Source organism: Cinclus cinclus, chromosome 2 (genome assembly GCF_963662255.1).
Source record: "Cinclus cinclus chromosome 2, bCinCin1.1, whole genome shotgun sequence".
Classification (NCBI taxonomy): Eukaryota; Metazoa; Chordata; class Aves; order Passeriformes; family Cinclidae; genus Cinclus; species Cinclus cinclus.
In genome coordinates, this window is record NC_085047.1 from 113352652 (window position 1) to 113478224 (window position 125573).

At 43.5% G+C, this 125573-nt stretch overlaps 3 protein-coding genes across 9 annotated transcripts; all 3 read left to right on the forward strand.

Annotated features, from left to right (window-relative positions):
- The first annotated feature begins 11293 nt into the window (after nucleotides 1-11293).
- Nucleotides 11294-19517, forward strand: ZBTB21 (zinc finger and BTB domain containing 21). 2 transcript variants are annotated; one of them, XM_062488174.1, is made up of 2 exons: nucleotides 11317-12906; nucleotides 13510-19517. In XM_062488174.1, exons 1-2 carry the CDS (start codon nucleotides 11325-11327, stop codon nucleotides 14499-14501), a joined length of 2574 nt encoding a protein of 857 aa, XP_062344158.1. In that variant the 5' UTR covers nucleotides 11317-11324; the 3' UTR covers nucleotides 14502-19517. The 2 variants fall into 2 exon arrangements, with proteins under 2 accessions (XP_062344157.1, XP_062344158.1); XM_062488173.1 differs by having other exon boundaries at nucleotides 11294-19517.
- Nucleotides 19518-27769: 8252 nt separating this feature from the next.
- On the forward strand, nucleotides 27770-61109 carry C2CD2 (C2 calcium dependent domain containing 2). Of its 4 annotated transcripts, none has more exons than XM_062488177.1 (14): nucleotides 27770-28173; nucleotides 30083-30181; nucleotides 38660-38779; nucleotides 39102-39203; nucleotides 42197-42319; nucleotides 42669-42792; nucleotides 46063-46171; nucleotides 48143-48204; nucleotides 49804-49937; nucleotides 50189-50360; nucleotides 51135-51248; nucleotides 53470-53597; nucleotides 54355-54667; nucleotides 59280-61109. In XM_062488177.1, exons 1-14 carry the CDS (start codon nucleotides 27865-27867, stop codon nucleotides 59504-59506), a joined length of 2136 nt encoding a protein of 711 aa, XP_062344161.1. In that variant the 5' UTR covers nucleotides 27770-27864; the 3' UTR covers nucleotides 59507-61109. The 4 variants fall into 4 exon arrangements, with proteins under 4 accessions (XP_062344161.1, XP_062344159.1, XP_062344162.1 ...); XM_062488175.1 differs by having other exon boundaries at nucleotides 27770-28155; XM_062488178.1 differs by having other exon boundaries at nucleotides 27770-28155; nucleotides 42699-42792.
- Nucleotides 61110-68825: 7716 nt separating this feature from the next.
- PRDM15 (PR/SET domain 15) lies at nucleotides 68826-101008 on the forward strand. 3 transcript variants are annotated; one of them, XM_062488180.1, is made up of 25 exons: nucleotides 68826-68856; nucleotides 72696-72742; nucleotides 75906-75999; nucleotides 78225-78378; nucleotides 79098-79350; nucleotides 80484-80609; nucleotides 82977-83075; nucleotides 83851-84078; nucleotides 84620-84755; nucleotides 85804-85985; nucleotides 86622-86716; nucleotides 87494-87581; nucleotides 88303-88470; nucleotides 89588-89682; nucleotides 90815-90946; nucleotides 91335-91469; nucleotides 93835-93998; nucleotides 94428-94507; nucleotides 95088-95207; nucleotides 95889-96020; nucleotides 96513-96596; nucleotides 96773-96948; nucleotides 98065-98145; nucleotides 98477-98689; nucleotides 99157-101008. In XM_062488180.1, exons 2-25 carry the CDS (start codon nucleotides 72706-72708, stop codon nucleotides 99634-99636), a joined length of 3552 nt encoding a protein of 1183 aa, XP_062344164.1. In that variant the 5' UTR covers nucleotides 68826-68856; nucleotides 72696-72705; the 3' UTR covers nucleotides 99637-101008. The 3 variants fall into 3 exon arrangements, with proteins under 3 accessions (XP_062344164.1, XP_062344166.1, XP_062344165.1); XM_062488182.1 differs by having other exon boundaries at nucleotides 96776-96948; XM_062488181.1 differs by having other exon boundaries at nucleotides 85807-85985.
- Nucleotides 101009-125573: the final 24565 nt, after the last annotated feature.

Here is a 125573-nt window from a genome sequence, read left to right on the forward strand (position 1 = left end):
CCTGAGCGGAGGCGCCGAGGGGGGCGAGCAGGGGGGGGCTGCGGACAGGGTGAGTAGCGCCCGCGTGTCGCGCCCGTCCCGGGGGCTGCCCGCACCGCGCGGGTCTCCCCGCGCACAAATCCGTCTTTTCCTGACGTAACTCTGAGGTGTTTTTTTTTTTTTTTCCTCCCTTTTTTTTTTTTTTTCCTCTTTCCTCCTCCTCCCCCCCCCCTTCCTCCAGCGAGCGGGGATGCGGCTCCCGCGCGCATGCGCCGGTTACGAAACTCTTTCCCCCCCCTCCTTGGCGGAGCGCGGCGCAGGCGCCCGGAGTGGCCGGGAGGTGCCCGCGGCCGCCGCCACATCGCCCGCCCCGCCTGGGCCCGAGCCCCGAGGGGGAGGCGCGGGGGAAGCGCTCAGGGCGCATGAGTGCGGCCGGAAGCGATGGATGGATGGATGGATGGATGGATGGATGGATGGATGGATGGATGGATGGATGGATGGCGGGGAGAGGCGGGTCGGGAGCGGAGAGGGGGAAGCGGGAAGCGGCGCGCCGACCGCCGGCTTCGCTGGGCTGCGGCGCCTCTGGGAGCCCGTTACCCGCTGCAACGGGCGTGAGGGCCGCGAGGGTCCGGCCGCCCCAGGGCGTGAGGGACCGGTGATGTGAGGGACACTGGGGACCGGTGGTGAGGAGGACAGACCGCCCGAGGGCTGTGAGGGACCGGCGGTCCGGCGCTTCCTTCTCCGGCGGCGGCTTCAGGCTCTTCTATCGGCTCCGATCCGAGCTCTAAAACACGAGAGAGCCGCTGGGAGGGCCGTGACTCCCTGACACGGCTCCTCCCCGGTGTGTCTGGAAGGGAGAGCGCGTTTCATCTCCCCCCAGCGAGGTCCCCGCGTGTAAGTGCAGGCAGGTACCGAACCTCCTCAATGTCTGTCGGTGTAGAAAGGGGAGGTGTCATAACATGGACCGGGCTCTGCTCCGTGGTGCCCGGCAATGGGCAGAACTTGATACACAGAAATTCCACCTGAACATAAGAACTTTCCTATGCAGTGAGAACGGGGACAGATTGTCCAGAGAGGCTGTGGAGTCTCCCTCACTGGAGATATTCCAGAACCATTTGGACACAACCCTGTGCCGTGTGCTCTGGGTGACCCTACTTGAGCAGGGAGGTGGGAGCAGATGAGCGACTGTGGTCCCTTCCAGCCTGACCCATCCTGTGGTTCTGGAAACAAAGTGTGGCTTTGCTGGTCCGAGCACACTTGGGCTGGATTATTCATCAGCAGGATGAAGCACATTTCACAGCTAGGTGGGGAAATCCTCGGTGCTGGGCTGTGTCTATGCACAAAGTTGTGGAAGGTGTTTTACCTGGTCACAGCTGTCAGAATTTTACTATAATCCTCTATCAACTCCAAATGGATGTTGTGCTCAGATTGGATGAGGCTTTTGTAAATAAACAGGAGAAAAAGGAGTTGCTATTAGAGAGAAAATACTTGTGGAATATGTGTGTGCTGAGTAAGCTCATCTTAATAATTAAATAGCAATTGCTTTAGTAGCTCTTCCTTTGTTTTGTAGTTGGACTCCCAGTGGAAGTAAGAGGCAGGTAAGCTGTAGATACAAGAAGAGATTGTGATGAATTACACAATCACAGAGCTTTTTGTGAATATGCTTTTGTGAGTATCTTGTAGTTAAATTAAAATTAATATTTTATCCTTAGATAAATTAATGTGAAAATAGATTTTTTAAATGTATTTTTGTACCGGAAGTCTTTTGACATTAAATCAGGAGTAATAAATGCACACACTGCAGGTAAATCTAGTAGTGTTTTATGTGTAGGTTTAGTGTTCTGTTCTGACTTTGCTCAAACTGACAAACATGTTCTGACTAAAATTTTCCACTGGCGTTATGCTGATCCTCTTTAGGGGAAGTTTGGAGCAAATTTAAGCTAATGTTTTTATAAACCTTGTTATCAAAAAAACCCAAATTATGTGGCCATCTCTTGGGTGAAAGGGGTTCCAACATCCCTTTCTCTCAGATACGTAGAATTGTAATTTCTTAAGAATATTTTGTTTACCTGTGGAAAGTCCACCCACCCTGACTGGATGGGGACCATTTCAAGAACTGTCATTTACATGTTCTCATAGGGGCTTGCAGGGAAATGTCACAAATTAGAACTTCTGGTGTTTCCAGCTGCAGCGCCAGACCAGGATTCCATGGGAATTTCCCCCCTTGTTAGCTCCCCTGATTCTGCTTTAATGTTCAAGGTAACTTACTCTTCAGTAACTTACCCTTACATATTAGTATTCTTATTGAATATAAAACAGGCAGCAGCTTTTAAGAAGTTCCCAGAGTCCTTTTTGTGGTATACATTCAGTGATAAATGCAAACCTTTGTGCTTCCTGCTCCTGCTGTGTAGGTTCCAAGTACCCGGGTGATACTCTGCCACATCCATCTCACACTGAGAACCCTCTGGATCAGTAGAAGCTGGATATGACTAAGAAATTAGGTTTTCTGAGATCATAGGGTGGGTTTTTTTTGTTTTTTTGTGTGTGTGTGTGATGCTAGAGAATACTTGCACACAGAGAATTAAATACTCTGATCATCTCTGAAGTGATGGCTGATCACACTTTCCTCACAATTAGGAGCAGGTCAACATTTAAAAGGACAACTTCACAGAAAGCCTTGAGCTTTTTTACTCTATTGAAGTTGTTTTGAACTTCAGGATGTGTGAAGCAGTTACTGTTAAAAACCAGCCCTCTGTAGCTTTCAGGGTTTTGAAATTCACTTGATCTGCAGAATGGTAATAACTTCAGTGTGTGACCAAGTGTGGACTCAGAGGGGAGAGGAAGTTGGGCTGTAATCAGCACAGGGTTTGTTCTGCGCTGGGAGGGGCTGCGCTCTGAGTCACATGCTGCAGTTGCAACAATTTCAGCTCTCATTAAACTTTTGAGCAACTGAGCCTCTTCATTTTGAAATCTGTCCCATGTAATGATCTGAGATCTTCAGAAAGCAGTAAAAGTCTTCAGAAGTAGCAAAGCCATTTGCTGCCAGTGAAAGACTGCAATATGTTCTGCTTTAAAATAGGTGTCTGTGCAGGGGGGATTTCCTTCCCTAATATTTGTTGTCGTTTAATATTAGTCTTTGTACTGTAATGTTTCCAATTTTTTCCCTATTGATAATATTAAAGACATCAGTCCTCTTATATTTTCTTTCAATCAGCAGTGAAATAAAAATAAATTTGTTGTCTTATTGACTACTTTATGTATTTTGCTGTTCTGGCACAGTTCAGGCATATTTTATGAACAAAGAAAGAAAATGTTGAGCAAGTCTTCAGTCTTCCTAAGACCCTTCCATGTCCATCCCCATCAGTTCATCAGTCTTGTTGGCCATCATAAGTTTTAAAATTCCCTGGTCCTGGTTGTTGAGGGGTTTTCACTCTGAGATGTAGTGAAACACCATATCTTTCTTGTGCAAATTCTTTCCATGCAGTTTGTGATGAAAAGACATGAAAATTCCTTTGGCCATTTTTTTTTTCTTTTTTTTTTTCCTTTTTTTTTTTTTTTTCCCCCAAATACTGGAAAACTTTTACTTTGATATTAATTTGTATACAATTAAATTGCAGCCTTTGGGAAAAGAAGAAATATTTTCCCCTGTTTTGTCTGGGAGCATTACTCTCTTTATCCAAGGTTTATCCTACCTCAGTGTAACATTTAGGTTGCAATTCATTCCCATCTGACAAGTTGTGGTTACTGCAGGGACAGTTCTGGCCCAGGGCACAGTGAGTGTCCACCCCCTCACAGTCTGCTCTGGACACACTTGTGAGTATCTTCAGAGCATTTCTTCAGAACAGTGTACTGGGGCCAGTAAATATGCTCACAAAGCCCCTTTTAATGTAACTTAAAAGCCGTGGAAGGAAAAGCAGCAGAATTGCAGTGATTTCTAATCACTGCCACACTCAGTCTGTCATAACCTAAAGGAATTTGTTTTTTCTGTACCAAGACATAACTCTGAGTACAGAGTTGTTGAGGTTAAGGGCCGAATTTCTTGGAATTCCAGTAAAAATATGATCATCTCCATTCTCATAAATACTTTTGAGGAGTAAAGAAAATACAGTGCTCTTGTTCATAGAGCTAGATTTTTAAATTATTTTTTTAACTATGTAAGATAACCTGTTTTCATTTGCTTGTGGACTTGGAGTAAACTGAACATCTTCCATGTGCTGTTTGTGAGCTTGTAAATTTCTTAAGGTAAAACTCAGGTAAAATTGCTGTTGTCTTTCTTGTTTCCTATGTCATATTCATCCCAGAGTCAGTGATGGCTGAATGACCTTTTCTTTGGATCCCTTCAGTGGGAGAAAGATACCTGCATTCCCTGAATCATAACTTTCTCACTCGGCAAGTTTTTAGACTCAGCTTTTATATTCTGCTTTTATATTTATATTTATTTTCCAGATTAAGTGTATGGCCTTTCCCCCTCATGCTTCATTTTCTTAAAGAAACCTTGGTGTAAAAACTATTCAGTTGATAGAAAAGTACCATACATGGATATGTGACTTCTCATCCAAAATATACTGTGCCTGTAAAAAGCACCATTATAGTAATAGAAATACAACCACAATTAGGTTTTGTCATTTTTACTACACCAGCAAAATTAAAAGCTGTATGTTGACAAGTTTTTATTGTGAATTAGGCCAATTAATGTGTCTCATCTAGTAAAGCAGATAACTGAATATTATTCCATTTGATAAGTATATCTCAGCATTGCCAATAAAACAATAAAGTTAACCAGTAGAAATAGTACAAGTGTACACATTTGGTCTACAGTTCTTCAAATTTCATGCATCTCTTACCAAAGAAATGGCAAGAAATATTTCTGGGGATGGGATTTCTGTAGGTGTTTAAATTTGATGGCTGTCAAGCCTTTCAGACTTGTCCCATCAGAGAATTTATTTGCGACATTACAAAGCAAATGTTGCTTTGTATTTTGCATTACAAAACAAACATTTCAAGGGAACGAAAGATGAACTCCTAGGGAAGGGCGTTTTTAAACTTTTTAATATTTTCATTTACTTTACAGCAAATTGGAGGCTGAGTTAGACACCTTTCAGTCGAGGCATGGAGGCAGTGACAAATATGAAATTGTGTTTGATATGATTTAATCTTCACTGAATGTTTTAGGAAGTACTTTGAGAGCTCCCAGCCAGCATTTCCCTGCCCTGTCCCTTCCATCCTGTAGCTGGATCTGCTCCCTGCTCTGACACAAGGCAGCCTTTCCTCGGAGGGGGAGGAGACACGGGCTACTCCTTGCAGGAGCAGTCCCTCGTTATACTGCTCTGAGGAAGATGCAATTGCACCCTCAACTGCTGCTGGGTTGTAAACAAGAATGGGAATGACAAGAGGAGCTTTGTAGTCTGACGTTCTGTAGTTTGCTGCACGTCAGGGGGAGCTGTTTTAAGTGTCAGAACGTGAAACTGGGGGTATGATCTGAATGTGAATAGTAGCCTCTAAGTGAACTTCATGTCTGTGTCAGGGTAACTGCTAATTATTTGTCTATAGTGTAGGGCAAAATAGACTGCAGAATACTGAAACTAAGAGTAGGTTCAGATTACATATTAGAAAAAAATTCTTTGCTGTGAGGATGGTGAAGCACTGGCACAGCTTGCCCCATGTCTTGAAATAGTTCAAGGCCAGGTTGGATGGGGCTCTGAGCAACCTGGTCTAGTGCGAGGCATCCCTGCCCATGGCAAGGGGGTTAGAACTGGATGATCCTTAAGGTCCCTTCCCAAACCATTCTGTGATTCTATGATTATAAGATTTCTTCTTTCTCTTGCCTTAGATTTCTGCTTTTATGTGTATGGATGATTAATAGGTAGAAATTAGTCCATGAAATTCACACAGTAGCAAGCATATTATTTATCTGATTTTATGGCTGTCTTCATACCAGTCTCTCTGTGCTGCTGACCTATTGGAAATGAGAAACGTTTGTCTTCATGGAGAAAGTTCACTGTGCTGTCTGCAGTGGAAAATAGCAATAGTAGTGAGATCTCATTTCATTAAACCCAGGAAGATGGAATCTCCCAAACTTGCAGCAAGAGATTGTTTAAGTATTTTGATAGAAAAAGGTTATAGAAATGCAAACAATATTCCTAAGTGGGTTTGCAGCTTTTACCTACAGGTTTTGGGGGTATGTAGGGGGATGTGTAAATCTGTATGTGCTATGGGAGAGTATCTGTGTTCCAAAGGCTCTTGATTGGAGAAGAGACATTTTATAAATGATTGTCGAGCTCAAGTCATAAAATCCAGCATAGTGTCCTTGAGTAGAAGCTGAAGCAATGTAGGTTCCTTTTTCATCTGGACTTGTGGCAAGTAAGGGAACATTCTACTCTTTTGGTGTCTGAAAAAGCACCAGAATTGTCAGCGCTATCAGATGCTCAGGAAAGCACTCGAATGCAACTTTCCTGCATTTTCCAGGGGATGCTCCAAGAGGTCACTTACATTTTTTAGCTGAGTCTTATAATCCACATTTCTTTGCTTTTTTAAGTGGATTTGTCCCTGCCATGCTTCTTGTGTGTTTTCCCTGTTTAAACCCCGGTTCAGTCTCTATCTCTTCTGTATGTTTCCTCCTCCATCCTCATGTTCTCTGCTTCCACCTGCACTTTCTCACATCACTGACAGCTCCTTGCTGCAATACTGCATCTCATTGAGAATTTCTGAATCTTATCTTTCCCACTGCCCCCCAGCACACTGTTAAAATGGAGCTTTAGCTGACAATAATTTCCTCATCACAGAAGTCAGAATGTGACATCAACATCTCTTACTTGCTCATATATTTGAGGGTGTAGCTGTTACAGTGAAATCTCGCAGAAATATCTGCCTGATTCTATCTGTAAAGTTTCAGCTATAAAGTCAGTGGTTTCATTGTTTCTAAAGTTGAAATTTCAGATGGAGGAAGCTGATGGAACAACTGTGACAAAGAATGGGCAGGTGCATGGCCTCTCTTGCTGGAGCCCTGATGTTCATTTGACCTCTCTGTGGGTTGATTAATCTTCCTATCCTAGAAAATAGCAAACAGATCTAAAAATCTGGAATGATTTTGTTTATTTTTTATTGTTTCCTGCTTAATTTTAAGGAATTGAATCAACTCACTGGGAGATCAGATGAGCAGCAGACCTGGTAAAAGGAAGGGGCACAGGGCTGGGAGGGAGAGATGTGAGAGTAAGGAGCAGAGGAAAGGAAGGGGAACTCCCTCTTCAGAGAGAAGTTGCTGTTGAAGATCAAGAAACTGTTGGGCCTAAGGTTAAGCTTTTTCACCCTTCCCTCATGAAGAGCTTTCTGGAGATTTATTTTACAAAAGTTATTTTGAAATAGTAGAGGCATCTTTTTCTATCCTTGATAAAAATATAAAACCAATCTTATACCAAGTATGGTACTTAGGCTTTTGAAATCTAGTTTTCTGAGATCAGTGGAGGGCTCTTGAAGGAGGGAATTAGAGGACAGGAACATTTCTTCTGAGGGAAGGCTCAGGGAGCTGGGCCTGCTCAGCCTGGAGAAGGGATGACTGAGAGGGGACTCATTAACGTGTATAAATATCTAAAGGGGAGGTGTCAAGAGAATGGATCAGACTCTTCTCTGTGGTACCTAGAAACAGGATAAGAAGTGATGCCCAGGATTTCCACCTGAATGTGAGAAAGAACTTCTTCCCTGTGCAGTGAGTGAGAACGGGGACAGATTGTCCAGAGAGGCTGTGGAGTCTCCCTCACTGGAGATATTCCAGAACCATTTGGACACAACCCTGTGCCGTGTGCTCTGGGTGACCCTGCTTGAGCAGGGAGGTGGCAGCAGACGAGCCACTGTGGTTCCTTCCAGCCTGACCCGTCCTGTGGTTCCGTGAAGGCTGATGCTAAAATCTCTTCTTGGCCTCCCCAAGGTTCCTGCTGCACTGGTCCTTCCTGGGTCTGGAGCCTAAATTTAGTCACTGTTCCTCCTGAGGACCAGAAGTTGCTATGGCATGAGTCACCTGCATACAACAGTGTGAGATTTTCTGATGTACTCCTGCTGTTTCCATGATGTCATCAGAACATCATGGGAGAAAAGAAGTGTTTCCAGTCAGTAGTGAAGGTGGCTGGAAAAAAAAAAAAAAAAAAAAGAGAGAGAGAATAAAAGCAGATTATCTGGAGGAAAGATCTTAGGTAGCTAATCACAAAACAATCTATAGCTGAGAAGTAGGAGTACCCAAACACCTGGAACCAAATTTGGTATTACAGGAGACTGCCAGAGTGTATCTACACGTGGTGCTAGGGTAACTTTAGTGTGGGGTTAAGCAGAGGCAGCTAAGCACTTGCTTTGGGGAACTAGTTCTTGTCCTCCTATGGCTGTTCCTATTGCCTCTTTAGTTATGCCAATTCAATAGCTCCCGTTGTGGTTTACTATAAAAAAGTGAGCAGCATTTGAAAAGGAATTATGTTGGGGCTTTATTTATTGTCTGTTCTGCTAAGTCATACAGGCCTGCAAATATTTACTGGCACAGCTGAAGGAGGAGTGACCTGCAGTGTGCAGGTAAGATGAACGCAGGAGTGCAGGGAACACTTGGATCAACGTAGTTACTGAAAAGTGTTCATGTAGTAAAATTTTAACATGTACTTTGGGTTAGTTTTTTTGGGTTTTTTTTCAGCTTCTAAGTATTTCAGGCTTTCACATAATCTGGGTAAACATCTTAAATGGCTGCAAAACAATTCTGGTGTGTTTCTTGCTATGGTTTGCTTAATTTCTGCCTGTTTTGTCTAAAGGCTATTAAGCTGAAAGTCAAGCACTTGAATTAGGAAATACCAGGATTAAAGCTGCCTTTGGAGGATTGATTTGGTGCTCTGCCATTTGTGTACGTTGCTGCCTTGGTTACTGTTAAAGTGACAGAGTTACATTGCACTGGAGCCTCCTTCCCTGTGCTCTGAGCCTGACAGCGAGGGATGTTTATGTCTGCGGTGTTTAATACCATGAGCTGAAGTTGTTGTCGGAATGAAGAAAGAAACTGGCCAGAAGGATGGGTGACTGTTGGATTGTGCTTTAGTCCTGCAGATTTTACAGCACTCTCTACTGGTTACAGGGCATTGCTGTGTTGTGTGGGCAGAGGAACACATAGTAATTACATGCTGTTTATTCTGCTAGTTTTAAAAACACAAGAGCAAAGCAGATTAAAGTGAAAGATCTTAAAGTGTTTCAAAACATTTGACTAATACACTGTATTTCCATTGTGTCACTGAAGTGTGGGCTATGCAGCAGCTTCTACTGGATGTCTCTACACCACAGTTAAAATTTCCTAAGCTCTGTTGATCTCCTACCTCCATTTACCATCTGCAGCTTGCATCCCAGAGGAATCATTTGAGTTTGCAAACTCACTTTCTTCCAGGTGAAAGGAAAGGGAAAGATGCCCTCCTGGAGCACTTGCACCTCTGTAAGTGTTAATGGGTGCTCAGACCAGGAAACTGGATTTGGGCCAGTCACACTGCCACTTCAAATTTCAGTGGCATCCACAAAGGAGGAGAGCAATGAGGCACCACCACTTCCATCCTCCCAGTATTCTTAAGTAAAACATAGAGGGCAAAACAAGCCAGATTGCTTTCTCAAATTAAGTTTGACTGCACTGCTTTTTATAGATGGAGGTGTGGGGGAATGATGTATTATAGCTATCTAAGGTGAATTAAGGATAAATTAGTGTTTATGAAATGACACTGAAGTACTGAAAGACTCAGTAAAGACTGATCTGGTGAGGAAACAGCATTCTGATTTTGCTGTTGCCATGTCACTATGAACTCAATTGGTATTTTTAGGTGTAGAAGTGGTAGCTGAGTCCTTGATATGATCAGTGCCCTGAGACATTGCATGCAGCATCCTTTTAAGTTATTTCTCAATAGTACCAATTTAGACTTTGATCACTTATTTATACCCATTAGTTTTAATATTTACCACCCTCATTTATTAACCGTGGGGTTATAGCTTCTCAGTTTTGTTTTTTATTTTAATAAACTTTAAGTTTTGCTTGTAAGCTGATGAACAGTGAAACCTTTTTGTTGTGGTTGCATACATCATGTACAAATGAAACTAAAAAGTAGTTTCTCAAATAAGCTGTAAAAATAAGAGGATTGCTTTTAACAGACACATCATCGACTTATTTAGCCACCATGGAGGCAGTGTAGAGAGTGTCCATGAAAAAAATAAGAGAATTTAATATTATTGATTTCTCCGTGTGTGTTCTTATGCACAGATACATAAATTGTGACTCCTGCCACAGAGGGTCTTTGTTTAACTTAAAATCTGGTTATCTTCTTTTGTTAAGCTCTCATCAGGAGCAGTATATTGAGTTATCACAACATCCTGCAGTATGGAGTGGGCTGTGTTTTGAAGCATATGGATCATGGAGATTTCTGCACTGCAGCTTAATTTGTACTTATTGTACTTTTGGATGCAGTTAAGGGTAACTGTTCCTCAGATATATGGGTTGAGGGCATAAAGTGTTCTAATGCTAATGAATGAAATGGGGATTTCAGTTCTCTGATTGCTTTTCATCCTGAGCAAAGCAATGCAGGGATACTTCAGTGAAAACTGACATTTCCCAGATCCTGCCAGTGCAGTTTTAATTGACACATACAGTTAGTAGTAGATTTTAATAGCACTTACTAAGCGTAAGTAAATGTGATACATTTATATTACAGACAATAATCCTGTTTCCTTTTCCCTTCCCAGTATTAGTGCCCTTTCCATCATCCTATTAAAAGCGACAACAAAACCCTCTTAATTTATCTAGTCAGCAGGAGACTGTCAGGGTTGCTTAGCATCAGAAAGGTGAGTTGCTATAACTAAGCTTTAGATACCTGATCCAAGAGTTTATCAATCCAGTTGTCAAGATAGATCTTCATAAAGCTGAAGCAGAAAAAGAGATCATCAAGAGTGAAATGACTGAACTGCTCCTCCCTGTGGAGAGGTTTATTACAGGAAGAGAACGCAGCCCATCCATCCATCCATCATCCATCCATCCATCCATCCATCCATCCATCCATCCATCCATCCATCCCCCAGTTAGTTAGGTGTAATATTCTTGGTGTAAGATTAGCAATTAAAAGGATATTTGAAAGTGGGCAAATGAGCTTGTTCTTCCCATGCCTGTGCTTTTGTGGAGCTACCGGAGGTGTTTTCATTCCCAAACCTTTCCTCCACACAAGCTGTTTCTTCAATCACTGTTTGATGGTGGTTTAGGCAGTTTACAAAGTACAGGAGATGTGTTTACTTTGTCTCTAACAGTTCATGTAAGGAAACCTACAGCTTTGTTGTTGTTGTTCTTTTTCAGGGACATCAGAATCATGGAGGGGCTCTTGCATTACATAAATCCAGCACATGCCATTTCCCTCTTGAGCACCCTGAATGAGGAGCGTCTCAAGGGACAGCTGTGTGACGTTGTGCTGATCGTAGGAGACCAGAAATTCCGAGCTCATAAGAATGTTCTGGCTGCCAGCAGTGAATACTTCCAGACTCTGTTCACAAATAAGGAGAATGAGTCTCAGTCAGTGTTTCAGCTTGACTTTTGTGAGCCTGATGCTTTTGATAATGTGTTGAACTACATTTATTCTTCATCCTTGTTCATTGAGAAAGGCAGCCTCGCAGCTGTGCAAGAACTGGGCTATAGTCTTGGAATATCTTTTCTTACAAACATTGTTTCCAAGAATCCTCAAGCTCCTTTTCCTTCTTGTCCTATTAAAAAAGTACTCTATCAAGATGAAGATGAAAGTAGTTCTCAGAAGAGAAGCGTCATCGTCTGTCAGAACAGAATTGAAGCGCAAGTGAAAAGTGTAAATCAAACACAGCATGACTTAAGCCATACTCCTAAACCTTCACCCTCTGTGTCTGTCAAAGCTAGCAGCAGACCACAGGTAACAAAACCAACTGAAACCCTTCACAACTTATCACTGACTGAAAGGAGGTGGCTGAAAGAAGGCCCTGTGAGCTATACAAAGGTTCATGAAACTTGTGCAACTGTGGAGGATCAGAGCAGAGGTGCTTTAGTGAAAAGGAACATGGTGCTGCCTCAGATCTCTTTATCTGAGAAAGAAATGGCAGGCGGCGATCCAGGAAGCAGCGCTCAGCTTCTGAGAGGAAAAGTTGCAGAGGTGTCATTGAAAAGACCACGTCCACCAGTCTTGTCTCTGCGTGGGGCAGCAGAATCCACGTTTTTGTTGCGAGAGGCAGGAAAAGGAAATGGTCAAGGGGAAGACAGGAATTTGCTCTACTACTCCAAGTTAGGGCTGGTAATCCCATCTAGTGGGTCTGGCCCAGAAAACCAGAGTATTGACAGAAGTGGACCCCTTGTAAAAAGTCTCCTTCGAAGGTCACTGTCCATGGATAGCCAAGTTCCTATTTACTCACCTTCTGTTGACCTAAAACCTGCACAGGTATCCTCCTGCTCCTCACCAGGAACCAGCGATTCCCAGAAGACATTTAATGTTGCATCCCAAAAGTCGTCCTCGAAAGAGTTATCGGAGAAGTGCGCCTCGGATGAGAAGCCACAGGTCGTACACCCACATCGCCTTAGGTCTTTCAGTGCCTCTCAGTCAACGGATCGGGAGGTCGCTTCCCCTCTCTCGGAGGTGCGGATCAAAACTGAGCCCAGCAGTCCCCTCTCAGATCCTGCTGAAATCATACGAGTTACAGTGGGTGATGCTTCAGCATTGGCAAACAAAGACTTTGCTTTTAAAACTGAGGATGACCATAAGGAGCCAAGCAGGCTTCCAGCAAAAAGGAGGTTCCAGGACGATAGGAGGCTACCATTCAAGAGGCTGAAGGCGGATGAGCAGGGTTCTCCTGGCTCAGAAGAGAACTTTGAGGAAGGCTCAAGCCCCACGCACCTTGACGCTGATTTCCCTGATTCTGACGTCAGTAAAGATGAATACAGTGAGATGGAAGAAGCAAGACCAAATAAAAAATTTAAATGTAAACACTGCCTTAAAATTTTCAGATCAACAGCAGGTCTTCATCGCCATGTTAACATGTATCATAATCCAGAGAAGCCCTATGCTTGTGACATATGCCACAAGAGATTCCACACCAATTTCAAAGTGTGGACGCACTGCCAGACACAACATGGAATCGTGAAGAATCCCTCACCAGCTTCCAGTTCACATGCCCTTTTGGATGAAAAGTTCCAAAGAAAACTGATCGATATAGTGAGGGAGAGAGAAATCAAAAAAGCTCTGATTGTGAAACTGAGACGTGGCAAGCAGAGCTTTCAGGGTCAGTCTGCTTCACAAGCACAGCAAGTCATCAAAAGGAATTTAAGGTCGAGAACCAAAGGAGCCTATATTTGTACCTACTGTGGGAAAGCTTATCGTTTCCTCTCCCAATTCAAACAGCACATAAAAATGCACCCTGGGGAGAAACCCCTAGGAGTGAATAAGGCTCCTAAGCAGAAGGATCACATTAATATTGAAAACCCAGTGGAAAACAAGGAGGTTTATCAGTGCCGTCTCTGCAATGCCAAGCTCTCCTCACTCATTGAACAGGGAAACCATGAGAGACTCTGTAGAAATGCCACTGTCTGTCCTTACTGCAGCCTTAGGTTTTCTTCTCCAGAGCTGAAGCACGAGCATGAAAGCAAGTGTGAGTACAAGAAGCTGACCTGCCTCGAGTGTATGCGCACCTTCAAATCATCCTTTAGTATCTGGCGTCATCAGGTTGAAGTTCACAATCAGAACACAATGGCTCCATCAGAGAACTTTTCTTTGCCTCTCATGGATCACAATGGAGAAATCACCAGTTCGTCACGGCTGCCTCCGCAGTCGGAATCCAATAAAATGAACAATTTTGTTGCTGCAAAGGAGGATGGTGTGTTCAGTGATTCGTCAGAACAAATCAATTTTGATTCTGAAGACTCTTCATGCCTGCCTGAAGACTTAAGTGTTTCCAAGCAGTTTAAAATCCAGATCAAAGAAGAGCCTGCAGATGATATGGAGGACGAGGTCACCGAAACGAGCAGGGAACCTAAGGACGTAGTCTCCAAGAAAGATCCCAGTTTGTGGCCCTGTGAAAAGTGTGGGAAGATTTTCACCCTACGCAAACAGCTGGAGCGTCACCAGGAGCTGCTGTGCTCCGTGAAGCCGTTCATTTGCCACGTGTGCAACAAGGCCTTCCGAACAAATTTCCGGCTCTGGAGCCACTTCCAGTCTCACATGTCGCAGGCTGCAGAGGAATCCACAAATAAAGAGCCTGAGATATGTCCACCAGCTAATTCCCCATCACCCCCACCCTTACCCCCACCCCCACCCCTCCCTAAAATCCAGCCTTTGGAGCCCGACAGCCCCACGGGCTTGCCGGAGAGCTCCAGTACTACTGAGAAGCTGTTCGTGCCGCAGGAGTCGGACACGCTCTTCTACCACGCCCCGCCGCTCTCAGCAATCACCTTCAAGAGACAATACATGTGCAAACTCTGCCATAGGACTTTCAAGACGGCTTTCAGTCTCTGGAGCCATGAACAGACACACAATTAGCTTTAACAGAACCCTTGCAGAGCTGGTTTGGGGAGGGGGGGGCTGTGTTCAGGATCTCAGAGGCCTGCCACGTAGACCAGAAGTTTAGGAGGATTGAAATGAGGATGATGGAAAATCTGGAATTTGTGATGCTGCTCAGATTTGGAGAGTAGGGAAAAGTATAACTTGGTTAGTAGGTAGAAAGCAGAGTAATTTAAAATACTGTGGTCTGGGATCTAATAGTAACAGAATAAATTTTTATTTCATTTGACACTGAAATACAATTGCATCTGGATTGTATGCATGGATCTTCATCCCGTGATGTTGGTGTGTGTGTGTGTGTGTGTGTATTATATATAAAGTTATATATTAAACGAAAGAGAAACAACAATTTGGATTCTAACTGTGAGCTTATAGTAGGGAAATACTGCAACCAACGTCATAATTTGTTTTTCAAAAAGAAACCAACACACACAAGCTCCATGTGAGTGGTTGCCATGCACTGGCAGTTTGCAAGGAAGTGAATGGAGTGTCTTGCTGTATTGACTTAGGTCTTAGAAACCTTTAGCAATAACAAATAAACCTCAAGTTTGAGTAATCCTGATGTTATTGGATACAAATGTTTTAAAATGCTATTTTAAGGGAACATAGAATTGTTTTGTTGTTGTATGGAACTTGTGCAAATTAAAATAGAATCTAAAGTCAGCAATATTATTACTAAGATTTTATATAAGAAGTAGCAGCAAGCCTGCTTTCAGCCATTTAATTATAACTTTCTAAGGAAAATTGAGAGAGGGGGTACTTTGCTTTATATAATGTCCCAAAGACTAATTTCCTATGGATACATGGGTAGCTGAAGTCATTGTGTAACAGCCATCATAATGCAAATGGTACTGTTTGTAACATGAACTGAGGCTGAGTGGATGTCAGACAAGTTTCACAGTTTTGTTTCCACTATTTGTACAACTGTTTGTAATTTTAACTACAAAGGAATGTATAACTACTAAATCAAGAGAGAGCTCGTTAAGGGACAGAAGATGAGTTGTATTTCTAAACACAAGTAGTAAGCTCAGCCATGAGTACAAAGATGTGTTTCAACAAAACCTAAAAATGTAAATATTTATATAGACACCTGTATAAATGAGGAAGTATGTATTTGAAATTTGTGTTAAGCATACATATCCAGCTCAAAGCAGAGGAGAAAATCACACTACAATCACTGCATTTTATGGATACAATGCATATAGAGTAATTCTTTCTGCTGCTTTCTATCATATGTGACTGTGTTGCAATTTTCCAATTTGTTGAAAATTGTGGTAATAATGGGCTGCAGATATTCTGTGTGGTTCCATTACTTTACCTCAAATGGCAACTGGAGCATTTAGTATAAGTAGGATCACACGTATTTACTGGGAGCTGTAGTAAGGGTCCAATTTTTTCTGTAAGTCAAGGAAATAATTTACCCAGAAGTAGGAGGTGAACCAACGGAGAGAAATTCTTCTGCTAGAATTTAAACTTAGTAGAGAGGTGGTGGGTTAGAGCAAACGTAAATGATGCAAACAGTGTTTATGATCCTGACCAACTTTCCCCCTGCAGGGCTGGGAGAAGGGGGATGTAATCCCACAGAGCTGAGTCAGAGCCCAGTCTGTGTCCACTGAAACCAGCAGCAGTTTGGTCACCAGTTTCAGGGGGTGCAGGAGGGAGGCTTGAATTCCCTGTGTAACCGTGTGTGTAACTGTTTTTTCAGTATCCTAAGGTCAAAAGGTAGACTTGCAAGCTGATGCTGAGATTCAGCAAAATCAAGCACAACTCCTGAGAATCTGAGGATGGGCACCCTTAGGCACACACCAGATTTTTCTCAGCGAAAGCCAAGTGTGCCACCAGGTTTCTTTCCCCCACAGATATTTAATTATTTTACCTGTAAGTGAAGTTTGAAAGAATTAGCTCAGGATAGACCCCTGATTTTTTTTCAGCTACCAAAAAAATTGCACTGTTGGTCTCAAGCCTCTTCTGCTTCCTTTTTACTACAATCTAAAACTGCTACTAGACACCTCTAAAAGTAACATGTTGTTCTTTTTTATCCTCTTTCAGGCAAACTGTGGCTGAGTATGATGAGGCTAATCTGCTTTAGTATCAGTTAAACTCTTTCAGTGGCATTGCAGTTAAAACAAGGTACTTGCTTAATAGTGACATTTCCAGTTACTTTTTTATTCCACCTAATAAGACTATAAATTTCTTTCTTACCAGAAACAATTTCAGAATAAAATGGTTATTGCACTTAAACCTGGTTTTAAAAATCAGAAAAGCATAAAGCCTTGCTAAGTACCCTTTATATATATTTAAGAAATCTTTGTGTGTAAAATACGAACGTGTTTTTGTAGAGTATTTCCTAAGTTATCCCCAGTGATTCCTCTGCACAACAGCCTGAAAGTTGAGCTCCAGCCTTTTAAAATTCAGTGTGCTTTCTGAAGGAAGGTGGCAACCAGCTCATCTGGGTCACTGCCATCTCACTTCCAGCTGGAATTCTGCTCTGTGCTATGATAAATTCTACACACTTTAAATCAAAACCTTGTGCAACATCTTTGAAGAAACCTTGACCTTTTTCCTAGTGTACTAGGTATTATAAAGAATCCATAAAATATTTTTGGTCTAAGTAGCCTCCTAAGTTTTTCTTCAGTTGCTTTGGTTTTGGGGGTGTTTTTAAAGTTTTGTTTTCCACTTTGAGCATGTTCTGTGTGATTTTTTTTTTTTTTTTTTTTTTTACATTTGGTTCCTGTTGTTTAGTAAAGGAATTCAGGATCTCTAAAATTTAAATATGAGATGTTTATATAGCAGTTCTGGTTTTCTATTAGCTTTTATACAGTACCTTAAAAAGCCCTTGATAGAAGTGTTTATTTTGGAGGATACGGAATAAATATGCTTCCACTTATATAACTTTAATATATGTCTTAAAATTTAAATTATGGGAAAAAATGTTAGTTGCTTGTTTATAAATAAAGGTCTTTTGAAGAGTGTCTAGTTTGGCCACAGCCAAAATAAAAGGCAGATTTATTGATACAAAAGCCTGTCTTCATCATATTTTGTTTAATTTTATAGCTGTGTATTGAAGTGACATAAAGTTAGAGGTCTTGTTAAATATAAAAAAGTGTTTTGCTTTTTTTTCTAAAATTTGTGACAGAAATGTGCAGATGTTTTAATATATAGATTAGAGTCTATAATTCTGTCCTTTTTTTGCTATTTTTATAACCTGTCAGATAAATCTCAGAGAACTATCCTGCTTCAGTGGGAGTGGAAACTAGTGTTGCATTTCAGGGGAGCAGTGTTGAGCCATGAAATGTATTTTGCTTTGGGACTTTTTTTTTTTTTTTCCTTTCAGGCACCGTGTTGGCAAAGCCTCTAAGCCTATCTTAAGTCCATTAAGATCAGTCTTACTTTTTTTTAAATTGCTCTGTGCAACTTCTTTGCTGAATTGGGACCATGAGCAACCTTGAAAGTGAGCAATGGCAGCAAAACACAGGAACCAGTAACAAAGCTGTCTCTAGTTTGGGGTTGTTTGGTAAAAAGAGTGAAACATGTCGTGGCAGGTGATGGAGGAGATAACCTGGTGAAGTGGGTGACCCCAGAGTTTGTTCTGGGCTGTTTCAAAAATAAGATTTTGCATTATCTGTGACCCCAGACAGCTCTGAAGAGGTTTGGCCTGTGTTTGCTGTTTAGGCAGGAACATCCAGGAGGTATTTTTGCCTGATGTTGTTTGTTTTCCCCCAAACGGGATATGTGGGTTTGCTCCAAAGCTCTACGTGTTCTCTGTTGCTGTTCCAAGCTTCCTGTGTTAAATTGATTCCTCCCATGGGATAAGGACAGACTATGCCTAATTTCTTGGCTCTAAGAGTGAGGGTGCAAATATCTGGCATGAGCCTGTAATCTGGCGTGTGCCTATACTGTTCAATAAAATTGTTTACATTTTCCTACCAGAAGATTTAGATAAAAATCAAAACAAGCTTAGGGGGTTGTTTTTTGTTGGAGGTTTTTCTGTTTGTTTGTTTTGATTGGGGTTTTTTTAGTGTTGATGTTATTAAATCAGTGTTAAAATCTTTTTTTTTTTTTTCTGTTGTTGCTGAACACAGCCTGATAGTATTTTTAATGTTATTGATTCCTGTTTATTTAAAATGACTTGTGAAAAACTGTACTGTAACTGCTCTATGAAAAGGGACACTATCAAGAGAAAGGCTGGATACAGAAAAATGGACATACCTATATTAGAAATACTTTATATTAATAAATAATATTGAAGAATTTGAAAACAAATTGAGTCATAACACTTGAGCTGCTTGGCATGAAAATCCTATTATGGGCAGCCTCAATTGTTGTGAGGATGTCTGAAAAACGTAACTGAATTCTGTGGGTTGAGCTGATTTTTCATGTTGCTTTTCCTCTCACTATTCCAGAATAAAGGACTCGATCCTCTTTTTCCTTTTCCAGTCTCTCAGTGGTACATGTTACCTTTTAAAGACACAAGCTTCCCACTATTGCAGCAGCAGCTGTAATTCCAATATGTACAGAAAACCAGAACAAACCCTCTTTTGCAGTGTTAAGTGCAAAATACACATAAAGTACATCTTTTAAGGCTTATTCTTGACAGAGTCCCTTTCTAAGAAGCAGGAAAATGGGATCACTTTAAGTGCTTGGTTACAGGGGAATAGTTTCCTACTAGAAATTGGAATTATCCAATATATTTTCTAGAGAGTTTTCCGGTTAGTTACACAAAATCACTTGTCATTTTAAAGGATTATAGAGGTAAGACAAGCAACTCTGGGTTTATAATCCTGTATACCTTATACATTCTATATCTGTTCAATACACCAGGATGGGTTTTTACTTTTTTTAGGACTGAAACTAAATAGCTTAAGGCAACTTTTTCTTTAATGTAATGTAAATCCATTGCTGCTTTGTACAACTTTTTCTACTGTGTGTTTTCTTTACTTAGATCTTGACTAAGAAACGTTGACGTCCAATAAACTTACACTTTGTTTCTTTTGAGTCACTGTGTCTTCCACTGGAATCTCTTGGCAGAGGGTGGTGTTATTGTACAAACCATTGTGTCTGCAGGGTAGGAAGTGAGTTTGTAAAAGAGCATCTTTTGTTCTGTTTGTTGGATGTAAGTGGTACTTGTACATTACTAAAATAATTGGGGTTTGTTTGTTTTAGTAAATGGCTCGCTAGTGGAACCTTTTACTGGAAAATACAGGAAAACCAACTGCTCCAGACAATCTCTTAAAATTTTGAGCCCAACCCAAATCCTGCTTCATGTGCAATCAGTGATTTGTGGAAGGAAGTGTCTCCATCTAAAACTGGACTTAGCCAGGTGTTTGAAAAGGCACAGCAATGTTCCTGGTGTTTTGCAGCCCTCTCATCCAAAGCAGTTCTGCTGCATGAATTTCCCTCTTCAGAACCTCCTGTATGGGAATGTAGTGTGTGGATTCCCATAAAATGGAGAATTATCTTTTTATCTTTTGGGAATGGGGTTTACTCAGTTCACACTAGGTGTGACCTGTCTTTGAGGACACTTGGGCCAGTTGTCCCAACTTCTTGGACTCCACATTTGCTGTCTTTTGCCATTTTTGCCTTGTGCAGTGTGGTTGGACCCACTGAACCGCTTTCACCCACGTTTAACAGAGGAGACAAGGTCTCAAGAGTTCATGTCCCACAAATTTCATGCAAATCCCTGGCTGGGGGTCAAGGAATGGTGTCAGTGGGACAGCACATACCCAGCGGGAAAGATAAGATTTGCACAGAGGATGTGCTGAGCACTCACCAGCACTTTTTACCCCATCACTTGTCCCTGTGTGTGTGCACTGACCTCTCAGAGGGAGTGGGGCAATGGCTCAGGTGGAACACAAGGAGAGCTGAAGGACCATCTCTGCCACATGGTTGGATCAAGGGTTAAAAGGGCACTCTGAGCTCAGGAGGATTTGGGCCTCTCCTTGAAAAGGGGGACAAAGGGCTCGTGGCCTGTCCCTCTCTAGGATATCCCTGCCCCTCATAGGTTAGGGGAGCTGTGGAAAAGGCAAAGGGAGGGTGGAGCGCTGCTCTCTCATCCATTCAGATCTTAAATCCCCAAAGATTTGGCTCTTTCTCCTTTCAGATAGGAATTCCTGCAGTTCTTCCTGCATCCAGTTAATATTTACACACAGTCCTCTTTCCATCACTGTTACAGCACAGACTGACCTCTGCTAGAATGGTTCACAGAAAATGCTCCAGAGAACAGAAAGCCTGCGTTTGACATAAAACTCAAGAAACAAATAAAAATTATTAGAAGTTACTGATAATGCCATGAGCATTGCACCTGGTTTTGTGGTTATTTTTCTTCTAATTCCAGCCGTCCCCTTCTAAGACAGTTGGTCTGCAAACAAATCCAGCAATGTTTACTTTTCCATTCATAGGATATTTCCATCTATCATTCAATATACAAACACAGGAGCATCTTTTCTATTAGACCAACAGGGACAGCATTTCTGTTTCCAGTCCTGAAACACTCTGGCAATAAAAATTTTCAAGGTGAAATGAAGCAACATACACAACTTTTCTTTCACTTTCATTTTGCATATGTTGAAAGAGTACATTGAAAGTCAGTTTCCAGTTTCTGCTGACAAAGAATTTGCTTTAAATTGCCTCTGCAGTTTTGATAAACCTGTAACAATTTATTAATGTCTTGTCAGTCCAGGATCTGGGATGGATTCAGCTCTTTAGTGTCATGGAGTCCTGGGTGTAATCAGCTTGAGCTCATAGTTGAGGGCTCAGGCTCTCACCCAGCCACGTGCATCTCTCCAGTGAAGTCCAATGGTGTTAAAAACCTGCTGGGATTACTATCATCCAGGGATGCTTCTGCTGGAAGGAAGAGACCATGCCGGGGTTTGCAGGCTCTGCAGGCAGGTGGCTGAAAGAACAAAGGGCAAGGAGCCAGAAGAAGAGGTCAGAGAAAGTATGATGACAACAGCAGGAAAATGTAAGATACAGAAGAGAGCATGCTGTGACCCTGCCAAAAAGAACAGCAAGGAAAAAAAAGAACAGCCTTACTTTTCAAGTGTCATTTGTGATTAATATGGTGGCTCTTTTTGGTTCCCACTTTTTCCTTTCTTCCCTAATGAATGAGGTGTTCCTGGGGTTCCTCTAACCCTTTTTGGCTTGCTCTTGTCATCCATTAATTTATGCTATAAAGTCTATGAAACTGTTTATGGAGGGAAAAAAAAAAAAAACTACCCAAAAGATATTTAATAATATTTCCTCTACAGTCTTGAACCAGGCGGAGTTTTGGTGCTCTTGGAACAGACTTTAAAGACTGCACATCCTATGGTCTTCCCCAGGTGTGACAACTACAGCTGTGCAATATTTGCTGCTGCTGCTTCTTTACTCATCAATCATCTGAACAGCCAAATGCCACAAGAGGAAAACTTTGCCTTGTTAGCTCACATTCAGGTTATTTGTTTCAGGATAAATTTGACAGAGGTCTGTAAAGGCATGTAAATGCATTTTTTAAAATCATGAGGAAAAAAAACCTGTAAAAATACCAAATTCTAAGTCTGGAGGAGATTCACAGATACTAAAGCGAGATTTGAAATTGGGTGTATTTTACCAAGTATTTACTACAAGGCTTAAGAGAGGGAGAATCACACAGAATCTGTTTAATGGAGATGATCCTGTAATCTATTGTGTGCCTCTAATGCTGTGTACAGGCATCAAGGAGCAGACAGAAACCAAAGACTGCACCATCACTGCCACCTCAAAAGCCACACATGAAAGCATCACACTGAAGGTGAAGCCCTCTCTCTATAATATGTGCACAGGTCCTTGGATTTTCTTACCTATCCAGCTGAACTGGAGCATTTTCACCGTTCCTCTGGAGGAAGGTATTTTTCAAAGCCTGTTGGTTTCCTACAAAATTCCTTGAAGTACTGCCGCTCTCAGTCTAAAACGTGAAGATGTCATTTGCTACTTACCAAGTCTTCTTTCTGATATCCCACATTCCCAAAGCCAGCTGGTCTGGGTGTCCTCAAGCATTTGTCTGAGGGACGCAGGGGTGTTTGTACTGCCCTGGAGAAGCACACATCCCTGGCAAGTCCCAGCATCAGCACCTCTGGGGATCCTGGCGCTCTCTGGTGGAGAGAAAAGAACCGGATCCAGCACTGAAAATAAAGGAGGAAAAGAAAAAAAACAAAAGGCAGCTTGGAGTGTCTTCTATTCTAAAAACTCAGTTCTTTTCTAAAAACTCAGGGTATTTCACTGAAGTTCTGGTCAATATATTTTTTGAGGAGTCGCCATCATAGAAAAAAATATTAGTCCCAAAAATAATTTTCCTTTTTTCCATAACAGTGCCAGGTACATTCCAAGCAAAATGTCTGTTGTTAGCCTTTGTCCTTTTTGCTAAATTGTGACCACTCAGAATAGATTAATTATCAGATATAGAATCACAGAATGGTTTGGGTTGAAGGGACTTTAAAAACCATCCAGTGCCACCCCTGCCATGGCAGGGACACCTTCCACTGTCCCAGGCTGCTCCCAGCCCCATTGTCCAACCTGGCCTTGGACACTTCCAGGGATGATGTGGCCACAGCTTCTCTGGGCACCCTGTGCCAGGACCTCCCCACCCTCAGAGGGAAGAATTTCTTCCTAAAATCTAATCTAAACCTGCTGTCTTTCAGTTTGAAGCCAGGTTTGGGGAGTGGGAGAAGTGTGATCCTACAGGGAAAAGCAAAATTATTATGTTATGACACATAAAATTAATGGGTGGTACACAGGTTAGTACAAACACCATGGTGCCATTATTTGTCTGTTGTTTTTTTTTCTTTTGTTCTGGTTTTGGGTTAAAGTACAACCCCTGACAGGCTGTATTATTGGTGCATGAAGGGCTTCAAAAGAGAGTACAAGCACCCAGCGTGAACCAATTTGGGTCAATTCAAATAGAATTGAAACACGGCTCTGCAGCTTTGCTTTATATCTAAATACATAATTCAAAATTATGATTAGTCAAAATAAAACACTGTGACCCATCTGCTCTGAAACTTAGCCAATTTGTCAACAATTACATTCATAGGGCATGGTTGTTTTTTCAAGATATTTTTAGGACCAGACCTGTATTTTAATAACAAAGCTAATTTCCAATCTAATGAAACACTCAGCTCCTGGCAGTGTGTCTTCTTAGGCAATTAAGAGATTATAGGCATTTGGGTAAAGAAGAACTAAATGACCTTAAATGAATTGCAGTTCTTCTGCTATGAGGTCATGGTGGACACATTACTTTTTCTTCCACAGAGGCTGGTGTTTGGATATATCAGATGTCTCCTGACTTTGCAAATGAACTGAAAATAAGAACAGTTAGTTGAAGTGGAGGTCCAATGATATCATCACCTCCAAGCTTTTTTTTGTATGCAGCAAGACTCCTTCATTAAGAAGAGGATGTTCTTTGGAAGACATGAGTTTGAAGGGTTATTCCAGATCAAGAGTCAGACCTCCTCCAGCCAGACTTGATATTCCAGATCAAGTGTGCCAGCCTCCTCATCCCCATGCCATCTCCAAGTCATGGAAGCTTACTTGGTGGCACATCCCTGTTGCCAGGCTGCTGAACACCTTCCAGAGAGACTTCTGGGCATCTCACCTGGCCCTTGCTCCATGTCTTTGCACACCCATCACGTTCCTCCTCAAACAGCTGTCACAAGACTCACAAGTTGACTCAGACAGGATGGGATGTGTCACACGTGCTGAGTCTCGCCTAGAAAGGGGCAACAGAAAACTGGCTGGGGAGTGTACATGGGAGCAGTGTTCTGAACACGGGGGACCAGTGTTCTGGCTTTGGCTTTGTGCCTCGCCTGGCCCCACAACTCCTGAGCAAACCTGCCAGCAGGCAGAAGGACAGACAGGGCTGTTACCTGTCTCTGGGAGAAAGGCTGAAATGCTCATGTGAAAGAAGTGGTCCCCTCTTCCACGAGGAGTAACATGCCGAGGGATCACATTTCAGGAATGAAGATTTCCAGGTCTGCTTCTGCCAGCAGAGTTGTCAGTGAGGTGTGTGCAGTGGTTCCACCACAGGCTGAGGCTATAAAAGTTCAATAATGACATGGTTATAGCCACCTCACAGGTAAGGCTGGCATCTCACTGTGTGCTGGAATGCTGGCCAAAGTGTAGTTTTGAAAAACTTACTTTTTTGAAAAACTTACTTTTGCACTTACACTCTCCTGGCAAAGCACTTGTTTCAAACCTCACGTTAGACTGCATGTATGGCCTCTTATGAACCTTCTCTTCCTTTCATGTATAGAAAATAGACTCTGGAGCACAGAGGCAGAGAATCAGTGGGAAAGTTTCTACTGATTTTGTCTTTCTGCAATGTATTTGCTTTTGTATTTGTTATTTTAATTGCAGTGACTGAATGTACTCCTTTCTTCTTTTGTAAATTATGTTCACAGCTTTAAAAATGAAATTTATTAAATATTTCTGATTACATTAATTAACTACGAATAACTGTAAGCTATTATATTTATTTCTGTAACATGGGACTTGGGGTAATCTCAGATCCAGCATCCTCCAGTGCCGGGAGCGGCCGGGGAGGCAGCGCCAATTTAAAGGGCTCTTCCAACCTCAGTAAATCTGGGATTTGGGAATTGCCCCGGGCCAGGTGCAGCACCTGGGCCTTGTGCTTGTGGGACCTCGTGAGGTTCTCGTGGTTCCACTTGTGAAGCTTGTCCAGGTCTCTGTGCATGGCCCAATCCTTCTGTGGTGCCCCTGGCCTGCTCTGCTTCTTGTTCCCTGTAAATGTGCTGAGGGGTAGCTGGATCCACAGTCTGTCACTGGGGAAGCCATGGCAGAGCCCCGGGACCAAGGCAGAGCCCTGGGGACACCTCTCATACCCAGCTCCTTGCCTGACTGGTCAGAAGACCAGGCCCTCAAGTGAGCACTTGGTGGGGACAATGGGTGTGTCAGAGACTGAGGAGTAGAGTGGGAATCTCACCTGGATCATGAGCTTATCCAGTGGGGAGATGTTAGGAGGTCTCTGACTGGGAAGAGTCTTTTGTGCAAGAGCTTTCCCAAGGAGGTGTCAGTAGCTGTGGAGAACCATCTGACTGGGATGAGGAGAGCAGGAGCTGCCCCAGGGAGAAGCCCTTTGCTACCAAGAGTTTTCCAGCTGGGAAGAATGCATGGAGCAAGGGCTGTCCCAAGGAACAGTCAGTAGCTCCCAGAACCGTCTGACTGGGAGGACTCTGTGGGCCAAGAGCTTTCTGAAGAGGAAGACCCTGTTGGCCAGGAGTTGTCAATCCCATGCACCCTGGCACTGCCATCATCACCCCAAAACCACGTCCCCAGGTGCCACATCTGGATGACTCTTCAACATTTCCAGAGACAGCGACTCCACCACTTCTCTTGGCAACTTCTTCCAGTATCTGACCACTGTGTCAGGGAAAACTTGTTCAAATATTTAATCTGAACCTCCCCTGGTGGAATGGAAGGCCATTTTCTCTCATCCTGAAAGGATTACATGCTTTGGGATTGTGCCCATCCCAAAGGAATGAGCACAGATCATCCTGAAAGGATTGCATGCTGGTCCTCTGGGATTGTACCCATGAGGAATGGGCACACATGAGAGGTGTTTCTCAGGGGATGTCACTGCAGGACTGTGACACCAATGATTCTTCCAAAACAGCAAAGATTGAATTTAAGAAAGAGTACTAGTAAAAAAAGGACCACAACCTCCCCACTCACAAAAAAACCAAAAAATTCCCAACAAAACAAAACAAAATAATAAGAATAGGATTAGGAATAAAAATAGAAATAGGAATAAGGAATAAGAATTAAGAATAAGATGATGAAGAAATAATGGTAGTAAATAAGAACAAGAAAAGGAACAATAAATTGAACGAGAATTATGAGAAGAAGATAAGGAGAAAAAGTAGTAGTAGTAATAATAAGAAAAACAATGATAGCAAGAACAAGAATAAAAATAAATAGTAGCTATAGTAAGTAATAATAATATGATGATGATGAAGAAGATGAACAGTTGTAGAAGTTAATAATAGCATCAAATTAAAATAAACATCCACACATCTTCTAGAACCACAGAATGAAGGGAAGGACCTTAAGGTCCTCTAGTTCCAACTAGTTATCTTCTGCTCTCTCTCTCTGAGACATCTTTCCTATTTCTTTCTACTGTTCCACCTCCCCTTTCTTGTTAAATAAAATCCATTTGTTGTCCTCACATGGTACCCCTTTGCACCTTTATTCAGAGGCATCTCTTGTGGGCTAAGAACTCCTGTGCAGGTCCCTTCCAGCCACAAGCATTCCGGGATTCTGTCAGCTCCTCGTTTCCCTTTTCTTCTTGCCTCTGCTTCGAGCTGGGAATGTGCTTGAGGATGTCCAGCAAAGAAGCCTTTGCTGTCTGCTCTGGGAGCCCACACGGCTTTGGGACCTTATCACCTGCACCTGCACAGGTGTCCCCAGAGGCACGGCAGAACCAGCACCCCCCCGAGAGCCTCGGGAATTCCCCTCTGTGGTCCATGGCACACACTGCAATGGTCTGGAATTCCAGTTTCCAGCAAGGAGAGGGTGTTCCTGCCCTTTAAGGCAAAGCTCTGAAGGGGCTGAAAGCCAAGTGGAGCAAGATCTTATAATGACTTTTCACTGCCAGCTTTGATAACTTAATGAGGGGTTGTTTCAGTATGTGGATTGGGAAAAAAATCAGGTGAGGGTCTTTGGCTGGGAGCTGGGAAACTGCGTGCCCCCTCTGTGTCCCTCCTGCCCTCCGAGGTACCAGACACCCATTCCAAGTCTCTCGAACTCCGGGGGCGCTGGACACCCACCCTGAACCCCTCTGCCTTCGGGGGCACGAGGAGCTCACCCTGGGCCCTCTTACTCCAAGGTACCAGGTGCCCATCCCGATCCTCTCCATCCCCTTTACTCCAGGGTACCAGGAGCACAAATGAGCTTGTCGTATCCCCGGGGGCACCAGATGCCCGTCCCATACCCTTCTACCCCCTTCTATCCCCGGGACCACCAGGTGCCCATCACCACCACGCTGCAGGACGCGGCGGCCCGAGCAGCACCGCCCGGCAACCGCCCCCGCACCGGCAGCGCTGGGCAGGGGCAGGGGCAGGAGCAGGGGCAGGGGCAGGAGCAGGAGCAGGAGCAGAAGCCAGAGCCGGCTCCGGGGCCGTGCCTGCGGCCGGGGCCGGTCCCTTCTCCACCGCCCCGGGGCGGGGACTGCGCCGCGGGCGGGCGGGGCAGCGCAGCGCGTCCCGTCCCAGGGCAGCGCGGGTCGGGAGAGCGCAGCGCGGGGCTGCGGCCGCCGCTCCCCGCCGGGCGCGCCTCGCACGGCTCCGGGGTGGCGGCCCCATTATGGTCAGCCATGGCGTGGCTGCCGGGCGGGCTGGCCGAGCTGCGCTGGGGCGCGCTGGTCGCCCTTTTCGTGGCGGCGCTGGCCACGCTGGCCGTGTACCTGGTGCAGTACGCGCTGCTGGCGCTGCGGAGGGGCCGCCCGCCGCCGGCCGCCGCCGGTGCCGCTCCGGCGGTGCAGCGGGACGAGCTGCTGGAGGAGGGCGGCTCGGTGCTGGCCTGGGCGCTGTCGCGGGGCAGCTGGAGGCGGCAGTGGCGGCGGGCCTGGGTGGCGGCGCTCCGAGCCGAGGCGGCGGAGCGGGCGGTGAGTGCCGGGATGCAGGTGATGATGGATGGGCGGCCGGAGGAAGGGAGGGGGGAAGGGAAGGAAGGAAGGAAGGAAGGGACGGGGGATGCCCGGCGGCGGCTCCTCCGCGCCCGCCGGGATGGAGCCGGCGGTTCCCGGCCGTGGGACATCGCGGAGCCGGGACGCGGCTCCGGGCGCTCCCCGCTGTGAGGAGCGGCTGTAGGGACGCCGGGACTTTGCTGCAGGGATGTGTGTTCCTGACCCTCCGTGTGCGTGTGTGCGTATTTACACGTGTGCGCTTGGTGGCTGCTTGGCAGGGATCGTAGGAAGGAGGCACGGAATGGGAGCAGGGAGGGATGGGGAGGAAGGAAAGCCCCGACCCCCGCAGCCCCTGGCCGGGGTTCGCTCCGCCGATAACATTGTTCGGGCGCGGGGAGGAGGAAACAATGGAAACTTCCTGGCCCGGGCCTGCGGCCCGTCCTTCGGCAAATAATTCCCAGAGCTGGGCTTCCCCCGTCGTGGCTCGGGCCCTGCTGAGCCCGTGTGTGTGCTGGAACTCCAGGGGCTGGTGGCTCCGAGCCCGCGGCACGGTGGGTGGGATGCTCAGGGTTCGGTCTGTGACCAGGCTCAGGGAGGATGCACGAAACGTGGCATTTCTTCCCATGCCAACCTGCCCTTCCTGAAAAAGGCGCAGCGTGGCATCCTGCGCGTTGGTGTGTAATGGCATGCCCGGTGAGGTGGCGAGGTTAGGTGAGGCTGTGGCAGGTTGATTTCCTTGTCCTGAGGACTGAACCCTTGTCGTGTCACTGCAGAATGCTGAGGATAAACTCTAGGCATGTCCCCAGGTCTCTGAATTTGTGTGCGTCCTAGACCAAGAGTCTAAGGAAGGTCCTTTACGTGTCATCAGGCTGGGGAAGAACGAAGAGTGGGGCAGCATGTGTGTATGAAAGATAAGGAATAAAAATGAACCCTTTCCAAGTATCATTGTAGATTGGGCGGCAGGAAGAAATGTTTCATCCGCCCTTTCAAATTGTGCGGTGTGGTTGAGAAAAGAGTGGGTTGTGCTAAGAAGTGAAGGTTGGTTTGCCCTGCACTTGTGGAAGGGAAGGGTCCAGACAGCTTGAGCTGGGAACTGAAAGTAACCAGACACAAGTGGCAGCTTCCCATCCCTGAGCAGAGGGCAAAGCTCCTCGGGCAGGGACACGAACCCTCTCCTTGCCCAGGTGAGCAGCTGGAGCCAGGAGCTCAGCGCCTGGCACTGCAGCGTGGCATTGCTCCTGCTGTCAGCCTCCCAAAACAATGTCAGCAGCACGCAGCTAATGAAATTCCTGCCTGCAAAACAACCTCGGGCGATGAGGGAAGCGGGGCTGAGTGCTCGGTGTGGATAGCAGATGAAGAATGCAGTGCTGATGCTCCTGAAGGTATGACCTCAGTGCCCAAAGGCTGCCTCGCCTTGCTGTCTGTGTGAAGACTGAATGGCTGTCATCGCTGTGCCTTCACTGATGAGGATGGCTGGGCAGGGGAAGGCTTCTTTCCTCACCTTTGTAAGGTGATATTTGGGGTTTCTTAGTTTTGGCATAGCCTGCTGCAGTTGTATTAGTGGGCCAAACCAAACACTCGTTTTCAAATTACAGCGCTGATAAATCTTTGCTGAAGAACAGCAGTTTCACTGAACCCTGTTGCTGTTCGTGGACTTGGCTCTGCGCTGTGTACCTTGATATAATACTACAGGGAAGGATGAGTTATGATTAGACCCATAGTTATGTCCTAAGTATATGTTTTCAGGCTCTACCCTGTATTATGTAGTGAGGTGTCATGCAATTAAAACATGGAAGTTTTGACATACGTTTGCAATTCCAGGGACTTGACTGGCAGTGCATTTTTAGCACTTGTTTTCAACTGATGGGTTCATCACCTAATGATGCTTCTTTTTCTTGTTTCTTAGGATTCTCAGTTGCTCACATTTGAGGAAGATGACCCAGCAGAACCACTTGAGCTAGCGGTTAAAGAAGTTACCAGTGTTGTAAAGTCAGCTGGAGAGAAGGTAAACTTTGGATTTGTTGTCTTTCTGTGTACTTTGGGTCAGGAAATGTTTTATTAGTGTCAGTGGAAGTTTTATTTGTCAATAGATCTGTACCCTTGACCTGTGTTTGTTGATGCAGGTAAGGAACTGCCTCTCTAAAGAACCTGTGCAAACTCTCTGCATTGACTCACTTCTTTTGCACGTTGTGAGCAGAATGTGCTCCAGGGCTTCCACCAAATGCACAATAACCAGGGTTATGCCAAGTTTATGGCTGTGCCCTCAATGAGCTCATGGAGCAGCCCTCTCCCCCATCTCCACAGTCCTGATGATGCTTCCCCATCTTATTACTGAAGTGTGCAGTGGGAACTTCATTGAGAAGAAAGAAATTTGTCTCCTGGGACAGGCAAACATCTTTGTCTGCCTCTTGCTGTTTGTGTGGCTAATGTCAGGTTTGCTTCCTAAGTGGGAGCTGAGTAAGAATCAGTGGAACAGGTGCAGAGATTCCTGAGGGTGAACTCTTGACTCTGCTGGACCCTGTATTCAGTGAGGAGCAAGTGATTTCTTTCCTCCTCTCCCACTGCAAATACTGGGAGGTGGTTCAGTGCCTGTGAAATTAAAATAAGGCAGAACTGTGTGGCTCTTGAAACAGTAAAAATGCATTAAAAGGGGGGGGGGGGGGGGGGGGGGAATCTGTGTATGTTTATTAGCAATGATAGCTCCTGCATTTTTGTCCTAGTGACTGTAAGTCTGGTTACATTAGGCACCTGCATCAAATTAGCCTAATGCTTTTCTTTCAGTTTTGCTTTGTTATTTTGCTTTGCTCATCTGATTCAGATGCTAAGCAGCTCTACTATGATTCCTTTGAAAACTATGCATGCTTATCTGCCTGATACACAACTTAGAGGCACACCCTGACTGGTGGCAGCTGGGGATTATTAACATGTAAAGCTGTTTGTGTACTTATTTTCTTCCTTTTTTCAAGAACTTGTTTCAGTGGTCCCTTGCCCCAGCAGTGGGGTTGGAGAGACTGAACTTGGTAGGGCTGTGGGGTTGGCACAAGTGTTACTCTGTGCCACTGGGAGATGCCACTATGGGAAATTGTAAGGAGAGGGCACTGCTAGGTCTGAAAGGGTTGTGCTGTGTCATGTGTGGAGCCAGAACCCGAGGGAGAGCTGCTGCTGCAAAAAAAAGCTGGCAAATAACAGCACAAAAAACTGGTGTCTTGCAGTGCAGTGTCTAAAATGTTGCTGGAAGGTCCAGGAAGGGCTGGGTTGAACCATTCCAGCATCTTAATTGAGGTGTTACACTGCAGACAGAAATCTGATGTGGTTTCAAAGCAGCTCAGACCAATAGAAGCACATTTTAAAATTTATTGGAATAAAACTTGCTTTTATTTCATACATTGGGTTTGCTTTCATTCACTGGATTCTTCTGAACTGGGCCAAAACCCATTTCAATAGTCCTGTGCACAGCTGCTGGAAAAAGTTCTCTGAATCATTCTTGGTCCTTCAGTTAAGGTACAACTTGAATACTTATTTGAATTACAGGGTATAATAATCTTGGAATGACAGTCTAGCAGCTACTTTTCCTTCTTCTTTAAATGCATACCTTTCTCTAAACACCTCAGGAGTTCTCTTATATGATAATTGTGTCTTATATTTCCTGAGCTAATACCAAGGTGTTTGGTTTTTTGGGAGGGTTTTTTTTTTTTTTGCATTTTCTTTTTTTTTTCCCTGTCCTCTTTGAACTCTTAATGTTTGCATGTGAAATCAAAAGCTCAAAAGTTCTGGAAGAAATTGGTGTGTGCTTCACAGTGCAGTGCTGCAGACACAGTTGGAATGCTGCTGCTTCTCAGCTTGGCCCAAGCTGTGGTGATAGGAACAGAGCTGCTCTGTGGCTGAAGGTTACACCACACTGCCCCTTGATAAAGCCTCCATTTATGTATTGCCTTCATTCCAATTTTGGGCCAGAGCCTAAATATATAGAATGAAGTGGCCTGTTTTCATTGTGTGGTATTGGTTGTTTTGGTTGTTTTGGTTTAATAAAGTAAACATTAGAAATATTCTTGGTCTTAGCTATTTTTCTGCCAGCCTTTCCATTAGTGTAGTCTATTTCCAGAGGACTTGAACTTCACAACAGAAACAGCAACAAAAAAGGCAAAAAAAAAAAAAAGAAGATTCTCCTGCTGGGGACTTGGCACAGAGGGTTTGGATGGAGCAGGCTGTGACAGAAGTCTCCCTTCTTCTTCTGCCTCATGCTTAAATGGAAAGGGGTGAAATTCCTTCAGAGTGCCATTCCTTTAATGTCACTGCTGCACTCCTAACTGGGACCATCCCCAGTTATGTAAGTGTGTTTATTTCTGATTATTTTTGGTGGGGTGAACTACCCTGACCATGATACACAGTTCCTGTTGTCTTTTAACTCTCCATTTTGCTTCGGAAGCCATCCCATATCTGCTTCTTTAATGACTGGGGTTTTTTCACAAGCCTAGGTGGAATTATGACCTGTGGAGATGATTTCCTTGGCATTTTAGTTTTTGCACTAATATAATCCTTTCTTCTTAATGTGTTTAGTCTTCTTCCATGGTGCTTGCTGTCAGTAAATGTATTGCAAAGGGATTATATTTCCTTCCAGCTTTTGTTTAGCTTGCCTACATAAGTTGCTCCTTAAATCTCCTTTTACAATGCTGTCCTGGCTCCTAACTCTCTCCTATGCACCCATTCTCAGCAGCAGCTCCAATTAAATCCATGTTATTGAACCTGATGGCTGAAGGACCACACAGCCCTACAGGTAAGGTCTCAAAATGCAAGGAGGCAGCTGCTTTTAGTCTCTGGAAGTACTTTCCTGAGGGGTTTTGGGCTCCAGTCTGCCTCTCCTGTGGCTACTTCATGCTGTGAGTGCCTTGTTGCATCAAGGTCTCTCTCCCTTTGGTGCTCTCCGGTGATAAGCTGTCCTTTGTGTGAGCAGTAGTTGTTAATTCTTACATGAAGGCACACACAATGTATTTTGTATTGCATTCCTCTCCTACATTTCAAGGTCTTGTAGCTTTCCTGTGTGATGACCTAATCTTCCTTTAAGTTGCTGCTTCCCAGCTTACCTTCCTGAGCATCACATTTTCTTTCAGGTTTCTCCTGGAGTGTTTTGGACTTTTACTGTGCAATAGGTTTGGTGCCTGGAAGAATCCTTGGTGACCTGTTTCCAGCTTTTACCTCCCTGCTCACCTTACTGTCCTCTCCTTTTCAAACACCCCAGTCCACCTCAATGGGGGAGTGATGGAGTACAAGATTAATTGCTGGTGAAGTAAACAAAATTGCTACAGAAGTAAACAAAACAACATTGTGATGTAACCTTCTTCAGAGCTGAGTGCCTTGTCAGAGGGAGGGGGTGGGGGTTTGTTTGCTTCACTGGAGCAAAGGTGATCCTGGGTTTGGCACTGCCTGTCTTCCAGCTGCTCCTCCAGATGTGTCTGGGCCTCCTATAGGCTTGTGCCACATCTGGCAGTTTGGCACAGGGATCAGGGAAGCCTTGGCACCCTGACACAGGGGAGCTGTCTCTTCGAGTGAATTACTCTGCAAGCTACCACAGCACAAAGTGACAAACCTCTCCCAGGGTTTTTTCTGTCTCCTTTCAGTCTCTGTGTCTCAGATGGTTTGGAAAGGCTTGCAGGATAGTGAGGCCAAACTAGCAATTCTATTGCTGGTATTGATTTGTATTCCTCTTTCTGAAATACAAGTACTGCTTCCTGTTTTTGCAATGTTTGATGTTCATTTGAACTTACCAGGATTGGAAATTATTCCTGTCCTGTCTCCTTGTACTCCCTGCTTGTTTATTTTATTCCCTCACTCTCCATTTTTTCCACCTATTTGAATTTGAATGTGTTGGTCTCAAAGGAGTGGATAAATTCACATGTTCCATCAGCTTCTGCTTTGTTTCTGTTGCTGACATGGAAGCTCTCTCTCCTGCACTGAGTCCATCCCTCACCCTGCCTTCACCGTGGTGTTTGCCACCATTTGGGAAACTGGTCTGGGGTTTTCACTGTATTTACAGGCAAATGCAGTTTGGTACAGGCTCCTAAAAATCCACAGCTGCTTGTGCCTGGGTTAGACATTGCATTTGTCATCTCCCCTTCATTGCTCTGCTCATTTGGTCAATTGTTTGGGTAAAGAAGGAGTGCAGAAGAAGCTGGAGAAACCCCCTTAAGAATCGAAGGAATTGGCTCTGGTAACCAAGAAGATCATGTAATTCTTCTGAACAGCTGAGTGCTAATGACTGTCAAATGGCAGAAGTTTTTGACTTGAAAATTTTTTTTGTGGTGAGGTTTTCAGCCGAGCACACAAACTGTTTCTATGGGCATTGAAAAGATAAGTTTTCCATGCCAAAAATAAGAGCCTTCTCATAGCAGTACCCTGTGAGACATATGGGAAATGGTGAGGGTCCTAAATCTTACAGTGAGATCAAGGCAACTTTCACTCTGTGGCTGCCTCATGGTTAATTCTGATTTTCTTGTGAAAATGTTAAATATTTGTGTTACTTACATACTACTGAGTAACCTCAAGTAACCTGCTCTTTCTGGAAGTAAACACCAAGTGCAGTAAAACCAATTTCCTTGTAGAAAACAAACAAAAAGGGCAATCAAGGCCCCTGCTGCTGGGGTTTTTACACACACGTGTGGTGTGGTCAGGGCTTGGGGAAGGTGAGGGAAATGTTCCCCATCAGAACTTACCCCTGAAGTCATGGCTTTTCAGCTCAGGGAGGGAACCTGCTGCTGCATTTGGGGAGGGGAGGAAAGAGTAAAGAAAAGGGAACGTGTAATGCACAAATTAATGGGATTCCAGTGCCAAAAAAACCTCCAGGCAAGAGGAGTGTGTGAGGAGCAGGAGCAGCATGGTGCTGCTTGAGATGAAGCAGGGAAGAGAGGGGAAAAAAATGAGATTTTGAAGCCTGTCCAGAGGAACTGCAAAGGGAAAAAGTCTGGATATAGAGGGGGAGGGCAAAGCAGGGAGAGTGTTTTAATAGCTGTGAGTATACAAGTTTGGACACTTGACTTTCTCAGGAAAATAGTTTTGCTCAAACCACAGTGCTTTTTCAGTCTCCTTTGTTCCTGTGGTTGTTTATCTGGAAGAGAATTGGTGTTAGGATAATTGTACTCAGAGTTTTAGCTACGTGTGAGCAAGTTGTGTCACAGCTTCTACAAGCTCAGAGGAGCTGGGTGCCAGCGTTTTGCAGGTGGGGAGCTGAGCCCAGCCAGGTGTGGGGGTTCTGGCCACTGCTGCTCATCCCATCCTGAGGATGTCGGGTCAGGGATGAGGAGGAGAGGCTGGAAACAGCAGGAATAACCGTGGCAGTGGGGTGGTTGAGTACCAGCTGTGTGTGGGGAGGGATGGCAGAGCACAAAGGTACCTGAGGAAGGGCTGCGAGCTCCTTCCATGGGAGATCCCCAAAGCACATGGAGTGAAAGGTGTTTGTGCCAAGGGACAAAATGCCTTGGGCTTGGTTTCTTTGTGCTGCTCCTTCACCTCCCCCTATTTCTGCTAATTTAGGACATGTGTCTTGTCCAGACCCAGGATCACAAGAGGGAGCTGGGGGTGACCCTTCTGGGAGTTCAGAGCCAGCTGGTCCCAGCTGCTGTGCAGGGCTTGATTCTTCAAGAGCAGTTTGTTATAAAAGTGGCAGGTTTTTCTAGACTCTAAAACACACAGGGTTGCTCACTGGAGATACCTCTGGTAAGGGGAGCGGGAGAGAGAATGAGGAATATACATGAAATTGCAGAATTCTCTTCCTGTCATCCAGGTTCCTCTGTTTTCTTTCCTGCCACTTCCCCCATGGCAGGCACACAAAGAAAAACACTGAAGCTTCCCGTGCTCTGCTCTTTCTCCCCCTGCCAAGCAGAAAGGGGTGCTTTGGCTGGCCCTCCCTTCTCCAGCTCTTCTTCTGTGCAGAGAAAATGAATTTGAGGAAGCAGGTTGGAGTGAGGCAGGGGGAGAAAGAGCAGAGCACGGAAAGCTTCAGTGTTTTTCTTTGTGTGCCTGCCATGGGGGAAATGGCCTACATATTTCTGCTTGGGTCTATCAAAATCACCTGCTACACTTCTAAAGGCATGTCACTCAGCAAGGGAAGCAGCAGTTGCAGTCTCTTTAATCACCTTTTCACCACTTGTAGCAGCATCACAGATGAAAACAAAGCCTCCTTGTCTCCAAATCCTACCCCAGAATTCTGCTTCTCTCAGTATTCTGACTCCATCATCTTTCCTGCTCCCAGAACAAATTCACCTGACATAAATACATATTCTTTTTCCATTTACAATCTCTTTTTGATGATTGGATTAAAAATGGACAGGCAGCTGTATCTGAATACCACAGTTTATCAGTAAAAGTGAGGGCAGAAGGGGAGTAGGGTTTAGTAGATGTTGTTGGCAGAAAATAAATTAAGGAGACTAAAAGTCCAAACTTCAGTGGTCTGGGCTTTGAAATGAAAGGTAAAAATACATACAAAAAACTGATTCAGCATCTCTTGACAAAATGCAGACAGCAAAATGGAAGTTCCACCATCTGCAGTGTCTGTTTCCATCCTTTACTTGGAATTAAACATGCCTAAGAAACAAGTGGCACATGAACTCATCTACCAACTCTCTGGCCACGCTTTTATTTCTTTTAGAAACATTAATCAACCACATACCTGGCAACCTTGGCTCTTGGACATCCAGCAATTCCAGATGAATGGCTCTGTGCTGCATGTACAGCAAGTCCAGCTTGTTCTGAATGCATTGAACTTCCTGTGGCTGTGTGGAAAAAGCACATGGATGATAACACACTACATTTAGGATATGGAAGTGTCAGCAGTTTTTGCATCTGACCTGTTCTTTTTCCTCCTCTTGCCTCAAAAAAGGGGGAAGAACCTTTTCTTTTTCCAAGTCTTTAAAGAGTCACCGTGTCAATCCATTACTGTGAATGAAAGGAGGGATTCTGTGTTTCATCTCGTGCAAGTAAAACAAGCAGCTGGAAGCAGATGGGCTCTTTGTTCTTGCTAGATATTAAAAATCCTTTATATTTTACCCTAATACTGGGTGTTAATGTTGTTTGTGTGGGGTTAAGGTCAGAAATCACTTCTGAAGGAATCTGGACTTGGGGAAAGGGGAGAGGTGAGGAAAACTCATGTGTCCACTTCTAAACTACAATTTGCAAAGACGTAAAAAAGGCAAATCTTATTGCTTGTGGGTGTGGTTGGGATTTTTATTTGTCATATCCCCTTCCCCACCCTCTGCTCCTTTGTAATTAAGTCTCTAATGGATGTACGCAGGCTCTTGATAAAGCCCTGGCCGTTCTGAAAATGTACCCCAGAGAGCCCAGGGAGATGAAATGTATTTAAGGAGAGCCTGATAAGGATCTTCCAGGAGGTCCATGAGTCCTTTCAAAGCTTTCAGCTTCAATTCCAGTGCCCCTAAGTGGAGCAGTAAGTGCACAAACACAATTTAATAGCACCGTGCAGAGTTTTTGTCAGACAGACCTCGCAGGGAATTATTTGTCTGTGCATTGCATTGACCTGGTTCCCTCAGCCTGAGTCAGTGTCAGGAGAGCCCAGCTGTCCTTCCTGCAGTGGGGCAGTGGGCACAGCAACCACAGAGGGAAGGTGACAAGCAGCTCTCCTCGACCAGCACGTCTGTTTGCAAAACAAACGTGCCTCTGTGGTGTGATGAATAATTTCTGACTTCCACCCCGTGGGCTTTCCTGCGCCGCCAGGAACCCTCCAGGAATTTCTGCACGCTCCAGGAATTCTGCGTGGCAGCTCCAGCAGCTCAGTCAGTTTGCAGAGGGGAGGGATTAAAAACTCTGCACTGTTTACAAACTCAGGGTGCTAACAAGTTAAATTACTGCTCCTAAGAGTGTACTGCAGTCAAGTGGCACTCAGACTTTTCCCAGACATTCGGCTTTGTCACCACATTTCAGGGCCTTTCTTGGTTTGGTCAAAGGCTTGAATCAATTCTTAAAAGCTCCTGCTCCTTCCTATCCCACTGAGAACTGGAATTACTCAGGATCCTCTGCTGTAGCAGCAGGTTTATACCAAAGTTTCACATTTGTACGATGCCACTAAGCTAAAGATGGTGTGGTAAATCAGCTGTCCTGGTGTAGGCTTCTTAGCTCAGAGCAGAAGAGGAAGAACAAACATCCTTGCCCTCTTGGACCTTTTAATACGTGGATCTGTGAAATGGAAAGGAGTTCTTGTCCTTAGGTAGCAATACAAAAGAAATTTTGGGAAATGCCATAATTTTCAGGTATTAAATTTCATGTACAGAGTTGAATGTTTGAACGATGTGCCTTTAGAAGAATGTGCAGAAGGAGGTGGGAACATGAATTAAATTGCTTAGACATTTCCCACCTGTGCAACTCAGCATAATTCTGCTAGCCTAAATTCCTTTCTTACTTTCTTTCTTGCCTTAACCAGACCTTCTGAAGACTAATTTGTTTTTCCCTTTGTTTCTCCTCATCCTTTTCCTTTCTCCAGGTGGTTTCTTGCAATGTTGTGGGAGATTCTGTTAAATTCCTCTTTGCTGTCTCAGCCCCTTCATCTGTGGCTGCTGAACCTCAGTCGTATTTTGTGAAGCTGTCCCCAGTCCACCTGCAGGTAAAGTCTTAAGTGTTGTTCTCTCTTCCCCTCCTTTTGCTTCCCCTCTGGGGCAAGTGGTAAATACAGAAATTAAGCTGCCTCTTCAGAAGGCTGGGAATAAATAATATGTTGGATAGACTACTTGGATATCTAGAAGAATTCCCTTTATTAACTGGCATGCATTCTCAAAGCTTAAGCAACTTCTGCCTTCTTGGAGTGTCACTTTGAAGTTACCCACTCAGAAACTGGTGGTATTCTTCCTGTGCTGAGATGGAGATTGATCTACAATTTCCTTACAGGACACCACAACACTCTGCTATAACTCTTTTCCTGTCCACAGCTTCAGCTCTATGTGAAAGACAAAGGAGAAGATGTCAAAGTTGAATGGTTCCTCATTAACACCAGTGAAATCAACTTTGAAATCCAGCCAGCAGTGCAGGAGGTCAGTCAGTAAGTTTTATTTGTTGTAATGGTAGAGCAGATGGGTCTCCATCACTTTGGTCCAGAATGCATCTGCTATGGATAATCTATCAAATCCTTACATTTCTGAAATCCAGCAGCACCTCTCAGGATTACTGAAACAAGTCTGTATTTGACAGACAAGTGACTTTGCAAACAACTTTAAACCAAATCCAAGGTGTGAAAAATGTCTGTTCCTAAAAATCTTCTCTCATAGCACTTCTAAAATAATAAACACCCTCCCCCCCAATTGTAATGGTATTTCCATCAAAACAATTAAAACGTTGCTTTTTCCCTAATTTAAATCAGTTTTGAAATCCGGCAACAATAAATCAAAAACAGCTGTAAAAACAGCTGTACAGTTATTTAAGGAAATGGTGGATGATTTAAAAATATTTTGATGCTTTTGGACTTGCACCTGATCTTTGTATACAAGCACTGATTCATTGGGACATCCCCTGCAAGAGTTTCATCTTGACTGGGATTCTCTTCTGGCTTTGACCCTTCACAGTTTTTTTTATTTTTGGCACAAATGTGGAGATCTAACTGTTTCTTACAACTGTGGAGGACGTCTTGTTTGTGTTTTGTGAAGTTGTTTTCTTGACTGAAGGCCTTGTTGAAAATTACGTTTATTGTACCACAGCTTTTGTCCATAAAAATGTGAAACTCATAGCTAAAGACAGACAAGCCTTTTGGAGTGTGTTTTAATGTAGGTTTTACCATGCACACATAGCATGTAAATGACCTTTATGCTGGGGTGGCATGATGGTTATCCACATTTGAACAGTCATTAAGTGTTAAATCCTTCCTGACAAACACAGATGACTCTGGTGCAGTCACTGGACTTCACAATCAGCTTTTTGAGAGGTGCCCAAGTCCAGCTTTGCAGAGTTGCACCTGTTCTGCTTTGCCTGCATTTTTAGAATGAGCCTGTTAAGTTATTTATTCGTTAGAGGGCTTTGTTTTCACTTTGAAGTTTGTATTGGCACTTAGGGAAGAGGAGAGGCAATAAACAGAGGGCTAAAACCTGTGAGCAAGCTACACCTTAGAAATTGCTTCAGCTCCTAAACTTCAATGTCAGCTTTTGTGTCTTGTTTTTTTCCTCTTTCAGACGCAATACTGTGTGTACAAATAAATACCTTTAATTGCTTGTGATTATCTCCACAGTGGTTTTGACATCACCCAAGCTGGGTATAATAACCCATTTTCTCTTGGTAATGGCTGGGTGAACCTGAGCTGTGTTGGGCAACCTGGCTGGCTAGGAAGGGTTTGGATTTACACAAGGTGACTTCAAGTGCTGATGTGCCCTAGGCTGGCTGTGGTGTACACCCCTAGACCAAGTCAAACCCAAAGTGAAAACTGTTGTCTTGATCATTTTGGGGTGGCAGTTAAGCCATTATGGCTTGTCTTGTCAAGGGAGTTGTGGTGGACAGTTTTTCCCAAAAAAGCATGGCTAAAAATTAGGCAGAGCTGACAGGAGACTTTTTAATCAATCTCCGTTACAAATAACTATGGAAACAACAGCAAATACCTACAAACAGAAGTCCAGTGACTGAGGTTGCTGTTGTTACTGTTAAATAACAGATGTCTTGTTTGGCTGATGGCAGAGGAGGAGAGGGATTTAAAATTTAGGTAGGAGCAGAGGAGGGAAATTCCCTCCAAAACTATGAAGACTAACCACAATTTATCTGCTTATTTAAGTTACTTAAGTAATGAAATTGCTATTACTGAGATTTTTAAAAAGCCTAATTTACTGTGATCTTTATTAAAGTGAATGAGTATTACCTGTTTCCTTGGTGGCTGTTCAAGGGCATGTGGTGTAACTGCAGCAAATTTTATTGGGACTGGCCAGTTCTGTTGCAGGTTTTGAGCATGTTATCCAAGGCCAGTTAGGTAAGAAGGCAGTACAACAGGATTTCTGTACACAGCATTCCTGGGATTTTTTGGGAAGCACCCTAAATGTTTCTGTAACACCTGGGTAGCTGGGAAGGGGCTGTTACTGTGTGTCCTGTTGTGCAAGGTGCACATCAGTGAAGTCTCTCACTGTGGTGTCAGGTGAGAAAAGATGGATGAGTCCTCTGTTTTTGGGTCAGATCTTTGTCTCCTACTTCAGTCTTTCCTTTAGAAAAGAAACCTCATTGAGATTTCAGAGCTGTTGTGTTTCAGACTGTCCTTTCTGGGACAGCTTGATTTAAAAATCTGTGCCCTGTAGGTAACTGAGCAGAAGAAAATTCCTGAGGAGCATGCTGTGAGAAGCAGGCATTCTCCAGGAGCACAGGGAGGGCAGGGGCAGTTCATTCTCTTCATACACCTTGGAATTAATCATATGAAGCTACAATGTGTGCACACAAAATCTGTGGTGTGTCCTGACCCCTCTGAGGTTGTGGTGCTAGGCACAGATGGCCGTGAGATTTTTTTCATGGGCGAACTACAGCTCAGTGCCCCAGAGCAGCCCGACTCTGTCCACACACTGCTCTTTTCAGCAAGGTTCAAGACCTCCAGGAGATGCTATAATATTTTTTTTTTTCAGTGCAGCACAGGATTAGTTTCTTCTCAGCTGCTGCAGGCTGGCATAACTCCCATTAAATCAGTGCAGTGGTGCTGATCTGCTGACCTGATCTGCTCTCTCAGGGGAGTACAGAGCAGTGCAGAATCTTTAAAACACCATCATAAGAGGAAAACTGTCACAGAAACTTCTGGTTTTGTGGGTAACAACTGTGCCTTCCAAGCTCCAGAACAGCACAAGTTTTTCAGTGTTCAGTTCTGTCTTTCATTTAATGCATAATGGAGAGATTTAAGTAATTCTTTGCTTGATCTGTTGTTAAATTCTGTTGTTGGCAACAGAAACCACGTGTATCTCTCTGATAAAGCTAATTTTTGATGGCTTTGGTTGTTTAGATGTATATATACCCAATTAATGTTTTTCCTCAACAACTTCTGAGTTTTGAGAAGCCTGACTGTTTTGTTTCCTCATAGGAACAGACAGCAGGGACATGTGCAATATCTGAAACGCTCAGAGATGTCTTGAAGAACCTCTTCAGCTCAGCTTCTCCATCTGTAGTGTTGAGTGTGAGGCCTGCAGATACAAAGGAGGTTCAGGTAAGGCTCATTTCCTTGCAGAATATTTTGAGAAGTGTCCTTATGCTTCATACTTTTATTATATATTAATGAGTTATTATATATAACTCATACATGTAACACACATATATATAACTCATATATATATGTTAATGAGTTATATAGCTCACAAATGAGTAAGTTTAACAGTGTCCAGTGGCAGGAGCCAACTGGGACACAGTGGTGTGGCAGTGGAGGCTTTGTGGTCACACCTCCTGCGTGGCTCCTTGTTGGTGTTCCAGCCCAGCTCAGCCCTGCTTCCCTTGTGTGTGACACAAGGGTTTGGTGCTGGCATGTGCACAGTGCCCCTTGTCCTGGTTGCCTCTTGCAGAATGTACAGAACACAAGCCTTCTCCCTCAGGGCACGAGTCCTCCCAAACCCCCGAGGGCTCATGAGCTGAAGCTGCTGGTGAGGAACATGGAGGTGAAGCTGAGCGATGATCTCCGTGCTGCAGGTAATGCAGCCCAGGTGCTGCTGCTCCGTTCTGGGCAGGCCCAGGGTTGGGGGGTTTTTTCCTTTCCTTTCATGTGAGATAATGTGGAAGTTCTGGGTTACAGCCTGCACTCAAAAGAAGGTTTAAGAAATTGCTGTATTCTGAGAATTAGACTGCATAGAATCACAAAGTGGTTTGGGTTGGAAGGGACCTTAAAGCTCATTCCATGCCACCCCCTGCCATGGGCAGGGACACTTTCCACTATCCCAGGTTGCTCCAAACCCCATCCAGCCTGGTCTTGAGCATTCCCAGGGGTGGGCCAGCCAAAGTTTCTCTGGGCAACCTGTACCAGTGCTGACTTAATGTATATTTTAGTTAATTCGAGTATTTTAACATCTTGTTCTTCTTGTACAAAAATCCATCATTGCTGAAAACAGATTGAAATGACCACATGTATAAAGCTGGCTAATTACTTTCTGGCTTTTAGTTTTAATTTCTAAAAGTTCTCATTTTGGCTGTACCCAAGATGAGGGGCTTAAATCCAGCTTTCCATTAGCTGTTGGCAATGACATTGGCTTAATTCAATGTTACCTTATTTTTCTTTACTTTAGAGTGATTTGCACATATATCTCAAACTCTCCTCCTGTATCAGAAACTCTTGAAAGGTGTTTTGTTTTTGTTTTTGGGGGTTTTTTTTGTTTTTTTGTTTGTTTGTTTTGTTTTGTTTTTTGTTGTGAGGGACATTTTCCCCTGATGAAGTAGCTCTGCAGGTAAAAGAAGAAGGTACCTGTTGTAAGTGGGGAATGAAGCCAAGAAAGAGGTCACTCACTGCCTAGTGAAGTTATTGTTGGGTTTGGAAAGCAGCACCAGGCCTCTTGCAAGTATTCAGACTTCTCCAAGTTCAGGCATGTCTCTGTCACTGATTGAGGCATGAGCAGGCACAGCTCAGACTCTGTCAGCAGAAGTACATGTTTGGAGGCTCTCTTATTTATGGCCACTAAACAATTCCATAACAGTATTTTTAATGGAAGCTGGTGGCTGCTAGATTGGGCAAGGCAGTAGATTTTAGATAGATATATCCTACTTGCTGTTCTCCTTTTTTTCAGTTAGAGGTAACACGTTTCTGCCCTGGAGTATTGCATAATGCTGCTTCACTCATCCTGGTTGGAAGTAATCCCCCTAAAAATCTCTGCAGAGGTGTTGTTTTTTTTTTTAAATAAAAATATTTTTAAAGCAATTCTGAAACTCTTGGCTGTGAAATGTCCTGTATCAATAAAACTATGCTAGCAACTGCAACCCAGTCTAGGGGAAAGTGTCCCAGCCCACAGTGAGAGGTTTGGAATGAAATTGATATTTATGGTCTCTCCCAAGCCAAACCATTCTGTGATTTATTACTCCACAATTTTGTAGTGCAAGCTAAACTTTCCAAAAGATTGGGTCATTTTGCCTCGTTCTAAAAGTCATGAGATTAGATAGCTTTGTGTGCATATGGTGCACAGAAGATTCCCCTTCTGAGAATCGCTGCACCTTCCCTGAAAGTGAGAGGAAAAAGAGACAATTCATGTGCTCTGCTCTGGGAAAACGGATGTTGGGAGGCAAAATTCCTATTTGCTGTTCCAACAGGAGATGGAGGGAATTTTGCTGGTTCCCCAGCAGCTCCTGGAGTGTAAATATTTGGAACTGAGTATGGGAAAAAAAGCTCTATGGTGGGGTTTAACTGGTGCACTTGAAATCCAGTGGGAATCCTGCACAGCTGGAAAGGTGCTGGCTTCTGGACATAACTTGCTGACTTTTAGTTAATATTCCCTTCCCTTTTCCTGGCCTTCCCTTGCAATAATGAATTATCCCGTTGGAACTCAGGCTCCATGGGACTGTGCAGTATTTCAGGTTAACCTGCACAGGTACACGGGGGGCTGGGGAGGGGCAGCTAGTGTGTGCTGATGAAACCATGATTGATGGATGCTGACAGGGTTTATAGGAGCACTGTTGGTATCTTACTGGTGAGTACCCAGTAGCAGAACTGGTCTCTGCTTATGGGCTGTGCCTGTTTTATTCCCATAGTTTGTGTATGCAAACAAAGATCACCCTGGATTTTTGTACTACGTGCTCTACAGGGAATCATTTAGGGCAAAAGTGATTTCTGCTGGTAAGGAAAACAGAGTTAACTGTTGACAGCAGGGTGTCCAGGGCAGAAAAGCTGCAATGCCCTGTTGGTTTGTGGCTCAGGTGTAGCTGCAGGCAGGGCTGTGCAGGGTCCCTGCCCTGGGCTGGGGATGTGGCAGCAGGACCAGGCTCGGACATGGCTGGGGGAGCTGAAAGCAGCTCAGCTGCTTCCTCTGGGGTCAGCTTGGATCCCGAATAAGCTGTGTGTACACAGTGCTTTGTCTCCTCTAATCACCTCGCCAGGCCCAGGCTGCTCTGTGCCTGAGACGGGGCTGATCCAGGGCCCCAGAGCATCCCCAGGGAACAGCTGAGGGCTGCTCCTAGCAAATACAAACCCAGATTCTTCTGGAGACCCGGGGGCAGCATCTTTTGTTTGCTTTGCACACAGTCAGGGCTGAGCTTTTTGTCGCATTCTTTGATATGCTGGAAGTCTGGGTTTAAAATATTTCTGATGCTGCGAGAGCCATATTAAAGAAACTGTTTTAAGAGGAACACATCTGGCAAGCTATTTCCCCTTGGAGCAGCAGTATAACTACTCTTAATATGCCAATTTGCAACACTGTGGAATTCTGAGATCAAGGCAGAGATAAGTCTGCAGCAGTTCTTTAAAACTTGTTTAAAACCACAGTGCACAAACCATTGTGAGTTAGCACTGCTGTCATCAGTCACTTGCCAGCAGAAAAAGCTTATTTTCCTGTTCAAATAAACCACTGTGACTGTGGCCAGGAGGAACTTAGAAAATTTCTGGTTTTTTTTTTAAAGCAGCTGAAAGCAGCTTTGCTTCCTCCCCACCTCACACCCACAACATCACCTGCTCACTCTTTGTCTCCCCATCTTTTTGGATCATTTTATGCCTGCACTTTATTGCTTCATGGGAGGATTTAAATTGGGCTGTCACGTTTCACAGCTTGTAGAGTAGTTCATAAGACAACAGTGATGCAATAGTGACTTTTGCCATGAATGTCCTCAGTGTACAAACCAAGGGAAGGCATTTATTCCGTGGGAGGGTGAGAAAGTGTCTGCAAAAGTCTGTTCAAAAGTGCAGTGTGCAAGGAAGGGGGGGTTTCTTTTCAACAAGTGGCCTCTTGGTGACAGGTAACTGACTGTTGATTTTTCTTGCCCTTACAGGCAGCACAGACCTTGTGTGTATAGTTCAGTTGAATGACCCTATGCAGAAGTTTTCCAGCTCTGTAGCCAAAAATGCTGCACACCTGTTTTGGAAGGACGAGTTTATCTTGTAAGTAACTTTCCTCCTGAGAATACTCCTCTTACACTAAAAAGCACCTTTTTTCTTGAACTGTGTGATAGAGGAATGGCATTTTTAAATAGTTCCATTCTTGGCCTTTCTCTGTGTGGCCTCAGAGAAATCTGGAGCTGGTAGGGGCTTCAGGATATCTGATTACCTTCTGCATGGATAGGAGATACAAGTCTCTAGGTGTTCCATGGTAGATACATGATTCCAGTAGATGACAGCAGTCACAGGCATAGTAAATCACCTCAGGGCTACCCTCCAGTGCCAGAAAAGAAGTGCTACCAAGGTTTTGAATTCACTTTACTGTGAAAACTGCATTTGAGGGAATCTAATGTCTCCCCATTCCCTCCCCTGAGTGGAAAAAGCAAAGGTGCAACAACTGTTGACCATCTGAAAGAATGGTGGCCATGACTAAAAAGGGAGTGCAAAACTTAACTAGATTTTCTTTCTCCTGTAGAACAAAACAAGGGACTTTTCAGGCAGCCTACACAGTATTCTGTGATTCACACAGCTGCTGTAAATAAGGTCAAAAGTGAGCAGTTCTAAAACTATTTTTATTTTCACTTTGTAACAGCAGAGGAAAAATGGCTTCTGAGCTGCATGAGTTTAGGAAAGTGGGGGGAGTCACTGATGAACTTTGTTTTCTGAAGTATCACAAAGTGCTTCAGCCTCTGGGTCTGTGATCCACTTCAGCCATCTGTTGGTAGAACAGCACCCATGCTCAGTGTTGCAGAGCAGAGAGTTCCCAGCAGTTTGGGACAGGAAGTTTGTAAGAATAATACCCTTTTCCAACTGAAAGGGCTGAGAGAGGGCAGGCAGGATGTGATTAACTTGACTGGAATTTGGCCTTGACACTAGGAATAGTGCTGGGGTTTCCACACTGCTTTGCAGAAGTGCATGAGGTTAGCTTGGGGGCTTTTACAGATAAATGATTAGGATTTTGGCAGGAGGTTTGAATCTTTCAAGTTCCCACACACAAACCTCTGCCCTTTTCTTTCTTCGGAGCCAAAAACATCTTCCACTCTGAACACCACTGCACTCACCATCATGTCAGGCTCTGCTTTAGCTTCATGGAAAAGCAGCAGTAGTGCCATCAAGGTGTTCCTTTCCAAATTTTGAGGTGCAAGAAGGGTGGGAGTGGCAGGGAAGAACTTAAAATCTGCTGCATAGATGATGTGCCACAGCATCTAGTGGAGGTGTGGTGTCTGCAGCCAGGATCACACCATCCTGAAATGGAGCCATAGCAAAATGAAGTACACGTGTTCGTGTGCCCTTAGGGTTTTTGGCAGAACACCTGCTGAGAAGGTTATAAAATGAACTTTTACTGGAGGGTTCCTCAGTAGGTACCCAGTTTGCTTCGCTGTCTCAGAGGAGAGGTTTTGTGTCTGTTGTCTAGTCCATCTTGGGAAGTAACCACATGTGTAATTCTGGGAGTAGTTCACCTGGGTTTTGTCACTCAGAAACTCGTTCTTGTTGGCTTGCAGCATCCTTGAGTCTTGTTTTGGAGAAGTGATACTGACTCTTCTCATTTAAAGCCATAACTACTTCTGTTTCCTTGTATCTGTCCTGTTTTTTGCAGGACACTCGCCTGCTTTGCCAGGGATGTTGATTGAGCCTGTTCCAGCATCTTGACTTAAAAGATCCTGCCAGGAGAAACAAAGCTTTCTGGTGCTGTGGTGTAGCAGTCAGACTAGGAGCTTGCAGGGCAGCTTTTTGTCAGCTCCTGGGGAGAAGAAAAGCCTCTGAAATTAAACAAATTGAACCTGTTCAAATGTGGGGGAGGGACCCAGGCCATGGTTTTCTCACTGTGATCCCTTTAGTCACTCTTACCCAGCTGCAAGGTGCAGTGTTGGGCTTGGAGAGGGCTGAGAAAAGCTGGGGAAGGGGGAAAACCTACGTGGGAAGGAAAATCTGCTTGGCCTGCAGAGACATAACATGGTTTTGTTTCCTTCACAGTGAGCTAAGTGCCAAATCAAAAGAGTTGCAACTGCAAATAGTAGAAGATGGGAAGTTGGATAGTAAGTATTAAGACTGAGTTATTTTGCATGGTCAGCGTGTGTGCTTTGCTGTGTGCTGACAGAAGTCCCCTTTTATTTCTGGATGGGCTCAGAAACTGAGATTCATGGGTGGGAGGAGAATACATTGACCAGGTGCCTCTCTCATGGCCTGGGTTAAGGTTATAGAGAACCTTTGGGTTTCTTTCTAGATTGTCAGGGTACTGAGTCTTCCAGGTGCTGATAGCCTGTATTTTTCCATCTTCTAAACATCTAACAAATCCACTGTGAACCTTTTTGGTTTCAAGTTAAGTTTTTGAGTTCTTTCTGTGGCTGAAGGGGAATCATGGGGGTTAATTCCTTTTCAAGTCCCAGACACTCCCTAACAATTCAGGTATGAAAATCACAATCAGGTGTAAAACACTCCAATTCTGATTATGTTGGAATAAATATAACACATGGGGGCTCAAACATTTTTACAACTGAATTCTGTTGTTTCAGAATTATTTTTAATAATATAGATATACAGAGTTGTGCAATACCTTGCTTATGATACGTGATTATTGGAGGGATTGAAAAGTCAACAGTTTTAAAAAATTTCTCTGATATGGATGCTATTTTTTTTTTTAAAAAAAGTATTTTATTTAAAAAAAATACTGAGTCCACAAACTTATGTTTTTCTTGGACAAAATGTAGTCTTGATTGTACCTAAGCATCTTTAGTCTTTCAGACAACACCAGGAATGTTCTACATCCTAACTTTCAGCCTGGTTTCCTGAAGGAAAGGTCCCAGTGGATTGCAGTGACAATTCTCTTCCTCCCCCTCTGCCCCTCCATGCCTGCTGAGGTGTTCTTCTCAAAAAAACTTTAATAGAAGACTCAAACAGAGTCATATTAATGAGCAGAGAGCTGAGTTAAGTGACTGTAATGTCGCTCCCTACTTGTATAATACAGGTATGGACAAGAGTTTATTACACCTGTTATACCTGTTCAAATTGTAAGTGTTGGAGAACATCATTTAATACAAATTCTCAGCACCTGTTCTGTGGTAACCTGACCCCAAAGGACCAGTGAAGTGTAGGAATTTATTGTTTTTAAACATTCTGCTTTGCACAGAAAACTAGGATTTCATCTCTGAAATCATGCTGTACCTTTGCTAATAATTTGTTTTGGTCTGAGAGCTGATAAAGTCAGGGGAGGAGCAAGAGAATTGCTGAAGTTTTACTGAAGTTCAGCAGATTAAGGAACATCATTGTTATGATGCACCAGTTAACCAGGAATCCAGATTGTCCTCTGAAATGAAAGATGCAGAAATTGTTTATGGAGATTGTCCATCAACCTAATAGTTGTTTCCTTTTTTACCTAGACATTCTGCATATAAAAAGAAAAATAATGGCCAGAAACAAGAGTAAATATTTCATGGTTCCATTCTTTCCTAGGCCAGACTGAGGAATAGTCATAAAATGGAAAAAAAGCTGCAAAATGCCACTTCTCTGCCCTGTGGTGTAGAACCAGTTACTGCAACTTTTTGCCTGATTTTTTTCTCCTCCCTTCCTGTATTCTCCTCCCTTGCAAATCCTGGCAGCTTAAATCTGGGCTGACCTTGCTGCTTTTGTTTTTGCAGGTCCTTTATCTGGGAAGGTGACTGTACCTCTAGACCTGTTCAGGAAACAACCCTCTGGGCAGCACAGCTTTGCGCTGACCAGCGGGGCCAGGGAGAGCAGCTTGGAGCCAGGGCTGGGATCCATCAGTGCAGAGGTACTGCTGGCCTTGGGGGGGTTTGGGGTGCATGGTTTGGGGTGCATCTTTCACTTCAAAAAGTGCTTGGGAATGCTCATCTCATGCTTGGACTTGTGGCTGAGTCAGAGCAGCCAGTTCTGATTGCAGGATGTGTCAAAAGAATAAACCCTTGAGTTTGGTTCAGCAGAAACCTTGAAGGAGTACCAGCTAGAATTAAAGTCCTTCTTACCTGACTGTGCTTCTGAGGTGGTGTTTCTCTGTCTCCTTAGTTCTCTTTTATAGAACCCAGTGAACTGAAGGCAAGGCAGGTCTCCTCCCCAGTGCTGGCCACCAAGATCGAAAAGGATCGCACTGTGATGCCCTGTGGGACTGTGGTCACCACTGTCACTGCTGTGAGAACCAAACCTCGTCTGGAAGGGAGAGCATCCCCTCTCAGCACAGGTCAGATCTTCCTGTGTTCCCTCCGTGGGCACCAGGAGAGGCACTGGGGACTGGGATGTCAGGGAAGCACCATTTTCCAGAGTTCTCTGACGTGTTGGAGTGGGGTTGTTGTTCATATTCTCCAGAATCAGGTTTTTTAATTTTCATGAAAACTTGTTTCTTACAAGAGGAACAGTTAATGTTTCTTTTAATACGTGCTATAAATCTTCACCATGGTGTGATAATGTAGAAGGGGCTGGATTTTGGTGGATGTTTTTTCACATGACAAACACTTCAGACTCTCAGAGGTTTGCTGATAACAAACCATTCTGTGCCCTCTAACCCTGATCTGTATTATCATCTCTGATGAAGGCTGCTGTTACCTGGTGACAAAATACTTTCCAGCATACCCTCTAGGAGCAGATTTTCCAATTTTTCTTGGAAAATCATAAAAGGATGTACCTGTGAAGAGTCTTGGTGTGAAGCATCACAAAAATCTGTGTTCTTTTAAGTTGTCAAAGCAAATATTTTATTTAAATGGTTGTTGTCAAATGTATTACAGTAGAATGTTTTAATTCTGTTACGTTTTAAACATTTAAAAATGTTTGAAAAAATTCTCACACTTCACTGGCCTTTTGGGGTCAGGTTTACAATAGAACATGTGTTGAGAATTTCTGTTAAACAATTTTCTCAAACATTTATTATTTGAACAGGCATAACCGGTATAATAAACTCTTACTAATGTAAGAAAAAATGTCTTGACCAGTTCAAATAACCAAAAAACTTGCTCCTCAGATTCTCCTGTGAAAACTCCAGTTAAAGTAAAGGTGACTGAAAAGGATTTCACTGTTGAAGCCCTCCATTCTCATGGTGCTCCAGTCAGCAAAACTTTGTCTTCTTCAGATACAGGTAATAAAAATGTTTGAAGCTGCTAGGGGAGACATTTCTCTGTTCTGCACATGGGATTAATGTGATCCTGATAAAATGACAGCCAGCCCATGTGGCTGCTGCCTGTCAGCAGCACTGGGGTGTTTATATTACAAAGCACTGTGGTTTGGGGCATGGCAGCATTGCAGTAAAAGTCTGGTTTTAATTGGCAATTAAAATTACTAGTTTTGAATAAATAACGATGAGCTGTGGTTTGGAGAGGGGAGGAGACTGCAGAAAAGCCAAAATTAAGTCTTTTCTCCTACTTTTGAATGAAAGATGCCTCCTTTCTTAAAGGCACAGGGGATGCTGTACTAAATTGAAACCCTGTGACATGTACCTCTAATTCCCCTCTGTCTAAAGAGAAGGCAGAGGCTGGGCTGATGTAAGGAAGGCTCAGTTCTCTTCCTAGCCCTGCCATTGGGCTTTTTTGGGCTTCCTGTGCTCGTTTGTCCACCTTCCTAAGTCACCTGGATACTGAAGTTCCTTCAGAGTGTCAGGTGGTATTAACAATAAATATTAATTCCCTTTGAATTGTATGTAAACCTGATTTTATCTCTGGGGAATTTACCTTTTCAAGTTGCAGCTCTAAATCTTCAGCACATTTTTCAGTCCTGTGTGTGGTCACCACTGAACCTTTCAGTGGCTCTGTGGGCAAGAGTGGTGACAGATGTGACCCAGTGTGGCTGCCAGTGGCACCTGATGTGGAGTTCAGTTGGCTTTGTACAGGTCTGAGAGGAAAATGGACAACCTGGAGATGATCTGGGCTGCTCCTGACACAGTCAGGAGGTTTCTGAGAGACAGGAATGTGTTGACCAACAAATATGGGGAAGGGCAAGAAGCAGTAACCATGAACAGCTGAAACAGCACTTGGATCTTTTCCTATCTCCAGGATAAGAAATACTCTGATAGCAGTGTGGTATTATTACATCAATTTGGGAAATGTTAAGATAATGCAAGACTGCTGAGTTGACTCTCTGAAATGTTCATAGTGTTAAAGACACAAAACACTTACTGGAAAATTCACCTGGAGACAGCTTATTCCACATTGTTCTGGACAATGTTTTTCTTGGGAGTGCAGGGGGATTTCTGTGAAGTGCTTATACAGTACTGCAGAAAGAATTACTCATTAGAACAAAAGCCAAATGAAAGAAATACAAAGGAGCTTTTGATATGACAATAACTTAGGTAAAAGTTATTGCAAACATTGTGGCAAAATAGCAGGAAGCACTCTGGAAAAGATGCTGTGTCTGTGCCATAGTTCTGAGTGAAGACAACAATAAGAATTAATGCAGGGGCTGGGGAGATGGAAAAAGTCAAGGTTTGAGATGACTGTGCAGACATGCACACATATTCTTAATTTTAAACCTCATCTTTTATTACATTAATGTCCCAATAACAAAAGGCACTGCTCAATTTAGTTAACACTGGTGCTGTTCCTGCCTCTCTTCTTTTTGCTGTTGTTCAAACGCTTGCCAGAGAAGTCCACCTCAGGCAATTAAACATGGGGGATTTTTGTCTTGTTGACTTCCTTAGCCCTGTTTGTTCCTGAGCTTGATGAATTTGATTAATGTGTGTTTTCGTCCTAGATGCCAGAAAGGGCCATGCTTAAAAATAAACTCATGTTTGTCACTAAAGAGCATTTTATACAGAAGATTTTATATTCCTGTGCAGTGTTTGGAGAGGAAAAGGAAGTGGACTTTACAGGAGTTGGAGGCAGCTACTTTGCCTTCCCCTCCCCATCACAGTGCCATAGCAAAACTGGAAATGCTGAGCAGGGAGGTCTGTGAAAGGAGCAAAATGACAAAAAAGCTGCCTGAGGAAGTAGTATCATGTGTAGCCAGCCTTGTACCATGTTAGAACTGTGGTTCTTCATGACTGTGATAACTCACGATGTCCCCACTGTCACCACAGGGCAGCAGTGCATTGAAATAATGGGGTGTTTTGTCCAGGCTTCCAGAACCTCCTTTGTTCTTGTGGAAGGGGTTTGTAAGTGCCATTTGATACCTTTTCTCCAAAAATGGGTGACAGGAGGGAAAGACAGGACCTGCTGGCTGGGTGGTGAATTGGCAAGTTTATGGTGTTGATGCCATTTCTGTGAATTTTAAGTCAAGGATAAACTCTGCCTGTTTCTGCTCTTTTTTGTTGGGTTTTTTTTTCCCTGTTGCTCCTTCTCCCCTCTGAAATGATCCTTTCTTTTCAGAGCTGCTGGTACTGAATGGCACTGACCCTGTGGCAGAAGCAGCCATCAGGCAGCTGAGCGAGTCTGCAAAGCAGAAGCTGAAGTCTCCTCGGAAGAAAAGCACCATTATCATATCAGGGGTGTCCAAGGTAGAGCAGAAAACAGCACTTGGAGTTAATGCTTAGTTCTGTAAAGCCTTTGCTGCGCTGACTCTTCTGCTTCTGCTGTCCCTGCAGAATCCACTTCTGTGTGCCAGGCTTTTTCTGTGACCGTTTTCAAGTTAAGCCAAATCAGGGTGTTGGGTTCTGATTGTTAGATTTGACAGCCTGACTAAAAATGCACTGTGTTCTTGGATAAGGAGTGGTGTTAGGGATTTGGGAAAATCAGTTTAGGTGAGAAGAGAGGATAATCCTTCTCTGTGTTTCACCCATGTAGGGAAGATGCACTGAAGAAGTATGAAAGATTGTTCTAGTTTTTTTCAAAGCTGTTAAAACCCTCTAAAAAACCTCTGGTTCTCTGGCTGCTGTTCCAGAGGGAGGGCAAACAGTGAGACAAGATGAAATGCTTTGATGTTCATTTTCTTAAAAGGGCCAAAAGATTCTCTGTATATGCTGACACTGCATTACAGCAGCACATGTAGGGGAGTCCTGCTATTTTTAGTGGGGCCAGGGATAGGTGGAAGGCAATTACTAAATTTTTTTTGCTGATTTGGCCTTTGCAGCATGATTCAAACTTTGCTAAATGCTCTTCTCCTTTAGTAGAGCTAAGGAATCTTCAGGTGGCTTGTTGATGGTCACGAGCAATACAAGTACAAGTGTAAAGAGTTATTTGAACTCTTGCAGGGAGGTTTATTTTTCTCCAGCAGGATGACTTGTGTCAGTGTTGTCTCTTATTTCCACTGGGCAGACCTCTTTATCTCAGGACAGTGAAGCTTCACTGATGATGGACTATGCTGCAGCCATGGACAGCTCCTGCAGGGAAGCAGATCCACCCACTGTGGAGGAAGCTGTTGCTAAAATCTCCTCTGATAAAAAGCAGTCACTGAGTGCTACAGAAAGAGTCCCTGGTACCGACCCACAGCAAAGCACCCACAAGGCCTGGGGTTTGGAGAATGGCAGCCAGCAGTGGGACACCAGCACACTCTTAGACCAGACCTCTGAAGAAATATCTGGGAGCTCATTAAGTGTTTCAGAAACCGGGAGCATGAAAAAATCTAAAGGTACACGATCCTCACTTCCACTTCAGCAACTGCTTTCTCTATGTAATTGGCTGCAGTAGTTCACCCTTTCTTACTGATTTTTTTTTTGTCCTTCAAACTCTTTGTGATTGTGGTGTTGGTTGAAGCTGTTTTACTTACAGCTCTCTGAGCCAGCTCAGGCTTTCTTACCCTCCCCTCCATGAGGAAACAGCTCACCCTTAGAAACTGGCAGCTCATTATGCCCGGCTCAGTTATTTGGGAGACAAATCACTTGTCACATTATCAATTCCTCAAGGAAAACTGTGTCCGTGTAACCCAGGACTTGCCTTATATTGGCAGCCCCATTACCAAGGTGAGGATGGCAGGGATCCACAGTTGATTCCCAGTACATTGCTCTTCTTCCTTCACATCTCTGAGCACAAGGCTCCCCTGCCCTCACTAAAGTGTGTGTTCAGGGAAGCACCACAGCTGAGGCAGAAACTGCCTGGTGAACAGATTCCCCCTTTTCACTCATTTCATTAATGCATAATTCGCTAAAGAAAACAGAATAAAAGTTAATTTTATAAGTTAATAAGGCATCACGTCATTTTGCTTAGGTAGCTGCACACCTGAATAGCTGCAGTTTGAAAATGTCTTCGGGTTCTTTGTGTTCCCTTGGTCAGTCCAGTAACCTGTTAGCACTGGTTTGTGGTAAACACAGGGGCTATTAGGAAATCTTACAAAATGGCCAGTGCAGTGGACTGTGCCCCAAACAGGCACACAGGTTGCACCTTAGAGTTAAAAAAAATTCTGTTCTTGTCACTCATATCCATCCCTCTCTGCTTTATTATTTCCTATCCTTTCCTCGCCCAGAGATCCTGGGAAATGGCTCCCTACAAAACCTCTCTATTTTACTGGATTATCACCCCCCTCACCCACAGGGCAGACACTGGAGCTCTTTGTCAGGACCCTCCCTTAGAGCTTGGAGGTCTCTGGCCTTCCCACAGCTGGACTGCAGTACATGAGAGATCAGGAGGGTACAGCAACAATCCCTGTCACACACATGCTCAGGCACTGGAAAGTCTTGGGTGTGTTTGGGGTGAGGGCAATGCGTTGGTTGTCAAGGGATTTGGCTCATTTTGGAGCCTGGAAAAGTTTAGGAAGCTGTGTGAGAAACTGCAAAGCCTCTGGACTCTTCTTCAGCGTGTTACTCTAAAACAAGTAAATGGAAGTTTGTATGTGAATTGTTGTCCAGTTTTGGGTTGCCCTGTGCAGAGATGAGGCTTCTAGAGCTCCTTTTCACACAGTTCAGTATAAGACTGCTAAAACCTTATCTCTGAGACTGCAAAATATCTCTGAGAGAGTTGTATCATCTTGAAAAAATACTTGGAAAAAACCAGCTCAAATCCCATTCATTATACACAGATGTCTTTGTGGAAGTCTTGAATCTCTGCTTTGTCACAGCTGAGTAGCTTTTATGGAGTAAGATAGGAAAACATTTCAACCCCTCTGCCTTCAGTGAACTGTGAATAGTTCAAGGCTTCTGTTTGTCAAATGTTTTCCCTTAAAAAAACAACAAAAAACCCACCACAACTAAACCCACAAATACAATAACAGAAAAGCCCAAACACTGCAAAAAAACCCAAACAAGACCCCTTCTGCTTTGAAAAGGCTTTTGTGTGTGTTAATGTCTTAAAAAGGTGGCACATTTTTTTCACTCTTGCATATTTTTGTTTGGTTTTTTACCTTTCTGACTTCCTCTTTCTTACCCATTCCCTTTTATAAACTTAAGATGACTACTATGCCAGCCAGAATTAATTACCTACACAGTAAGTTATTCGTCTCTTTTTTTTTTTTTTAATCCCTAAGAAAATGTAGCTTTACAATGAGACGCTCATTGTAAAAACCAAAGCAAAAATTAGTTTGACACCCCTTTTCTTCTTCCCCCATCCATTCCTTTTCTCCTTCCAAAATTACCTTCCTGTGCTCAGGTGTCTTAGCAGAGCAGTCTGCTGTGACAAATCATCCTTCTGGTGGTTGTGCTGTCCAGGAGGGTCACACAGAAAGTGCAGCAAGGAAGGAGGGATGCTCTACATTCCAAATCTCTCTCCATCATGCCCATTGCTGTAGTATCTGGTAATCAATCAAAATCTGCTCATGCAAACCATGTGTGACCCCATAACTGGATATACATACCAACAAAACTTAACTTTAAAACCTGCTGCTTAAAGATTTTGGATAAAAGGTTTTCTAGCCTAACTTACAGAGCTACCACAACCTCAGCAGGTATTTACAAAAACAGCAGCTTTTTACAAAACCACCTGTATGAAAACTGTTTTGGAAGCTGGGAAGGAATGGAAAGCAGTCTCTGTTCATATCCTCGTAGATGTGGAAGGACATCTTCCTCCATTAGCACAAATGAGATTCAGAAGTGATCCCACCCCCACAAGCATTTTTAGAACACCCTACATTAGTGCAGCGAGTTTGTGTTGGTACCAGTGCTCTCTGCTCATCTCCTGGTGCTGGGGGCAGGGCTGGCACATGGATCCTGTTGAACTGGAGGCATCAGCATGCAAAGAGCACATGAACCAGCATGAGCACTGTCGGGCTGCTGCCCTGCCCTGCCTCCTCCCAGGGCTGCATGTCTCTGCAGCAGCCAGAGCCACTGCCAGGCAGCACTGGCTTCAGACTGCTGGGCATGTGGCAAGCTTCCAGGCAGCAGAGACTGGGCACCAGGGAGCTCTTGTGTTGGGGGCTGCTGCTTGTGCTGAGCCTGTGTTGCTCTCAGGGAAGTGCTGCCCCTGGTTTTTCAGCTGCAGCGAGTTGTCCCAGGCCACCCGCACAATTTTTGGAGCATTCTTAGTCAGGTGCTGTTTCCTGGTGTAGAAAATCAGCCTGAATGACAGAATGGATGGGAGTAAAAATCTGCTTAGGGATAAACCCTTGTGTCCCAGTGCTGCTGGCACGGCTTCAGCTGCAGCTGCCAGGGCTGCTGGGCAGAACAGCTGCCTGCTCAGACAGGAGCTGCACAGCAGAGGAGCCTCTGCATCCCCCCAGCCTCTGCACATCAACAGCTGTCAGCGTCCTGGGCTGGAACACTGCTGCTTTTGTGCTGCTGACAGCAGCTTGAAGTGGTACTGCTTTGCCAAAAAGATCAATCGGAGGCTGATGGGAGAGCAGTCAAGATTCAAATCCACGAGTTCTGGTTGCTTGCAGCTGATTTCTGCTTCCCATTCCATTGTGCCCTGTGAGGAGAGTCTCAGCAGCCACCAGAAAAAACATGCTTGAATATCCTCCCAGGTGCTGAGTGCTTAGCCCTTAAAGTACACAGTAATAAACCCAAGTACATGTTTGTGACTGCTTTGGTGTGTACAAAGCAGCATCTGGCTGCCATGAAATACCTGTTCTGCAGCTGTCACTGTGTGCAGAGTGACACAGAGGCCTTGTCAGGTCCTCAGGGGACAAACATTTAATTCTGGCTGTGGCAGTGTCCCATGAAAGAGCTGCACTGTGTGTTGCTTGTTATGTCCGTTTGCAGTGGGAGGAAAAGCAGAATCAAGACCATGCCATGACTGGAATTAATAGCTGAACTGAGAAAGGATCAGGAAACCTGATAGTGGTGCAGGGAGGAGGTGTGGAAGCTTTGCCAGGGAGGTGACTGTCCCCACATCCAATTCTGACTGCCAGAAGCTCCTGTGCTGGCTTGTCACATGGGTCCTCCTCCATTCAAACTGGCTCCTGCCACCTGGGACAACAGCCCTACCACTTCCATACCAAACTGATGCTGTTTTAACACAGAGCTGATGTCCCAACCAGGCTGAGTGTTGCTGGTCGCCCGGAGCAGCGTCCCTGCCAGCTGCACACCAGGCACACGGGCACACATGGAGAGGGAGGGTGGAATTTGGCAGAATGGCTGCAAAAACAACTCAAGCATGCAAAGAGAGGAGTAGTGATAGCTGCTGTTGGCAGCATGAGTCCCTGGTGAGATGACAGCTGCAATTGCCTTGGCTGCATGCTGGGTTTGACATGGGGTCAAGGGAAGGAACACGGCAAAATAAAGCAACTTAATTTACCGCAGGAGGGATTTGGGCAGACTTCTGAACCTGTTGGAAGTAGATGTAGTATTATTTTTAATCTGCTTGAAGTGCATTGCTATTCCTAACAGGGTTTGAGAATAGCAAATGCTTTGTGAGTGTTACTCTGGGTGGTGCTGCTGAATTTGTACGGAACACCTTCTGCCTGGCTTGTACAGAACCACTGCACACACGTTTACTGCCAGGTACTGTTGTCCTGCACCTCAAATTAAATTTGCTTCACATGGTGCCTCACAGGCTGACCTTCACCTCCTTTGATCTCTGAAACAACAAAGAGTAACATTATTTCCTCTCTTCATAAAATCCTTTCCACTTGACTGGTTGGAAAGGTTGGAAAGGTTGGAAAGATGTGCCTCTTTGACACATGAGAGCCCAGGGTACAACCCACACCAGCCACTGTGCATGTGTATGACCACAGAAGAGCATTTGGAACTAAGTGTAAGGAAGGAGACTTAAATCAGAGGGTCAGCTTTTCTCACTCGTTCTGCAGTTAAAGCCGAGTTTCAAGAGGACAGCAGCATGTTCTGTCTAAAGCATCCCGCACCTTTTCCCTCCCACAGGTGGGATTTTGAAGAAAAGCGCAAAGCTGTTTTTCCGCCGGCAGCATCACCAGAAGGACCCGGGAATGAGCCAGTCCCACAACGACCTGGTGTTCCTGCAGCAGCCTCTGTCAGAGGAGAGCCGCAAGAAGGGTGGGACACTCTCACGAATTCTGAGCAAGAAGCTCCTTTCCAGGAACAAGAGCAAGAACAAACTGAACGGTGCTTCGGGAGAGCCGTACCTATAAACCCAAACCCTCTCTGATGGGATACCCGCTCAGCAGTTGAGCACTTGTTTACAGAGCAGTACTAGAGAATACAAATATGGCTGATGACTTGCATAAAAGGATGTTCACTATTAACAGTGGTCTTTTTGGTTTATTTCTCCAAAGCGTTTTTTCGCTCTGATGATGAAGTTGCTCCTCCAAGTACAAGCAGTGCCTAGTGTGTCCTGACAGCTTTTGGAGGAGTCTGTGGGTTCTTGTGGAAGAGGAGGGAGGATGGGGACTGGTGCAGGTGGGGACCAAGAAGGCACCTGATGTCTTGGGGTGCACTGGGAAGAGCATTTCCAGCAGGTAATGCCCCTGTGCCCAGCCCTGGAGGCGCCTCTGGGCTGCTGTGCCCAGCTCTGGCTCCTCAGCACAGCAGGGACAGGAGCTCCTGGAGCTCAGCAAGGGCCTGGAGCATCTCCGTGCCCAGGAAAGGCTGAGGGAGCTGGGGCTGCTCAGCCTGGAGAGGAGCCCCAGCTGGGAGGGGCTGAGCCCTGCCCGTCCCTGGTGTCTGTCTGTCCCTGGCTGTCTGTCCCTGGCTGTCCCTGGCTGTCCCTGTCTGTCTGTCCCCGTGTGCAGGGAGGGCAGAGCAGTCCCAGGCTCTGCTCCAGGGCCCAGCAATGGCCCCAGAGCCACGGGCAGGGACTGAGCCCAGCAATTCCCCCTGCACAGGAGGCACAACTTTATTGTGCACTGACCACGCACTGGGACAGACTGCCCAGAGAGGCTGTGGATTCTCCTTCCTTGGAGATACTCCAGAACTGTTGGGACACACTGCTGTGCCTTGTGCTCTGGGATGGCCCTGCTGGAGCAGGGGGGTGACACCAGATGACCCCATGTGAGTTCCAGCCTGACTGATCCCTGTAGGGAGGACCCAAAGGTGATCACCTGGATTTACATCGGGGGGTTGCTCAGGACTGAAACATCACACCCAGTTTATGTGACAGAACCTCTACAGAGAGAGAAGACACCACTGTGCTCCCTCACTGCAGCCTGAACAGGAGCAACTGATTTTTCTAGTCAGACTGAAAGGAGGAAAAGAAAGAGGCCCAGATCCAGTTTGTGTTGTAATTTGGAAGCGGGTGAGTGTTCAGAAGCAGGAGGAAAATGCTGACTCAGATATCCTACTGTAATAACTTGCCTGCTCTAATCACTGCTCAGCCCATGTAGGTGGAGAGATGCCTTTGACATTAGCCATAAATCAATAAATTATGCAAATACCAGTACTAGCATATTGTTTAATGTTCTGCTTTAAAAAAAAGTTATGCTTAAACAGAATTTGGTTTTGTTTGTTTTTTTTTTTTTAATCTACTTGAAGCTACTCACAAACAAACTATTTTCCAAATCTTACATGTAGCTTTTCTTCCCTGTGTGAGAAGCTGTATTGCTGATGCAAAAACTCATCTTAGGGCCTCTAATTCCTTCTCCCAAGTGTCTGTTAGACAAGTACATAAACTATCATATCAAAGCTAGGAGCAGTAAATGGTGAATAGAGCATAGTTAACCCTACAGTGCTTTTCATTGGGAAGTTTGTCCTACTTGCCAAACTCTTACTGAGATCTTAAAATACACAGTTGTGAAGAAAGCTTTTGAAGAAATACTAATTTCCTTAGTTCAGTTTCTAGATTTTCCAGTGTTGTCATGTGTTGAGTGGTTGGTCAGATGAGTCTTTAAATCTTTTTTTTCCTTACTAAATATTACAGCTAGCTCCTTTAGTCTGAAATGAAAAACTGATGGGAGCAGAGGCATAATTCTCATTTTGGCTATGAAGAATAATAAAATGTCAGTATTTCACAGGTACCACCTTTCATGATTTACCTGTACTTTTCCATCATCTACATTCCTGCTGAGGACAAAGGACCAAGCCTGTTCTCTTCAGCCAAGAAAAACATCCATCCATTCCAACTAAATTACTGATGTGAATGGATGATAGACCTTGTGCCTACTTTGCCAGTGATTTTTTTTTTCCCTGGCCCCCTTCCCCCCTTTAAGCCATTCAACACTTTGCAGATATTTGGGCTTTCAACTTAAAGCATTCATCAAAAATAGAAAGTTACTGAAGAATAGAAACACATTTCAAATTTCTGATGGACTCAAGGTTCTCTGGTAAACCAGTAAAAAAGTAGAGGGGGATTTGGTTTCTTTTTTACCAAGAAAATGATGGAACTGAACTGTCAAAATCTTTTAACTGTTTAAAAATACTGTTTATGTGTAACCTCCTAAGATCACCATGGTAGTACAGTAGACCAGACTATCAAATAGTTGTACATTTAAGCATGCTGCTTGTTACGAGAACACTTGGAGGCATTTTAATGTTCTGTATTTTGAAAATTGGGTACAAATGAATTTTCTGGAGCTGTATTGTGCTTAGAAATCCCAGTTCAGTAATACAGGTTTCTCTAGCCTGAATGTGCCTGAACAGTTTTGTTTATTTCTAATTTAATACAAAGTAGAAGTTTTATTCCTTCATATGTTCTAGAGTGGTTCATGGTGAAAGCATTAAAACCCTGATGTCATGTTCCCTCAACAGACACTTTTTCTCTTGATTTTACCAGGAACTCTCTGTGTTATGGGGCAGGATGGGGGTCAAGTGCCTGCCATTTTTGAATGCTCAATCTTTGTTGCTGAAGGATAAAATCACAACTGGTCCCTAAATTCAAGAAATCCAAATGAAACTGAGCTCCGTGGTTAGCACATCCATACAAAGAATTGTGGAATTGGGAATGTAGAGGCAGCACATAGCATTACTTGAAGTCTTCTTAAATTACTGAGCTGGGATTTTAATTTACAGAAACTTTAGCACCTACTGTAGAACGGGGTGAAATAACACTGAGTAACTTGCAGGATACTGTACTAGGATTTGCTTGTAAGTTAGCCCACAGAATGGATACAAATGAAAAAAGTTGTTCATCCTAAGGTCTTGATCATCACTTGAATGTTTGTCTTGATGGTGGAAATGAAAAACATTCTTTACTGCAAACTGTGTGAAGCTTTGGGCTCACATGTGTTAAGAGAGAATGAATTCCTCAGATGAGGAGAGGAAGGCATTTGGTGTAAAAAGGGAATCTGGTTTTTTATTTGCCTTCACTCCTCAGGAAAATAAACATAATTTGGTTTGATGTTGGATCTCTGTATCTGGCAGGCATGTCCCTCACCTCTTCTTACTCCTCTGCAAGTGATTTATGTCCTGCTGTGAAAACAAGCTAAGGCACTAAACAAAAGAGGACAACTGAGTTGCTCAGTTGTGACAACCCCGAAGACCCACTATAATGAATCCCATCCCCTCCTTAGGTTGTCATTTAAGATCAGGAGATCTGAGGATGTAAACTTTTTTTGTGGTTTTGGGTCAGAAAGACTGGATTTGTCAACTGGCACAAATAACACAGTGATGTGTCCTGTGCAGTTTTTCTGAAGGGTGCCAGAGGGAATCACCTTCTGTGATTTGTCATTTGATCCACTGTTCAAATGTCTAGTAATTAAAATTACAAAGAATTTTAATAACTACCCACTTGAGCAGATAAGATCTTTACATGATATTATTACACTGAAATTTCTGTTTTACTGCCTTGCAATGTAATGATGCCAGAACAGTATATTGGAAATAACCTTTGAAAAATTAATTCCTTTGTCCTTTTTTTCACACTTTTGTGTGTCTGGGTGTTCTGTACAGCAAAGAAAACATGCTATTTATTTCATGAGGACTAAGAGATGAAGGCTTGCTTTTTCCTTTCTTAAGAATTTTTCTGCCCATACCTGCAAGTTCTTAATTTGTTTAAGTTTGTAGTTTGTTTTGCTTTATGGTGTTTAAACTTTACATTTGCCTCTGGAAAATGGAAACAAGCCCTATCCTCACCAAGATTTGTCTTAGCTTTAGTGTGAATTTTGACTGAGTAAACAGTACAAGAACTAAATTGCAGATGAAAGCAATAAAGCTACCTAATATCTCCAATGGGAATACAAGCTAAGTAATTTCCCTAAAGTGATTGAGATCCCTTTCAAAGTCACTCTAAAGAGGAGTGGTAGACTTTATCCCTAAGTCATTGGTATTTCATATCCTACTTGCCCCAGGAAGATATTTGAGTCATTTCACTCCTAACAATATATGAAACTTGGGAATCTGAGGCAGAAGGAGTACCAGGGTGGAAAAAAGTTCATTTTGAAAACAAAATACCTTTGCCAAACTTCTTCAGCTTAATGGACAGGTCATACACTGTGCAGGCATAAATACTGGGTTTTATTCTTATGCTTTCTGACGGATTTTCTTTTTCCCTCCACTTTCTTTGGGAGACAGGTTGGGGCTCCAGGCCATACAGACCCTGTACTGTCTTGCCCTTGAGAGGACTGGATTTATAGTGCTGCTTTTTTGATGAAATTGGCTGGCAATTACACCAGTTTTGGGGATCAGTGGAATTTTACAGCATTTCCTGATACTGCGCGTCCTTGCTGGTTCTAGGTGTTTTTCAAGTGAAAACTTTCTGCTGTGCATTTCTTGCAGAGTTCCAGTGTTCTTTTTCTTTTGATGTGCAAAACGTCATAGGAAAAAACAAAGTTGAAAGCATAAAATGCTACCAAATGTGCACGGGGAAACAAAGTAAGAATCTTGCACTTGTTTTAACATGTTTTTTAGGTCTGGGTGTTACATGGAGCAAGGTGAGAGCTGCCTGGACTTTTCAGTTGAGTTTATTGCAGGCTTTGATTTGGAGAGCTGAGGTTTGAGACAAGTGCTTATAGAATTAACTGTGCCATAGCTCCGGGCTAAGACATTCCTGTTGTGAGTGGGAACAGCTGACCTCATGCTCTGACCTCCACAGGACCTAAGTGGATTTATTCTTGTGTTTAAAGTCAGCATATGCTTCTGCACATTGCTAAGCCTCAGCCTTGGTGACAAACAACTCCAGATTAATTATATAACAAGGGTGATTACTTTATGTTAAGGGTGAATAATAGCACTTCACTCAGGATATCCAAACTGCCACTATGCAAGGTGCTGGCATGGTGTGAAAATAGCTGGGAAGGATGATCTGAAGCCTTTCCAGTACTATAACTCTGTATTTCCCAATGATGTATTATGCTCTGTATTATTCCATTTCGGGTAAATTTTTTTTTTTTTCCTAGCATCAACTGTCATAGTCACTTCTTCTGTGGTGTGTTTTTCTTCCTGTGCACACATAAACTCAGTTTGGTGTAATTATGAAATCTATGATGTACAGATTTATTATATCACTACATAAACCTAAGAGGATTTTTTTAAAGAAGTAACTCCTGCTGTACATACAATAAAAGCCAATTGTCTCTGTGTGGTGTTCTGTCCTACATAGCTGGGTGTAACAGATGGTTTTCTACTCTCTTCCACTGATTTGACCTGTTGCTTAACACAGACCATTTACCTGTTTGTTCAGGAGCAGAGTTCTTTCCTGATAACCCCAGCCTATCAGGCAGCCCCTTGTTGCTTGAGAAATCACCTGGAACACAGATTGGGTAGGGAATATAATGGCAGAAGGAATCGTGGAGCTCACTGTGGTTACTCAGTATATTTTTCTCTCGGTTATGTCGTAATATCCTGAATTAGGGGGCAAAAGGGGAGGAGTGTTAGGGCCTGGATCCTATGGGGAAGACACCAGTACTACAATGAGCACAGCCTGGGAATTAGGTTTTCTTCTGGGAAAGGTTATATTATAAATCAGTGCTGCCACAAAGCCCTACCAGACTGAGGGGGAAAAACAACCCCAACGTTAAAACCACCACAACAAAAAAACCCCAATAAAACAAATAAAAGGCATTAATGTGAAAATAGCCACAAAAATGTTTCTATTTTCCTTCCAAAGCTGAGGGCTGTATCCTCTTTTACAAGGAAATATTACATTCCCTTACTGGGAGTTATTGCCTACATTTACATACCTGTTTATTTCATATTATTTAAGTGCTTAGCTCAAATTTCCTGATAGTCTCCTGCTAACAAACCTCATCCTTTTCCTCCCTGCTCTAATCTGTGGTGAGATTTTTTACCAGTGTGATGCCATTCCTGTACATTAACAAAAGTGACAAGTGAGAGGGAGACTAAGAATGGATGTAGCTCCAAGTGTGGCAGAATACTTTCTCCTCCTGTTCAACCTTCTTAAACAAGAAATATAAAGAATCTTCAATTTTTCACCTCTCTACCCAGGTAAGCCTGCATAAATGCAATTGCATAAATGCAATTTCACAGTCTGAGGTTAATGCTGAAAAAACTAATTTTGGAGCTGCAGGATCCAGATTCACACGCATTGTAAATGTACAGATAACTATACTGAATTAATTTATACTTATTTTGACAAAGTGAATGCACTGCAAGTAGGATAAACCACTCTGGTGTGCTGGATGCTGGAGAAAAACAGGCAGAAGTCCATGTGAGTATACACTGAGATACATATACAGGGAAAATAAAAGCAGACAATACAAAAACTACCAGTCGGCTTCAGTCCTTGAAAAAGCAAATTATTTGCACATGTGGTTAGATCCTTTAAAAAATTCCCTTTACTATACCTGTAGTCATTTAAAACTGCTGGCGAGTCATTTTGAAAGAAGAAATAGTCCCCCATCCTGAAATAAACTGTTTTGCCAAGTACAGTATTTTAAAAATTCAAATGCTGCATTGTTTCAGGTTCCCCAAGCACCTGACAGGACAGTCACAGTATGGCCATGATGGCCTGGGCTACATCTGGAAGAGCATTCCCAGCAGGTCAGGGGTGATCCTGCCCCTGTGCCCAGCCCTGGAGGCACCTCTGGGGTGCTCTGTCCAGCTCTGGCTCCTCAGCACAGCAGGGACAGGAGCTCCTGGAGTGGGGCCTGCAGAGGGTGACAAAATAAGGGTCTGGAGCATCTCTGCTATGAGGAAAGGCTGAGGGAGCTGGGGCTGTTCAGTCTAAAGAAGAGACACCCGAGAGGGGACCACAGTAATGTGTATAAATAGCTAAAGGGGGGATGCCCACAGGATGGATCCAGGCTCTGCCACAGGATGAGAGGAACGGGCAGAAACTGATGCACAGATTGTCCAAAGAGGCTGTGGAGTCTCCCTCACTGGAGTCCTTCCAGAATCATCTGGACACAATCCTGTCCCATGTGCTCTGGGATGGCCCTGCTGGAGCAGGGAGATGTGACCTGGTGACCCACTGTGGTCCCTTCCAGCGTGACCCATTCTCAGAATACTCTCTACACACCTCTTTTGAAACTGGTGCTTGGGTTTGTGGGATGGGTGACAATCAAGAAATGCCCTGGGCATTGCCAGCTGTTAAAGATACAGCCAGATGTGTGAAGAGCACATTCCCTGGAGAAAACAGAGCTGGTGCTAGCTTCCCACCACTTTTTGATCTCCAGTGGTGTTCTGACAGTGAAGCTGACCAGTCACACCATGGTGGCAAGGGGCATTGCATAAGGCTTTGGGAGGACTCCACTGCAGGCAACACTTCTCAGCAGAGCAAAAAACTGGGGCATCTTGCTTGAATACAGAAAGCCTGCATGCTTCTTACCCTGGCCACTGCCTGGAGTGGTGAAAACACCTGAAGGTTTAAACCCCCCTAAATGATTTGTGCTGGCAGGCACAGCAGGGCTGGGTGCTGATAGGTCCTGGTAATGCCAGAATATGAGATTTAGGAATCATAGAATCATTTAGATTGGAAAATACCTCTAAGGTCATCGAGTCCCAGCTCTGCCCAGTGCCCACCTTGTCCCCAGCCCAGAGCACTGAGTGCCACATCCAGGCTTTCCTTGGACACCTCCAGGGATGGGCACTCCAAACCTCCCTGGGCAGCCCCTTCCAGTGTCTAATCACGCTATATGTGAACAAATGTCTCCTAATGTCCAACCTGAACCTTCCCTGGTGCAATGTGAGAACGAGGTCCTCTCATCCTGGAGTGCTGAACCTCAGCAAGGTTTGGATAAGAAGGCACAGGTGCCCGTGTCCATGGCCAGGGCTGGGGCTGACAGCCCAGAGAGGCTGCTGTGGCTTTTGCCCAGAGAAAGGCAATAAAGCTGGAGCAGAAGCCCTCTGAGAAGTGGCTGAGTGTCACAGCTTATATTCTTTTTGCCAGCGTTGGGATTAAATGCTTGAGACCGTATTTCATGTTCAGACTCAGATGTTTATTAGTTCTTATCTATATTACAGTCTCACAAACCGTGAGTTCTATAGCACTTCAAGCTAACAAACTAAAAAAGGAGCTCTATCGCTCTTTCTGCAAGGCCTTTTAAGGGTAAACTACCCAATTAAGAAATGACACCTAAATTATTTTTACTTTTAACCCAATAACCAACCACCTGTGGCCCACAATGGGGACTTTTCTATCCAATCATACAATACAATTCTTCTTCCATGAAGAAGAAGGATGAACCTCCACCCTAAAACCTCCATCTTGCTTTCTATATATTACTATACCTAAAACCTTAAACTCTTAAGTTTTCCACCAGGTGATATTAGACACTTCTATTCAAACTACACACCCATGATCCCAGTTCTATCATCCAATTTTGGAAACCTTCTCCATGTTCTCAGGTTAAATGCAGTGTTCTCCTGGGGGTCAGTGCCTGTCAGCACAGAAAGTCTGGAATTCTCAGTGACCAGGGTTCCAACAGCCGAGGGAGCTGGGGGTGTTCAGCCTGCAGAAAAGGAGGCTCGGGGGTGATGTTCCTGCTCCCTACAGCTCCCTGACATGAGGGTGCAGCCAGGTGGGAATCGAGATGTTCCCAGGGAACAGGAACAGGGCAAGGGGAAACGACCTAAGCAGCGCCGGGGGAGAGCCAAGTCGGACATCAGGACTGATTTCTTCACTGATGTGATTAAACATGGGAACGGGCTGCTCAGGGACCTGGCGGAGTCCCCATGTCTGGATGCGTTTAAGGAAGCACTGTACTCGGCCCTCAGTGCCGTGGTGTGATGGACAAGGTGGTGTTGGGTCATAGCTTAAACTGGATGATCCTGCAGCTCTTTTCCAACCTAACCGATCCTGCGATTCTGTTTCTGCCATGCCTTTCCACCAGGCCACCTGCCCGGGAGGAGACGGGAAACCCGGCGAGAGCCACCCGGGTGCTTCGTCCGTCACCTTCAGCCCGGCCCGGGGAGCCGCCGGGGCTCCGGTAGGACCCGCCCGTGAGGGGACGCGGGCGGCGGCGGCCCGGGCGGTGAGGCAGGGACAGGGCCGGGGTCAGGGCCGGGGCCGGGGCCGGGGCCTGCCCCGCCGCACTACACTTCCCGCCCTGCTCCGCGCCCGCCCGCGCCGGCTTCCGCTGGCGCGTGGTTTCCGGAGCGGATCGGAACCCGGAGCGCGGATCCGATCCGGGTCTGGCCATTCCCGGGGCAGGTAACGCCGGCTCCCCGCGCTCCTCCCGCCGCACCCCTCCCCTTCCCCGCCACCTCCGCCCGGGACCCCCCGCGCCCGCCCCGCCGCGGCTCCTCCCGTCGCTCCCCGGGACGCGCGGCGGGGCCGGGGCAGGCGCGGCGGCCGCTCCGAGCGCTCCCGGGGCGGCGGCGGTGGCTGCGGCCCCGCCGCCTCCTCCTCCGCCGCCGCCGCCTCCTCCAGGCCGCCTGTTCTTTGTTACAGCGCCCGGGAGGGCGGTAGCGAGGGGGGCGAGGCGGGTCCGAGGCAAAACCCGGCGGAGCCGCTCCCGGATCCCGGGCCCCGACGGGCTCCGGGCGGCGGTGGCGGCGGCAGCGCGGTCCCTGAGGGGCGGGCGCGGGGCGATCCCCGCGGGCTCGGCCGGGCAGGGCACGGACCCTTCGCGGCCACGGGGATGCGGGGCCGGGAGCGAGAAGAGACTCGGCTTGGCCGCAGGGGGTTGGGGATGGAGGGGGGGGTGGGAGCTCCCAGGTGCGAGGGCGTGATCCAGAGGGAAGAGGTGGGAGGAGGGAGGTGTGGGGATGCTGCCCTGCCCCGCGTGTGCCCTGGGAGAGGGTGCGGTGGGCGCCCGAGGAGACAAAAGGAGGAGAGCCGCGGTCTGCGGGGCTTCGCACACGTGAAATTTTCTGCAGTACGCTCGTTTTCTGCTCAGGGCCATTAAACTTTGCGTGTAGTTTATTCACACGGTCGCGGGAAGGGCAGGTGGCACAGACCCCGCCAGCTGCTGTGTTACTCCGTATCCCCCTGACCGGCCTAGAAATCGTCTCCCTCCTCAGCAATAATTGGTAGAATTTCTTTTTTTAAGAAATACAAGGCCTCGCTGTAGTTTACCAGATGTTCCGCAATTCCCTTTGAGCGGTAGCATGAACAAGTTTTACTACATCATGAAGAAAGCTGCGTTTTTAAGTGCATCCTTCCACATACCCCAGTGCAGCACCCATCTGCTTGTGTTCCCAAGTTATTCACACCCATAGAAGCCCATTCTCAGACTGAGGAAAGGGTGACTTTTAATTCTACCTTCTTGATCATTAAGAGATTGATTTTAGCACAGATTTTAATGCATTTTTCTGACCTACTTTTTTTTTTCTTTTTTAAAGATCAAAATGGCTCATCTTGGCACTTGATCCTATTTCTTTTTCCAGCAGTTTATGAGGGGAAAGTGTGATTTTGCATCTGTTCTTAAATTTTTACAGCTCAAGGGGTTCCCTTACAGTATCTTTGCACGTCATGGGCTGCGAGCAGATACCCGTGGTGCTGCAGCACCTCAGTGTCTTCATTTGGATTCCCTCAAGTTCTAGATATGCTCAGAGGCCTGTGTTGCAGGTGGAATTTTTGTGCATAGCTCTGTGGCTCTACTCTTGGGCATAAAGTCACTCATTTAATTATACAAGCCAAAAAAAAATAAAAGTGCTTTTCTGCCCTTTCACTGCCATTAGAATTAGGCTTTGTACCTGGTCTGATTTCCTCTGTGGCTTTTTCTCCTGATTATTAACTGTTAATGATTGTGCTCTTTATGTAAAAAATACCTGAAACTCCCAGAAGCTTTGATTATCCCTGCAAGACAAGAATAGAATTAGGAGCAGTGGGATGAGTGACTTCATGGAGTATTTTTCTGTTACAAATGTTTGAAAAGAAAAAAAAAATCGGATGTGGCCCATAGCAACAGCAGATGAAGGCAAAAACAATTCTGAAGCCTGTCTTCAGTGCCTTCATGTGAGTGGCACATCGTGACTCTGTTTACCAGCTGGAGCGGGTGGCATCGTGTGGTTTATTTCAAAAACTCCTGGGAAATGCAGCTGAGGTCAGGGAGGAGGAGTTCTGAAGCGCATGGGTGAGGAGTGTGTAAATCAGAATTGTAAAGCAGGTGCCAGTGTTTGTTTGGCAGCGAGGGATGGCGATGGATCAGGAGTTCTGTGATGTGCAGAACACAGAAAAATGTGTTCTGTTCAGAATGTTCAGAAAAGATGTGCAGAAAAGTCCTTGCTGCAGAGAGGGAACTGCGCTAATGCAGATCACTGAGGCTGCCTGAGGCACCTGTGAGGGCCCTTCACGCTTCCTCCCCATCACCTTGAGCAACGCTGATGGTTTCTCCGCCCCTTCCTTGCTATTCTCATCTGAGGCCTCCTGAGCAAGACGGAGCTCCTGCTCCTGTAATGTCACTGGTCCTCAGTCTGCTCTTCGCCAAGGATGTGACACAGCAAGGTCCTGGAGGGAGAGTGCCTTTGGTGGGTGGCTGCACTGTGCCCCTGAACCATTGACCAAGGCCATTATTTGTTAATTCAGCCATATTTGGGATCAACATTTTGTCAGGACACAAGCTATCTAAGGACAGCTGGGCATACCCCCTCTTGAAATAGTCCAGTAAGTGTTGGTTAAAAAAGCAAACCAAGTAATTTTTGACGTCAGCTTACACCACTTGTTTTGCAGTATTGTGCTTGAACCCTCCTAAATACTTGTTGCATCTTTCACCTTGCTTTCAGGATAAGAGCTTTTGGGGAAATTTCCTGAGTTGCTGTTTGTACTCAGCAGTGAGCTTTCATATAAATGCTTACTCTGTTATTTGAGCTTAATCCCCAAAAGCTGCAGCCAGGAAAGGCCCAGCTTGTGCCACTGATGGGGAGTGTTTGCCCCTTACAGCAGTGAGTGTTAGGGAGGGATCCTGCTGCTGGCAGGTGGAGCTGGGGAGGGCAGTGCTTGAGGAGTCCTGATCCTGAGCAGTGGCTGTGCTCCCACGTTTCTGGCTTGGCTTTTGTTGCTGTAGTAGCAAATGCTTTATCTATTTTTCAAACAGGGCTCTATGAGTTTGGTGTGTCATGTTTCCTCTCCCTCTCACAGATTCAGGCTCTTACTCCTTCCTGTCCTCTTCTTGGCCAATACACTTGCTGTTTTGCAGCCTCACCTCTCTCAGACTTGGATCATGATCTTCATGTTGCTTTGCCTCTCTTCTGGGGCATTGGGAAAATTGCTTATTTGAGGAGGAGTGTGGTTTTTTGGGTAGAAAAGGGAAAACCTCTCTTCTAGGTCCTGCTTGTGTTGTGGTCTTAGCCATACATAATCAGACTTCTTGCCAACCATAATTTAATTGTTGAGGGGCAATAGTGTTCACACAAGTTTTTCATACAGACTGACACTAATGAAGTGAATATAGATCAACCTTATTTAACTGTGAAATCATATTGGTCAGTTTACCATTCCATGGAAGACCAGTGACACAGGCAGAATTTTATTTCCCCAGGTTTTCTGATGCTCAGTACCACAGTATACCTTTGCCTCTGGAAGAGATCTGTGACTCTATCTGCAGTTTTTAGGTTTTTAAGATTACTGTGATTAGTAAATAAGTAATCTGCCTTTCAGAGATATTTTTTTTAAGCTACAGTTCATTGAAATGTTGCACTGGGTCTTGTTCCTGTAGTGGTTGCTGCTGGCCTGGATTATCTTCTGGCCCTGCGTGTTCTGGGGCTCCACTGGAGCTTTTCATCAGGGGACTCAGGAGTGACTGGAAGTTTGTGAGAGATGGGGAACAGCAGGAGATTGCATTTCCTCACAGAGAAATGCCTGAGAACCCACAGACATTAAGGCTTCCTTGGTAGTGATGTCTACAGCACATGTAATGATACAGCAGTCTCTGGAGCTTTTTAACAACTTTATTTTTTTTTAATTTTCCACTGATATTCCTGCAGGGACGTTAGTGTGTTTGGGTGAGCTCTGGGTCAGTCAGCATCATAACTTCGCACAGGGATGGTTATATGATATGGAAAGTAAAAGTCAATCCAGAACTAACTTCATCTTTTGTATTTTGGCAGGTTAAAAAAGATGGCTGAAGATGGCAGTGAGGAGATTATATTTATTTGTAAGTATTAAGAAAAGGATCTAACTCTCACCATGTGTGACTTGTCTACTCAGAATGCTTGAAATGAAAGACTAAACCAGACTTAAGATTTTATTTAGAAAAATGGCTTTATGTAAAGGAGGCTCAAACAGCTAATGGATGAATAGAGAGGAGGTTGTGTAATTTAAGCATACACATTCTGACACTGTTGGCAAGCACACAGTGAAACCTCTGAATGTGAGTTAGCAGCACAGCTTTTTTATGACTGAAGTGAGTGAGATTGAGGGTCTAACACTCGTGTAAGCCCTTTGTTTATACAACCAGCTCTAGCAGCCAGGGGTGTCTGGGGATAACTCTGACCTCTGGCCTGACTTGGGGATCTGCACCTCCCCAGCAGATCAGGGGCAGGCAGACTCATAATTCTTTCAGAACAAGCCTAGTTTGAGATGCACCAACTGCCCTGGCCAGTGTCACTCGTGCTATTCACTGCCTGTGCTTCTCACTGTGCCCTCTGTGTAGCCCTGAGTGCCAGGCTGGGCTCTGTGGCTGGGATCCAGGCTCATGGGGTGGAGGTGGGTCAGGAAAGGCTGCAGCAGTGCTGTGTCCCACATTAATCCTCTCCTTCGTCAGCAGCCTAGACATGCAGAACCTGGTGTCAGGTTCAGGAAAAGAGTTCAGGGATGTAGAGTCCTTGTGTGAGCAGAGAGGGCCCAGATATTGTGGATCATCAGGGTGGAGCAGAATGGATCACATCCTTGGTTTTTTGATCCACAGCATTTTACCTCTGATGGTTCCAACAGCTGCAGTTTATGGCAACTGTCAGAAAGATCAATTTTCTCCTTCTGCCAGATTCCTTCAAAACTAGTGTTGACTGCATTTTTACTGAGATGCAGGTACCAATAGTGGTTACCTTATCTTCCCCTTCATAAAAAGGTTCCGGTGGGCAGCAGAAAGAATTGGGGGGATGTGATGCCACTCCTAATTAGATAGAAGGTGTCATGCAACATGATTTTCTCCCTTGTGGAGGCTGTGGTCACTGAATATCTTGAGGTTTTTCTTGTACTCTCTACAGTTAGTTTTTGCCATGGGACGTGGGGTCTGCTTATGTTCTGAAAAAGTGAGCTGCTATAAATGACACTGTGCACTCCCATTAATAAACATCCTTGAATATGTATTTCATACACAAGGGAATTTTGGATATTTTTTTTTATTAAGTGTATGAATATACTCTCCCTGGGATATCCCATGATTATTGCCATGCTTGTTTTTGTGTTTCTCCTGGGGCTGTAATCTCTTGAAAGTGTCACATAGGGCAAGTGTAACAGCTTTGGGGAATGGCTGCTGTGGGGCATGCCTTGGATACTGAGCTGTGCCACACAATGTCATTGTCATATTCCCCCGGCTTTGGTCATTCCTCTGCAAAGGAGTGAGAGGAATGTGTTGCTTATTCCTGCCTGTGGTTGTGGGCAGTGCTGTCTGCACCTTTCAGAGGCATATCTTTGCAGAAGTGAGGAGTGCTCTGATGCAGTCAGGAGATAAGGAAAATGACAAAGTGCTTTTTTCTTTGGAAAGCAAAGCCTGTTGGAGAAGCTGTTACTCAGGCTATTCCTTCCTGTCCCCTTGGTTATGACAACCCTTTGTGGATGACAGTCCATTGCTTTTCAGCAGTCGGGTTTACACATTCCTTTTTGTCTCCTCTTCCCTCTCTGGTTTGGGAAATCTGCTTTAAGCCCAGATTATTTTAGTAAGGGCTGTCTGGGCTACAGGCACACCTGGCGCAGGAGAATGGTGGAACAGTAAACAGGACAGCTGTAGGCTGAGCTTTGGTGTTGGTGCTCTGTGAGTAGCACTTGCCCATGGATCCTTTCCTCTGGTACAATAGCTCCGTGGTGCTGTACAGCAAGCCAGACTGGGAAATTCCTTCTGCTGAGAAATAGTGGGAAGAACTGGTTGCTTCATTCCTTATCTCACCAGAAGGCAGCACAAACAGCTGGACAGGAGTCAGTGACCAGGCTTGGGGATTGCACCAGCCAGAAATGCTGTTTGTCAAATGTATGTATTTTTTCACTGCTAAACTGGTATTGTTGCCAGAAGAAACGTGAAGCCGTTTGGAATCCCTTGCTTTAGAAGTCCCTTTGTTCACTGGGACCAATACCTGGGGAGGGGCAGAGGCTTCCAGCTAGGAGCACAGAGTAGCTTTGCCAGAGGGGATATACCTCAGAAGGACTTGGCTTTTGTCACGTCTTCCCAAAAAAAGGTGTAATGACCCTCTACTTTACACCTTTTCTGGGGTTTTCCGACTTGCCCTAGTAGGCCTGGAGCTCAGATGCAAAAGGCACCGCAGCAATATAACCCCTGTGTGATGATCTCTCCTGAAGCTGTGTCAGCAGCTGACCAGGCAGGGCAGTTTGACAGCTATTTTTTTCACGGTGAAGCAGTGTATAAGCATTTGGAATCCTGTTAAGTTAGCTTATTTTAGAAAGCCTCAAATTATCCTGGTCTGAAAATTGTTTCTTAGGAACCACTCAGTTCTAGGTAATTTACAGCCACTTAAACTAAAAGTTAATTTAGCTAAGCTGACAGTGAATTAAGTGGCCAGAGTGTGTTGTGCAGCCAGCTGACTCGTCTGGAAAGGCACCAGGAGGTACCTTGGCAGCCTCTGTCCTGCCCTGTGGGTGAGAAATGTGTGTGGCCAGGCAGAGCTGAGCTCCCAAGACATGCTGGTGCCCTGCTGAGCCCTGTGCCAGTTCTCTGCTGGTTCTGGGTTTGTGCCTCCTGTCACTGGAAGCACCACATTACCCAAGCTGTTCATAACAGCCCAGCTCCTGGGGAAGGTAGTAATGTGGTTTTCTTTAGCTGCTACCTGTTGCAGCACTTTATCTGAAGAATAATGCCATCTTTAAGCAGAATATTTACTGTGGGTGTATGTAAGGCATTTATTTTCCTTTGAGAGAGAATTTAAACAATTGATAGTACTGATCACAGTGTGTGTGTTAGTTACTTCATCTACGCAGGCACCAGTATCAACTTGGTGTTCAATTATTTATGCTCTTTTATATGCAATATAAATAAATATCTGCCTCTCTACATATGTATTTGGCTTGGTGCTAGGTTTCTCTTGAAAGAGGAAGGAAACTTTTAAAAAAGTGTTTTCCACCAACCTTTTCTGTCTGGTTCCTTGCAGGGTGTGAGGACTGTGGGCAGTACCATGATTCAGAGTGTCCTGAGCTGGGCCCAGTGGTGACAGTCAAAGACTCCTTTGTGTTGAGCAGGGCAAGGTAAGAAATGTCTGTGTTGCTCCTGACTAACCCAGTGCCCACGTTAGTCCTCTAAAGCATATTTGCTGTTCAGTGAATGTCACGCTGACAGCTGGAAACTGAAGTCCCAGAGGATGACAGAAATCTATGGAAAGCATGTGGCCTTGATTAAATAGAAAAATTGATGCACACACTTAAGTGCTGCACTGAATTGAAGCCAAAAAAATAACTTGCTGCTCATCAGGACTTGGTTTCTTTGCTGAGGTTTCTGGCAAGAAGTCAGGTGGTACCAGATGGGTTGATGACTTCTGTTGTGGTTGAGTACCTGCCACTTTTATCCCCCTTAGATACACTGGATTCATTTCGGAGAAGCCTGTGAGGATTTCTCATTCATGTGTATGAACTCTGTCCTTCCTCCACTTTAGAAGCAAAACAAATTGTTTTCATTATTGTGGGTCTTTGCAAACGATTAGGGGTAATAGTTCTGTCAGCAAATCTGTAACAGCACAGCAGAAACACTCATGTTTGCCAAAAGAAACAAATAGACTCAATGTAGTTGAGAGAAAACAACACTGAGTAGTGATTTTTACAGGGAAAGACAATCAGGCACTGTCAGCAAAATTCATATTAAGGTGTAGAATACAAAGCTAAGGAAAAGAACCAACCACTGTGAAGGTGTAGTACAGATACAAAAAGGGAAGTGTTCAGATGGCTTCATGTGTTATATAATGTGTTCAGGGCTTCCATATTTCTTCTTGGGAGGTCACAGGCAGAAAACAGGCCCGTGGGCAGCAAGTCTGGCACATCCTGGCTGTGTAGGCCGTGCTGTGTATTCCCAGCATCATTTTATAACAAATACTGATGTGCTGGATCTGCCATGTGGGTGCCCCCAAGCCTTGGCCAGGGCAGGATGCTCTTGGTGTCCCACCGAGTACAGTGGCTGCACCTGTGCAGGAGCTCTCCCTGCTTTTCTGGGCCTTTCCCAGAAGAGAAATTTCCCTGCGCTTCCAGCCAGTCACTGCCTTCCTGTGCCTGGAAACCTGCCCTGGATGATCCCCTCCAGGAGCTGTTAATGGTTAACAGCCCTGACACTACAGGTGCTTGAGGGTAATTTAAAAATGCCCTTTGGAATAACAGAAGCTGGTGAGGGAGGTGCTTTTATTATATACAAAAAATGGGCAGTGCAGTAAGTCTCTAGCCTGTACTACAGACATGCAATTACAAATTATTTCCTACCCTTTTTGTGTTTTTTAACCTGCACTTTAATGTCCAGATTATTTGTTTGCAAACTGGGAATGTTTGCAAATATGGCACATGAACTGGTTTTCAATATCCTTTTGATGTGCAAGTGGTAAGTTTTCCCTACTGGAAGTGTGGGCTGCTGGACCGTAGAGTTGAAAGTACAGTTTAAAATAGACTTTTTTACACATAAATGTATTTATTTTCCTGAAGAGTTTTCAGCTGAAATGGGGTAAGATAAGAAAAGGAAAGAAGAAATTTAATTGCAGCCTCTGCGTCTGGGGAACAGTAGCTGAAAGTGAGTTATCTGAGGTTGAGGGCAAGTTTAACCACAAACTGGATATGAATCTTTTAAAAACAGTCTGCTTGCTTAACCACATTTGTTATTCCCTCTCTCTTACTGAAAAGATAACGTGGATGCTTTATGGTTAGAAAAGACGTGTCTCCTCAACTTTTCTGTCTCTAATGCTGCTTATTGTATGTTTCAAACTGAAAGTTGGGTTGTTTTGGCTTTTTTCAATTCATTTGTGTATCACTATGATTGCAGTCTTTTTGTATTTCTCTTTATCTAGGCAGTGAAGCAGTTCTGCCAGTGTCAAGCTCTACAGGGCAATCAGTAGCCTGTCTGATTATTTTTAGCTTTTCATCTGTTAGCACAGACCTGAAAAAACAGAATTGCATTTGCTCTGTAAAACCAATACAGTGGGGCTAGTCATGTGAATTTTTGGGAAGATATTCTCTTTGTATTATAAGTTGTAACAGTATTTACTACATGTAGTTCTTCTCAGAAGCTTGTTTGGGAAAAGAGAGAGGCTGGGGGGCACAGAAATACTAGTGTTTATTGTTGACTTCTTTCTTCTACGGATTTCTGCAGTGCATAATGGTTACTGGATGAGGTGGTAAAGGGTTCAGCCAGAGGTTGAACTTGATGATCGCAGAAGTCTTTTCCAACCTAATCAATTCTGTGTTTTGTTTTTTTTTTCCTTAATTATCTCTTAAATTTTTAGATCATCTCTGCCTTCTAATTTGGAGATAAGACAGTTGGAGGATGGGACTGAGGGAGTGTTTGCTCTGACTCAGCTGGTGAAACGTACCCAGTTTGGCCCCTTTGAATCCAAGAGAGTTCTCAAGCTGGAGGAAGAATCAGTTTTTCCCCTGAAGGTAAGACACAGAATTTGTAAAGCAATGAATAGCAAGGAGTCAGTTTTGCCTGTGATGAATTAATGCTAACACAATGGAAACAAAGAGATGTGAAGGGGGATTATTTGGAACATCTTTTAGGTGTGCCCTGTAAGGGATGAGCTAAACATTCTCTGGGCAAGAAACAGAAGAACCAAACTAGAAGCTCAAGTCTTTTAATGACTCTCTTCAATTTGATTGAATTTGCCTATTGAGCCACATGTGCATTAGGTTTATGGAACATGCAGAATAAATGGGGTTATTTTCTGTCTTGCATTTGTCCTATTCCTCTCTTGACAAGTTTTGGTAGGAAAAATGCTACATTAAGAATGGAATTCAGTCTTAGTTTCCACTAATACCCAGCTCAGAAGTAAAGATTTAGAAATGTGCCTTGGCCTGATGGCTGTTTGGATACCCTTCCACTTGTGTATGCAATAATTTTTTGGGAACATGGTGGCTATAGCGAGAATTCTTGGGACGATTTTGTTCTGTCTTTTTCCCATCTTGCTCCTGGTTGTCTGTCTCATCTGAAAGTGTGACTAAGTGAAATATGCCTGATGCAAGACTTGAGGCTTCCTTCGTCCCTGATGTGCATTGAAAAAAAAAAAAAAACCACACTGCAAAAGCTGAAAATATAATTTTTTTCCTGAACTTTGTATCAGTCCTCAGGGTTTTTATTCTGTGCACGTTTTGCTTGGCAGGTGTTCCAGAAGGAAGGGCCCCTGGTGTATTTTGACACCACAAACGAAGATGATTGCAACTGGATGATGATGGTGCGCCCAGCCACCGAGTATGAGCATCAAAACTTAACTGCCTTCCAGCATGACAATGACATTTACTTCACCACCTGCCAGGACATCCCCCCAGGAACTGAGCTGCGAGTGTGGTATGCAGCTTTTTACGCCAAAAAAATGGAAAAGCCAGTGCTGAAGCAGGTCACTAGTGTTGCCAATGGTATGTGTGGGGGCCTTTCTTCCTTCCTAAGGGCCCAGTGCTGGCAGGGACTGATAGTCCCTGGCTGTTGGAGTTGACAGTGATGTTTATCCAGTAGGCTCTTATCCTGCAGAGTCAGGCCAGCCTGCACACGTGGGTACCCTGCAATAGGAAAGTGTAGATTCTTCACTGTGTTACAGCCAGGTTTTTTAAAACAGGTGGCCTAGTTAATGGTTCAGCCTCTTCAGAGTGGAAAAACTGGATGAATAGTTCTGAACTAAAGATTTGGTGGTTGTATGAAAAGCATTTCTGGGTAGAACAGCAAAGGAGTTCAATTATCAGAGAAATCTGTATGCAGATTTGCTGAAGAAGCCATTCTTCAGTTGCAGTGAAAATGGTTTGGTTTTGCACAGAACTATTAACAGAGTTCTAATAAACTAGATTTGTCTTAAGCAGTCTCACATGGGACCCACTAGAGTAAGAACCACGTGTCTGTACTTTGGAAGGAAAGGCAGCAGATAGTTTAGAATCTGAATTAGAGTTGCCACAAGTTCCAGGGTTTTCCTCTTTGTTTTCTCCTACTTTTGCATTTCTAGAGCTGAAAGGCAAGATCCTGTAGCATTGCAAGGGCGTTTGCTTCCTGCTCCTGAGCTGGGATTACTCCCTAGATGTTATTACTGCTCTGCTGAGTATAATTTGGGGTGACAAATTTGGGGAGAGGTCATTGCCACCAGTGTCAGCTCTATGGCTGCCCTTGATCCTAAGCAGAGTCTCAAGTGCTACAGCTGAATCAATGCAGTTGATGGGTTTCTGAACTCTGAGATGCTTCCAGCTGATATTAACTGAGAAGTTTCATCTTTGCCCTCTTTAAATTAACCTGTTCATGTTTTTGGGGGGGTTATGGGTATTTAAAAATATTGTTGAAGTATTCCCTACTCTATCTATTCAGCACTTCATGGTATACTCCAGAATATTTAAGGCACAGTGGGTGAGATTCAGCTTTAAGAATGCCCTGGTTAAAATTTTACATGAGAATGTTATTTGCAGGCCTGTTACAGAATAAAACTTTCTGACTGTGCTTACTACCCTCAGCACAGAGCAAGAGTCAAAGGGTCTGGACAATAAAGAAGATCAACTCTTTTTCCTTTTCACAGATACATCCTTGGTAGCAATGGAATCTGATAAAGAGGGGAATAATAAGGTCTCTTCAAGACCTTCATCTGCTGTCTTACCCCATAAAAAAACTAAGAAATCCAGCATACTAGCAGCTGATCCAGCAGGTATGCAAAATTACAGTGCTGTTAAGATACAGGTCTGCAGAGCTGTTAGGTGTAACACTCCTACACACATACTATGGCTATATAACTTCTGGTAAATACTGATTTAGAGAGGATTTGAAAGCCTGATTTTTTTCTTTTCATTTTCCTGGACACAGTGCTTAAAGTACATACACAGGTCGGAAAATGACAGAGGGGCCAATAAACTTTTAGGCACATTATTTTCATGAAAACCACAAATGCTCCTGACTTTGGAGGTGATTAGTGTTGGGGTGGGGGTGATCCCCAAGAAAATCTTCATTCTGTGCAAAGTATAGTAATTAAATGATCAGGCCAAGTTCTAGAAGAAAACATTTCAAATATCTGGAAATGACAAGAACTCTGGCCATCCCCAAATTACAATAATACCACAGGATATGCCATTATTAGAGTTCAGACTGTTCTAAATTACAGAAACTCAAATTTAAATAAACTTACAAGCAGTACATATCCTCTTGGCAAAGAACATATGGCTGAGGAAATATCTGGTAGTGTCATAGGAACTCTGTCCCAAGGATTCATTATGAAGCAGTGTTCCCCCCAACCAGTCTCTGCTAAGTGGAGCAGTGAAATTAAGAAGCCACTTAAAACAAATTTCAGAAAGTACACTCGAGGCACACAAGATCAAAAGAAAACCATTCCAAGTCTGCTCTTTGAGAGGTTATTTTCCTAAACTTTGCTTATTAATAGTAAAAGTACCCAGGGGGAAAGGAGGGGAGCTGTTACAGATATGTGTACAGAGCAGTTGATCAGAGAATCAGTTTGTCAGCTGGGGTTCTGTCACAGCTAAACTGTTGTCTGGGAAGTTGTCTTTCAGTTTGGCAGTATTGATTTTTCCAGAGGTAGAATGAAGAAATGGAGCAGCCTCTTGTACATCCTTCACCCTACTGCCTGAAAGTCCAACTTCAGCAGAAACAAAATGCTGCCTATTATATTTTGGGAACCCTGAGCTGTTCTCACTAATGTAGTGTTTTGGTGCTGCCAAAACAATTTTTTTTCCTTTTAATTCTGTTTGTCTCAATCCATACCAAGTAGTTGCCAGCTGTCAGATCTGTGGTTCCAAGTCAGCCAGGTTGCCCTGCAGCAGCCCTGGAAGCCTGAGGAAGTGGGAACTTAAAAAGAACCTGACTCTTCCTGACAAACCAGTGCAAGGAGCAGCTAAGGAGCAAGGGAAGTGCAGAGTCAGGCACAATTAACTTACACAGAATCTTGGTTTGCTGCTTTTGTCCTCCTGGACAGAGCCCTCCAGAAGTTCTTTTTCTAGCCTGTGAAGAAGGAATTTTTGTTGATGTATTGCCAAGCCATTCCTATTCATTTAGTTTTTGCAGCATGGATGAGATCACACCTCTGTAGTGCGGTGTTGAATGTATCTTGTAGCAGGGAACAGCCTCTGCCTCAGAGAATCCCTTATTTTGGTTTAAGAGCCAACACTGAAAAGAAGGAAGAGCTTTTACCCCTTTACAGATGGGGTCCTCGGGCAGAGAGGGAAGAGCTGACATGTAATGAACATCCAGGAAATCTGTGGCAGAAACTGAGGCACAATTCAAATTCCCTGTGCTGCCATTCACTTACCCTAACTTCAGTGTCATCCTCCTCCTCCTCCTCTGCAGCAGGAGTCTTGTACACTGTGGGGTATTCAGCTTTTTGTGTGCCAAGAAAATCTCTGAATCAGTCCAGATTTATCAGATCCTCTTGACAAATTCGAATATATCATCTAAGGACTGAAACACAAAAGGACTGTGAACAGAGTAACTATTCATATTTTTTTAATTCCAGTTTAATTTTTGCCCTAATGTCTTCATTTTCTTTACCTTTCTTGAGTCGATGTGTTAATTAAAGTATTAGTATGGTGATTTCATAGCACATCTAGTTATTGAAACTGCTCAAACCCGGGGTTTCATTGTCCTCACCCTTACTTCCATTAATCCAAATGTTCTTACTCTGCAATGCCCTTCGCAGAGAGCAAGGAGGTTTCTCTTGCCTCTGTCCTCAGCTGACCTAGAAGAGGACTGGTAACTGTGGCTTTAAAGGTGCTAAAAATTCCTTCATGTCATGCTTTTTATGAATGCAGTTCTTTAAAAAGTGATAAAGGAGCCCTCAGGATTTTACAAGGGCACTGTTACTCTCTCTCCTGGCATCATTTGTATCTTCTGATAGTTCAACTCTTTATGTTTGGAGAATTCTGAAAAGGTCCTGGCTGCCCCCAGGGGGCTCTTGCTGCCTAAATTGTACCTTGTGAGACTTAGGGAGTTACTGCAAGATAAACAAAGCTACAGGGGTTTACCATCTTCCCGTTTTCAAAGCCTTTCAGTATTTCTTGTTGTGATTTAGTGAACACTCCAGAAGGCAGTGGAACAGCAGAAGCAAAACCCAACCAGTGGACGTGTAAAGTGTGTTCATCTGCTTTCCAAGAGCCCCAGCTGCTGACAGGTAGGAAGTGCTAGAAATTCATGGGAGAGCACTGAGAACTATCAGCAGAATTCTGCTCTTCCACGGCTGTGAAGCCATGCACCATCCATGGTGCAGTAAGATAAAAGTTTTAAATTTTGTGTTCCTTCAAGGAAAGCAGTAGTAAAGAAGGTAGAACAAGGATATTTTGGATATTTTCACTATGGCAGCGTTCAGTCTCTGGACAAACAGCTGTAATTTTGACTCTAGTGGAAATAAACCTGTGATCTAGAAAATGATGTGACTGTCAGGAAAATCAAGGATAGGGAGCTGCATGAGCAGGGTAAAGGTCAGTGATGCCAGGTTATACTTTGTGATATTGTCCATCTGGTATTTATAGCACAGATTTAGTAAGGGCAGTGAAATACATATGTTTTCCTGCATTTCATTTGCAGCTATTTTATGCACTTTTCAGAACAACTTAAAATTATTTAGAAGCTTTGGCCATTTGACGAATCATTTTTGAACGAGGGACTTAGGTCAGTAAATAACTTGGGCATTTGAAAAAGCATACCCATTATTAGAAACACAAACCTTTTACTATGATATCAACAAATCTCCTTAAAAAATCAGTTCTTGTGACTGTTGAATAAACTGTAGGCTTTGATTTTTGAAGGTATCATGTCTGGTTTTGGAATAATTTGAATTAAGTCTCTGCAAAGTGAAATGGACCTCATAGATGGGCTTCAGCTAGTTCCATTTGAGTATTTTAAGGATAATTTCTTCCTTACTCTCCTGTTCTTCCCTGTCCACCCAGAGCACTTGCTGAGTCACCTGGAACAAGCCAAAGGTGCCCCCCCAAGCAGCCAAAATGATGCTGAGAAAGGAGAGAAAGCAGCAGAGGCTGTGCCAGCTGATCAACCAGTGGCAAGTGATGAAGCCAGTGCCAGCACAGACTCAAGGAGAAAGGCCAGGAGGGGAAGAAAAGCCAAAACAGCAAAAGTAGAAACACCTGTAGTCATTGATGAAGAGAAAGATTCTGCAGGTAAAATAGAAATCTGCTAAGGAAATGTATCTGCTTGTACATCTGTGACCAGTTTATAAGTTTTGTTAAGTTATTTCTGAGGGCCTTGAAGACAGCACCTACACTCAGTCACCTGCATTCTTCTGTGATGATTTGTAGAGAGCCCCAGAGAAACACAGGGTCGTGATTATGAGAACTGCAAGAAGAAGCAGGAGAGGAAGCATCCTTCCTCTCAAGAGGACAAATCTTTCTTTCTCTGCTTCAAGCTTATTTTAGAAAGGGCTTTACCTTCCTTGAAAGGATGTTCTAGTAGGAAATTTTACTGTGCTTGGTCAACTCACCCTTCAGTAATAGCTTGGAAAGGTAAGTCGTTAGAAAAAGTTGAGATGTCCTTACCTGTGTTTAAGAGTCCCTTCAAACCCACGCTGTTCTATCATTTTTTCAATGTTTTTGTGGACAAGTGATTTGTCCAATGACACATCTTATTAAAAATTCTGCATTTGAGGTTTTACTTCCAGCTGTCCACATTACTGCTGTATTTGTTTCTTTGGTATGTGTGCAGTGGAACGTGTGGCTGATGCTGTCACTGAGGTCCCTCCAGAGGAGGTGGCCCTGCCTCCAGCTCCAGAAGAGAGGATTATGGATCTGGTTTTAGGAAAGATGCCCAGCACCACAAACAGCATCAGCTCAGTGACAAAGTAAGTGTTCTGGGATGCAGAATTTCCTCTTAGTTGTAGCTAAGTATCATGCAGCAGTTCTGCTTGACTTCTGGGCCCACAGATGCTCTTTTTTATCAGCATGAAATTGTGTGATGCTGCTGCTGCTTCAAGGTGATTTTGATTGCCACTTGTACACTGGTAGGATTCTGGAACATAACATAAATGAAAATATGTTTTTTCATAGTGTTGCTGCTTTTATTCAGTATGTTTCCAAAAGCCTCCTGCAGCTGCAAGGTGAAATTTGCTCCCATTGAATGCTATTGATAAGACAGGCAAAGAGATTTTTTTCTTCCAGAATATATTAATCATTATTATTGTTATTATTATTATTCAGTCTTGCTTGTCATCTTAGCTCATGAACGACTTCATGTTGATTTTGCACGTGATACTCCATATTTGGAGCAGTAGGAGGGGAAAACATCAGTATAACAGAACCTCAGAGAGACTGTTAAGTGTCAAGTGATTAATTCAGATTCTTTTGTGTCTTTTTGTCTTGGTAAAATTGGCCTTTTGATTTTTTTAATTTTTTTTTTTTTTTGTATAATAGAGCACTCAATTTTTATAAATTAGCTAGTAATGGAATATATTGAAGTCCTTAGCAGACACAGGGCCATCAGAAGGCCTTTCAGCAGGTGGTCGTGCTGGGAAATGGCACAGTGCTGCTTGGCACCCTGCTGCCCTCTGCCCAAATACACTTTTGGATGGGGGGCCTGCCAAGCTTCCTGAGCTGAGATAGTGCTGATGTTTTCAGAGCAGAACAGGTCCTTTCTGTTCCTCTGAGTGACCTGCAAAGAGAATCTCTGCTGCTGCTTTTTGCCTTGTTGGTTCTGGGTGAAGAAAATTCAGAGTGACACCTGCAGCTTCCAGGGGGTGGCCAAGGGGCACCTTGGAGCTGGGGAAGCTCCATCCAGGCTCCCTCCCTCCTGCCAGGAGCTGAGTTTAACACTCTTCTAGCTTTTGCCAGCTACTGGAACTCTGTTGCAACCTGTGGGATAGCTTTCAGTCCCTGCCTTTCTCTCTAATCCAGTAGGTTTGCTCATCACCAAAACACCATGTCCCTCAAAAGAAGTTTAATTCTCTCCAGTAGACACGGGATTCGGCGGAAGCTGATAAAGCAGCTGGGGGAGCACAAGAGGGTCTATCAGTGCAGCATCTGCAGTAAGATCTTCCAGAACAGCAGCAACCTCAGCAGGCACATCCGTTCTCATGGTGGGTTGGCTTTCCCCTTGCCTGGGCATTGATTTTTGTGTCTTGCTTCCACCTTTGAGTTAAACAGCAGGGCTCGTTTTAGATATGGGATATGGATTTATAAGAGCGTTGGTTTTGGTTTTTTTTTTTTTTTTTAAACTCTCTAGGAAACTATTGTAATTTTGCAGACCAAAGCATGAGAAGATAATAGTGCAAAATTGATCTTAAAAGTATTTAAAATTTGAATTAGGTACATCTTTTAAATGAGGACAAGGATGTGCTGTTTTTCCTAAAGCTCTTACTGTCTTTAAATGTATACATAAATATCACCCTCACCTTCACAGGCACATGGGTAACATAGCTGTGTAAATGGCAGGTGAGTGTTTTTCCCCCTGTGATCTGCAGTTCCAGGGGTCTGTGTCCTATTCCAAGGGTTCCATGAAAAAATCATCACTGAAATCCCCCACTGGTGAGGGAATGAAACCAAAATTGTTGGAAATTGTTAAAATCCACTGGTTAAACCTCCTGAATTAATAACATTTCCATCACTAGCCTGTTTGTTTGCAGTTGCATGTGATTTGGTTTCCCCTGTCTTCCCTGGAGTTTGTTACTATCAATCACTGACTACTTTCCTTTCATCTTGATTGATCCCCTCAGGTGACAAACTGTTTAAATGTGAGGAATGTGCAAAGCTGTTCAGCAGGAAGGAGAGCCTGAAGCAGCACGTGTCATACAAGCACAGCAGGAATGAAGTGAGTGGAAGGGGCTCTCAGCCTCTTGCAGGGTTTATGTGGAAAGGCACAGTGAGATTCCTGGTGTGAGCTGGGCAGCTCCATGTGAGCAGATATCCCATGTGAGTGAGAAAGGACAGAGAGGGGGTGCTAACATCTTATCTTGGAATAACTGATGAATTATAAAAGTGGTTTTGGGTACATGCAAGCCCTTTTCCTATAGTAAATTGCTTTTAGAGATTGCTTCCAGCAAGACAAGCTGGAATTAGCTGGACCTGCATGAGACAGAAGTGAGATCTGACTTGAATTATGCTGCTAGATAGGGTGTTCCATTCTTGTTTGCTTGTCCTATTTAATTTCTCCCCACTTACCACTCCTTTAATGTGTGAACTCAGCCCTTTGATGCTGCTGCCATAGAAATATTAAGCACACCTGTAGTAGCACCTTATTAGTGAAAATTTCCATTGTTGCTTGGCACCAGGGTCCTTAACTCTTAGATTGCTGCCACCTCTTCTGAAAGATGAGTCAGATCACATCTTGCTTCTCAAACTTTCTGTGTCTGTGTTGGATCAGGAGAATATCAGGGAGACTGCTACATCCACACAGGAGCACAGTCTTTGGGGTTTTTTTTATAGCTCAGATGGCATGATGATACAGTATCAGAATTTTGCACCGCTGTGTAGTTAAATGCCCTCTTGAAAGAATAAAAATTTCAAAGGACAGGAAATGGAAGAGGTATTTGAGGTTTAGAATTTGTCTGTCAGATGTGACTTGGCTTTTCCTGTTTGTGATCCTCAGGTGGACAGTGAGTACAGGTACCAGTGCACCACGTGTGAAAAGGCCTTTCGGATAGAGAGTGCGTTGGAATTCCACAACTGCAGGACAGGTGAGAATGGATACTGATCCTCTGCCATCTCTGCTCCACTCCAGTGGGACATTGGGTATCCCCAAATCCATCTCAGCAGAGAAATTTCAGAAGGGGAATAGGGATCTGGGTTTTTGTCATCATCACAAGAAGCAACCTGGTTTTTCTATAAAAGAAGTGTAACCAGTAATCTGTAGAGCAACACATCCACTTAGGAATTGGGTTTTTTTAGTATCTCCTGCTCACCTGTGTAATATCCTCACTGGTGTTTCCTTTGTTCACACATAATCTGTCATCATCTCTGTTTAACTTTTTTTCGCTGAAACTAAGTTCCATCTCACTCCTCTGAAACAGAAAAACTGGAAACATGACCAGTATTAGTGATAATTTGCAGTTTTCTGGGATTACAGTTTTCTTGAGCTTTCTCCAGCTTTATACTTCCAGTAGTCTCTGAATGCTTTTTTTCCTTAGTATTACTCCAAACTGTCCTTTTCTCCCATAGCCATCCCTTGCGGTTACTCATATTATTTATGCTGTGATCTTATGCTCAGAAAATGACATGCTGGTTACTTTTATGGCCCCACAACAATGTTCAGTCCAGAATCACCCAGGTAATTGCCCTTAGAGCACAGTGATGGTTTACATGTTTAAAACCCAGATCCAGCTGAAGAACCACCTGTCTCACAAACACACAAAACCTGTTTTCAGCTGTAAAGAGCTGCATGATTTCTCTTGCTTACAGATGACAAGACATTCCAGTGTGAGATGTGTTTCAGATTCTTCTCTACAAACAGCAACCTTTCAAAACACAAAAAAAAGCACGGGGATAAGAAATTTGCATGTGAGATCTGCAATAAGATGTTCTACAGGAAGGATGTCATGCTGGACCATCAAAGGCGGCACTTGGAAGGTAAATTTACTGCAGATCAACCTAATTATGTCTCTTGAAACAGCAGTGGAGGTGGGCAGGTTAAGGAAATAGTGGTGTGCATTAGATTCTTCTGGATGGTGGTTGTCTTCTTTTTTTATTATCAGTTACCTGATCCAGAGTTTCAAGTTTCAACAAAATGTGACATTTATGAAAAATAACAGTAGTGGGTCCACAGCTATTAACAGTCATGTGGAACCTGCATGGCTTATTATGCAGCACTTTAGACTGGCTGATTCTAACTACATATTTTTCTTTCTTTGCATCCTGTTCTTCCTTTTTGAAAATTCATGTGGTAACTTGAAAAGCTGAAGGCAGAGAGATAACTTACCACGTACAGCTGAGAGTGACTACTATGTAAATACAGTGTCAGTGGCATGTTATCTTTGAAACACTTCAGTATATGAAAATAAAATTATGAGAGTTTACTGTTCAAAATCACAAGCATGTAAGGATTTTACAGGTACTCAAAGACTGGAAAAAGTTGATACATTCCTCAACATGTATTAGAATGTAGTTCGTGGCTTAGATGATAAAACCAAAAGTGATTTTTTAAAAAAGCAGCCAGATTGTCTGTTTTGTGTCATGAACCAGAGGACAAGGGGCTCTATGACACTGGCAGTGTCTCATTTTTAGCTGTCAGAAGAGCAGGAGCCCTCTGCCCTCCTGAAAGTAGCAGAGAAAAAGGTTTGAAATCCTCTCTGAGCATTACAGCTGATGCTGGATGGTTACCTCTCCACTCTCCCCCTTAGTGAGGATGAATTTCTGGACCAGATACCAGATTGGAGTGCCAAGGCCTACTAGGTGTGCCTGTTTCCTGGTGTTGACAAAACCATTTTTGACAAAAGTGCAGACATTTTACAGGTGGTTTAAGAACCAAAAAGCCCTAACGCATCACTTTGGCTGACTTTCATATTCTTAAAACACATTTTTAATTTAGGTATCACCCTTTTGTTATCAATTAAACCCTACATTGAGGCCTTTCCCAGTGTTTCACTGTTCTTCCCAGTCTCCTCCTGAAAAGGCCTGCAGGCTGGAGTGGGAAGCCATGGTTTATTTCTTGTTTTGTTTTTTTTTTGATGGGGACTGTTGTGTTAAGGGGTGAGGCGTGTGAAGAGAGAAGACTTTGAGCACAGCACGGAGAACATGGTTCGCTACAAGAAGGAGCCCTCGGGGTGCCCCGTGTGTGGGAAGGTAGGAGCTTGTGCCAGGTGTGCCATGAGAGGCTCTGCATTGTGGCTCCAGGGGTGCTGCAGCTCTGTCTAGACAGGAGAAAGCTGAGGGGATCCATCCATCCATTTAAATATCTCCAAGGGGTGTCAGAGGATGGTGCCAGACTCTTTTTGGAGGTGCTCAGCAGCGGCACGAGGAGCAGTGGTCATGAATTAAAACACCACAAATTCCACCTCAACATGGGGAAGAAATTCCTCACACTGAGGGTGGCAGAGCTCTGGAACAGCTGGCCAAGGGAGTGTGGCGTCCAGTCAGGACATTCCTCTTCAAACACCTGTAGCTCTAGTATTTATCCAAGCCCACTGTGGCCATGGATGGTGAGAACTATTAGCATAAAGATAAGAGCAAAAGTGCATTTCAGGCCAGAACTTTCCTCAGGACCTGCAGCACAATGTAGACCGTCACATGGCCACTGTGTGTGTCAGTGGAACCTCATGGCTTATGTTATTTAAAATGGAGTTTTTCTGGCTGGTTGTAAACAGCTGGAGTTGACTGTGTGCATTGGGAATCCTCTTCCATGGGGAATGAAAGTGAATTCATGGCACAGTCATGGCATGGTTGCATTTGAATGTTCAACACTCATGATCTTAAGTCACTGTTGTCATAAGGAGTGTGGGTTTAACTTGTGATTTTATAAATGTTCAATGATTCATGGTGCAAAAAGTACTCAAGAACTTTCAAGTTGCTGTGTAGATCTCTGCTTTTGATGTTTTGGATATGTTTTGTATCAGTCAAGGTAGTTTTTGTGGCTTTATCTTTTTAGAGGTAGATGGGAGATTTGTGATTCACAAGACACTGCCTAAATATTTCAAATTCTGCTCCATGTAATTCTGCTGCAGCTATTTTTGGAAGTCCACCCCTGATGGATGGCTCATTTCAGTCAGTTCCTTGGAACTGTGCCCCTGGATTTTGCCATGCCAACAGTTTCAAGGCAGACTGCTGGCTGGCTAACAGGAGTTCCTGCATGTATTTGGCCAGAATGAATAAAAAAAGAAAGCAAATGTGTTCTGTGCTCTCCACTGGATATGTTGCAAAGAACTGTAGCCCTGCTGATCCAAAAATCGTGCCTTCCTTCCTTTTCTTTTCCTTTCAGGTATTTTCATGTAGGAGCAATATGAACAAACACCTTTTAACACACGGAGACAAGAAATACACGTGTGAGATCTGTGGACGTAAATTTTTTAGGGTGGATGTGTTGAGAGATCATATTCATGTCCATTTTAAGGTATGGTGTTAATAATCAATTAGAGAAGACAGATTATTTTGCCAACACTGAATTGTAAGGAATTAAATTAGATCAAAAGGGAGTTGTATCACTCAGTGGTGTTCCTAAAGATGCTTTTACTGATGTGATATTGTACCAGTTGAGTCTCTTTTCATTAAAATTCCTTTTATATGCAGAAAAATTAATATTAGTTGTTTGAGTAAGTTATTCCTTATGTGGTCCTGGACAGACAAATTCTGGATTGAATGAAGCAGGAGGATATTTTAAATAAATAATACTACATCAGTTAATGCAAAACAGTCTGTGTGGCAGCAAAAGGTGACCAAGCTTTACTGTTTGAAGAAATTTTAATCTATTAAAACAAAACTTTCTTTCCTGTTCTACACAGGACATAGCCCTAATGGATGATCACCAGAGGGAAGAATTCATTGGTAAAATTGGAATCTCATCAGAGGAAAATGATGACAACTCTGATGAAAGTGCAGATTCAGAGCCTCACAAGTATAGCTGCAAAAGGTGCCAGGTAGCTTTAAATACTTTCAAATTAATTTGTTTGGGGATGTGGGAGGGAGTGGAGGTTTCTATAAATCATTCAGAATTTTAAATAACATGAAGGGCTCTCGAAGAGAGGGCCAGTTCTCAGGTTTGTCTTCTGCAGTGCTGTTACCTCTTATCTGTGAACTGAAGCTGTTCCATAGGAATTGAGGTGGTGTCCAGTAAGGGAGATGATAAACAAGGAAAGACAGATACATTCACTTTTTCCTGTGAGGAAAGAAACAAGCAAACCTAGAGGTAGGGTCAATAAAGGGACACTCACATCTCGAACTACATTTTAATTATGTGCAACTTAAAACGGTTACAGCATTTCTAATTGATAGAGTCCACATATTCATTAATTTCTATGAGGTCAGAAGGTTCTTTAGTGGATATCCAGTTTGGAGGAGTAAGACTGCTGCTTATGTTTAGTGTGACTGTTTATTCTTGCCCTACTCCTGACTAACAGGATGGTGCTGGAAATGCTGCTGGAACATAGTTTACTCAGTTGTCAGCTGAGAGAGAAAGGGTTTTTAAACGTCTCACTGTGTGGCTTTTGCCATTCTCTAAAGAAATAGCAGGTCCCTAAGGACTCTGTGCCCTTCCTGGGTGAGCACACTGTGCTGGGGCAGGTGGGGTGCAAAACCAATCAGTGAGAACAGCAAAACTGATACAGGGACAGGGTTTTTTGGTTGTTCAGCCACTGAACTGACCCCTGGAAGTCAGAGCTTATTTCACAGCCCACACTTAATGTGGTGAAAGTTCTTACTTTATCTTCATTTTAAGACGTGGAGATAATACATTTCAATTTTCTTATCTGGGAGCTGGTATTAAGTGCAAACTGATGTTAAGTTTGTGTGAGTAAACATATGGAGGTGTGGTGTCACAGCACTTCATCATGTGCTTGCTTTCACTGTGCTGATTTTCCTGCCTGACCCTTCATGGGTACATAAACTATATAAAATTGTGTGCTTCCAAGTGAGGGCAGTTGGGCCATTCAGATCAGAAAGATCTTTTTGGAAGTTGGGGGATTTTTTTAGTGCTCTTGCAGGTGTTTGTGAAGGAAACAGTTATGTAAGGGCACAGCTGTGGGAAATGGGATTTGATGTGAGGAGATGGGGACACTGAATAGCCAAAGGGAGAACAGATACAGATAACTCTTGGAGAGATCTCTCTTCTGAGCTCTTTTAAAAAATCTGTTTTTTCTGGTCTCAGAGTACATCTTCACCAGGCTGTGCAGTGCTGTTAGAAATGCCCTGGCTAGTTCCAGAATTGGAGCAAAAGACCATGTTATTCTGGCACTTCACCCTGGCATGCTGGAGCATATATAGATATGCTGGAGCACATCTGGATGTGCACATCTGGAGCTCCGTAGTGCATCACCCATCTGTTGTAGCTGCAGCACTTCCAGGAGCTGAGCCAGAGTCACTGCCCTGCAGTGCCTGGAAATTCCAGCCCTTCAGGAGCTGCTGCCAAAGCTGATGGTGCAGGCAGGAGCTCACCGTGCCCCTAGAGCCCAGCAGACATTTTCTCCATCTGTGATGTCCTCACTCTTACAGAATCACAGAATAAGCTGAGTTGGAAGGGACCCTCAGGGCTCACTGAGTCCCAACTCCTGGCTCTGTGCAGCCCCAAGAATCCCCCCATGTGCCTGAGAGCATTGTCCAAGCACTCCTTGAGCTCTTTTCTTGCTGCAGTGACCAGAACCTGGGGAGCCTGTTCAGTGCCCAGTTACCTTCTGGGGGAAGTATCCTTCCCTAATATCCAACCTAACCCCTGACACAGCTCCAGGCCATTCCCTTGGGTCCTGTCACTGTCCCCACAGAGCAGAGATCAGTGCCTGTCCCTCCTCTGCCCCTGAGAGGAAGTTGTAACTGCAGTGAGGTCTCCTCTCAGTCTCCTTTTCACCAGGCTGAACAGACCAAATGCCCTCAGTGGCTCCTCACAAGGCTTCCAGACCCTTCACCATCTCTGTAGGCCTCCTTTGGACATTCTCCAGCCGTGTAATATCATCCCTATACTCTGGTGACCAAAACTGTTCACAGTACCCAAGGTGAACTGGTGGAGGTTAAACATGGCCTGTTCCTTAGTGCATGAACAACTTGAGCTCTTCTTGCACAGAAGTGGAGGAAGCACCTCCAGCTAGAGAAAAGAGAGAATTGATGTCCTGTATTAGTGTGCTTGTAATGGCTAAAGAGTTCCAGGCCTAAATCCAACTGTCACAGGTTTTCCATCCAGTGGCACACAGGATTTTAGTGGTACACAGGATATTTATGTCCGCTCGATGTCACCTGGTCATTGCTGTGCCCAAGGACTTTTCTCCCCCTTGCATTCACTATTGGTTCATTCCCCAGCTGACCTTTGGCAGAGGGAAGGAGTACCTGAAGCACATCATGGACGTGCACAAGGAGAAGGGTTACGGCTGCAGCATCTGCAACCGGCGCTTCGCCTTGAAGGCCACGTACCACGCACACATGGTCATCCACAGGGAGAACCTGCCCGACCCCAATGTGCAGAAGTAAGGCTTGTTCCACTGAGAAGAGCTGTCTGCTTGGAGTTCTAGTGGTTCTGCCACCTGGGGTGCTCTCAGAGAATTTGGGTGTGCTAAAATAACTGTGAAATGGGAGTTTAAAATGTTTCTTGTGAGCTTGAAATGCGTGTCGCTAGTGATTGATGAGTCAGGAGCATCCCAGTTTGGGCTTTGTAAAGTGTAAATCAATGATTTTGATAAATGTTTTTGAAAACAACATGAGTGTATGGCAATGCCAGACTGCTCCAAGCTTGCGGTCAACTTGGGGGTTTCTTAAGGCTCGTTTAGAAACATTTGTGCTTCAAGGAACTTTTTTAGTAATTAGTATGAGCAGATGAAATATACTTAGTGACAGAGATGCCTAAGAATCACCTCTGCCTCAAGAGAAGAATCACAGTTTTTGGTCTCTTTGTTCAGATACATCCATCCATGTGAAATCTGTGGGAGGATTTTTAACAGTATAGGAAATCTGGAAAGACATAAACTTATACATACAGGTAAAAACACTGTGTTTCTTTATAATTATTAATACTAAAGAGAAATTTCTGTTGCCAGTGCCTTTTTTTTTTCTTTTTGCTAGAGATTTTCACTCTATGTTACAATAAGACAAATAAAATATTTATTCTTTTAGAGTTAACCAGTTTTTTAAAGCAGGTAATATTGATGAAGAGATTTGATCTGGACACACAATCCAAATTCCTAGTTAATATGTGTGCAGGAGTCACCTAATTCTGTATTCTGTTCTTCCCCAACTTCTTATCCATGCCACCTTCTTGCCATTACACAGGCTGATACCTGCTATTGCAAAATCATTTTTAACAGCTCATTACTATTTCATGCTATTCAGTCTTCTCTTACCTCAGGCTTTATCTTCTTTTTCTCACACAAAAAGCCAGCTTTTTCTCTCTTCAAAGTCTTCTACTTTAATTTGTGCTACAATATCCATGAAAGGTGTGGTTGTCAGCATAGGTGTGGGCTCCTGCCCTCTAATTCACCACTTTAATCAATTTTTAGGAGATGCACATTACTCATTAACATCTTTTTTTGTTTACGTTGTCTTTTAAATTTATTTTCAAGGTGTAAAAAGTCATGCTTGTGAGCAATGTGGCAAATCATTTGCTAGAAAAGACATGTTAAAAGAACATATGCGAGTCCATGATAATATCCGAGAATACTTGTGTGCAGAGTGTGGCAAAGGTATGTCTGATGCCTTGTTTTCCATTCATTGTGACACTGAGTAGCAGGTGAATATCTGAATTAAAACAGCTTCCATGCTGAGAGTAGTGGCTGTGCTGTAAATCCTGCATTTTTGAGAGGTAGAAAAATGTATTAATCAGGAGCATCGTGGTTACATGAGCTGCCCTAATTTTGTACAGTTTGGTTTTGTGGCCTGTAAGCCAGCATTGATTTTAGTAGCATTTGTTTCTGTCAGCTTGGGGAATGCCTGATTTGCAGCACAAAGGTGAATGTGAATTGATTTTTTTTCATGCTGGGCTTAAAAGATAATTTCTCTCTGTAAGAGCCTTGAGAGTCAAAGTCACTTTGACTTTTTTAATTTCTCATGTTGTAATTTGAACAAATCTGAGCTGGTATTTTAGTGAAAGGCCAGTAGTCAGTCTGACACCTCTAAGGATGTTTTATCTTTGCTTGTCACAGCTGTTTTGTTTCTCTATCAGTGATTACTCAGATGTTTTCCAGAGCTTTTTTTCTGGAAATAAAATAATAATGATGAAGTGCTTTGCTACATAAACAATTAAAAATATGGAACTGTGGACTCGCAGCAAATATAAATTAGAGCTGTTGGTTGACAACATGAGCCTGAGTTCCCCCCTGAGGTGGGAGTGGTGGACTAAGGGCCCTGTGCCTTCTGTCTCACAGGAATGAAGACAAAACATGCCCTTCGTCACCACATGAAGCTTCACAAAGGGATTAAGGAATACGAGTGCAAGGAATGTCACCGAAAATTTGCACAGAAAGTCAACATGCTGAAGCACTACAAGAGACACACAGGTGAGGACTCCAGCCAGAGATGGACAGAAGTTGCACTGAGTCAGTTAAATGTTTCCCGAGAGAACTCTTACCTAGAACAGTCAGCTTGACAAGAACTAAGAAAATAAGCATACTCTGCTCTTTGAAGAGTGAGATTTTGTCCTGTCCTCAGCCAGGACTGCTTGTTCTACAAAGAAATGCAGTTTAGGTGGTTTCAAGTTTTGCTTTTCTTTAAGGTTCTTGGTCTAAGGTAGCTCTACAGTTTTGGTTTTGTTTTAAGTTACTGTTCAGATTGTGATTTCCCAAACCAAAATTTAACTTTCCACATCAGTTCCTCTGGGATTTCTTTTCTGATGGTTATAGTGGAATAGATAAAAATAGCTGGTGAAGCTGGGCATCTGCCTTTTTTTTGTCTGTGATTATTATATTTTGAGTGCCACTCCTACAAAATTCAGAATTGTCCCAGATACCTTTAGGCTGCTTTCACAGGTGCCAAATGTGCTTTTCATGCAGGAATCAAAGATTTCATGTGTGAGCTCTGTGGCAAGACGTTCAGCGAGAGAAATACAATGGAGACTCACAAGCTGATTCATACAGGTAAACCCTTTAAAAAACAGTATCCAGCAAAAATACTTCCTTAATTTTGATTTAGACTGGCCAGGCTTGGGACTAATGTTGCATATCCTGTTACCAAACATATATTGTTGTTCTCATTGAGGCATTGGCAATCTGATGCTCATCCACTGGGTTTCCTTCCTTCCCTCTGCCATCAGTAGGAAAACAGTGGACGTGTTCAGTGTGTGATAAGAAGTATGTCACTGATTACATGCTGCAGAAGCACATCCAGCTCACCCATGACAAAGTTGAAGCCCAGAGCTGTCAGCTGTGTGGGACAAAGGTTTCTACCAGGGCGTCCATGAGTCGACACATGAGGCGTAAACACCCAGAGGTGAGTGAGTTTAAGTGGTGGATTGTGGAATTCTTTTTAATATTTTTTTTTAAAGAATGTTTATGGCCTTCAGTGACTTGATATAAATTACTTCCTTTCCCTCTCTCTCTTTTTTTTTGTTTTTGTTTTTTTGGGCCCAATTTTAAGTAGTATCTGAATATCTTAACTTTATCGGCCATTTCACTATGTGGTTCTCAGTCCCTAAAAATGAAATTCTTCCATTTATTCAAATCTCTTTTCTTTTTCTGCCCCAGCTTAAATATATGTTTTTTCATGGTTTGTCTCCATCCATTAGTGAGTATAATGGATTCTTTTTTCCCCCATTGTGTTCTCTGTATTCAGAAATGATCTGAAAAAAGTGGTGAATAGAGAGGTGATGGCAGCATCTGCTGATGATGCAAAATTATTCTCACTATTAAAGATGAATGCTGACTGGAGAGAATCTGGATTAGAGGGATGTTTTGTCTGACCCCAAGAGGGTTTTATCTGTGTTTCAAATATTGTGTTTCTCCTCAGCATTTCTTGTTTAGGTTTGACTAAGGCTTTTCTGTTTCCTTTGGGGTTTTTTAAAATTTTTTTAACTATCAATTTTTCCTTAGCATTGCTTTGCTGTTTTATCATGGTGACTGTGAAGGAAGTCAACAAAACACTTCGTTTTATTGATTTGGGGATTTAAAATGCAGCTACATATCTGAAATCCAGAGGGCAGTTTGTCTCTATTCTTTGGTGAGCTGAGATATGTAGGTTCATCTGAAAATAATGAAGTAGGACACAGTTGATAGGTTTATAAATTGAAATGCCAACATGAAGTTTTTTTTTCCAAACACATTGTTTTCTGTTAAATTCATCACTTCTCAGAGGATTATGTTCTGTCTAGAATATGAAAATGTTTTTTTACTGTGTTTAAATTTTGCTAGATTTCAGCAAGAGGGAAAATATGATATGCCAAAAGGTTGTTTTAAAAAGCCACAGTTAACTCCCTGTATTAAATACTATGTGTAAAGTGTTAGATTACATCACTCGGGCTTGGTGATGGGGTTTATTAGGGAAACACTGTGCTGTTTGACTGTGGTTTGCACTGCTGCAGTTCTGCAGCTGACACCTCTTTGTGTTCAGATTCTTTCAGTGAGGATTGATGATTTAGAGCCACTGCCAGAGACTACGACCATTGATGCCTCTTCAATTGGGATTGTTCAGGTGAGTTCCAGGGTGCAGGGTGAGGTGGGACATCACCTTTTGGGTGCACAGCATAGCTGGGCGTGGGCTGATGGGTGAGGAATGTGCTTTTTTTAGAGAGTCAGCCCCAGTGGAACATGTCCAAGCAGCCACAAGCTGCTGATCTGCTTGGTTGTATAACAGGCAGAATGTAATTACAGGGTGAGGTCTCAGTCCCTGGAGTCCGGATTTTGCTAAAGTTTGTTTCTTTGCTCGAGAACTGACAGTAAACCAGCTTCAGGTGATTGTCTCTTACTTGGAACCTCACTAAGCAAAAGGACTTGATGTTTTGTTTGGAAATGTGTTGCTCCAGCCGGAATTAGCCTTGGAACAGGGTGAGCTACCAGAAGGGAAGCAGCACGTAAAAGCTCCAAAACGTGGCCAGAAACAAAAACAAAAGTCAGGTGAGGAGGAGGAAGCTCAAGTGCCTGAGGACCCTGCCTTCAGTGAATACACAGAGAAGGAAGGTGAATTCACAGGGAATGTTGGAGATGAGACTAATTCAGCTGTACAGAGCATCCAACAGGTGAGCTGCAGGAGGAGGGTGATGAGTGGCATTGCTTAGAGGCATAACTCTTGTTTTGGTTAAAAAGCATCACAAAAGGGTGGTTGGAACATATGGGGCCGATTGGATAAATTGTGGTAATACAAAGATGGGTTTAAAAACCCAAGAAGTTGGACCAATAAGATCCTCATGTTTGTTTTCATTTCCTCTGGTGTTAGCATCAGCTTGTTTGCTAGGTATCACTAACCAGCTGGAGCTGTGATTAAAAGAGTGAAAATTAATTTGGCTGTTTGTTCAGGACGTGTCATATCCCTCTCTCCCATCACCATCTTAGTTCTACACGTGGAAGTTGGTACATTCCAAGTTTGCTACGTTCCCATCCGTGTGAATTCTCTCATGGTGGACACGTGAGCCCACTGGCACTTCCGTGGTGTTCGGTGGTCAGTTGGAAGCTCCACGGCTGAGGTCACCTTTGTGTTTGTCCTCAGGTGGTGGTGACCCTCAGCGACCCAAACGTCACAGCCCCCTCCAGCTCCGTGGGGCTCACCAACATCACCGTGACCCCCATCACCACGGCAGCTGGCACCCAGTTCACCAACCTGCAGCCCGTGGCCGTGGGCCACCTGAGCACCCCGGAGCGGCAGCTGCAGCTGGACAACTCCATCCTGACGGTCACCTTCGACACGGTCAGCGGCTCGGCCATGCTGCACAACCGCCAGAGTGACATTCAGCTCCCGCCGCAGCCCGAGGCACCCAACCCCCAGTCCGTGGCTCATTTCATAAACCTGACCACCCTGGTGAACTCCATTGCTCCCCTGGGGAACCAGATCACAGAGCAGCACCCCCTGAGCTGGAGGTCGGTGCCTCAGACTGATGTCCTGCAGCCCCCGGCGCCGGCCGCGCCGCAGCAGCCGGGCCAGCAGTCGGTCCAGACAGAGCAGCAGCAGCAGCAGATGTACAGCTACTGATTTATACTGGGGGAGGTGCTGGCCTGGACACTACTCAGAGACACAAAACAAAAAAAAACACGCAGACCTTTGGAAAATTTCTAATAGGGTTGTTTGCTGGATACCAAACACAGATGGGAAAATGTTTATACAATGAAACTTAAGCTGAAATTGGCAGATCACCCTGCAACACCCCAGTCTGAGGTTCTCACGCTGTCTCTGGACCTTGCACTGTCTTAAAAAATAACAGAAAGGGAAAAAAAAAAATCTCACCACAAATTTAGCAGCCCCTTGCAGTTGTGCAGTAAGATTGAGATTTGACAGGTGCATCATCACATACCTTAACCAAAGCAGGGAAATCCTAAATTTTGCAGCACTTGTGATATACAAAAACCTTTCACTTCACTTTTCATACCACATCACTTCTTTCCAAGTCTGGAAATGACATCTGAAGACCTTGTTCACAGTGGGTGGAATGTCCTTGTGGTCAGCTGGTAGAGACTGAAATGTGAAGGCACAAAGGGGCAAAACATGAGTTGTCTTGTTTCTTATCTTCTTTAGGTCTTGTATCTAACAACATCGGTAAAGTAGGTGGAATTTGGGGTTTTTGGGGTGGGCATGAGTGTGGTGTGGAAGGAAATGTTACCAATTATTTCCATTTTAGTCATGGGAAAAGCCCTGTACCCATCAGCCAGTGTTAGTGCTACTTGAGCCAGAGAGCTGATCTAATGCTGAAGCAAACTTTTATGGTCTTCTAGTCGAGTTTCAATCAAACCAATTACAAACTGAAAGAAGAATGTGATACAATTTTATGTAATTTTTTTAAACCTGCTCTTTCAATTTTGCTTTTAGCTAATAGGCCTGAAAAGCAATCAGTCCCATTTAATGAAGTTCAGGATGTGAATTTTTTTCAATTAGACTTATTTCATGGTGTAATAAACACTTGAGAAAACATTCTTTTTATATATATATGCATATACATACATATATATATATATATATATATATAGCCTTTGTATTTTACTGTGTGTTCCTGGTGAGTATTTGTGTGAAAAACACTGTTGCCAACACGATTCAGTAATTTTTTTCATCCCCATGTTGCCCCTTCTCATGGAAAAAACTTACGGATTCTGTTCCTTCTGTTTCCAAAAATTTATTTCCAAAGTTCACAGCCACACCCAAGGTTGTGTGAAGTGCAAGAAAAAGGAATGTCTGACACATATTCTGTGTCCTGCCACAGGGAGTCAGTGTGCCCCAGTGTATAATGGGTGAGGTTTGCATGGCTGCTGGGGATGCAAATTGTGGGTTGGGTCAAACACCTTTGCTGACAGTGCCCCTTCATTTCATTCTCCATCCATGGATGTGCAGTCTGGACTTATGCATGTCAAGAAGATAATATTATTCCCACAGGGAAAATGAGCTGATAGCAAAAAGGAGTAAATTATAAATATATATATATATATTTATATATATATACTGTTGCTTGAAATCCTGAAGGGCAAACCCCACCATGGCAGAAAAACAAGGTCCTTTGGGCAGCAGAATGAGCCACAGAACTGTGCTGTAGGGTTTTTTTTTCCCCCTGAGGGTAAAGCAGCTGCTGTGTCTGACAGTGAGGATGGATTGGTGGTTGTAAAAATCCTGTCTGTGCTTATCACATTTATGAAAAGATTGTGTGTTTTAGCAGAAATATGAGTAGGAACGTCTTCAGCTTTGAAAGTCTCTACTAACATAGACTACTTGACCCCTAAAGGTTGCCTTATAATCTCTACAACAAATTCTCCCCAAATCTAAATGTCTGGATAGTAAAATTAACCTCCAGTAGTTTTCTTCATGCCAGGCTGTGTGTAAAGCTGCAGGACAGGGATAGGAAGGGGGTTTCTGGTGACAGATTTTGTGTCTCAGAGGAGCAGAACTACTTCTATTTAAAAGCCAGCTGGTCTGTAAAATACCTGCATGGGAGGGATCAGTATATCAGAAAGAAAGGTAACCTTTTAGTGGTGTGGGAAAGAGAATTTTTCATTCCCTGCTCACTTTTGTCTTCCTTAGGTACTTTTCATGCAAATACTGTGAGATCCTGCAATTTTTTAACCTCTCAATATCCTGAGTACAGTTCCTGGATTATTTTACCACTGGCTTGAATTAGTTGTTTCTGTTCAGCTGTCCTGTCCACAAATACTTCTGTTTCACACCAAACCACTGGGCAAGAGGAAGCCAGGTTTTATTTATTAAATAAACTGTTTATGTGCTTTAAACTATTTCCCCCCCTGTGTTTGGTGCCTAATTGGTAAAGGCACATTATATTTTGGCAGGGAATTATGAAAAAAAAGGGGGGAAATGGGAAGGAAAGCAACTCCTAGGTTGAGTTGTTACGGTAAATACAGATTTTTTACACAAAGTTTTATTGAGACATATGTAATTGGTGATTAGGCTTTTAACTGGGGAGGAAGAGGTTTTTTGCCTTAGCAGAATCCATCTGCTCTATGTTGATACTACTGACAGTGGCATTTGTGCTGCATTGAATCAACCTATTAGCACATAATTTCCTGTTTGGGAAGAATTGCACTCAGAGGAAATCAACCTTTAGAGACCAGTCTGGCTTCGCAAAATCTCTGTCCTAATGAAATCCCCTGGTTTTCCGTACTCTTGTGGGGTTTGGCATCCCTCCTGGGCTACCTGGCCTCAATAACCTCATCCAGGATCTTGCGTTTCTGGCAGTGGTTGATTCCAGGTGATTTTAGAAGGAATCCCACAGTAAGTGCTTGCATGCTGGTTTTCATGTAGAAATGTCCCTCTTCAGTCTCTCAGCATCCCCAAAATCTTAGAACAGCCCAGGCTGGAAGACACCTCAAAAGATGATTTATTTGGTCCAGCCTTTTTCTGGGGAAAGGGAACATAGGTGAGGTGATAGAATCATAAAATCATCATTAACCAGCATCTTGTCTAATTGCATCTTTTAAACCTCCAGTGACACAACTCTGGGAAGGTTGTTTCAGTGGGTGATTGTTCTTACTGTAAAAATTACCTTAAATAATGTTCAGGAGAGGAAAATATAACCACTGGAAAGGCTCTGGTTAGGCCAGGCAATAACAAGCTCTCTAAAAGCTGACCTTCCCAGAGCACTCCTTTGAGACAGGATTGTGATTTTCTCCACAACCCTTGCTGTGGTCTTCATCATCTCCCAGCATGATTTTATTATTACTCCTGTTATTAACATCCCTATGAGAAAACAACTGTATCTTGGGTGTGCTGCACCATGAAAACAAAAAAAAACCAACCAAACAAGAAAAACAACTTCCAGAACAAATTATTCAGTTTGCTTTTTGTTTCAAATTGTTCTGTTTGGAGATGTTGGAAATTGCTGCCTTCTCAGACAGAGCTTCCCTTGGACAAGCAGCAACTGCTCTCCCAACTAAGCCTTCTCCAGGTGAATACCAAAGTTGTACTGATGCTGTTTTCAAACTGCACAAGAAATAAACCACTCCAAAAGGGATGTGCAATCTAAATTTCCTCTGCCAATTTGTTCCCAGCCTTTTCAGCTGTAGGATGTGAAGGCTTCATTGTTTTCAGCCACGTGTTGGAGATTTTTGCATAACAACTGTTCAGTCGAAAACTGGAATTACTTGGAGCCAAAGGAGTGACGTTGTGTGGTGTTCTGTGTATTGTCGTTGTTTATTGCTAAGACTATTATTTAATTGAATGCTGTCTGTGGCACACTGGGCTCTGAAGTAAAGGAGCATCGAGGTACAGAACCCTTCTCTGCCAGTGTTATTCTTTACTGTTCCTTAATTAAGATTCTAAACCTTTTTTTCCTTCAAATCTCTCAGATTTGCCCCAAAAGCAATAAGATTAACCCCCATCTTGTGGAACTCTGTACATCCCAAATTATAGAAACACAGGGTAGCATTCTAAAATATGTATTCTGTAACTTGTTACTGGTAATAACAGAAAGTAGAAGAGATTGAATCTTTCATGGTTTCTGTGCTGAGTTCTCCCAGGAGAATTGACTGTATCAAGTGTTACTACACTTGCCAAGACATTTTTTTTAAACTGTGTCATTGTGAAAAGTGAGTATTTTTGCAGAAACCCACCCGCCAGCCTCCTGCCAGTCTAATCAGCCACATTGCTGTACTCTTATTGTTCCAGAGATTGCCTGAAGTTAACATCCAGGTAACAGTTGGATTTATTTCAAGAACTGGATTCCCTGCCAGTTTGTCAGTAATTTGTTCTGCATACACAAAGATGTCTCAATTTCTCATCTGGAAAACCAGAAATTCAATAAATATCCAAGTTAACAGTCACCTCCAAACTATGGATACCCCATGCAAATACATGGGGTAAATACCTTTGTGAATTCTTGGCCAATGATGACATTTCCTTGGTACTGTTTACAGTAATAATAATGTCACTCCTGATTCCTTTTGGCCTGACATTTGTTATTGATTTGGGTATACCTGTTGGTATACCCGAAGGTATACCCAAGGGTTATACCTGTTGGTATAACCCTTGTATTCTTGGCCCTCTCACAGTTGGCCTCATCTGTGAAAGGAGATGAACATGGGAGGAGCATCTGCTCATCCACACCATGATGCACAGCAAAGCTCTCCTTGAATAGCAGATTTAGAGACAAACATGCAGCCAAGTGACCTGAATCTCTGAGATTAGTTACCAGGGTTTGTTTCCACATAGGGATTTTTGCCATACAGCAAACCCAAAGTCTCATGGTGGCAGCAGGATACAGAAAAAAAATATTTCTATCATGCTTCTCATCAGTTTGTCTTGATTGTCTTGAGTATAGATTTTGCACTGTTCACGGCAGGAAGCTGTTAAAAAAACAGTGCAGCCATGGTTGGAAAAGATGTTTCTTGCCCTAAGATGTTCTGAGAAAGCTCTTCTGGATTTATTTTCTCTGCTGGGAACTGCAGGGCTCTTCTGCATCTGTACTGCTGCCGTCTCAATTAAGACAGAATTCTGCAGTAAAATTTTAAATCACAGAATGGCTCTGTCTGGAAGGGACCTTAAAGCCCATCCAGTGCCACCCCTGCCATGGCAGGGACCCCTTCCACTGTCCCAGGCTGCTCCCAGCCCCAGTGTCCAACCTGGCCTCGGGCACTGCCAGGGATAGGGCAAAGGTTCTCTAGACAGCCTGTGCCAGGGCCTGCCCACCCTCACAGGGAAGAATTTCTTCTTAATACCAAACCTAACCCTACACTCTTCCAGTTTAGAACCATTCCCCTTGTCCTGTCACTACATACTCTTAAAAAAAAGTCCCTTTCCAGCTCTCTTGCACAGCTGATGATGGCTGAAACATTGGCTCACTCATCCAAAGAGTCCAAGCTCATTGTTGCTAAATTCCCAATATCTGAGCAGAAAGTGTCCTAGAGATTTCAGTGTCACTCCCATAGTAAGAATCCCATCAACATTTGGGGTGTAATTCCCTTGTATTCCTGCTTTACCCAGGAGCTGTGTTGGCCAGTTACAGTGGCTGGTTAATTGCTGACACATCTGAAAAGCTGATTGTTGGGTGCAATGTCTGTAGAGCAGCTGATATGAAAAGCAAGAGAAACTACTGAGTTTGGAAGTTTATTTCATTTAAACCCAACTTTTTCAGTCCTAATATCTTTGCTGTCACTTGAGTGCTTTCCTGTGTTTTTCTGGATTTGATTCTAGAAGGTTTTTAAGCTGTCCTGGAAGTGTAGGGGGAAAAAAAATAAAAAGAAAAAAGAGTAGTAATGGTAGAATGAGGAGAAAAAATTAGGAGAAACAAGTGATGCTAATTTTCTACAGATTCCCACCCTTCTCCTGCCCACCTGAGCCTCAGGTTCCTGCCGTGATGGGTGATGGAAGCTCAAGGAAGGAGGCAGCACAAGCTGTGGCTCGTTGGCCAGAGCTGTGGCATTGGGAATGACGTGCAGGGTGTTGTTAATGAGAGCAGACACCGGGCAGCTCTGCCAGCCTTCCCCTCAAGCCAGGTGTTCATTTATTTCAGTGCCTCTCCCAGCACAGCCTTGCACAGAGCTCAGGGGAACCTCGGAGTCACCAGGACTCTTATCTTTCATGTGTAGTGAACATAAAATCACAGAATCCTTTTAGGCTGGAAAAGACCTCTGAGATCATCGAGTCCAAACTGTGCCTGACCCCCACCTTGTCCCCAGCTCAGAGCTCTGAGTGTCATGTCCAGGCCTTCCTTGGACACCTTCAGGGATGGGGACTCCACCACCTCCATGGGCAGCTCTTCCAATGCCTGATCACCCTTTCTGTGAAGGAATTCTTTCTGTTGTCCAACCTGAGCCACCCCTGGCACAGCCTGAGGCCTCTTGTCCCGTTCCTCATCATCACAGAATGGTTTGGGTTGAAAGGGACCTTAAAACCCATCCAGTACCTGACATGGGCAGGGACACCTTCCACTGTCCCAGGATGCTCCCAGCCCCAGTGTCCAACCTGGCCTTGGGATCCAGGGGCAGCCACAGCTGCTCTGGGCACCCTGTGCCAGGGGCTGCCCACCCTGCCAGGGAACAATTCCTTCCTAATATCTCTAAACCAAATTTCCCCTTTTCCAGTTTGTACCCATTCCCTCTTGTCTTGTCACTCCAGTTCCCCAAGAATTGTCCCTCTCTGGTTTCCCTGTAGCCCCTTCAAGCGCTGGAAGCTGCCCTGAGGTCTCCACAGGACCTTCTCCTCCCCAGGCTGAACAGTCCCAACATTCTCAGCATCAAGAAAGGGATTCAGAACTCGGGGCAACGAGGCACATTGGAAGCACAGCTAAAAAATAGGCGAGAGAATACAAGCTCGGACTGCTGCACTGAACTGATGGCAGGCTGTGGTTGGCTGCAGGGCTGTGCACTAATCAGTGATTATTGCACAGGATCTGTGTTCTGTTTCCTGCACAGGGAGAAGTGTTGATGTGTGCTCGGTGTGTGAATTTACCGTCAATTAAACTCAAAGGTTTGGATTCACACGCTCGGTGTGTTGTTATGTGCAGCAACATGCAGAAACCAAGCAGGGAGATGCTCAGTGATAAGAGAATGAAGAAGGCCCACGTTTCATGGCTTTTGGGAATTGTGGAAGCGAGTTTGTGAGCAGGGTTTTCTCAAGGCTGATTGTCCTTTCTCACGCACAGAATAAACCTGTGACGCCTGCATGCAAGTCAGGCACAGGAGAGTGGTCAAGGGGGTCACACTGGGGTAAAGGGGGGGGCGTTACAATAACAACAAAAAAAAAACTCTAGAAAATCAAATGAGCTCATTACAGGAAAGGATGGGGAAGTACTATCCCTAGAACCTTGCTCTGCCAAGGGAGATACAAAAGAATGGCTCGCAGTCTGTTATACTGGCTGGTAGATAAAAAATAAACCGCATGCTCGCGCTTTTTTTCCCTTCTCTCCACACCAAGCCCCTGACCCTAATCACAGCTTTCAAAGGAATAAATACCTTTGTCTGACTGACATACAGACAGCACTTGTGCCCTAGTTAGGGACTGAAATTCAGGACTGCTGGAATGCAAATATGGGTGCATAGGTTGAGGGTGTTTGGGCAGGAGTGGGTTGTTTTTGGGGCTGTGTGTGTCTTTAAAAGTAAAGACTAGCTGCTTTATTGCTGTCCTGTGAAGTCCATGCTGATGCTAACAGATATTTACTGAAAGAGACTGGAATCAGTCTTTTGATCATTTTTAAAGATGCAAAAAAACAAACTCAAAAAACCCCCAAAAACTTATATTGCATAACCAAAGAGAAAAATGGGAAACTTTGTCCTGAAGGCAAATGCACCTATTTCTCATTCACTCTCCTCCCTTTTTCACTACTTTTTTTCCCATGAAATACATGCAAATCCCAACATGCATTAAGTTTTCCTCCAGGCATGATATACTTGTGTGGTTATTTAAGTAAGAAGTGGGTTGAATAGAGATATGAGATGTTCCCAGCAGAAAGACCTTGGAAAAGAGTGCTCTGATTACTGCTGTTGTTTTAAAGTCATGCACTCACCCCTGAGAGCATTTGTGGGTAGTAAAGGGGATAGCTGTCATTCCAATTATACAAAACACACATTTCCTCCTTAATTTACTTTGTCTTCTCACAGTACAGCCACTGTTCCTGAGTCTGCCTACTTGGAAAGGTGTCTAGAAATTAAGTTGTAAGCATTTTATCAAAATGAAGAGTGGTTTAAGGAGTAATTCAAGTAGAGCAAGAACTTGCTGTTATCAATTAATGCTTGGAAGAAATCACAAATTCTGGTTGTACGGGACACTTATCAGTCTGGAAGCAGCAAATCGATGTGTGTGGTCTGTGCTTGGCTGCAAATCCTTCCGGAATCCTTCCAGCTCTCCATTGCATTTAAAGTTGCCTGTGTTTGGGGTGAAGGATATTGAAAATAGTGGGGTTGAGCCTAAACTAACAGAAGTACAAACAGAAGGATTAGGTGGGGTGTAGAGGGAAGAGGGGAGAGCTGTGGGTGTTCAGGTGGGGTGGGAGACCAGCAAAGGGCAATGGGGGAGACTCGAATAAAACAGAAAAACCAAGAAGGGGATGTGAGAGGTTCAGGTGGGATGTAGAGAGAAGGAAGCAGGATGTGGGTGTTCAGGTGGGATGTACAGACAAGGGGAGGCTGTGCCATCATGGACAGGAGGATTTCAAAGCCTCTCCCACAGTTTTTCCTCCAGTGGTTTTTGCCTCTGGTCGTTGGGATATTGTGGGTACTGGCGTTGGTCAATTAGAATAATTATAACTTGAGATATTTTGTTCCAGTGGTATTAATACCATGGCTGGAATAACTTTAATAAAGTTACTCGACCACGGATTATTTAATGTCCAGCATAAACACTACTCTTCCTGCCTTTCCCTCTGTCTTTAGGGATGCCAGGAGTTCCTGTTTCAGGGAAAAGGGTTGCTTGTAGAAGTTTGGATTGACCTGTTACAGCGTGAGGAGAGTCCCACTTGGAATACCAGACCATCATTTCTCAGGGAAGCCTTCCAATATCTCACTTTCTGGTAGGGGAACACTTCCAGAGGGGTATTTTTAGTAGCTGGAAGTACAAAGAGTGCAAAGCCAGTCGTGTGGATGGTGCCTGTTTAACACATGGAGTTGGCACAGCGATTCCTGCACTTTTTCCCACTTTCCCACTTGGTTTTTTCAGCCCGGAATTATGTCAGCACCCACGTTTTTTTAATCAGTGGAATCAGCACGAGCATCAGGGAAGACACAGTCAGGCTTTTACACTGATGCTTGAGGCTACTGGGCAGAGTTTGTCTTCCAGATCTGTATGAGAAAGTGAAGAGCCTCCTCCCAGCTCTTGTTGCCATCCTCCTCCCCAAGTCTGCCGCTGACTGAGATCCATCAGCTGATCTGCTCAGAGGCTCCTGGAACCCTAAAAACTAATCCAGAGTGCTGGGAATAAAAGGGAGTGGCTCTCAGAGCAGCTGATCTGGCAGATCTTTTGAGTTAGTAACACAGGGAAGAGGAGGGAGGTGGAAAACCACGGAGAATGGGCCAGAAGAATTCTTTAATGAAGTTTGCTGTTGTTGCATCTGCCCAGAGTAACAAAAAACCAGTGGAACTATTTCTCATTGGCTTACATTCCTGTGGCTCCCTTTATACAAAGATGCATCCAGCTGAGCAGAAAACTGATTTCCCTCTGTATCATCCTCCCCCCCACCCAAGAACCAGCTTGCAGCTGCAAATGCCCCCTTTTTCTTTTTCTTTCCATCAATTTTCTCATAAATTTAGCAGCTGTGCCAATTCCAGAGCTGCACCCTGAGAAAAACAAGAAAATCCCTGTTCAGTGGGATCCCACTCTGGTGTCAGTGATTGGAATTGCACTCCTGGTAATGGCTGCTTGGGCTTTCCATGTGCAAAGAGGTTTCACAGCCCTGCCATGGAGTTAAATTATAAGAAAGGCACCCTCAGCAGATGTTTGGGATGGTGATCATTGGACTCTTTCCATGTGGTTGTAATGAAAATGTTCAACTTGTGGCTTCTGGCAAGGTGGAAATGTTTGCGAGATATGGCCTTAGATATTTAAAATAAGGTATCCAGTAAAAAACAAAACAACAACAACAACAACAACAAAGCGTTCATGTCATTGTAATCTCTACTACCACTTTTACAGAATGAGAAACTCACAGAAATGTAACAGAACTAAAAATTTTTAGGCAGCGGCCCCAGGAAGCAAATTTAAGAGCACTGGATTGATGCTGCCAGACGTGTGGATGGAAAGAATGCTGCTTTGTAGAGAAATGCACGGAGGAATTTTGCAATCACACTGGGGAGCACTTGAAGGAGCACCTACAGCTGGGAAGAGCAGGTCATTCCTACCCCGCCTTTCACACAGATTCTGTGGGACAATATTCCAAGACTAGAAGGTAATTCTGACTTCAGCTTACGTGGGAAATAACACTGACTTCAGCTTACCTGCACCTGAGCTTTGATAAGCCTCACCTGCATGAATTCCTTCAACAAGGCCTTATATCTCTTTTTTTCCTTTGTTCCTGGTTATCCTGGATTTTTGTTTGTATTGACAACTATTACTAATATGGAAAGAGAGTGAAGAGGTGATGTCATGAGAACTTCTGCTGAGGTTTTCTTTTCTAAGATCAGGGCCTCAGCAGGTGCAGATTTTAACCAAGTGTTTTTAATGGCAGTTTTCTTCACTTTCAGGGATAAGAATTTTAAGTTTAAATTAGGATTTGCATGAATCTTTACAGAAAATGGGAAACTTTTATTGTTTCTATGGTGTTTTCCTTCATACACTGGTGTTATCATGATGGCTATTGTACTTCACAGTTTTTAAATAGTTTTAAATATACTCAAAAAGAAAACAAAAAAACCCAACAAATTCTGCAGAAAATTACAGGCAGACTCTGTGGATGTAATAGCAATAATATACCAGACTTTTTAATATAGCTGGTTTGGCTCTTGTGTATCCTGCTCTTTATTCTTAACACTGTAATCAAGTGTAATTACAGGTGTAGACATTTTAATTAAAGGTGAATGAGTTTTAATTAAAGGTGAAAAAAGGAGAATTGGACCAACATTAACAATGTCTCTGTGACCTAAGCCAAAGAGTGTCATAGTATATACCTGAGGAAATCCTGATTTTTTACAAAATTTTCGTGTTGAATCTGTGAAGTACCTTTGTGCAGAAAGTTGTGATTTAAGGTATAAAGCACTTAGGTGTTGCTGCATTTGTGGGGCAGTGGGAAATCTGCTTGCCACTGAGCTTTGCAAGTTTTATTTTGGTGCATTATCAGTAGATAGCAATTAACAGCTTCTCTGCTAAGGCTACCCACAGAGTATGAATTAACTACACTTAGGACGAGTTTGTTGGCAGAACTGTGATGTCAAATACTTGATATTGGCATTTTCTTTTCCTTTCCTGACTTCAGCATTCTTTGGATTTGGCTCACAATGGGGAGTTTTTGCTCAGTCTTACCCCTGAACAACGTGTCCCATTATCTTTGTAACACGAGATTATCACGGTAGCAAAGACAAAAATGAAAACCACTGGAAAAGATCACCTAGAGAGGGTGTGGAGCTCCCTCCCTGGGGATATTCCAAACCTGTCTGGACAAAACCCTGTGGCCTCTGCTCTGGGATTGCCCCCCTGGAGCAGGGACATGGGACCAGATATGGTCCCTCCCAACCTGACCCACTCTGTGCTATTTGCATAAAATCTGTGACCTTTAATTCAATTTTTCTTTCTCTTTCTGGGAACTAAAATGATCTTTTTGACAAAGATGCAACTTCTCCTGTGTTTAAGAGCATATGTGAAAAACTTTGATGCACCCAGTTCAATGATAAACTTGTTGTTTGTAGCCAGATCTAGAGTGTTCATTGCTGGTCTGAAAAAATAGACAACAAAATCTGGTGTTTCCTTGGTTAGTTAGAAATGTTTGGCATCTTTTCTTTTCAAAGAGAAATCAGACATTTGCACCGAGCTGTTCATGTAAGTTTGATGTCCAAACATTGCCAAGATTAGTTCCAACTAAAAATGGTTTGTAGCTTGTTCACTTTTTAATGTCCTGTGTTAAATAAAATCATTTATCCATTCTGTGCTATTTCTGTACCAAGTAAACCAAGACAAGAGCAGTTGCTATATTTTTATTAACATAAATACTGGTGCCTATATGATTATTTTTTCCTGCATCTTGAGGGTGTTCACTCCTGATCAGAAGTGGTTTCATACTGATATGGCTTTATGGGGAAGCACCTTCTGTCCCTGCTGGCCTCAGAACCTCAGCTCTTATTTATGGCCAGTGAGCATTAGCTTTGCACCCATGGGTGTGATGACATTTCCTTACCATCTCCCTCGGTGGAACTCTTGAGCAAGATAGTTCTTGGAGAAAAAAAAAAAAAATAGTGCAGGAAAACTTTATCTGGTCTACAATAATTTTTTTTTCACGTTTTATGAGTTTTGCTCTTTAAGCAATGTAACTTAAAAAAAAATAACGGCAAAGAAGAAACAACTGAATTGAGTTAGTGGAAAACTGTGAAACTAAACAATTTTGCAAACCTCATATGAACAAATCTGATGCTGGTTTTGAAAGAGTGAATGATTAATCAATACAAGAGATTCATTTTTCAGAAGCCTTTGATCATTTTTTCCTTATGTCTCTCTGCGTCTTTCAAAGATTCATAGCTTATCATCCTTAAATCCCATTCTGTATTATCTCCAATTTTTTTCATATCAGAGTTTGTGATAATATTAATGACATACACTATCTTTTTGAGGTTAAGAACAAACACTAATGAGGATGAAATTATTTCCATGCAAGGCAATGTCAGACCAAAGGGTGGTGCTTTACAGAGGTATTTTATTTCTCATGTGCATCATATTAGAATTAGAATCAGTGTGGTACTGGAGTATTTATTATCAGTATTTATTTGGGGTAAATACACTACAGTGATGGAGCAGAGCCACTTTTGTTTTCTGATGGTGCCTACAGTCCATGCTTTGCTTTACTAAACTTTGCCTTACTGGGTCTATAATAATTTCCAGTTTCCTCTTAACATTGCAGGTAGGATGTGTAAAAATACCCTTTTGACCCTAAATTTAGAATATCTATATTCACATAATGCTTTGATACCTCTCTTTCAATTAATTTTTCCTTAAATGAAATAAGGAATAACACAAAAATTCTGTTTATAGAGAGAGGTAGTTCTGTTGTTAAATCAGCCTGGGGGAACCTCTAAATAATTTTTTTTATTTACAAGTGGATTACACATGTAGTACCCCACTGTCATCTTTTTAAACCTATAAGCCTAGGCATATAATACAGATCATTATTTATGATAACTTTTGGATTGCCTGCATAGCTTGATTACAAACTATTGTTACAAACAAACCTTACTGTTGATATCTTAGAGAAATCATATTTCTTGCAGTAGTTGTTTTTTTATACCAATGCCCTTTAATGCACACCAATCAGTCTTTACTCACACACTGCCACGATTGGTCTATTTATTTAAAAAAAAAAAGAAGAAGGTTCAGAAAAAGTTCAAAGCCCTCAGAATTTTGCTTTGCTGCCTCTGTCACTAAGCACAGTCTTTGCTTGAAAAACATGCTTAAGCCCCAGCTAATTGATTTAATATTCCACTTTTTTTGGTATTTGTAAGTGGGCACTTTGGGCTGATGGAATCCTTGAGCCCACAGCATTCTGCAAAACCTTTTTTATACACGTTTTTTCAAGTTCCAGCTATGTAGTGAATTTTATTAATTAGAAGAATGTTTCCTAACTTAGCAGGCAGGCTCCACCAGCCCCAGGAGGTGGGGTAGGGCACAGTGTGAAAGAACAGAACTTTGAGGGCAGGGAAAAAACTGCTTACCTGTCCCACCCGCCTGCAAATATGTTCCCACAGTAATGAACATAATTCTCTTTGAAAAGTCACCCATGCAGCTTCCCCCAGCACTTGTGCTACCTCTCACTGTGCCAGCTTCAGTTTCCCCACAGGTAAATCTTCTGACTCAGGCAAGAGCCCCCCAAAAATTCGCTCCTCTCCTGTTTGCACATAAAGAATGTTTAAGAAAGTTCCATTGAAACACTCAAAGTTTTGGTGCCGGCGAATTAAAATGAGTTTAAGCCCCGTATGGTTGCTCTGATTAAGAGGTGAAGTGGTTTTCCATCTAGCTCAATATTTTAGTTGACTCACCTTTATGTGCCTCTATGTTTCCATACACACAGGACCTTGGATTTCTCAGATCCTGTTTCAAGCCCTTCCGAGGAAATAAAGGCTTGTCTGCCTCGGGGAGCTGTTGTGAAATACACTGGAGTGTGAATTTAAAATGCAGCACTCTGCCTGCATTAACTCCTTGTGGGAATGCTCTGTTCTGCACACGGAGTGCTCAGCAGCTTGCTGTAATCCACTCTGCTAAAATCAGAATTACTAAAATCAGCTAATCCTAAATAAAATAGATGTATTTTTCTTTGCACAACCTGAAGGATATTTAAAGTTTAATCAGTTGTTATCAGCCTAAGGAGTTTCAGCCGTTTCCCATCTCCTGTCCCTGGTGTTTAATTTGGTTGAAAGCAGGTCCTTGCCCCAAATTCAATGTGTAGCTTTACAAAGTTGTGCCAGCACAGCAGAGAGGCTGAAGGTCACATTGCTGGGAGCCGAGGGGAGCACTTTGAATTTGGGCTGCTGGCAAGTGTGCTGCTAATGGAAGCCTGTTTCACACTGCAGAAAATGCAATATACAGCCCATTTCAGGTGCTGGGTTTTCATGGACTGAGGCAGTTTTAATTAAGGTTTAGTCCCCCCTTGTAAGTCCTGACTGATGGGGTGCTGCATCCTGACACCCAACTCAATTTCATCACTGTGCAGTCTTCCCATTTCTTTGGAATTAGCAGCACTGCCCTCACAAACCTTGAGCAGGAGCAGGGAGAAGTGAAGGGTGGGGGGGATAAGGTAAAAAAATATACAGAGAAATAAAGCAACAGAAAAGCATGAACAGACACATCCCTGCTCTAAAGAATGAGGAGCATTCACTCAATTAGTCTGGACAGACTTTTCAACTATGAGATGGTAGGTGAGGATTCAGGACCTGGTTTGTGTTGTGGATACTGCAAAATTTTCTGCATTTTTGTAGTAGATGTAATTGTCTCTGTGTTGGAGTGAGTTAATTAAATGTTACTGCAATATTTACTGGTGTCTGTTTGGTTTTTAAAAACACTTAATTCTATGTTCCTGTCAGTTGATTTTCTGCCAAAGCCATCTTGTCTTCTCCATGCTTCTATTTTGGTTTATGTTACCTTCAGTAACCCAGTGTGGTTTTATGAACATGTTGCTCTTCATGCCTCTGATAGTGAGGAAGAAACTGTTACTAATAATAATAATAATAATAATAATAATAATAATAATAAAATCTTGTTTATTGTCACTGGAAAGGTAGTTCATAAAACAATTAAAACATACTCTCTCAGAAAGTATTTCACATATAAATTATCCTTATAGTTTTCACTTATTGCTCTATGTGCATAGGAACTTGTGAGAGATCTTTGGATATTTCTTCACCTATCTGAAATAGTTGCAAAAACATTTCTATTTTATGGGCGCCATGATTTAAGTAGGATAGTTCCCATCATCCATGGGCAGCTCTCAACTCTGAGTAACTGGGAGTTGAACAGGGCTGGGTTTCCTCATGATTCTGCTTGTGGGTGACAGTGCATAATCCACTCAAGCAGATTTTTTTACTTATTTCTACCAGCCATGATCAGGGTTCTCTCCCTCATAATAATATTTCATGGTGAGCTTACTCTTCCTTCTGTCCACCTGATCCTTTCAAATCAAGGGAAGCACACCTACTGCTGCCCCAGTTTTCCTCAGCTCTGTGGTAAGAAAGAGCATTTTTAATGCATTCTCTGTATTGCAAGCTACCTCTTGTGTTAAAATTATTGTCGTGGCTTCAAAGGTGATGCCCTGCCCGTGGCTGTGTTGGAGCCACATTCCACTGAGAGCCTTTCATAGCAGATGCCTTGATTGTTTGAGTAAGGGCTAAACTATGGGCTGTATTTGCTGTGCATGCCATTCAGCCTCAGACCTGGGGAGGGTAGGAGCAGAGCCTCTCCTGATGAAAAGCTGAAGGATAAAAAGGCAATTTGTGGGACTCTGCTCCTGGAACAGATCCTTCTGTGCTGGCTTTCAATTAATCCTTTTGGCTTTGTTTTGTAAAATGCGTCAAGAGAGTCCAAATTTGATTGAAATAATCTTGGCGAAGCCCCAAGATATGTGTCTCTTCAATTTATGGGCTAAAGTTGCCTTTTGGGTTAGCTATTAATGACAAAATCCCATCAGTGGATGCAAGGCAACATAAATATGTTAATCTTCCCTCTGGAGATTGGCTGACAGATGCATTATTTTTTGTCTGGAGAACTCAACTCACTCCAGTGACCTGAGAGTGTGAAATTTCTAGTCCTTAAGAGGAACAAAAATCACACATCACTGTGATCATAACTTTACAAAATAAAGCCCATCAGGACATGAAGGGACTCCTCTGGCTGTATAGCCAAAGTAAGGGAATGGAGAAAAGTCAGATGTGGAAGAAAAGGAATATGGTGTGTCTTCAAAGATGTTTAGGAACAGTGAAACCATTTGTTCTCCATGTCTGTGCTAGAAAAGATGAGAAGTAATGAGCATCACTTACAAGAGAGTTGCAAAATCTATTGTAGGCAAGGTGGGGTTTCAGGATTTCCTGTCTTTTAATAAAGATTTTAGGGTTCTGACCCTTTACTAAGTACACGAATCTGTAGCTCAGAACTCTGTGCCAGGAAATTGCCTGTATTCCATGCACTGGCATGGATGTGGGCTGTGACCCAGGTTTTGCATTCCTGTTCTTGAGAGAACATCCTGATGAGGAGCAGAAATGGACTCACTGTGCACCCACTTGGTTACGTGAGCTAGGCAAGCCCTTTTGGATAAATGAATTTCATTAATTTCTGAGACCTAAAGGTACCCAAAGTGTCATTTAGTTTGATTCATCTGATTATTCGTTGCATCAAGAATATTTTCTTTCCCTGCCTTCTGTTCTTGAATTTGCATTTAGTCCTCTTGATTCTTCAGTCTTTGATTGGGTGCAGGCCGTGATTTCACCTTTCTAAAAAGGGAGCTGTCACCATTGTCAGGTAGATGAGAGACACTTGTGGCTGCTCCTTGCATGAGATGATAGAATATTCCTGTACATATATCTGAAGTTTTCTCCTGAAAGTATTTTTTTAGCTCTATTTACCCCTAAACATAAAACCACTTGGGATTTTCCCCTTGTCACATGTCAACAGTCAGAGCTTTCTACTTGTGCAGTTAAAACTTGCATTGTGTCCACAGCATCAGAGAGTTCCTGAGCTCAAGAGTTCTGAGGGCAGAGCTTCTTAAATGCAAAAATTGTTTGGTGGCTTGCTGATTGCTTGTGGTTAATCATTATGTGAATTTAAATATCAAGAAAGTGCAAAGATTTAAAGAAAAATAGTGAAGTGTAAGTGGGGTTGTGGAGATGTACATTTGTTGACATTTATTCACTGCCCCATCCTCCTGGTGCTCCAGGGACTGTGAAGTCTGGAGATACCCCAGAACTGTTGGACACAACCCCGTGCCACGGACATTTGCAGGGTTAAACATCCTGCGGTGTTTGCAACACTGGCTAACAGGATTTTTATTTTTTTAAAGAAAGAGTTTGTGTATTTCTGAAAAGATAACAGTCAGACATAAGTATGTGATCGCTTCTTTTGCTTCTGCATAGGAAAGCACAGCTCTCATGGGCAGCTTATTTTTTTTTTCTTTTTTGGTTGGTTGAGGTTGTTTAGGTGTATTTAAAGGAAGGTGTAGGGTTAGCTGTAGGTGTAGGTGGAAGCACTTAAGAACCCCCACAAAACAAAAGGTTGTAGCATGTCCTTCTTGTGGAGAGATGGTCAACAGCACTGAGTATTTTTGGCATGCACAGAATCAAGTTTCAGAAAACAGCAAGGGGTTATGCTCACATTTCTGTTTCTATTTTTAAGATTTTCGTTTAATTGCATGTGTAATTTAATAAATATTTCTACTTGCATAGAAGTCAATTGCATGAGAGCAGAGCTTGCTCCAGGAAGGTTGTTGTGTTCGTGAAGCTCAGAAATTCTCTTGCCTTTGTGTGTTTGGTGAGAATTTTCTTCACCAGAACAGTGCCTACCTCACCCAATTGTGTATTACGTGGTGTGCTTTCCTTCAAGCTAAAAAGGGAGGGACAGGTGGTGTTTTTGTCCTGGTTTTAAGTGCTTGGAATATATTTAGGATTTGTGGATGTTTTGTTGATGGAAAGTGGGTGCATTGACACAAGATCTCAGATTTGAAACTGTTGTTTTTCTGAACAGGTTCTTATTCTGTTTAGGATATTTACTTACTGATAAACAATCCTCTTCATTTAGTCAAAACTAAATTTGTAGAGAAAAAGAATATTGAAACTCCCTTGAGGCTATACGACTATATTAATGAAACTGGCAGCTTAATTTAAAATAAGTTATGAATTAACAAATCTTTCAAAAGTTATTTGTATTGCCACTAAATTGTTCCAGTTTAAATTCAGAAAAAAAAATTTGCTTGACAGAACGGTCAGAAACATTCTGCCAAAGAAAGGCTGCTATGAGATCACATGAGGAAACATGGTAAGTTAGAGCTTCTTAAAACAAAACATTCTTTTCTCAAGGTTAGATAAACTACAGGTCAGGCAAACAACAGAGTTACAAGCGTTGTTATATCAGCTAAGAAAACTGATCTATGAACCTAGGTCAACTGTGTTACAAAAATGCTGGAAAAGTAAGAACTGCCTGTGCCTCTGAGACATGAAAATTCCATTCTCTGTGCCTCCAAACCAAGAAGTTCAAGGGGCTTTTCTCTTGTGCAGTGGCTCCCATGCAGATGTTTATTCTCCTCTGCTCGTTTGCTTTCAGGACCCAGGGCTGGGTGAAAGCCCCAGGTGTGTTCCAGCTGGGGCTGCAGCCCTGCTCACCTTGCAGCACACAACCAGCCTCTCTCACACCTCCCAGTCCTTCCCTGACCTAACCACAACCTCCCTCGGGTCCCCAGAGATTCCCACAAGTCAGCGATGACTTGCTGGGAAAGAATCCCAGAGCATCTGAGCAGGAGGAAAGCTGCGATGCTGCTGTGGGACCCACAGGAAATGCAGAGAGGCGGGTGGTTCCCTGCCCTGGGAACAGGAATAGGAATATTCCAGCCGTGCAGCCAGCCCTGGTACAAACACACAAGTGGCTCTGTGCAGACTTGCTCAGTCGGGGTACGTTGTGCATCCTTAAGGAAACACGATTTCTCACTGACTACACCCATCGATGCTTAGACTCCGCATTTCATTAGATTAGACTCAAGGTGCTTTAGAAGAGACATTGGAAATTAATCCAAATAGAGATTTTTATCTTTGTTTCATTAACTAATGAAGCTGTCTAAATATGCTGTTTGGTTTGGGTGATTTTTTTTTTATTATTATTATTATTAATTATTATTAAAGCACAACACATTAGGATAGATCTGATACATTAAATAAAGCACATGGCTGACTGAACAATTTGTTTCTGGATACTCTGGCTGTGATTAAAACTTTGTGAATTGTACAGTGTGCCTGGCTGTCCTTGTCCCCTGATCATTCTGCCCTGTGTCCTGCTTGCACAGGCAGGGAAAATCTCAAGGTGGCTGGAGTAGGAACAAGGCTGATGTGAACCTGTGTCATATCCCAGTGAGTGAACTTGGCTGAGGGATCTGGGAGGCATCCCAGGGTCCCAGCTGCTCAGGCACAACCTAAATCCATTCAGATATTGAAGCCAGTTGCATCCCTGGGTCATGGTTCAGCTTTCTTTATCAATTCTGGCTGCACTCACATCTGCATGTTGGCGCAGGGTGCCAGTGCAGACATGACATTCCCATATTCCTACCCTGCTGTATTGCATAACAGCTTGCTGATAAATATTGAAATTTCCTTTTAAAGAGCTTGCTTACCTATAAGAAATTATCCTGAAATAAGCTGTGATATGAATGCAAATGTTGAGGATCTTCTGAAATCACTCCCTGCGTGGACATATTTACATGGCAGACAACTAAGTAAACTTGGATACTCCCATTCTAAGAGGCTGTTAAATTCACTGACACAGTTTTGCAGATTAAGTTATTCCAGAGGGGTTTTCCACATGAAGCTATTTATGTCAGAGACAAAAGCAAAACAAAATTCCTGGTCCGAGACAAACTATGAGGAAAAATTCCTGTGCAGGGAGTGATCCTGGAATATTGCAAAGCATTATATTTACTTTTTGGTTTCTTTTGAGCCCACATGACTGTTCTCTAGACATCTGTAAAGCAGCTGATTATAAAACAATGAGTGGTTTCAAATTCCTATAAAACCCAGCTTTTGTCCACATTCAAGCATTCTTTACAGAGACTCTCCCTACAAATCACCACGTTGCTGATTCAGATGCACAAAGCAGCGTTTGTTCAGGGCAAGTCCTTCCAGCCCTGCCTGCCCATTTGCCAGAGGTTGTCCCAAATCCAGAATCAGAGCAATCCCATATCTCAGCCTGCAGCTGAGCAAGCCCTGAGCAGGGCTGTGCCTCGTGGAAATCAATCCCACTGTGGAAGGGGGAGGCAGAGGGTGGATGCTCTTCCCTCTGAGAAGTGGTAATACCTCAAACCCTTAAATCAGATTTGACAGTGCTAGTCCCTCAGAAGGCCTCCAGTCAACATCCACCTTTTAAAAAACCTCCAAAAGTGCCAAGGGCAAAACAATAATCATCCTTTTCGTGAGGGCCTAGAGGGTGAAATGTGATCTTACCATCTATTTTTTGGAAGTAACCTGAGATGCTGTAAATCGACCATTATTTCCCTGCCCTCTTTATTGGATCTGCATTTCATTTTGATTTCATGTTTTTTTTCTCTGTATTTTTTATTCCCAAGTGTATTATAATATGCTACTTTTAAACTGACCTTTTTTTTTTTTTTTTTGGTCGTGTAGAAGACAAAATCCCGGTGACACTGTGATGAAGAACAGAAAGTATGTTTTTCTCTCTATTATCTTTTCTAGTTGTACTGTGTTTCCTATGGCCTTTGTGGGATGGGGAGCACAGGTACCTCCTCACTGAAAGCACACATCCAATTCTGATACCATAATTCCATTGTCACACCTGTGACAGCAGGTGAGAAAATTTGAGGCTCATGGCACGGTGATGTGACAAACCAAATTGCACATGTAAGCACTGGTGGCAAATTATTTTAACTTCTCCTGAGAAGATGAGAGGCCAAAGGCTTTGAATGCTGGAAATGGAGTAAAACGCATCAATATTTAAGTACTTTTGAGTTGACATTGTGTGTGGATAGAAGGAAATAACTGAAATTTCTAAACCAAAGAGATTGGTAATGGGCAAGAATTTTCTCTACATGAACATAAAGGGTCATAGATGTGGAAAAATAACCTGGATTTGGGCATGGTGTGGATGTGTGGGAAGAAAGAAGGAATGGAAAAAGAAATTAAGAGCACATCAAAGAGGTGTCTGAACTATCCCCTTGCCACAGGTGGAAAAACTGAGGCAGAGAAGCAATTCACACAAATTCCGCTTTCACTTGTCATTGTCAGAGCCAAAAATTTCTACCTCACAGTCCTAAACATTAACCACAAGACTATTCCTCTGTACTATTATATCTGTTATTTGTTTGACCTTGTTTTCAGTTTTAAGAGCGCCTCTGATCTCCATAAACATGTTGAAACACACACTGAAGTGACTCAGGTGCCTGAGCACAGCTGTGATGTTGGAGGATGTGGTTTCAATTCATGGACCTCACCAGCTTTGAGACAGCACTGCAAGAGAGCGCAGGTACTGAGTGTAATAAACAGCAGGATAAAATATATTTCTTTAAATGAGGCTAAAGTTTCAAATTTATGTGCGTTTGGTTTCGTGTGAATTAATGAAGAGTTTTATTTTTGCATCAAATCCAGCATTTATTTGCACGCATTTCTAGGACTCTTGCAAGTGTTGTGCAAATATCTGATTGCTTCTTCTGAGTGCTTACTGTAGGTACATGCAGTTGCATTCTCAGAGTCTTGAATTCTGGCCAACCTCCTCCCACCTCCCATTTTTTTTTAAGGGAAAAACCCCACATACCAATTCTAATCTCAGCAGCAAAGAATTTCAGGGATTAAAATCCAACATCATCTTTCTGGATTGGTACTCCATACTCAGAACTAATATGTTACCTGGAAATGGGGAAACTTTTAATCATGTGAGTGTGGTCACACATTAAAATTCACTTTGGGCTGCTATAATTTATGCATGTTTGCTGCCTGTTTCTCCAGCTTCCTGAGCTGTGATCACTCCTGTGCTGTAAAATGAATATATTTTAGTGGGATCTGCTGTCACCCTGCTCTTGCTGATCTGCAGTAGCAGTGGCCAGTGCAGAGAATTTACACATTTTTTGGAGTTCCTTAATTGACAAGTTCTAACAACCACAAACTGGAAATATTTCAGGAAGCTACTTCAAAACTTCTTCAGCTATTTAGTGTGGCTTTTCTCTTTTCAACAGGGGATTAATTTTTGTCATATGTATGTCCAAGCCTTCCATGACTCTAAGTCCTCCTTTCCAAGAGGAATTCTGAAATATAAATTCCCTATCTGTCAAAATATTTCTCCTGGAATTATTCACTGACCCAAACATCTTCAAAAAGCTCATAAACTCAGCAGCCATTATCATATATTAATTACCAGCCGATTCTTGCTCAAACCATAAAGTATTTTTTTCTAAAACATTCTGATTTAGAGGTCCAGATAATTAATTTTAAATTTTCTAAAGTTTGGTTCCATTTTAGACATTCTGAATGTGAAACAATTTACTGTTTTGCATTGGGTTTTCTATCATGGTAGTAAAACTTACGGTGGTTAAACCAAGGAAATAAGGATTTTTTGCTTTTATAGGTTTTCTATCATGGTAGTAAAACTTACTGTGGTAAAACCAAGGAAGTAAGGATTTTTTGCTTTTATAGCTTTTACAGCTGTGAAAATCTTGTCACTGACACTGAAGAAATTTTTAAGCCCTGCACAGAAAAGAGTACAGAATTATATGAACGTCTTCTATAGTGTAGACGAGCTGTTCCCTCCATTTTGGGACAAGGAAATGCAACAAATAAAATATTATTATGAATATGTGTCTCCTATTTTCACTTACATGCTGCATATTTGATAAAAACTATATATTGGAGCCTTCTTGCAGGTGTTCCATCACAGAGAGTGGGTTTTGTTTGAGTGCCACATAGTAAACAACAACCTAATTCATCTTTTAATTGCTGACATTATCAGTTTTGGCCATCTAATTAGATGTTATTCTTATTTTCTGCTGCAAACGCTGTGTTTGTAGTTTGTGTTTTCAATATTTTCAATTTTTTCTCCCTTAGACATAAAGATGGTAATGGAAGTCACGGGAGTTTGGATGCAGCCAAGGTTTGGGTCAGGATCTCCAGATGGTGACAAATAAGTCTTGTTCAAGTCAAAACAGTTTTGGCAGAGATGGAATGGAACTGGGCTTGGGAATTCAGATAGATTTCTTGAAAAACAGTCTTTTATTGGATTTTTACTACAAAAAAATATGAGGTTTTTTTTACTCTTTGGAAGAGGCTTACTTTCTTAAACAAAGGAAGTTTTAAAGTTTTCACTTTTATCCTTGTGACATCTCGTATGTAACACTGCATTTTCTCAACTTTCTTGTTAAATTATTCCGATATAGAGAATATATGCAAGACCCACACAATGCTATGCACATACAGTAAGTTCATTTATAGGCTTTTTGACAAGAAACTTTAAAGTTCTGTATATTCATATAGCATATATATATATATGTTCATTTATTTATTAAAAACATAAAGACAGTGGGAGAAATGTTGAGTCAATGCATGAGACAAATAGTTTGAGTTGGTAGGTAAAATATCCCATTTTTTATTAGCCCACTATGTTATTTATTAGAAATTAGCTAACAGCTTGTGAGATGCATAAAAATAATATAAAAATTTTGACAGGTTTCTTAGCTTTATTTAGTGACTTCAAAAATATTTCAGGAGTTACTAGAGAGACTTCCTTGTTACAATGGAAATACTGCAAAGGAATTTATAAGCCCTGTCACAAATCTAGTCACAATAAAAGGGGCAGGCAGGTGTAAAAGTCTCCTCCCGTGGCTGTTCCTGCCTCAAAAGCTCCTGCTTTGCAGGCAGCTGAGATCTCCGTGCTCAGGTTTTAACCTCATTAAATATGCTGGGCTGTAAAATGATGTTTCAAGAGCACTTGAGCCATCTGTGCAGAGAGGGAAGGCCAGACACATGTGGGTGTCAGCCTGATTTTAATCAGCATGAATCAGGGAGGCAGCATTTTTAATCCTTTACAGCACAGGTAGAACTGACTCACGTTTCTCTAGGCAATGGACCGGTACCACCGTAGCCTCTGGGATTTCCCCTGCTAAATATCAAAGGCCTGCAACAAACAGCAGAGGTGTTAACCCTTCCCAAAGAAAAAGCCCTTTATAATAGAAAGTGAAGAGTCCTTTATAAAGGAAAGTATTAGTCAGCCAGAACACACAGGAGCCTTTTCCAGGTTTTTACAACAGCTTACCTTAAGTCTCTACTCCCGTATCCCACATTTTACTCCCGTGCCTGATGGGGAGGTTGCTGCCTTCAGTGCAGGTACCAAGGTTAATTTACACCAAGGCCATTCAGGGTTTCACATGGCAGATTGAAACGCGGTGTTATTTGATTTGCACTTGTGCTGTGGAGCTGAGTACGAGCAAGAATACAACCTGCAAGTCCAAAATTCCCTCCCACATCTTCGTGTGAACCTATTAAATACATTTTGTAAGGCAAAGTCAATTGTGGGGTCAGACTGAAAGGGACAATAACTTATTAATGGAGAGCTATTCTTGAAAATAATATTTTTAAAATAATTGCTCTTGGTTATGCTGCTTAATGACACTTTAGAGTTTTATTATATTGTTGTTTAGGTGCCTGGCTTATTTCACTATTATTTGCATAGTTTGCATAGCTTGCAAATACAAAGGGTTTGAAAAGATACAGGTTACTTTTTTTTTCCTTTTTGGTGAGTAATGTGTTTTAGAATTTATAGTTTTCTGTAAGTTTATATAGAGAGGTTTTGCTAACACCCGTGTTTCTGGTAGACAACAGTAATTAGCAATGACGAATTTCAGGTTTTTTTCTGCGTTTTTTCAAATTTTATGCTAATATTTTTAATAATGTTATGTTAAAAACTTAATAATCTTTCATTAAGATTTTAACAATCCTTTGTTAAGATTATTAGCACCCCAAGATGCTGGTGTGAAAGTACAAAATAAAGTACCCACTTGAAAGAATTTTGGTGAAAAGAGACATGCCTTGTCTCACCCCCCCCCCCACCCCCCGCCCCGATTTAGGTAGCAGATTTTAATTTCTTTGTACTGAAACGACTGTGTGTGGGCCTATTTGGGTTTGAAAAGCAGAATTTCGGTTCTGCATAATTTTGGGAATAATTCTGGAGTTGATTTCTCCGCAGCAAGTGCTGTCCCATAGAAGAGGGCGGTGGGTGCCTGGAACGCTCTGAACTCACACGGGGCTGGCGCCACGCGAATTTCTTTGTCCCTCTCCATCCAGTGGCTCCCCGGAGGAAGACTCCGCGGTGAACAAGGCATCATTTGCCGGGATTGGAGGGATCCGGCCTGGAAAACATCTCCCGGTGCGCCGCGGGGATGAGGTGGCCGTGAGTCACCGGGACCGGTTCTGGCGGAGCCGGAGCATCAGATAAAGAACGGGAAAGCAGCGCGGTGTCTGCATCCCGCTGGGACTGGGATCGGGATTCAGCCTTGGAACAGCATCCCGCTGGGACTGGGATCGGGATTCAGCCTTGGAACAGCATCTCGCTGGGACTGGGATCGGGATTCAGCCTTGGAACGGCATCCCGCTGGGACTGGGATCGGGATTCAGCCT

Bases quoted from the DNA above. Each gene is read 5' to 3' on its own strand.
- ZBTB21 (XM_062488173.1), top strand. From the start codon at position 11,325: ATGGAGGGGCTCTTGCATTACATAAATCCAGCACATGCCATTTCCCTC.
- C2CD2 (XM_062488177.1), top strand. From the start codon at position 27,865: ATGGCGTGGCTGCCGGGCGGGCTGGCCGAGCTGCGCTGGGGCGCGCTG. The intron at 48,205-49,803 runs GTAAGTATTAAG...TTGTTTTTGCAG, and splicing joins AGAAGATGGGAAGTTGGATA to GTCCTTTATCTGGGAAGGTG. The intron at 49,938-50,188 runs GTACTGCTGGCC...CTGTCTCCTTAG, and splicing joins TGGGATCCATCAGTGCAGAG to TTCTCTTTTATAGAACCCAG.
- PRDM15 (XM_062488180.1), top strand. From the start codon at position 72,706: ATGGCTGAAGATGGCAGTGAGGAGATTATATTTATTT. The intron at 78,379-79,097 runs GTAAGACACAGA...TTTGCTTGGCAG, and splicing joins AATCAGTTTTTCCCCTGAAG to GTGTTCCAGAAGGAAGGGCC. The intron at 96,597-96,772 runs GTAAACCCTTTA...CTCTGCCATCAG, and splicing joins TCACAAGCTGATTCATACAG to TAGGAAAACAGTGGACGTGT.